The 144,179-nt window shown below is 36.3% G+C and overlaps 1 protein-coding gene and 1 long non-coding RNA gene across 3 annotated transcripts; one reads left to right on the plus strand and one right to left on the minus strand.

Moving 5' to 3' along the window:
• Positions 1-486: 486 nt before the first annotated feature.
• Positions 487-85,138, minus strand: HHIP (hedgehog interacting protein). The gene is made up of 13 exons (XM_007428632.4): positions 84,392-85,138; positions 66,255-66,447; positions 57,075-57,231; positions 51,681-51,882; positions 22,507-22,658; positions 21,029-21,202; positions 19,752-19,895; positions 18,448-18,569; positions 15,780-15,903; positions 13,237-13,367; positions 11,310-11,391; positions 4,157-4,305; positions 487-2,704 (listed from the first exon to the last, which is right to left on the minus strand). The coding sequence occupies exons 1-13, from the start codon at positions 84,662-84,664 to the stop codon at positions 2,511-2,513; spliced, it is 2,097 nt and encodes a 698-aa protein (XP_007428694.1). The 5' UTR covers positions 84,665-85,138; the 3' UTR covers positions 487-2,510.
• LOC148216857 (uncharacterized) lies at positions 24,692-81,422 on the plus strand. 2 transcript variants are annotated; one of them, XR_015794537.1, is made up of 4 exons: positions 24,692-25,045; positions 74,986-75,214; positions 76,310-76,444; positions 77,960-81,422. It is a non-coding gene; the product is annotated as an uncharacterized LOC148216857 (long non-coding RNA). The 2 variants fall into 2 exon arrangements; XR_015794536.1 differs by lacking the exon at positions 24,692-25,045 and having other exon boundaries at positions 72,452-75,214.
• Positions 85,139-144,179: the final 59,041 nt, after the last annotated feature.

Here is a 144,179-nt window from a genome sequence, read left to right on the forward strand (position 1 = left end):
TAATCTAATTTTTATTCTGGCAAAGCTATGAGCTGCCTATGTAAAGAAACTGGCAGTATTGATAGAACTAGACAGCTGCCTCTTTCTCTGAAGTTCAGATTCTGTTAATATCAATCCCATATTGAATAAAGGAAGATTAGATAGTAAAGCTGATGTATACAAATAGCTCCTGGGGCATTTTTTAAAAATTGTAAAACTTTTTGTGAAGCAATTCAGTAAAAAGACAATAAGAGAAAAAGCAATGGGGATGAAGGATTGCTATTAACTTATGGATGCAAGCTATTGCAAGGTTCATCACAAGATTTGTCACACTACTTAGCCAATAATGTGCTAGTATGATTGGAAGAGAGCACTCTTTTATGGGGTAAGAGGATAATTTAGTTTCCATGCTCATTTAATCCTGAGCCTTCTCTGAACAGAGTCTAAGTTGGTCTACACTATGCAATAATTATGGATGCATTTTTTTAATGCAGCCCCCTGTTCACTAAGCACTTAACCAAGATTTCTCAACCAATTTCCATTTGTCAGGAAGATACTTGAAACCCAAGGTGCATGGTAAGTATAGGCGCATTTCTTTCTACTACTGCTTAAGCAGAGAACAAGCTACCTCATGCATTTTGTTTATAAATTATAGTTGTACTCAAACATAAGAAATAATTTTATTTCAGTCTATAGGCATTCCCCTTGCCTACTGAAATCATATTCAAGCAATGTAATGTATATAGCTTAACATCTTTGCATACTATTGGAATAGGAACAGGTGTTTTATGAACTGTGGTACGAAGAGCACACTTGCTCATTCCTTTTCTCAGTGTGCGAAGACTCCTCCTTAAAAACAATAGCACAAAGAGAAATTGATATCTGCTGCAAGAATGAACCACCCTGACCAAATCACAAGTATCACAGAAACCAACATTTAAAATTCTGAGGAAGATCCTTCACTTCAAATATCACTCAAAACTTTAACAATTCTGAATACAGCATGTATACCAAATTTATTGATACATTTACAAAAATGAAACAATATTCTGTTTACTCTCCAAGAAACATTTACATTTTGAACCATATTTGGCAATAATAATTTTTAATGTTTTTACACGTTCTCTTACACAGGCAATTTTTTTAGCTAAAGTGAGCTGTCATCCAGCGAGGTTCTATTCTGTAAGGGCAAATGAAGGCGCCAGTTCTGATATAGTGGAAAGAACTTTATCAGCATTTAAAATGACCAATTAGTTGGTGCTACTACTTTGTGGATTATAAACAAAGAATGACATCATAATATAGGTCTATATTAGTCCACAACACATTAAAGAGTGTGCTTGCTCTGGTACTCTCCATTATTCCAATTAAGGTGGAGGAACATATAATTTTAGTATTTTACAATGCTGTTCATCTAGGTGAGGTCTATATTATAAAAAATAAAATAAAATCATATAAATATGTAAAACAAACCCAGTGCCCATTATTAAATAAGATATTCAATAAAAAGCAGACCTTTTAGAATTACTGTTTTTAAAATATACGGATATAATTTAATTGTTAAAAAATTAAAACAGTGTGGAAATCAAGCTGTGACAGCCAGACTTGCATCTATGTCAGGTAAAGCAGTTAAGTGCATAACATTCTGTTACAATGATAGAGGTGAAGATTACAATCTTACAATGAACTGCCTATATAAGAATGCATAAAGGAGTTGTGAAATAGAGCTATAATGGGGATTCATATGGCCATGTTTTTCACAACAGCAATTTGCCTAAAACTGTCCAGTAATCTGAACTATTAGGTAGTCCTGGTTTAGTGACTGCCTTGTTCAGCAACTGTTTGCAGTTACAATGGAGATGAAAAAGTAACTTTACACCCAATCCTCACATTTATGACCTTCGCAGGTCTGTAAATCAAAGGAAAGCTGTAGTACGATCATAAGCACAGTTATGGTTTCACTTAGTGACTGCTTTGCTTAATGACTGAGTTGCTAGTCCCAAATGTAGTTGCTAAGCAAGGGCTACCTGTAGCTCTTGCTACATTAGCTTTTTTTAACAGTTTCAAAGAAAAGTTCTTAATGGAAGGAAAAAAAAGGTCATGTGTTACACTGGATAGAAATTGGTCATCTGAATCCATTGGACATTTTTTGTACCTTTTTTTGTCTAATTATGTCCAAAATTTCAGAACTCCTTTCTGATTGCAATAATAAAATACTTATAAACTTAACACTGGTAGGACATCAAATAATTTATAGTGACATCAGATTTTTTTTTTTTGTAGCTACCAGTGGAATTTCTGTGTAAACTATTCCACATGAGGAAATACAATGTTAATGTTCCACTAGTTATGCAATCAGATACTTGTGAGTGAATGGGTACATTTCTGCTTGTCTGAAAATAAAGAGATTTACAAACCCAAAGGAATCACTGGAGTTTCAAAGCAGGAAAACAGTCTTTACAAATAAAAGGAAAGAGAAGATTCAAAAATAAATGCCCATTGAAAATGTAGTCTCCAAATAGTCCCAGAAACTATACAATGTAGCTGGTTAGATCCAGCAAATAAGATGTCATGTCTATGATCTGATCAAGAATACCTGCCCTTGTCACTCTTCGGATGTTTCTGTCCACTTGTTCGCATTGAGAACCAAGGTATCCTTTTTTACACAAACATTTATTTGGTCGTATGCAGACACCGCCATGTCGACAGGATGGATCACACTTTGCTATAAAAAAAATTAAAAGTTAAAATCCTCTGTTGGCATTAGAAGCAAACCATGCAGTGGCAACAATGTCACTATCATAATGGTGGCATTAGGTTATTTCAAGCAAACATTTGACATGCAAACATGGTTAAAATGAAAATATATTGTTATACATAAATGCTGCAAACTAATTCTACACGTTCTGCTTATTGATTTCATGTTACATATAAATTGTCTTTTTCTGCATAGAAAATGTTATCTTGATCTGCAAGAAACCCGAATTGTGATCATTTATTCACTCTAAAACTAAGTTTTAAAAAATGGCAATTAAATGTTTAAACAATATGTTTAATTTTGTTTCAAAGGGGGCTCTAAGTTCTTCACAGAGAATTAGTACTCACATAAACCCTTGTGAGTGAATATTATACATGTCTTTTAAGAAATTGATGAATGTACTCCCATAGTTTATTCTGTAATGTTCTTAATCTAGTGCCTTCCAGATAGGATGGGATTCCAGCTGACAGGATTTCCAGCCAGCATGGAAAGTGCAAGGCACGAACTTTGGGAAGCTCAGGCTGCAGACCTATTTGTACTCACGGGGAATTAGTCCTGTTGAGTTCAATGGGACATTTCTGAATAGACATCTAGGATTCAGTGTTGGGGTGAATTATCCTAAGAATGTCTCTTTTGAACATCTTGTCAAAAGATCAAAATGATTTCACTTTGAGTTCATTCTGGTTTTTGACAACTATGCTATAGTTTCATGCCTCAGGTTTTTTTCTGCCTCACCCATTCTCTTTAGATCAAGCATTTATTTTTATTTCCCCACTGTTTCTGATAACTAGCAGATTTATTTTTGTAGTCCACCACCTCTCTCATGCACAGAAACACTGAATAAAAGGTCTTGTTAGGAGGAGCATCTGAATCTTGGCAAATATACATTCAGGCTAAGTGCTAGCGGTACTTCCAGATGTTTTTCACATTTACTATCCTGTTATACTTACATGTGAGGAACAGTTCTACCCACAGGGAAATGAGACTTGGAAAGTGGGTTGATATACTTTCTCGCTGAAAATCACATAATGGAAAATGGCTCTGAGAAAATGGACAGGTAGATCTGTCCTCTGAAAACATTACGAGCAACATACAGAATCTTTTCTACATTGCTTATCAAAATACAGATATGGAAAAATAAAACAAATTCTGAATTCATAAATCAGGTTTTCTAGTCTCTTCCTCTAGAGTAGTGTTTCTGAACCTTGGCAACTTTAAGACATGTGGACTTCAACTCCCAGAATTCCCCAGTCAGTCATGGGAGTTGAAGTCCACATGTCTTAAAGTTGCCAAGGTTCAGAAACACTGCTCTAGACATTTTCTTACCCATCTGTTCATTATATATAAGAATTTTTAATAAATGTCAGAGATTGCTATTGGCTTGCTGCTTTCAGCAATTACTATGAATTGTATACCAACCGGTTCGGCAAAATTCTCCTTCCCAGCCTTGATTACAACAACATTTTCCAGTGGGAGTGCAGTGCCCATTTTGGCAATGCCTTGAGCATTCAGATGTCAATATCTGGGCAGGAAATGCTGTTCTTTTACATTCTTCTGGAACAAAAGGCCTATGGAAAAATATACAGGCAATGCACATATTTAAATGTCAGGGTCAAATATAAACAGTTTACATATGTAGGGTGCATTCTTTATTTTTGTTCTCCAAAACTGAAGCTATTTAAAATGGACCATGCAACAGCATTTTTGTGAAGTGCAAGAAATGGGTATCTTAGACATTTTCAGGGTTTGATGATGATGAAATCCAGTGTGCTATTCAACAAACATTGCCACTATAGCCAGCAAAAATATTTTCAAGGAAGCGCTAGAAATCTTATTTTGTCAACAAAAACTGTTCAGAATTAAGAGTTCTCTAAATATTAGGTAAGCCACCTTGATGTCCTTTCATACTGGATGTAGTATAACAGCATCAATTATTTTTTACAGAAATGTTCCTAACATTTTAGCAGAAATGTAAAAATCATATACATATGAAGATGTATTCCAGATTCCTATTGGCAATCACATACATTGGCATTAGGACATCCATATCAGAACACTCAAGTGATTGTATTCACATGACACACTTTACTCATGCATGCTTCATTTAACTGTGCCTTGATTCCTTTTCAGTCTTCAGTGTTCATTGATACACAGACTAACAAAAATGTGATTAGCTCATAAGTCAGCATCTGCCTCAGTCTTCATGAATGCTGTTCAAATGTGCTTTTCAATGTTATAGTGTAGTTTTGGAGTGTTAAGTGACTCCATGGATACTAACCAATGTTAAATTGAAACTTTTTTTCAGTTGAATATTATAGATACAAAATATTGGAGAACACATAATTATTGCATGAGGGATTAGCTAAACACATTATGTGCATCTATTATGGTAGAACTATAACTCCCAGAATTTCTGCCAAGAAATATATGTAATGCCAGCTTATTTGGAGGGCATTGACTGGGCAAGGCTGCTATAAAACATAATTTCATCTCTCTCTCATCAGGAGGAGCTTCATTAAAGTGATCATCATCCCAGTTAGCCTGGTGGAGAAAGGATGAAAATACAGAAGAGAAGAAAAAGTTTTTCATCTTCAAATTATAACAATGTGAACATGTTCTAATATAGAATCACCAGCTGAATATAGAAAAACATCTACTTTTCTCAGAATAAATACAGCCCTCTTTCAGGTATGATTTTTCAGTACATTTGCTTTCTTACTGGGAAGTTTGCCAAGTGCTCATTACTTGATTTACTGCAGGGGAATGAAGTGGGAAGTAAGGAAAAGAACCTTTCCAGCTTTTGGATTTTTTTAAAACTCAGCAGCATATCAAATTTATTCTTATATGGTATACTTGTTCATGACCTCTAGTCTTTAAGCAATTCTGTCATATTTGAAAACTAGCTACACAGATGAAGTCTGTATCGGTGTTAATAGCTGTGAGGTCAATGCAACTGCTAAACAGTTTGTATTACTGTCAGGGTGGTCATAAAAACAACACCTGCTGGATGAGGCCTTGGCAGCTGGGTCAACAGGCACTGTGGGAATTTATCAATTTAGGGGGCCACTCGCATAGCACTTTGACGGATGGATCAGGAAAGAACTGGCTGGTGGAGCTAAAGTTGCTCAGTTATGCATTGCATACTTTATGACAGCAGAGGCATCAGCCCCTTGCACACATCAGAAAACAGGAACACATAAACAGATAGGTACTTCTGCCTTGTAAAGGGAAGGACACATTCACAGTAGCCCACGTAAGAAGAAGGGGACATGTGGAGATGGGGGGATGGAAGTGCACTGTTGCTAAGAAGCTATGTTTGGGTTTACATATTCAAGGAGATTTACTGTGAAAAACCTTCACTGCACATGGTTAGGCAAGCATGCCAATCAGTTATCATTTTTAAAGCTAAAGTATGTTGAAGAATCACAAATAACTTCAAGGTTTATTTATATTTTAGTTGAAGGGGATCACATAATCCACCTGGATGGGTTTCTTTGTTTAACTGATCTTTGTACACAGCTTTTAAATTAATTTCATGAATATATGATTCTCTAATGAAAATAAAATATTAAGATATATTAAAATATAATTAATTATATTTGATTTTAATGTGTTATATTTTAATATATCTTAATATTTTATTTTTATTACAGAATCATATTTTCATAAATTTGAAATGGGCTACAGAATTCCCCTGATATCTGCAATAGTCAAATTTAAAGCATCTCTGAGAGATGGCTGTCTGGTCTTTACTTGAACACATCCAGTAAACCACTCCTTTGGATCATTGTTTCCATTGTCAAATTAATTTTATTGCTAGGATTTATTTTCTAACATTAATTCAGAATCTGCATAACTATAACTTAAATGAATTTTGTGTCTTGCACTCTGGAATGATGGAGAACAACTCTTGACTTTCTTTGTGACATCCTTTCAGGCATTTGAAGAATGCTCTCATATTCTACCCCATCTCCTGCTTAGACTGCTCAAGGCTAAGCACTCCCTGTTCCTTCCACTTCTCTTAATAGGACTTAGTTCATTCTGAACATTCAGTTCCAGTTTGTATGTAACCTCCATAGAATAGGGTGCCCAGATATGAGCACAATAGTTGAAATGGAGTCTGACCAAAGCAAAATAAAGTGGAACAATTACACCCCATGATTTGGAAGCCATGTTCCCTTAATGTAGTTTAAAACTGTGTTTGATTTTTTCCCCACCCGTATCACACTGCTGACTTCAGTTTGCAGTCAACCAATATTCCAAGTTTCTTTATGATCTGCTCAAGGAATTGATATAAGAGAGTGATTTGTTGAATCTCTTCCCATTTCTGAAAATAGTTCTCCAGCATTTCTTAGCCATGATACTTAAGAGTTCAGCCAACCCATTAGCTACTTCTGTGTACTAGAAAGCAATTCATTTGGTCCTGGAGATTTAAACTCTACTTTCTATTCCAGAATCATATTTCTATCAATCTTCAACTTCAGTTCTGCTCCTTCATTCTTCCCATCACAATTTCCTGGAGCAACACAGATATTGTGGTACAAGAAGACTGATTTAAAACAGAAGTTGAGTTGTTCTGCCTTTCCTTTGTTACCTTTATTATTTTGCCTTCTTCACTGAGCAGCTGGTATACTATTTTTTCTTTTTCTTTTGAACATATCTAAAGAAGCCCTTTAGCCCTTTGTTAAGCTCAGCTCATTTTGAGCTTTTGCTTTCCTGACACCAACCCTAGAGTTCTGAGCTATTGTTTATACTTTTCCTTTGGGACTTGGGCATTTTTCCATTCCATGCATGTTTCCTTTTTTGTTTTTAGATGTTCACTAAGATTTTAAATAGCTATATTGGCTTCTGCTGCCTTCCTGCTTTTTTCCTCATTGGAATTATTTGCATGAATCAAACAATTTCTCCCATTAGCTTTTTCTGCTATGGAATCTTGCTTATCATTGCTCTGAATATATTAAGATTCACTTTTTAAAAAATCCAAGATACATTCTCTGTTTTAGTTGCATTTAAAATCTATAACTCCAGCATTACATGTTCGTTTCCCCCAATATTTCTGTTAGTCTCATTCCTCAACAAGATTTTAGATATTAATCAGTACCAAGTCAACTGATAACTTATATTCTTCTGCCTTCCTTCATCTTCTGCTGGTGAGACAATGTACAGACAAAGGTAACATAAAAAATAAATTCCATCCAAAAGAAAATGAATAACTTTTAAATGATTCTGAGACACTATAACATAATTCAGTTTGTACTGTCCCTGCAGAAATATTACCAAATGAAATGGACAAAATGTAGTTAATAGTTAACCAAATGTTATTTAAAAACATAAAACAGGAAAACATGCCTTCTTAAGAGGAAAGGTATGAATGAGCAAATAAAGCTTTAAATAAAAGAAGACAGAGGGGAAAAAAAAGGAATGGGCAGCATGTGGAATGTGTGGGGTTCATGCTTTTTGGACTGCTGGAAATTAGAGTTGGCAACTCTCTTCAAAATACTTCAAAAATCTCTCTACACATATAAATAAAGCTAATATATCTTATCCTAATGGCCTCTTTTACTTTAAGAATCACCTTTTTATTTGAGGTAGCCTAACAATGTTAATTTGGCTCCTATCTATGGAGGTTGCATGCAGATATGAACATGGAATAGGGAAAACTTCTGCTGCTACAAGCTAGCTGAAATTTATGCCATTATATTGCTTTTCAGGTGAACAGCCTAAACAACAATAATTACAGCCACCACCACAAAAAGACTAGGCACAGAGAAATTTTTTTTTTGAAAGACATATTTGTTTTCTCCACAGGAAAAATAATGATCCTTCTAATGACAGCTAGAGTAGGAGAGAGGGACCATTCAAACTGGGTGACACACAAGGCGTTTCTATTTTCTTTCTTTGCTCCATTCAAGGCAGCTTTTCTCAATATGGTACTTTCTCAGCTCTTACAATTCCCATGGCCATGCTGGCTAGGAATTTGGGGAGTTATACTTCAACATATTTGGAAAGCTCCAGCTGGGAAAGGATGCTTTGGGACAACAAATGCTTCACTTGCCAGTGCACAATTCACCCCCCTCCCCCAGGAATAAAAATTGGGAAAAACTGGAACTCTCAAATGCTTCTTGAAGCTTACCACATATACTTGCCAAGAATTTTAGATGCCAAAATATACCCCCAAAATTGGGTTCGGCTTATCCACAGGTGGGCTTCTACGCAGGTATATACAGTACATTTAAAGCAGAATTTCTAATACAAATTTTTAAAAACTGATCCAAGGAATATTCTTTTTGGAAGGCGTTTTTGAAAAATCAGCCCTGTTTTCATTCATTCTAGAAAAATCTTGCCACCAGTAATTAAACCATCACTGAGGTTATCAATGAGCACCATGACTATTATTTTCCCCACAGGCATCATATTCCTTCAACACCCTACTTACATCAAATGCCCTAGGACAATGCAACACCATTCCAGAAAAAAAAATTATTAACTAATCAGAACATCTACTGTATTAATTCTTCCTTGGTATCTAGAAAGCAGTACTTGGTATATTTCTATGATATTGGAAAATGTTTTAATCCAATACAGTAATTCCTTCCCAAACCCCATTTTGATGTTTTGTGTACAAAATGTAGTAACCTTGAGATCCTACCACCACCATCAAACAAGTGGAGATCCAGTATTCAACTTTTTACCCACAAGAATTGGCATGAGATTCTGCTGCACACATGTAATTTATGCAGACTGGCAAGCAAATCCAAGAATATATTTCCATAGATACAGAGGGTTGCACATTCATGAGGAAACAGAACTAGGGAGAAAGGTACATGGCTCTAGCTATGTATTATGATCCTTTTTTTGCATACTTTTAATTGAGACCAATCACTTGAAAGCTGCCTTCAATGCTTTAGTAAGGCTTTAGGTGTTATTTTGTCCTCAAGTAAACATACTGTATCAAAAATGGAAACCTTATAAAACAAAATCTTTTCCCCCTTTACATTTTCATTGCTTGAAATTCAAAGTTAATTTTTCAAAATGAATTTCAGAGCGCATGCTGTTCTTATGCTAATGCACTGTGCCCCCACTGGTCTTATTCCAGACAGATATGCTACACATTAAATAGGGAACCAAGAACTCTGCTTTGAGAAGTCTGGCCTTTCAGATATGCCACTTCCAGGCCACTCTGAATGGTGAGGTAACAAGAGCACAAAGCCAAGGTCAAACAAACAGCCTCTTTGTAATCAGATACTAATAGTGGATTAAAGGTGTAAAAATCACCTAAATCCACACACCAACAGACTAAACAATCTCAGTGAAGTGGGGTAGTATTTGTTTTATAAAAATACTTTCCATTAGAAATTTTTAATAAACAAAACAAATAGAATAGCATGATTGGCAGTAACATCTGCTTCTTAATTAATAACATGTCATTTCAATGACAGATCCATGACAAAACATTAGAACTTTTCTGTGACATGCAGTATTATTAATTTATAGTTAAATAGCTGTACAGTTCTGAAATACATTTATTCTTCCCCTGACACAAGCAAATGCTCCAGGATCACCTTCCCTTCAACTATGTCGGTTATTGTAGATCTTACAATATATATTTCCATCACTTTATTTTCATCATACATACTAGATCCTGTCCAAATTTTAAAAAAAGAGAAACTTTTTATAAATATTTTCTTGGTACTTGATTCACGGACCTGAAAACTCAAACACATACAAAAAGTTTATATGGAGGACCATCTAAACAAAAACACACACACACACACACACACACAAATATATATGTGCATGGTGTAGCTATTTTTTTTTTTAAGAGTATGTATTAGAACAGTTGCTCACAAAATTCAATATACTGGGAAAACTGTGTGCAAATATTAGTTTAATTGTATGAGTTACTCTATGTTGCTTTTGATGGAAAGTATATTCATATAGGGGAGCTGCATAAATTAGACAACAGCCCATTTTAATATTTGCAGGTTACTGAGCTGGGGGATTGGTGGGAAGATAGCACCCACCTACCTAATGAAGTCTGGGGGGAGGGTGCAGGCTGTCTTGGCTTGGTGTGCCCTTGCTGGTGGTATGGGTCATCCTATCACTTCCAGCCACTACTGCTCTTGCCTACAGCCAGTGAAAGTGTATCCTCATTGATCAACTAGCCTGGGCAGTCCTTCTCTGGGTCCTGGAGCTGGGCCACCCCATAGAGTAGTGCTAACAGGCCTAGAGAAGCAAGTGCAGAAGGGATCTCCCTGCCACCCAAGATAAATTGGTGCCAGGGTTCACCCTGTCCACCTTGTCATGAGAGCTGGCCGGAGCTCCTTTTTTTCATATTCCATTATAAATTTTAAAAATCAATCCATATACAAAGATTTATATTGCAACATGCAAATGTATAACAGAACACTCCATTGATTTTATTATTTGTTCATTTGTTAGATTTATATCCCATCTTTTTTCAGGAACTCAAATAAGTACCTAGTGCCAGAATCTAAATTTCCTGTTTTCTGATCAGGAAAGTCATGCCCTATTAAAGACTAGCCTTTATGTCTATGTATTCATTTCTTACCTTTTGGGATCAATGATTTTATAGAGTTTTCCATTATGTGATTGTGTCATGCTTTTACTGCTTGCTAAGATGTAAACCTCACCTGTTAATGAAGCACATTAAATAAACAGTGGCATTCACTAAAAACATCAAGCAACATATGTATTATCATGAAAAGTACAATTTTATGGGTATTTTTATGTAGAAGGGATTATCTAATTGACCATTACATCAATCCTAATTAATACCCTCATTTTCAAAACTGCAAAGAGAAGCTGAGATAAAGCAGCATGATGAAGTAAGACTAGAAAATTCTTCTGGGGCAGAGGCATCCATAGGGAAAAAGGGGTGAGGGTAAGGCAAATGATGAAGCAAGCAGTGTATAGTTGTGATGCAAACAGTGCCCCTTCTGTATGTGTATTGTGATGTCAAAGGACTTATATGGGGTGATGCTTGGGTTGTGATGTCATGATGCTCATTTAGTCATTTTGACAAAATTGCTGGATTTTGCAATTCTTGAGTCTCTGAAATATTGTGGTGCATGCATTTGATTGCATGTTTCCTAAGATATTTAGTACACATGAATTATGAAGTATGCTGGCATACTTCTTTACCTTTCTTCCATGGCTTATTTAATAATGTAAACAGGGACTGAGTTGCAGCAGGGCCATATTTATTGATAGGATTTTTTTAAGAAATAAAAAGGAAAAGCAAATGTATAGCAGATATACTATAACATACTGTATACTGCTAGCATATTGCTGCCTTTTGGAGATATCTTGGCCACAATGATCATAGTTCCTTTAAAAAATTTAAGTAGGTATCCAATATGCATCATATTGAGAAGAGAAGACTGAGAGAAGGCTATCATAGCACTCTTTGGATTCACACCATTTACAAAACCCTAAATTCAGATTAGCAAAATATAATTGCTGTGATTATATAATAAGCTATCCCCAACATTATGGCTTGGCACAATGGTCTGGTTTAAATTATATGTTACAGTTCTCAAAACATTTTAGCTTAGAATCCCAGTATGATGATAGATCAAATTTCAGTTGGATGGTAGATCAAATTTCTAGCAGATTCCTTTCCACTGTATGTATTTAAGCAGAGGCTGGATAGATATCTGTCAAAATGATTTAATCTGGATTCCTGCACTGAGTAGGGAGTTGTAATTAATAGTTCTATATGCTTCTCATCACTATTCCAAATTACTGAATATAATGCTCCCTTTAAATATTGCTTGTAGATAATACAACATATGTCTATTGGGCCTGTTTGTTACAAATGTATTTCCTTCACACTTCTATAGCTCCATTGCCTATATAATCTAGCTATTTCTCAGTACAGTTCAAAGTATTTATCTACAGCAGCTTTTTCCAACTTGATGTCCTCCAGATATTTTGGGCTTTAACTCCCATAATTCTCGCTGGTAATATGTTTGTAATCCAACATACCTGGAGGATATTCTACATACTGGATAACCAAAGGGAATTCTGTCCTCACATTTTAGAGGTGCTGAGATAAAACAATGGTGAATTAAAAATAGAATTACCGTTATGGGCAAATTTACACAAAGCTTTGCTGTTACTATTTTCTGCTGCCAGATGAGCTTTTTGTTTGCAAAAGTTTTTAATTAGCTTTTATTAATTGACTTTTTACCACTATGGTTGTTTTATCACTATCCTACCATTTTATAATATTGTTATTTTTCTGTTTTAATATTGTGAATAATTTGGTTCTTCACTGGATTTATTCAAGTGGAGGCTGATTATTAATTTGAACTCCTGTATCTCACACAATGAATTAAATGGCTCTTTCATGAAATGTTTCAGTTTATTTCATGAAAATGTATTAACTAATTAATAAATAAATATATCATAAGTTCTTGGCTAAATTCCACTTCATGTATTGTAAAATATTAAGAAGTTGCTTTTTGTCTTACCTAATTCATCTTCACCAAATCCTAAAATATGTCCAGCAAAGAAACCTTGACATGAACCACTGTTGCCCAGACATAATGGTTTTTCTTGCCACTGTCTTGTAATAGGACTCTGTTGTAGTGTTAAAAAATTTCTAAAAATAGATATTAAAAAGAGAAAGAATTACACAGTGCTTTCGTTACCTTTATTGGAGTCAAAATAGAAACCAAATATTAAACCTATAAAAGATTGCTATCATATAACCAGAGTTGCTCACAGATTTGTTCTTAAAGTGTGGTAACAGAACTAACAGCACAATTGTATGTATGTTTCTTTTAAAGTAAGTCCCATTATGTCAATAGAATTTACAGGACTGACTTTAACATAAGCATGAATAGTCCACAGGAGATCTATACACTTAGACATCCTCAACTAATCATGAGAAAAGTTAAGCAGGATAGGCTATGGTTAGTATTTGGATCAGAGACAACAGGGAAATCCCAGGGCTGTAGGGTAGAAAGGGAAGCTGAAAAGAGATAATGCCCCCCCCCTCAAAACAATGCCAGGAAAACTGCATGGGTGTGTCCATGTAATCACCTGAAGCTGAGCTTGATTCAAGGGAATCTGTATCTTTTAAGCATGAACAGGACTACCGTGTGAGTTGAAGTAATCCAAATACAACCATTGTAATTTTAACAGGGGACCTTTAATGTCATTTAGAACACTACTGATATATTGATATGTTTGTATGTAAAACTATTTTTGAGAGCTTTTTCCCTATTAACTCAATGCTTGTTTCAAATCAAATCAAATTGATTTGATTCGATACTTGATTTGACACTTGTTAGCATTAAGGTTTGTCACACTTTAGACCTGTGTTCAACTGTCCCAGTCTGTATTACACCAAGGTAAATGCTCATGTATATGCCCTAGTGCTGTATGAATGTGAATGATGTAGTCAAATGGGGAGAATTATGGTGTTTTCATGACATCCTTACTCCAGATCAGGCCCATTTATGCATGTTCTACAGGTACAGCCTAGGTGTCCTGGCTTCAGTTCTGTTTGAGTCCTCCTATCTCACCCATAATTGAGTCATCTGGTCACAAACTATTAAACGCTCTGAATATTACTATAAGCATTTTAATTTTGACTTTAAAATAGGCAATTAACATGAGTAGTACAATACAATGTTATATGCTCCAAATAGTTAGCTTCTACCAGTATGCAAACATCTGCATTCTGTAGAAGCTGAACTTTCAGGAACACCTTCAAATGCAACCTCACGTAGAGTCATTATAATGGCTTTGCCTGGATGCAAAGCTATGTTGTAGCTCTTGCTTTTCCTAGATATTGGTAAAAAGTAACCCTGCACAATACTTCTGTTCTCTGCATTGGAAGAACTCAGAGCAGAATAAACCACAAGTTCCAGACTCAGCCTTCAAGGTCCAAGACGAATGAAAATCTGCATCCAGAACAGAAGATTTCCCAGTCCCTAATTTTTTCCAACCTGTCTGAATTAATTACGGTTGTTTATTCTTATTGATCCCAAAACTGCTTTCAGACACATGTTCAGTTTTTCTACTATCTCCCTGTGACTGACAGATTGAAAAGTAAGGTAAAGCCGTATGTTATTCATATACAGTGGTACCTCTACTTATGAATGCCCCTACTTACGAAATTTTCGAGATACGATCAGCTCCTGCCCCAAAAATTTACCTCTACTTATGAACCCGCCTCGACTTATGAGCTATTTTCCGCCTGTTCCACATGGTCCGCGGCCATTTTTCCGCCCATGCCACGTGGTCCGCGGCCATTTTTCCGCCCATTCCACGTGGTCTGCGGCCATTTTCCGCCCGTGCCACATGGTCCGCGGCCATTTTACGCCCGTGCCATGTGATCCGCGGCCATTTTTCCGCCCATTCCATGTGGTCCGCGGCCATTTTTCCGTCCGTGCCACGTGGTCCGCGGCCATTTTCCGCCTGTGCCATGTGGTCCGCGGCCATTTTCCCGCCCATTCCATGTGGTCCGCGGCCATTTTCCCGCCCATTCCACGTGGTCCGCAGCCGTTTTTCCGCCCCTGACACGTGGTCCGCGGCCATTTTTCCGCCCTGCTGCGTGGTCAGCGGCCGTTTTTCCGCCCCTGATGCGTAGTCCGCGGACGCCGGAATGGATTAACGGTAATTACATTGAACCTTATGGGAAAATTTACTTCGACTTGCGACCAACTCGACTTGCGATCAGAGTCACGGAACGGATTAAGTTTGTAAGTAGAGGTACCACTGTACTAATAACAGTTTAGCTGAGTTTTTCTCATGGTTTCAAATAGGGGCTAAAAAATATGGGGAAGAAAATGTAATCCTAAAGCAATGGGGTAGAAGTCCTTCAGCAGCATCTTCTGAGTTCAACCTTCCATGGAGGGCTGGAACCATTATAATATTGGATTTCTAAAATCCATCTTGATAATACACACCACTAGCAAACCATCATCACCATATATAATCCATTTTCATTTTAAAGTTTGAAATAACATATCTGCTTTTTCTATGAGAATTTTAAGAAATTTACCCATTGCGGTCTGCAAATACATAACTTCCATAAAGTCTTTCAGACTGGCAGCCTCTGTATATAAATCCACCAACCAATGGCCCAGAACTGAATGGCTTGAATTCTAAAAGTGAAGGTTCGCTTTCTGTAAAGGAACTACCATAGTGTTAGATTAAATTAAAGTTGATAAAAACATGTGCTAAGAATTGGGAAATACAAAATTTACAATAAAATAGAATTACATTTTCTTTATCTGATATTACTTCAGCATTAGGCTTGTGCTGCACAACTCTCTGTTTATGTACTCACAAGTAGGTTTCTCAATATTTAATATGACTTACTCCCAAATAATATTAAAGGAACTTTAAATACAGCTGCTAAAAATGGATACCATATATGGCTGTTATTTCTCGGCCTTCACTGTAATATAAACTTATTAATAATAAATAGGATTGATATTTTATGCCTCATAAAACCATAAACACTATAAAAACATTTAGCTTTCTTCAGTATCAAAAGGAAAATCCACAACCTTTGCCTACATTAAAACAATGCTAGCTGCATGGAATTCCTCTAAATTACTAATAACTGCATGGAATTCCTCACATCTTTTTTTAAGATATACTCTTGTTGTATTTCCAAGAAAGAAAAATAAAATATGAAAAACTGGAATACACTTGGGTTCCCCAGAAGTAAATAAGTAGTCAAGAATGCTGCTATTGTCTATAGTTGAAACGGGGGGGAAAAAAGAAACAATAGTGGGTATTAAATTGAGATATTGAAAAATGAATGGCAAATGATCATTTATCTAACAGTCCTTTCACTTAGGAAAAGCTATGGCTATCACTAATTGTCATGGTTGTCCTGAAAGCTTACCCAGTGTTGACCTGGAAAAAGTTTGTTTCTTTCCTTTTTTTTTTCTTTCTTATTATGTTTATGTACCACTGAATCTAAATAATTCACAGAGGTTTACAATTCAGCTGCTCATGAACAGACCATTCAGAGCTTCCTATAGTGCAGGTAGGAAAAAGTAATTTGGGTGACTTATTCAGTGAAGTCACATGTCATACATGAAATCAAAATATATTTCAGACCAATGAAGTTAAATCAAAGCACAAATGCTCTTCTAATAAAGTTGCTATTCTTTAACGTATGAGTTACAAAAATTATCAATAACATGAAATAAATGAATTGGAAGTAGCAGTAAAGTTTAATTTTATTCATTTGGACACATATGAATACTTTTTTGGGGGGCCTTCTACAAGTGCTCATTAATTGTATAATGCTAAATGGTTGTGTTTTTATTTACAATAGTTGTAAACTCTTAGTGTGCATATTCTCATATATTTAAGCTTTTACTGAATTTTTGTACTCTGTATCTTATACATTTAATTGCTGTTACATTTTCTCTTCACCATTGGTATCTGATGAAGTGCATGCTGTATAAAGCTTAATGCCATAATATACTTTAATAAGTATATTATGGCATTAAGTATAAAATTATGCTTCAGGAAGAGCCCTGTGACACTTTAATGTCACAGGGCTCTTCCTGAAGCATAATTTTAACTTAATATCACATACAGTACATGATTTTTATTTGCTAGCAAGCTAATTACTATTGCGATTATTTTATTTTACTTTTGGAAGACAATTTTTGCATTTTAGGAAGAGGAATATAATATTATGCAATATAATGCATTCTTTTTATAAGCATCTGACCTCAGTACTTTTACTGTAATTGAATTTTCACTGGGCAGCTAGAACTCAGTAGTAGAATATTTTTATTTAACGGACATTTAGATTCAGTTGGAATTTCATTGGGAATGTGATTTAATAAATTCTTTAAAAAAATGTACCAGTCCTCTATATACTGTAGCTTTTATAAACTGTACAGGATGGACCTATAAGCCATTTTTTTCTTTATATTACCTTTTATAAGGACATCTGCACATGATATCAATCTGAATTATTACATTTGCAGGGTATTCAGATTTGTTCTGTCCTCAACATTTAACATCAGATAAGAATGACTTAATCTCACGTTGTGTGGCTGAAAATTGTTATATTGGCTGTAGAATCTGTACTGAGATGATAGCTCAGAATTAATATCTTTATTGTAGATCCTAATTTTATTAATTTTATTAATTTCACAGTTATATATTTAGGTCTTTGTTTGCAATAATAAAGAAATCCAAAACCTGAAATGGCAATCAGAAATATATGTAAACCTAGTATAGACTTGCTACAGTTCCCTTGACTTTAATGGATCTAAGTGCACATAACTGTGAACTGGATTGTGATCAATACCTTAACGCTATAAGAAGTTAGTAACATTTTAATAAACTAGCATCAGTAAATATAATACTAGAATCCTTCTTAAAAATATCAAGCTCTTATCATAATTAACAGAAGCATATCAGTAAAATGGTGTAATTCACTGATTTATTAATCTCTGAATAATTGTTTTAAGATTTTTTAAGCACATGATAACCTAATGAAGTATACAAAATATATTTAAAATTTACTTTGGCTGTCTCTTATATATAGCATGTTATATCCCTGAAATATTGTTTTCCAGGCTTTTTTAACATGATGCCTACAGGATTCCTAACACCTGAGCATGTGGGGGTATACTGTTGCAATATTCAAGCAGATATGCACATTACATGCTTCATGATCCAGAACTTACCATAATCTTTCCCCTTTATTATCTGAAGGATCCTTGCTGATGATCTGTTCTTCTCATTCAAGTCTGAACAAAGTATTGTTAAATTAATATTTACATCTGTTGGATGGCGATCCACAGCACACCTGTTCAAGAACATTTTTTTATGACGATATGAACTAATACATTTGTTTGCTATATATGACTTCTATTTCTATATCACCAATCTATTTCTAATCACTGATGTTAAAGTGCACATTCTTAAATGGAACATTAAATAACATGTACATACAAACTGAGAAATAGGATAAGTCCGATTAGAAAATATCAATTCATGGGCAATTCACCTTAAATGGTAGCAAACTGTTTTCTGTTCTCACATTACTGGGATTTTCCTTGTCAGTGAAAAAACATATTAGTAATAATTTCCTACTAAGTAGCCATTGGAATTAATTTTATCAGGAATTTCTACTGTGACAGAATTCTGTATGAATCTATTGAAAATTTCCAAGTTGTGGTGAAGAGGTGATAGGGATTCCCATCCATGCTTTTAAGCACATGGACACGATAGTTAAGGTAGGGCTTCCACTAATGTGAAGATGCCCTTCTGCTAGTGTCAGTGATATCAGTGTTTGTTCTTCCCAGGTAGACAATACTTGCATGGTCCAGGTGTCTAATGGCATGCATTGAATTCTCCTTCTATATCACATGCTAGCTTTTTGCCACTTTCCTCCTTCCTGAAGCTACTTGTCTTTTAAAACAGTTTTGCTACATGTGTAATGTGTAGTTTGCCCTAACTTTTGCTAAAATCCAAATAATAATATTTTGGATTTTCAAACTGTCAAAACCTAAAAAAAAAAAAAAGAGAGAGAGAATCACTTACACAAGGTTATAAACCAGTTCGTTAATGTGAACAAAGTTTGTTTTAAAATTCCTAGAAAATGGGAATGCTCATTTTCTCTTTGTGTAGCAAGTTATTTATAGCTGTATATCAAGATAGTTCTTGATGGCCATGAAGACCACAGTGCTCAGCTTTATACCAGAGCAAGGAGTTTGGTCTTTTTTATCTTTACAGATCTTCAAAACTGTGCAGTGTCAGACTAATCTTTCTAATTCAACACATTTATAAATCCCTTTTCCCAATGGTAAAACAGGATTCCAAATATATATCAAGAAAGTTTGCATGAAGAAAGAGCTACTTGGGCTATATTTATTTAGCTTCTTTTTTTCTCCCATATTATTTCCCATATTGTTTTGATTAAGTTTTAAAAACTGTGTTAGCCTCCTTTTCTATTCAGCAAAAGAAAAAGGAAAAAAAAATTGCATACCTGCCTGGATTATGGAGTCCATGGGCAAATATTTCGGGAGGCTGATTAGTGCTGTTAAAGTGTGGGTTAGACTGTGGTATGGAATAAGGCACATGGCAGAAATCAGTGTCTACATCCAAGCGCAGTACTGAACCTGTAAAATCACTGAGAAAGTTGGAGGATAAGATAATTGATTTTTAAAAGGCAGAAGCATTTTGGCTTCTACTTTCTGTTCTGAAGCAGTAGTCCCTTTGTTAGAGAACCTTTTAGAAGGGACCATGACATCTGTGAGGATGGTGCAAGGTAACTCAGTGTGATGCAAACAGCATTGTGGCATTGCGATACAAGCCCTGCCCATTTACTATGTGCATTGGGATGTTACATACAGCCCAAAATTGGTGGGGTCTGCATTTTCTCAGAATAACAAAAGCAATGAGAGCTGGCAGATGCTGTTAAGAAGGGAATATTCAAACATTTAGAATCATATTAGTGTACCATACCATCTTTTTTGCTTTCTGATTACATTTCAGTTTTGCTAGTCATTCAAACAATATATAATTTGATTCACTGTTATCTTTATGGGCTCCATGTCAAATTTGTCTGATCTCAAGCATATTTAAACACTATCTGCATAGATACTACATATATATGCACACACATTAATCTCTTTCTATATCTTTGTTGTAATCCCTATTTGAAAGTGCTGGATAGAATTTAAAGCAGGGATTTCTAAACGTTTTGTCATCACACCCCCTTTAGTGTAATTTTAATGTACACACCTCCCCTAAAAATCCAAACACCAAAATGAACACAAGTGAACAATGAAAACAATACAGTGATACTTTGGGAAAGGTGGATTTATTGTAACAATGTAACTAAAAGGTTCTTCACACCTTCCCTGGACTTTGTCTCCACCTCCCCAAGGGAGGTACCCCTCACAGTTTGGGAAACCTAATTTAAAGCAAAGTTTGTTTCTGAAAAGTTAAGAAACTCAATGTGATTGACCTTGAATTTTTACCAGGGACATTTTTGCTATTAATTTTAAAGCATAGTCCCTTGTGGCAAAGAGTAATAGATAATAAATAGTATAATTTTATCAACCAAATGTATTTATTATGAATTATTTCCAATTATTTTTCATGGGGACAAATCTTGATTTCTCTTTCATTCAGTGGAGTGATAAGAAATTAATGAAGTATAGAGTGGTAATTACTTATATTTCAAGAGCAGAATTATTTTGGGTGGAAATTTTAAAAATCAGAAAATAAAAAGGTTTTATCTACTGGAAATTCTTATACCTCAGACCATCCATCTCCTCCATATCATCTATCGTGATCATTCCATCACCAAGGAATATGTATAAAAAACCATCAGCACCAAAGAACAGCTGTCCTCCAAGATGTTTTCTATGTAGTTCTGCAACTTCTAGAAAACTTCTTGCAGTCCTTGTATCAACCTGGTGTGGATTTTTCCTGCAATAAAGGAGGAAAAAAAGAATGAATCTCAATAATATATTTAACTTCAACGTAGGCATACAATTTTTGCTTTTATCCTCTAAAATATTGTTTAAATACCTCAAAATGGCAGAGAGCAATATGAAAAGTTGCTTGCCATAATGCAAATGATTCCAGGGTTTTTGTTGCTTTGCCTTCCTTTTTGCAAGAGTTTGAATGAATCTGAATTTTTAGGAGGTGTAGTAGATCAAGGAGTAGATCCTGACTAACATGGGAAGAATTCAAGTTCATATTTTCAGGCAGCCTATGAAGCCTATGACACAATACTAGGTTGTCATCTCAGATTACATATTATAGAGTTGTTATGAATGTAAAATAGTGCTTGGGGTATCGGACAGAATATAAGTACTACTCAAAATTCTTTGGAGGTAGGTCAAGATCTAAAACAAAAAATACATAGAGTTGTATACAGAGAGGAATTAATTTTAGAGTGGTCACTAATGGTTACTTAGAAGGATAGGCAACAAAACCACTTTCCAGAGGGAACTTATGAAAGAGCATACTATAATAGATAAAACATCCTGAGGGATACCAGGAACTAATCAATATGGTTGCAATCTTAGTGTAAGGCCAACATTCCACATGTCTTGTTAAAGAAAGTGGGAATGAGCAGAGTACACTCTGTAGGACTTCAGAAATCACCATAAGGGCTAGGACTATTTTTGCCTACATGTTACTGATTAGCCTGAAAAAGAAAGTAATATGTTAGTTATCTTGTGCATGTATGGCTCCCAATTAGTTTGTTGATTATTCTCCAATACGTGAGCAAACATTTGATTCCAAATACAGTGGGATTACAGATTTTTTTATTATAGACAGAACTATCTAGGAATCAGAACATATACATGAGAATAACTGAATAAATACAGAAGGGAGAAAAGTAAGTGTAATTGTTACTAGTCTCAACATTACTTACCCGAAATTTAGCCTGGATTATATTATAATACATACTATAGTACATATTATATATATATATATATAATATGTATGTATGTATGTATGTATGTATGTATGTATGTAGATATGGTATGGTATGGTATGGTATGGTATGGTATGGTATGGTATGGTATGGTATGGTATGGTATGGTATGGTATGGTATGGTATGGTATCTATATGTACTTTCTCCTTCACAGAGTTCCTTCTTTGAACGTAACAGATACAACATTTTAGGATTTAAGAGACCAGACAAGTGGCACTTTAAATACTTTAAAGCATACTACACGCTAGGAAATACTGCAGAGATTGTAAATAGTATCCATACCTGGACACAGTGTATTCTACTATCCGAAGAATATGGTCATGAGGCCCAATAGCCCATCGCTCTTGGTTGGTGGTATAGGACACATACAGCTTCCCATTTTTTTTGTAACTGGGATGGAATGCAAGACTTAGGAGCCCTCTTTCATCTCCACCCTGTAGTCAAATGAAAAACACAAAGAATTGTGAAGTTAATTATGTGCCTTATTGTGTTTAAGAAGCCCCACCCCCACCCCCACCCCCACCCCCAACCAAGTTTGTTTCTTTCTTTCTTGTGAGGCGTCTTTGCCCAGCTCTTTTCTTCCTTTTCTGTCTATGGGGGAAAAAGGCTTATAAAACACTTCTTCTGGATTGGGTGAGGGGGGCTGTTTCTTGAGACTTGGAACAAGGCAACTGTTTTGTTATCAGTACACAGGCCACTCTGCCCCACTTTTATCAAGTGATTTTTGAGTGTAATCTATGGGAAGCCATGAAGACAAGTTTAAGTGCTCGTGAGCATACTTTACTGGATTACTTGATGTATGCAGAAGGCAAATCAAAAGGTCTATAATCAGCAGTCACTTCAAGTATCCAAGCTTTAAAATACAGTGCCAACTCCCACTGTCTTGGCAATCTGTTTAGAAAACAGTTAAATTGCTTGTGTAATATGTAAAGCTTTGTTTTACCCTGGAGGCAGCTACATCACTTGTCACAACTATGGTGGTCTGTTCATCAGGGCTAGCAAGCATACTGTAGGTAATAAGCAGACTCCAGTCTCACTGCATAAAAGCATCACTTTGTATGGGGGCCTATAGGGTACAGCTTTTTATTATTTCAAGAAAAAAATAGAAAATGCCCAAACATCTTTATTTCATTATTTATGTATGCCACACAGATTAGTATAGTTATATGTTTAGCATCAGTTTCACATACTGTGACAATGCAAATGTCAGCAACAGAATACAGAAAGACAATTCTCCCTAGAAAAATAAAAAAGAGAGAAAAGGCAGGAAGGGTTAGTTCAGAGTTAGGAACTACAATAATCAGAAACTCTCCTCCCCCCTCAAATAGCATATAAGTATCCTTGCACTATTAGGAAATGTACTGATGATATAAACATGTTTTCATAATGATAGAAAGATTATGGCCCAGTTCCAGAAAGTCATATTAATTAAACTGCTGTATGTACCCAGTGGGAGTTAATTCAGTCATAACTAGTTTATTGTCCTGTTGATTTTAATGGATTTACTCTAAGTAACTCTGGATCAAGCTTTGGATGTGAAAAGTACATGTGAGGCTAAATAATGCTTTAATACTATGCATATGGGCAGAAAGGAGATTGAGTAAAGTCTATGTGCTCTCTCTCCTTCCCTTTTCGGCTGCATGACAAAGAGGAATAAATCAGTTTTCATTTTCTCTGTGTCCAATAGAATTCCAGAGTTTATTAAATAGAAAATGGAAATATTATTTAGGACTCTATTGTACAATATTGATGAAGAACCATCCTGTAAAGTTAAGCTACTTAGTTGAAACTAAGGAAAGGACCAAGATATAGAAAGTCACTTAGGCACATGTAAGTCCTTCCACTATTCTGTTCTGTTCTCCCCCTCCCAATTCCCCCTTGTTATGCTACACTAGAGGCCACCATCAGAGACCATTCCCAAATTTCCATTGAATTTTAGGTGAGGCTTGTATGGCAGCATGTAGGTCCATTCTCAGAGTTTCACTGCTCTTTGGATCCCGGCCAGAGTTCACTAGACGGCACTTCAATAGCCTGATAAGTACTTCTCCAATTAGCAGCACCCAGGATGAAAGGTTTGCAAAACCACCCATCCCCCTTTTTTAAATTCATAAACAAAACTATTGCAGAGCAGCTTCTAGGTTACTAGGACATTCTGATGCCAGTTTCCCCGCCAAAGAGCGTAATGGAACAATAACAATCTGAACTGTAATTATTCTTAATTTAATTGTCTTTCACTTGAATCCATTTTTATGTGATTTATATATACTTCATTGATTCTTTGTTTTTGCTGTGATCTTACATTTATTTTGCTAATTTTCAGGAAAGGCATCCTGAAAATTTCTGAAAACAGCTGTTGTAATTCAAAGATCTAATTTATATTTAAGTTAACTGATGCACTCTTTTAACAGAAATGAACTTCTAGCAAGTTCTTTTGTATTACAAGTTTTTGAATAACATAGAAAATACTTCTATAATTATTGGCAGCTTAACTTTTCTATAGCTAAATTAATGGTGTGTGTGTGTGTGTATAATATATATGATGTATATATATATATATATACTCCATCACAGTTTAAAAATTAAATTCTTTTTTTTAAAAAGCATGACCACAGTGCAGTGATAACTTGAATCTGTTAAAAACAATAAACCCTCATATATGAAACTATAGTCTGAAAGATTTTGAAATCCATTTTGTATTAAAACTTTTCTTTAGGGAGAAAGTTGAAAACTGAGTATCTATACAGGAAACTAAGGCAAGTTTGAATGTGTGCTCATGTAAAATGGATCAGTGAACACCATATTGCGGAATTGGTTAACTGAAGTAAGTATTGTTTGCTTCTATATAACCCTGTTTTATGAAAATTTATGAGAACCATTAATAACAGGTATGATATTTGATACAGAAGAACACTGGACACATTGAGATACTTCTATTTTAAAATCAAATTATGAAAAATCTGAAATGAAATTTGTGGTTTAATTACAGTGTATTATTACTCTGGCTAAGAAATAGGCACTTTTCTGTCTTTCTTAAATACTAATTATATGAGGCTATTTAGAAAGCACCTATAAAACTGAATGCGATTGAATTATGGAATATTGTTCCCATACATAAAATGTTATAGTAATTTGGGGTTGGAGTGCACTTCACTTATTATTATGCTACAATATGTTAAAATCACTGTTAATGAGCTGTCACACTGATGTCAGTTTTCTTCATATGATAAAGACCTATTGTGGTCATGAGAAAGGAAAATAATTGATAAAGTTGGCAAAACATATGTTTCAGATCAGTTCTTAATTCCAGGTAACTTATTCATCATTAGGGTGAAATTTTTAAGAGACATAACTAGTGAAATAACCTTTGCTGACAATATTTTTCCTTTCTGCTTTCATTCATGTTGAATGATTAAACTTGGGTCATGTTTTTCCCCAGTTACTCAGGAGTGTATAATGGAGACCAACATTTAATGAGCATTTTTTAAGTACAGTTTTTGCCCTTTAAAAAGGATACTGTCTTTGATGCTACAGTGGTACAGATTAGATTTCAATTTTTCTTATTTAGGAAAAGTTATTCAGAAAGGGGCAAGTTTGTCATTGGACTAGTCTGGATTTGAACTTAAAAAATAATGTTAATGAGTAACATTATTTGTTTTTCTTAATGAATTTGTTTGAGTTTCTCTAGGGAACTCATGGTGGTATCTATGGTTCTTCCTGTCTATCCAACTCTGCCTCCATTTTATATGACAAATTTATGGTTAGATGAGTGCAGTTCGTCAAAGATCAGTGAGCTTCATAGGTGAATGGGGATTTGGACTTAGCTTTCTGAAGTCTCTAACTGGTGATGCCCTGGAAAACATGAATTCGGAAGAGGTTGGCTCAAGGGCCACTTTGCAATAGTGCTACATTGTATTACACTGTCTACCATATTTGCAAATTTTTTTAATCATAGTGGAAATCTAAGAAGGAAATCTATGTTTTTTAAATTGTGCTAGAAACAATGGTTTCCATAGCTCCTCTAGTAGAAGGTCCTCATGCCACATATTGTAGCAGTAGATATTTTATTTAATTCTATGGTCAAAAAGCAGGACACTCTGCTATCCTACACTGTCATCTTTTCCTGCCAATAAAAATAAAAATAGAAATATATTAATGAAATGGTTAGAAGCTTTGACCAATCAAAATATTACTAATGACAAATAGAATAATACAATATAATTTCTGACTTCTTGTTTCCATAAAGATTTTTTAATGGACTGTAGCTAATATAGTGGTCATGCAGCTAAAGAGATTATCTTCACATCATTAGAATGAAACATAACACTGAAGTGCCTGACTTCATTACTTAAGGTTTCACTGCTATCTGGTATTACAATATATAGTTCTCATTGTAAATCTAAACAAGAACTTGCCCTGACCTTTATTACAGCAAACATTTAAACAACTTAGTAATATTATTATTATGAAAAGGAACTTTTATAAAAGTGCTTTAGACCACCAAGAAACTATCATAAATTTAAAGAAATATGAGGTTTTGACCATGTGATTTTCCTTGCCAGTTATGCAACAGCTTGTTGTGACATAAAGGTCATACTTTTTTTTAAAATGGCACTTTTAAAGGAGATTTATGGAGTTTCTATTTTTACAATGATCATATCAACAATTAAAGAAGATATATGTTACTAAAATAATGCACCAAATTGAATTTGCATGACTCCCTTTCTAAAATGTTGAATGCTTGGCCAATAGTAAATTGTGTAATCCACAGTTGTTTTAATAGAGACAAAAATTTAGTTTAGTTTAGTTTAATCAATACCTTCAGTCATTTAATGTTGTGGAAATGCCATCATGATTATATCATTATTTATTTATTTGGCTGCCTTACTCTGAGTAGCTAATATAGGATTAAAACGCAGAAGACATAAACAATCAACACAAAAATGGCCAAAACACAACATAAAACAGCACAAACTGAGCCCCAGATACCATCTATTCTAAACTGAGACTTCATTTATTCATTTCACATGCAGGCTACCCTATTCATAAAATTATTAATCCAGGAAGAATGACGCATAGGACGCTGACAAATAAATAGCACAGGTACAGTAATTCTGGTGGGACAAAGAGGGTCCAGCTCCAGGTTGTGGGTTCTTTGGGCAAGCTATGCTTTATAAGTGCTGCAACTTTTGCTTCAGATGTCTAAATTTATTGACGCCTAGAGTCATTTTTGAGATGGGCAGCTGTATAAATTGATTAAATAAATACATAAATAAATGCCCTGCCACTTACTTGATAATAAGCAGCCTATCTGTCTGCCTCCCCATATGCTGAGCACAGGAAACAACTAATACTTTTCTGAAGAAAACATCACAAACAATTAACCCAGCAAGTCCTGAACAGTATGCATCTATCAGGTCAGTGAGATAAAATGTGGGATATCTTGTTGCCTAACAGATCACAGTATAAGTGTAAGGATCTACTCAGATGGTATTCCTAGATGAATTATGAAATACAGAGTCTGTGAACAAGTCACTAATACCAATCAATGGCCATTACAGTCTCACACTGTAGTTTAAGTTTCAGAATCAGTGTTACAGAACAAGATAATTTTCAACAATATCTTCAAGACCAAAGTGGCTTTTGTATTCAATTTTAGTCCTTTTACAGAGTGTCTCAAAAACGACTGTCAGTCTATCATAAAGCTTTTCAACAATGACCACATAGACAGTTTTATCAATATACCAGACAATACCAGGAAGAGCCTGCAGGACAGAATCCATTGCCTTTTGACAAGCCTCAAAGACACTTGACAGTCAAAATGAAATTTTACAGAATCTATAACAACCACAACCCATTCTAAAGGTTGCCAGATGGTGAGATTCTGATGCCAATTTTATTTGCCAGCTCAGCACCTTGCAACTTTGCACCTTGCACAGTCTTGTTTACCACCTTTATATCAAAACAAAGAAGAATTTTGTTAGCATCTTTCTCTGGTACAATCAATATGTCGGACACTCAGTTTGTATCTTCATATACTTGTTCTCTAATATCATTCTCCAACATTTTGTCTAATTCAAAATACACAGCTTCTATCATGTTGTTCGGTATATTTCTCACATTCTGTGGAACAGGTACAATGGACTCATGCACTGTATCTTTGTGAAAATAATTTGTCCAAACCCTTCATATGAGTAGTTGTACTATTCCACTACTTGATCCAGGTGACTTTGAAAATGAGCAGTGACACTTGTAATATGATTCAGAGTTTCCTTTCTGAAGAATATGGAGGACAAAGTATTGTATTTTGCCTACCTCTCTGTTCCACCATGTCCTTCCTCATTCTGTCTGCTGCAATGCCTTTAGGAAGACTATGCTAGGTACAATTTAAGGCATTGGAATTGAGCTTTAAAGTCCTAAACATTTTAGGGCCAGACTATCTAAGGGACTCCTCTCCCAGTAGGAAGACCTTCAGAAGAGCCCTTGTGAAGATGCCCCATATCTCAGAGGCCTGGCATACTGATAGGAGCTCTCCTGTATTGCTCCCAGGCAAGGGAAGACTCTCCCTAAAGAGTTGCATTTGACCCCTACTGTTTTTGAATTAAAAAAATGAGTAAAGATGCATATATTTCTGCAGGCTTTTAAATGTTACATTATTTCAACATCAACTTTAATTTAATGTTTAAAACATTTATATTTTATTATTAAAATTTATTAGTCATCTTGAATGAGGAGCTAAGCTGCTGGAATAGAAAGGTGGGGTATAAATCGAATAAATAAATAAAATGAAATCCAGAAGTTTTCTCTTAATTGCAATACAGTTGAGTCATGTTTCATCTCCATTGCAATAATTGTCAAATCAAATTGACAATTTTGATTATCTACATTGAAGTGCTTTGTAACACTTTTTTTTGGGCTGAGATTGCAGTTTATGTCGATGTCCATTGGCATTTGTCACTGAGAAATTTACATGCAAAGAATCATGGAGTTGGAAGGGGATACCTGCTCAGTAGAGGATCCCAAACTATACTATCCGTAACAAATGGCTATTGTATGGTCTATGGATTAACGTATCAAACGAAGAAGAGTTCACAACCTCCTACATTATCTGATTTTGCTACCAAACTATTCCTATTATTGAATGGCTTTCCTAACATCCAATGAAATCTGCATTCCTGTAATTTAAGATAATTATTCCATGTCCAGATCATGGCCTGTTTCTGTATTATGGATCTCTGAGATTATATTTCACCCTGCAGTCTTCTTCTCCCAATCTCTCCTCATTGGATTCAGTTTTTAGTTCTCTGATCATCTTGCTGTCCATCTCTGAGAATATTCCAGTTTGCTTGAATTCGTCTTAAATTGTAGTGCTCAAAACTGCATACAGTACTTGAAACGGAGTCTGAGTAATCCACTAATATATGTTATATTGCTGGAATGATGTTTATTAGCAAATTCTGACCATTCATGTGCTCTTAAAGTTGACTATTTCCTGAGAGAAAGACAAATGGTAAAGCATTTGGGTTCCTAACAATGTGATGAAGGATTGCTAATTGGTGTTTAATATTGGTCTTACTAGTAATCTGCAAAGTTTAGGTAACTGGCATAAAATGAAATCTATCATTAACAAGACATGGTGCTTTTTGTTGTTTGATTCACCATTTTCACAGAGAAACTTTTTTCTTCATAAGATGACTGTCTGGTGGATGATGTAGTCAGCAATATACAAAAGATATCCTCTTTGCAAAAAAGTTTCTTTAAAGCTTATTGGTTCTTTCAACTTATCTTAGTTGTAATTTCAGGTGTAGTAACAACCACAATTCAACAATAGGATATAACTATAAGAAATTAAATTTTAACCAATCCAGTTACAACTAACAAACAGGGGGCTAAACTGTGTGAGACAATAGAGCAGTAGTGAGCTGATGTCTCATGTTCCAACCCTCAAGGTACAGTGCTTGCAAATGTAATGGGTACAGCAAACAGGAGCTTTGGGGTCAAACATCTTGTCTTTGTCTTAAGATGGAGAAGGGGTAACTTTGTGGCTGGGGTCCATACAATAGTTTGGGAAGGTGAGGGCAATAGGAAAAGTGGTGATCATAACAAGGGTAAAGAAGCCTATCACAAACTGGGCTGATTTTTGACAGCACATAGTTATGCAGTCAAATAGAACTCCATTTGGCATAAAAAAGGATATTCAGGAGCTATCTGTAGTCCAGGACCTTAGATTACTCAGCCTGTTTTAAGTTCTTTAGCTGGACATTCCTCTAAGAACACTATTCAGTTACACCAGTGGCCTTTTCAGTTGGGGGTGATCCAGTTGCAGAATTCTTTCTAAATAGGCTTGCCCAGAACTCAGTCTGTCAATCCTTTCATTTTCAGGCAAAAACAAAAGCAGACACACACACCTTCCGCCATTTATTATATATTCGTTTTAGTGTGATTTAAATAATGCTACTGTTTGCTTGCTTGCTTATTTTATTTGTCTTTTCATCCATGAGAGAAACATAAGCTGCATTTCCCCCAAGAGTGATAAAATAAGTGGGAGATATTTTGGTAAAACAAAAACTGGTCCAAGAAAAAGGCTCAGGTCCAGTGTGCTGACTCCCAAGCTGAATTTTAGTAACAAACCCATGCTTTCAAGAAATTGCTCCTTCATCTTCCTCATTGCATTTTATTAATCCCTCAGTTTAGTTTTATCCTTTTTTAAAAACACAATTTCCTGTTAAAACTGTGGTAAGTTAAAGCCAATGACAAGAGCAGAAGCAAAATTTTGAATGCTGTTTTCTTTTACAACAGTCTAGAATTTCAGAAAAGGGACAGGGAAAACACTAATAAAAGTCAGCCATCATTATGATGTCATTGTTATAGCTTCCCTTGAAATAAACTAGCAAGTACAAATAATATTTGTAATGTGTGACATCATCAATGTACCCTTCCATTGCTCAAATTTCATGTTATATTTAGAAATGTTTCCTGTTTGTTGTAAAGAATACTTCTGCATGGATTCTGTTCCACTAACAAAACTCTGCTGTATGTCAAGCCATCTTTGCTGAAACACACATGGACACATCAGGCCAGAACTGATACAGATCCAGTGTGGCAATTCATAGAAAGTGAATAATGCCTTAGGAATCAAAGACTCCATCTCACTTAAACTTAACTGACTCAGCTGGCCCCTTCTCCTTTTGACTCAGTAAATGCTGAGAGTAGGGGTCATGACACCTTAATTCTGTGTGGCCAAACTGCTATCATTGCTTTCATTGTTCCAGCCCCTGATGAGCTGTGATGATTATTGGCACCTTGAGCCTTTCACCATCTCTCATTCTATTCCACAATGTTATTGTAAGGATGGAGGCTGGGAGTGAGCCAGATCAGTAAGAATAATTTTGCCCGCACGTTACATACATTTTATTTTTAAAATATGTATGGAAATGAAATGAAATGAAACTTTACCCAAACTGTGTATGAATGTGTTCATGTGGTGAATTTGCACAAAATATTGTGCTAAATATAAATAACATGTTTGAAAAAATATCACCAAACCACTTAATAAATATATGCAGAAGAGTATACAGACCAATTCTGGACAAACAGCGATGCTTTCACTTGTGCATGTAACTGTGGTAGAACTTCTTTTGTATTTAGCTTTCATTGTTTAACACACTGCTCTACTGCACAGTGCCAATAACACTTCTGTGAACAGAATACACTTTCTGCAAGCATAACCGGACCTTATGATCCTCACCAAGTATTATAACAGCCCTACTGTATATTATATGACTGATAAAAATTATACTGCTTTTCAGAAAATCTTTTTTTTTTCACTCAGTTATATAAATATATTAAGAATTCTCTCTGTGTTATCCTTATGAAACAAAACAATTGCAATCAGCATAGAACAAGAAAGTATCAGAGCTTGGAAGAAGCAAAAAGTTTGCAAAACTGTAAAGAATCTTTAAGGAAAAAGCTTCAGGCTGAGAATAATTTTCTCTCCTGCAAAATCTCAATGACAGTTGACCATATTCAGTGACCAGACAATCTTGAATGACTATTAGATGGAAAGAAAGAAAGAAAGAAAGAAAGAAAGAAAGAAAGAAAGAAAGAAAGAAAGAGGGAGGGAGGGGTGGGTGGGTGGGTGGGTAAAGTGGTTTAGGAGAAGCATTCTGCTATAAGAAACAAAATTAATAGTTCAGAAGCTAGAACAAAATCCTTCTTGCGTGAACCTAAATAAATATATAAATAAATCTTTGGAATTTGCCCATAAAATTTAACAGGATGAGCCTTAAGACTTGGAGCAAGTACACAAATACTTACAATGTTATAAAACATGTGCAAATCTTTCAGGTGGGGATAAACAGTTTATTTTCCATTACAGATTTCAAGCTGGAAGGAAGTGTCAAATGACATATCACAGGACTCTGTTTTAGGTTCTGCACTGTTCACCATGTTAATACATTTGTGTACAGTGCAAAGATAGTGGGAATAGTAAACATCTTAGAGGACAGCATCAAGATTCAGGAGAATCTAGACAAGCTGGAATGCTGGGCAGAAACTAGCAAGATGAATTTCAGTGGGGACAAATGCAAAGTCCTACATTTGGGTAGGAAAAATCAAAGGCAAGAGTATAAGATAGGTTGGACACTGGGCAGCAGTACCTGCAGGAAAAAAAAAATTAGCAGATCACAAGCTAGACATGAGTCAAAATAGTGATGCAGTTGCAGAAAAGCAAATCCCATCCTTGGCTGCATCAATAGAAGTAGGCTGTCAAAATCAAGAGAAGTAATTTTTTCTCTCTATTCTGCTCTAGATAGACTGCACCTAGAATACTGTGACCAGTTCTGGGCCCTTTGTTTTAGGAAGGACATTGAAAAACTTGAAAAGTTGCATAGGGCAGCAACCAAGACAATAAGAGGTGTGGAAGGAAAAACTGATGAGGAATAATTGGAAGCATTGAGTATGTTTAGCCTGGACAAAGAAGGAGGGGAGACATAATAGGTATCTAAAGGGATGTTATATAGAAGAGTTGTTCTAGAAGACAAGACAAGAAACAATGGGTGTAATTTACAAGAAGGTAGTTTTGGTTGAACATCAGAAAAAAATCCAAATGGTAAGAGCTGTTCATCAGTGAAACAGACTGTTGTGGGAGGTGGTGGACTTTCCACTGGATATTTGTTAACAGAGGCTGGGCATTTATTGGGGATGCTGTAGTACTGGGTGTGTGTGTGTGTGTTGAACTAGATTATCTCCAAGATCCTTTCCAACCCTTAGATCCCATGATTCTTTATATTTATAATCAATCAATTAATCTTTTTTATTCTCACTGGGCTTCTGTATTCTTTCAAAATTATAGTGGTTCTCCTTTCCGGGCTATTCTATTTTGGTTTTAAAAAACTGTTTATGTTTCATTTTTCTATGCCTAGGATTCCATTCCTGCTCATAAAGGATGGATGGATGGATGGATGGATGGATGGATGGATGGATATATATATATAATACAAACATACATACACACACACACACACACACACGTACGTATGTATATGTATATATATTGTCTATTGTTTGAAAGGTTTAACTGCCTTAGACTTTTGAAAATAAGTTGTAGGTTAATATTTTTATTCCATTAATCATATGGAGCATAAAAGTTTATTCAGAACTGCAGCCCGCTAGTTTTAGTATAGCATCTTACTTTCAAAAATTTACATACATTTTCAGACAAACACTGCATTAAAAAAAAACCATGAAAACAGAATTTCACTGTACTTAGCAGCTCTGTGAATTGATCTGCTTCATTTTTTTAATAATTGTAAATAATTTTCAGAGTTATTCTTTTATGAGTCTAACTGCTCAAGCTCTCTCAATAATCTTCAGTGCCTTTCAAAGCCTGTGTAAAACTTTGGCTACTTTCCAGTAATAACATCTGTGTTCCCAATGATAAATTGTACAATTTTGTTATTAAGTCAACTACTTTGAAGTTCAGTCTTTTCTTACAATGCTGTTGTAATGGTGTTACAATTACAATGGTGTTGGTGTTTTCTATCGCTGTTTTTTTTTCCTGTCATTTTTGCTCCACTTTTTCCTCAGCAATACTTTAGGTATAATAAAACCATCTTTTAGGCCAAAACCATCTTCTTTATGGCAAGAGTTGAAAAGGTGCAACCCACTAGGAGTGCATTTATAAGTCCCAGAGCATCCACAGAGGGGTGCTCCCAAAATATGGGTCCTTTCTGGTATGGGAAGTGGGAGGTTAAGGGGCATTAAGCAAATGTTTGATGAAAACTATTATTACTTGATTACTAGACTTCTGGCTGTAGGAAAATCCAAGTTGATTTGAACTGCGCATTTAGCTACTGGACCTGAGACCAATATGTTCCGGGGAATTTTGAGAGAAGTTGAACTATTTTCTAGAACTATTTTCAAAAGGCATCATTTCATGCTGATTTACTGCTACTTGCAGCCCTAACTGTTGCTTCACATCATCTTTTCCTTTGAAAAATAGCTTGCTGTCCAGTAACCCCACCCAGCAACAAACCCTGTTTTGTCATATCATGATGTCATAGAAGACAAAGGAAGTAATACTGAATTAGTTATATATGCTTTCAATAATGTCTCAGATTTTAAAATCTCATTGACCAGGTTTTGCTAACTGAAGCTACAATCACTGTACTGAAAAACAGAGTGTGCTTCCAGCAAACTGTACACTGGAGAGGAGGTGGATTTCTTGAAAATATTTAGGGTATGAATATGATAACACTGTGGCTTCTAACAGGTGTCTATGCTGCACGACTAATCCCATCCCCAGTATGAATTTGAATCTCAGGTTCTGAAATGTTGATACAATATTTAAGTTGTTATACCACAGACAATTGCAACATATGTACAGTATATACTTTGTTTATTCAAAGAGACGCTCATTCTTGAGATTCCATTTTTAACAGCCTTTCTTAATATCGATACTTAAAAACATGAAGCTGCAATTTGATAGCAATCTTCCTGGAAGAAATTTTCATTTGACTCAATAGGTTCTACATCTGAATAAACAGGTACAAGATTGCACTCAGTATTTAATTATGTACTATATTCTCAATATTGCAAATTAGATTAAGGTCTAACATGTTCTTAATTTTAAATTTACAGTCTCATTTCAGTATTGTACATAAGATATAATATCTGGGATTGAGCATTCACTTACTGCAGCAGCTTTTAATTCAGAATTTCTATACTTAACAGTATGTTTAAGCTTAATATCTCTGTGCTATTCATACAAATTTTAATTTCCTAATTTTCCCCATTAGGCTATTTCTGGTTACCTTTTATTAAAAATGAAATTTACAAATAAATTATTAGCTGGTGCTACAATTCCCTGGAAAGAATGCCAATTTTGAATTGTCATTGCTAGCTAATGGCTGAACCACAGTTATTTCCTCAATTCAAATTGTATGTTTTAATTCATGATTTTTATCAAGAGCAACATTTTTTGTTGAGTCTACCAGAAATAGTTCTAAAAATGAGTGAAATTGTAAATTATTCTTCTCACATGTATTTTGAAGGAAAACAATTGTAGATAACATTATTACAAACTGAAAAAGTTATAATATTATTGAGCAACTGATAACTTAATTCACTCAAGCAAATATTATTTTTGCCACAAAACAAATTAAATGTTGAGTATATCATAAAAATAACTGGTTTAATGGCTCTTGCATGTGGTCAAATATGTTTTCAACCCCCCATAGGAAGAAACATTCTTGTCTTATTATGGACTAGAAAACAAAAACAAACAACATGGTGCAGTTAGATAAGCTGCCTCCTAAACAAAGAAAAGGCTTTTAAACTGACAAAAGAAAATTTGGATTTGGTTTGTTGTCATTAAGATCTGAAGCACACAGTTCAAGATCTGTTGTAACTATCCAAACCCAGATCCACTAATGTTTTTAGGAATAATAAAGATAAGTTGAAATCTAACTATAAGACATAAGTATGTATTAAATTGGTTAGGAAATTTCATAGGCTTCCACCTGTCACAAACCATGAAGAATCAAAATGCATAATGGTATACATGTAGTACATGTCACTTGCACAATGATATCACGATGCACATAGTGCCTTTGATGTCATCCTGGGTTGTATCAGATGCCCACAGCAGGAAGTGGTCAAATGCTATTTATCAGGCCCCCAAGAAGCAATTTGTCCCTCCCCAAACAAAATGTCTTAAAAATTATCAAAATCTCACAAGATTTTATAATCTTACAAGATCTCACATATATATTTTAAAAAAGATACCACCAAAACCACACAAGATTTCAACATTCTCACCTAAGTATTGCCCAGGACTTGGCAAAGATTGCTGACCATGATTTATAAAACGGCAAAATTATGCTTTAAACCATTTTCATTGTGAATACTGCAAAACAGGCATTTTACATCCATATACAATTAATTTCAGCATCTATCCTTACCTTAATCATATTAGCAGTAGTTGACAGAAGAGGTAGCAAACATCTGGGAACCACAGGTTCCCTACCCTGCCCTGGGCAGATGTGCAGAAGTTGGGGAAATAAGAGGCCAATTGTTAAATAATTATTGGCGTTCTTGGGGAAGAAAAACAGTAGTTACTGGAGGCAGAAGAAAAAATGTGGGAAAGTTGTGTTCTTGCAAAGTTTTGCTGACTGTTTTCTCTATAAGGAAAGATGGGACTTCACAATGTTTCTTCCTGGACTATTGAAGAGTCTGTTTCCAGCTGAGCTGTGAGCAGACAAAATTGGCACATCTAACAAATCCAAACTTATTCTTTGAGATGTCTACCTACGTGTATTAACATCTTACAAATTTCTGTAAATAATACATTACAATAGAGGTAAGCAAATTATGGAATCTACCTTTACTATCATCTTTATTTATGTCCTTGGACCAATATAGGCCTTATAGGAATTTTCAGAAAATAAAATGCTAGGTGGTTACAGCCCAGTGCTTTATTTTGATATGAAATTGCCTGTCTCCCAAAGTACAAAGGCAATCTGGATTAGTAAGAAGTGCTCAGGGTAGAAGGTTGAGGATTTGATGGAAAGCAACACTGCTAATTTGCTGTCTAGTAAATGCTTTATGATTGTCCACAACTGAGACAGCTATTTTATGAATAGGCATTTTGTGAAAGCACTTACAACAGACAATGTATATATCCAATGTGTTTGCCAATGCTTACCTACCCTTCGGGGACGTGGTGGCGCAGCGGCTTAATGACGCTGAGAGTTGCCAGCCAGAAATGGTCGACACTTCAGTGGTTTGAGCCCAGCTCCATGCAGCAGAGTGAGCTCCTGCTTCCTCCCCAGCTCCTGCCAACCCAGCAGCTCGAAAACTTATGTGAGTAGATAAATGGGTACTCTCACCCCAGTGGGAGGAAAAATGCTGGCAGTGCTTGCACGGGAGACGGGGACCAGTTGCCGGTAACATGGAAGCCGTGCATGCCCGAAAAAGGCATGAAGCAACAGAAACCCCGCCTCCTGCGCTCACCAGCTGGGCTCTGCTCTAGGAAGGAGGCAATGGCAAACCACTTCTGAAACACCTTGCCTTGAAAACTGCAGGGACTCATCCAGGCAGTCGCCGCAGAATCAGTAACAATTGAATGTGGATAAAAAAACCAACCCCCCCCCCCCTTACATTAAAGAATCCATGTAGTCCTTTAACATATATTGATACTAATAATTAATACAGTATGGTCATTGGCTGTGTTCTGAATCTTGAATATCTTGGAAATATTTCTGAAAAGATACTGTAGAAACCTCTTTCATATATAATGATTGTTATTGTACAATATATAGTAAACAGCATTTTGAAGGCAAATATACTAATAGACCAAGAAATAGAATAGCATGTGAATACATACAGTAGCAAGCAATTTGAAAAATCAAAACTATGACTTAGAATATTCCACCCCAGTTATATCCCACCCCAATGATATACTGTACATTCAGCTGCTCAATACACTCTGTGAAATGAGACAACAGTTCCATATGTTTAAACACGTATCTATTTTAATTGCTATAAAAATAAGTCATGGGATTTTGCTCTGAGTGGCCAGAATGGCGGATGGGTAAGAGGCACAAAAGTCTTCATACCCGTGCTTTGGCTTCCATAACTCCTCTGCTTAAATATTTTACCCTTAAGTACAGTTTTCATACCAGTTGCTTGGGTCTCAGGTTGCTGAAGGTCCATAGAGAAGGGACTATAGGAATAAGTGGTGGTGGAAACATGTTAAAGTACCAACCATATTTCCTTTGTGGAAAATACGATGATTCTTTAGGCACTGTAATACCTTAGCATAGAGAATGAGACTATATCAGTGTAAATCTTTTGCTCTGAACACTTATTGGAAGTGTAATTTCTGTACAGAGAATGGTGTAGAGTTGACTATGGTATTCAACATAATTTATTTGATGGGAACCACAGTTTTACTCTATATGCAGTAGGTCCGAGTTGCTAATCAAATTAGCCATGCTGTATAAATCCCTGTGTTTTTAAAGAATTAAATATATTAAAAGGAGTTATACTAAGTTTTTCATAGTTAACAATGAAGTGATAAAGGTTCTAAATTATGAGCACAATATAGATGGAAGATTTTGATTAGGTAACTAGAAATGCTATATCCATTAGAGTGCTATTACTGTATGTTTAGATTCCACGGTGCAAATTCATTTAGCTTAATGTCTTTGTATATGTTCAGATTATTCACATAAAAAGGCATTTCATTTTAAAGGGCTGCTATTTATATAGGATTGAATTTATATGACCTTTACTATCTGGAAAGGCAGATAGTAAATCTGGATTACAAGGATATTTTTCTTTATGGATTGCTAAAGTTATATACAAGATGGCCAACATTACAGGATAAACCTCTTTTATTCTAGCATAATATATCTAGTTATGTCTTTTATTCTAGCATAATATCTAGTTATGTCTTAAAATTGTTTCCAAGAAGATAACAAATTATATTATATAAATAAAGTAATATATTTTTTCTTATACTTGGAAACAATTTTAATTTAATTTAATTTAATTATAAATAAAACAGATAACACATAAATAGTATAGGAACAGAACACTATGTTTGCCTGGGGGCTTATTTCTAATTTTTAATCTATGCATATATAATACTGTTATTTTCATAGTTGCCCATGATATATCAATATTTTATCATGCTGGATTTAATCTCGTTCTGTTTCTCTTACTGTCACTGACTAAAGATCTTCTCTAACACCAGCTGCCTTGCTGTCAAAGCTTTTAGTGACGTGAGACAGCTTGCTCTAGACCCTAGATATCATAAATCTGAACTGCCATTAGGTCAGCTGTTTGAAGTCATAGCTTTGTTTCTGCTAAAATAAGAGAAATCTCTTCAAATCTTGGGCTAGATTATTGACAAATAGAAGCAACAGAAATAGGGCTGCCTTCTTGCAAGACAGGGTGAAATGATATTCTCATGGCAGGTGTAGTTGGGAGAGCTCAATTTTTTAGCATGTATGAAAATGTGCTTATAATATTGATTGATTGATTGATTGATAAGTTAATTTGCTTGTTATTTGTTAAAATCTAATCTGCTTTTCATTTATAATATTTCCAAAGTGAGGATACAATATATTACAGCAATTTACAATAAAACAATTTTATTTTAAACAATAAAACCCTCTAAAAAGTTCTTCAGGGTAAGGAACATAAAGCAACCTAACACAGATCATCAGTAGCAGAACAGAACAACAGCACACATTCAACCAAATGCCATCTGTGACTGAACCTAGGGAATTCCAGAATTGGAGCATTTTTATCAAGAATGCCCTCTTTTGGATTACCCTCACTAACTGAATCCCTGACAAATATGACCCACTCTAGGGGACATCCTTACTAGATCTTTATGCCCAGACAAATCCGTAAGAATGGGCTTTGTCAGATAGTTAGGTGATCTTAAGGCATATAGTGCTTTATGTTTCAGGACAAACATGAAAAACTGGCAGTCAGTGCAGCTTCTTCAGATTAGGAGTAATATGTTTCCAATTGGCTCTTCCTTAAAGAAATCATACAATCATACCATCATAGACTTGGAAGGGACCTAAGAGGCTATCAATTCCAACCCCTAATCTGTATCTACAGAAGTTTCATCCCAGCTATCATGTCCCACCTCAACCTTCTCTTCTGCAAGCTAAACATACCTAGGTCTTTTAACCATTCCTTGTAGGACTTGATTTCTTGTACTTTCACCATTTTGGTAGCTCTTGTCTTGACTTGCTCCAGTTTATCAATGTCTTTTTTAAACTGGGGTATGCAGAACTGAATGCAATACTCCATTGGAGGCTTGACTAAAACAGAGTAGAATGGTGTAATTACTTCCCATGATTTCTATGATCCTCTTGATGCTCTTCAAGATTTCATTGGCCTTCTTTGCAGCTCAATTACAGTGTTGGGACATGTTGAGCTTGTGATCCACTAGTACACACAAGTCTTACTTACATGTGCTGTTCTTGACCAGAGTTTCCCCATCCTGTACATGTTTCTTTTGTTTTTTTTTACCTAGATGCATGACTTTACATTTCTCCATGTTAAATTTCATTCAATTTGTTTCTGCCCACTGTTCTAGCTGAGGTCTTTTTGATTTTATCCCCTCTCCTCCCAAGTGTTAACAGTGTGTTCTGAATTGCTGCAGCTTCCAAGCCAACTCCAAGGATAGCTCCATTCAATCATATATAAAGTAATACGGACTTTCAAATTATATCATTAGCTTTGATCAGAGGTTTCAGAGCCTTCAAATATATGCAGATGGAAAATGCCACACAATTGTTTGTAATTTGAAAATATTTACTCCATATTTCTTAGGAATTCATATACTCTAGTTGTGGTTTCTGATCATCAGAGCCAGTGAAGATGGCTGATGGGCAGATAAGATGGAAATGGTAGGATAATGATCTGGAGATTTGCTCTGGGATAAAAGATTTTGGCTATATAAAACATAATCAACATTTATACATGGCAGAATGAAATGAAACTGTTGCATGACTAAATGTTCTAATAGAATGTTATTACTTCAAACGCAAGTCCTTCGGTCTCTTTTTCCAGACTTTAAAAAAGTCCTTGAATGTTTTCTGTTGGGCCTAATTTTGTGTAGTTTCACAGCAACTTTGTTAACAGTCTTTTATATTTTTATATAATCTCTTGGGTGGTTTTCATTTGAAGTTTAAAACTTGTTTACACACACTTTAGAAAAGAGCTTAAGTTTACAGGAAAGCAGCTGCTAAAAACTGTAGCTACACTAATTGCTTCTCTGAACGCATATTGCAGATCCATTTTAGGGGCAGACAGCAGTTCCAGGGTTTCAGAGTTGGGTATGAAGATGACAGGGTTTGAATCTGGGAGGTTTTCCATGAATAGCATGTCCACAAGAGGACAGATAGGGCACTGAACACAAGGTTATTAATTTTCCCTATGGCAAGTTACTGTTAATAAAACTGACTAGCGGTTGTTACTATAGGCTCAGTATTACTGTGGTTTCCTAACCACAATACAAACATGCCCTGGTAACCAGGTTTTTATGCCATGTCTTCATAATGTTGCATTCATCACATGCCCAGCTGAAATGGCTTAAAGTTGCCTTCGGATGCTTCAGGTTTAAAAAAACGTTTTCCCTTATCTGCTGACACAATTTTTGTCATGAACACAATTTAGTACCCTTAATTGTTAATATGGTTGATTATGTGGTCAGGGATTGGGATTGGCCCACCCCCATTGGCTACTTTAGGCTGCTCTGGGCATGCCCTTCCCTTCCAATCATTGAGCACTAACTTTCAGGGCTATGTTGGTGTGGGATGCAGAAGAAACCAGACACTTGGCTTCCATGGAGGCTTCTTATGTAGGCAGGTTTAGCATGTTTTTAAAAAGGCACTATGTCAGTTTTCAAATAAGCATTTAGTGCTGTTTTAAAGGCTGCAGGGAAGGTCAATTTAAACTCAGAAAAACAGTCAGGTTCTACCAACTGTGTGTTGCATCAATGAGTGCATTACAAGATTTCCGCTGCTTCTATTGATAAGGTTTTGCATGGCTGCACTTTTTACTGATGTTATTACTTTGGTGAGGTGGTACCACCATTTTCCCTACTGCTATGTCATCTGCCTACTCCACAAGCTACTTCCAGAGATGCTGGCCATGGAAACCCACTGCCTGCAATGCCATTCTCTTGCAGCACTTGTGGAGGATAGAGCTCACTTGTTACCAATTTCTCTCTCTCACTTTAGCCCACAACCTTTCCATGCCTGTGATCTGTCAGCCACACTATTTTAGGCACAGGTTTAAGAATCTTCAAGGAACACTAGACCCCTGTTCAGAAATAGTCCAATTAGCAGGTAATAGATACAGAGGACCTCCATATCTGCAACCTGTTAAACAAACTGACAGCTGTTTAAACATCCTCATATATCTGCTCATCCCCATGTCACCACATATTGATAGTGATTACAGGTTATTTTTCTTGCTAGCTGGTGACATTTTATGGAAGAGGAAATTAAGCCAGAGGAATCAACAGTTTTTTAAACTGTCTGAACGGTGAATGTATCTACTTATGTGAATGGTGTTTTGTACGTATTATGCAATGTCTTATATGTATTCATTTGTTATTTTTAATTAATAAAGTTTAAAAAAATTAAAAACAATTTTTTTCTTTAACTTTTCTCACATGAAAACAGTAAGGAAAGCATTATTATTGAGACAGAATAAGGATTGGCAATGAGGGCAATGCAATTTATGCTGTTAAAGTTTGCTGCTGACTCACAAACAAGAGATGGTTCAGCTGTATGCCCATTTTTATCTGCATTTCTTTCCAAACAATTGCCCTTCCATCATGGAAAGCATGGATTGCATCCATTAGATTTACAGGTAGCCTGCCCTCCAAATACAGGCAGACTCAGATCTACTTAGCTCTAGTAACATGGAAGATCATATATGTTCAGATTGTGCCTTGGGACTAATTCTAAAATCCTCTACGGCCTGTGAAAATCTACCTCACTGAAATGGCTGATTGTTTCAGGTCCTGAGGTTATATCTATACTTAAGGTAGCTCAGCCCAATGGGTAAGGGTTGTTTTAAATTTGTCTGAATAGGGACACACCACAGCTTTCCCTAATCTTTGGCCATGATGGTTAAGAATTCTGGGAACTCCTGCCCTAATGACATTAGATTGTGGAAACATGATTAACCTGCCATATGGAGCAAAATACTTGTGTGTGTGTGTGTGTGTGTGTGTGTGTATTTTTAAGGACAGATTTTTAAAATCTGAAAAACATTTTTAAAATGTAGATTTCCAAGAATCTCCCTTTGTTTCTAGATTTGTCATGATTATCTATGTGCTAACCTTCTGTCATTTGGTGACTTTTGCATTCTTTGCACAAATAAAGCAACATGGAAACATTCTAGCTGCACTGCATTTTGGTCAGAAATGGCTTATTAGGGCCAATGTTATTTGCTTTGGAAAGCTATTGTGGGTCTTAGCTGAAACTATGCCAATTGAAAGCACACCAGAATGCGCATCACGTTCATGAAGGAGAAAGATTGCCCTATGATTATATCAAGTATGAACGGCCATACAAGGAAAAGCAAACACATCTGTGCTAAGCACTATGATGGCTGGCACGTTATAAATACCTAAGAAAGTAAATTCAGAGACCTGATCTTCCTAGATTAGATAAACTTCTGCAATGTCATAACAGACCTCCCTGGTGTTAGAACTACAAAATGTCTGAATTAATTTCATCACTGAAAGTTTGTGCTTGGTTTGAAGAATAGAAAAAGACTGCTGTTTCTGACTTTATCAACTTTCTATTATTTATCTTGTCAAGTCAGGCAAGCCGCATAAACATTAGAGGCACAGACGCCACCAGCTTCATCATAACCTCCCATCATAGCTCCTATTCAGAGCTGCACTACCAGGCTCCAGTAGAAGAAAAGGCAAGAAGTAGGCCATTCTGTTATCACTGCTGGCCAGTAATTTTGGGCTCTTCAAGGGGAGGTGTTTCCATTCCCCCTACCTGTGCTAAAAAGAAAAACCACTGCAGTGTTATAGCCTGGGACAGTCCAAAATATTTTCTTTCCTGAATCAGAGTTTATACTCATCCCTCAATATATGTTCCAAAGCGGATAGGACTGGCTGCTGAATATTCAGAGAGGTAAAAGAGCAAACTGTACAGCTAACACAGCATTGTCCTCTGACACCTCACTGCCCCAATGTGCCTTCAGCATCTGCTGCCTGAGGTATTACCTCATTCTACCTAATGAAGGACAGTGCTGGTTACAACTGCATTATATACCACTAAAGTGTCTGCATTTCTTGGTTTGCTTCCCCATTCTCTTCTCAATTTTTTTTTTACTTTTTTTTTTCAAGTTGAAAGACTGAAGATAGGGATTATTTTCCTTTTATTGATACTATACTGCTCTGGGGGATTTCTGGGTAAGGAATGGGTATAATTGCTTTACTAAAACAAATAATGACTACAGAAGGACCACTCTGGCTGAGCCTAAGGGTTATTTAGTCCCATAATTTATCTCCCACTGTGGTCAGGCAGCTGTTCCTTGGGAAGGCCACATTTTATCATCTTTATTCCTCTCATGTGATAGTTTCATCCTTTAGTTTCTTTCTGACTATTGTAGACGTTATTTCTGTGGAGAAGAGGAGGGACAGTCTAAGAGATTTCTTGTGCATAAACACAGTAAGTAGAAATTCCCTGATGCTATTGACACATCATTAGTATTTCATAATATTAACATCTAAAAACATCTTGGTAATTAGGAATTTTCATATCTAACACTATCTCCAGTTATCAGCTATAGTGCTCTCTGGCTGAAAGTCAACATTACTCTAAATATCAGGTTGCCATAATAGTGGCAAGAATACACATGTCATTATTATTTGATATTTTCCATTCTCCTCCCATCCAAATTATTGGCTGACGTTTGGAGATATGAAGAAAAGGGGCTGGGAAATTATCCCATTCCAGTAAAGAAATTGAGAACCACTTATTATGTCATTTTGGCAGTGACTGTATATTCTTTGCCATGCCTACTTCTGCTCTCAAGTTATGGAAATAAAATCCATTGCCTTGAACAAAATTCAGACAGAAATATAGACTATGCTTGTGGCATATAGATTACATAGACAATATGTATATGAATATCTTTTGGCAAAGATGTTCTAGTTACACTTGTGCACTCCATGTTCCATTTGTAAATGGGCAGGCCTAGAAAACTCAAATGTTAAAACTCTGATCCGATGTCAACAATCACATGGACAACTTCAACACTAGCAAAGAAACCTTGCAGATTTTTTGTAAATGATCTAAGCAGGTTTTGAATGGGTTGTTTTATTCCAGGATTTGGCAGTAGGATTTGCTTTCTTTTGCCAAGGTCCAGTTACTAAATTACACAATTTAACACTACTATTGGTAATATTCGAAATAAAATGCAATATTGGAGAAGACAATGAAAGTTCCCAGGACAGGTAAATCTGAAATGCAAAATAACTACATTGCCCCTTGCTATGTTTTCTTTCCACCATACAGTTCCTGTTCCATAATGTACTATACCTAATAAAATAATATATCCACACAGAGAAGAAATATCTAATCATCATTGAGCTGTATTGCCAGCCTCCTAGTTGGGTGATTTATGTTATAAAAATGTTCTTTTTTTACCTCCCACAATTTTTCCTAAGCCAATTACCATTAGATTTTTTTTTATGTTTTAAAGATTGGATATATTTTTTCTAATCTAATTGAAATAATTCACCACATAACTGGTGATTATTTGGTATCATTACAACTGGAATTAAGCTTCTGAATTTTATTTCAGTGAAAAAAAGGCATTTTCTTAAAGATCAGTTTAAAAACAAATGGTCAGCAAATTCCACAAAGTTCTCCACATCATGAATGCTGGTTTAACAGAAATTTCTGATTTCTTTTCTTTGTTTATAAAATAATTTATTTAGAAAAATTAAATGGGGAAAAATATAAGAATGTAAATTCATGTATAAACACTGTTGACCAAGTAGGCTCACCTCTATCTATCTATTATACCTCTATCTATTATACACACTCATATCTGGTGAGAACAAGGGAGATTGTAATGAATAGGAAAGTTAATAATTTGTCAGTAGATTTGGCTTTTCAGAAATTGTGCTGTATTCTGCTAGAGCACTCAATGAATTATAACAAAAAGATCATAGTCAATATAGGTGACTATGACCAAGTAAGAGTGCATTTGACCACTAGGTATCCATAGCCAACCTTAACTAATCTCAAAAAAGCCAAGCAGGATTGGACCCAGTTAGTATTAGATAGCAGAGCTCAAGGAATTCCCAGAAATCTCAAGTAGACTAGAAAATTAAAAGAAACCTAACCTAACCAAACCAAACCAAAAAGCCCTGGAAGAAAGCAATAGCAAAAAAATTCTTTATTGTTACTAAGAAAACTATGTGGATACACTCATCTTAGCAGCAGGAGTTGAGCTTGACTCTGAGGAGCCTTCATCTTCCAGTATTCATACATGCAAATAACACAGCCATGTGGAGTCACACAATAGAATACTATGTTCAGCAATACATTCTTTACTACTGTTCACTGTTTTGCCAAGAGAAAAAGAAAATTCTGTCTCTCCTTTGCTTCCCACTTCTAATTTTTCTAAAGTGAAGGAGATTATCATCAGGGTTAATAAGTAGGATATGTATGTCCAGATTTAAAAGGGCCAAAGGCACAGTATGATAAAAATCTGCTTGAAAAATGTTGACCTACTGTAATTCCACTGTTTACTTAAGAATAAACCCAGCTGAATTCAATAACACATACTTCCTAGTAAGTGTACTTAAAATTGCCACCATAATTATATAAATAAAAATCAATAAAAGTATTATCGAATTAAATAAAACTACACATTTTTACTTTCTGCAGTATACTTTCAAAACTGAGAAAGGCAAAGATGATAATATTATTACAGTTTTGAGTAAAGAAGACTAGAAAGTATTTTAGAGATTCCTTATAGCAATTAGTGTCTGCTAATATACTTCAAGATCTCCAATGGGTTAAGTGAGGGTCATAATGTTTTGAACAGGAAGTTGATAAATACATTGAGGAAATGCTGTGGTTAAGCCTCGTAACCCCAATATTTTGGGTTTAAAATTGTTGGTGGTTACTTCTACTGCAGGATGCCATGATGTGGCTATTAGATTTCTCTTCTGTCCTCCTCCCCTCCTTCTCCCCCTTTCTTTAATTATATATTTTTAAATGACATGTCATTTACTTGGTTTTGATATTTTGTGACTAAAAAAATCCTCTGCCTACAACAAATTACATATCAGAAGACATTCTGAACACTTCTTAAATAACTGAATGCTCAAAATTGAGTTGTACATATAACAAAACAGAAACACAGATTATCTAACACTGTGTGTGGGATGCAGCTCTAATTCATACAGTGCACAGAAAAGAAACTGGCAGTCTTGATCATACTACACACATCTCCATAATAACAGGGTATAAAGCATACAATTTCAAAGAACACCCACAATGAAAACTACACTTTCCAAACAGAGACTTGTTTTGGACTAAGCTCAGTTAATTGGCACCAGGGGATTCTTCTTGAGGAAACACAGGACATTAAACCTACACATGTGCATGTAAAATGATAAAGAATCATCATCATTCCTCCTGGAGGTTCTTCCAGCCTAGGACAGTGGTCCCAAAAATCAACATTCTATAATCTTCAGCATAAACATACTGCCCACATATTATCAAAGCTTTCTATATCCAGTAGCATTCATGAGAGTTATCTTGTTCAGATCTATAGATTTCTATAAATCTTCATATATTTTATTGACAGCTAACAGTATTACATTTTTTAGCTTATCCTAGCATAGTTTATGGAACTTTCTGACTTTTAAGAAAAAGGGTGATTAAAATCTCCAGTCATTCTCTCAAAGTCAGTAAGAAAGAATCAATGCAGTACTATATATTGTCACACTGACTAACTGAACTCAGAGAACAGACATAACTTGGTAGAGAAATGATATTAATGTACATCCCTTTTAAGCAATCACAGCATTTGTGAACAAAGTATGAATTTTATCAAATTCAAGGGATAAAATGCTCAGTTTTTTCTAGGTAAGTAGCTTAAAGTATAGCTGCAATTCTTTTTGTAATTGCTGTTTGAATTCTGCTATAGATGAAACTATTCATGAATCTTAAAGACCTTTAATATCTATGCTAAGTTTTCATTCTCCTCCAGCAGATCAGCTTTGGATCATGTATATAATACAGAAATGTAGTAAACTGTGTCTTGGTGAGAAGAAAACTACTGAAGCAACCAAAGGACTAGGATCCTATTTTTCCATAATTAGTTAAAAAAAAAACCATACTGTAAGATACAAATATTCACCAATCCTTAAGCCTGTTGTCTACAGATTTTAGAATGAGAGATGATGAGAAGGCATCCTTTTATTCTAAAATGTAATAGAATCACAAATTCCCACATAGATAAAAAATGAATAATTCAAGCATTAAAAAGGGTGCTTTAAAAAATAACAAAGAAGCTAACAATACTTATAACATTGTGATGTTTCATGTATTTAAAATGCTGTTGGTTCCTAAATAATTCCAATTACTTTCAAAATTTATAGCAAATATGGCTTTGGACTAGAAAGACACTGTCCAATACAGTCACTCATGTGTACAATTTCTTCTGTTTCAATAAAGCTAATCACACGTAACATTGTGCCTAAATGATAGTTATGGGATTGTTATTCTTAGGAGGTTTTATTTTGGCCAAATAATAGTCTTGGAAAGAGTTGATACCAAAAACTTCTTAAGAGAAGAACAGAGATATTAACCATGGTCTCTGCATACATGGTCTTCAATTCAAGAAGCATGGATGAACTTTCTATTGGAAATAATAACTAGCTGTGTTCATTACGTTATTAAAGGCCATCACAGGAAAGGAGAAAGGGCTTTTATTGTGTAGGCAAGAAAGGGCTTTCTATTCATTTTCTACTGCATATTTCCATTTCATGTATGATGAACAGTTCTGCTGGGGCCCCTCCATAAATATCTATTGCGTGCTCATGTGACAAATACATAGATAGTTGAAAGGCAAATGCATATTTGCAACATGTAATAGAATGTGCACACATGATAGAACCTATCAATGATACTTGGCAGATGTCCACTATATGGGATGTTTATAGATCACATAATCAGTATCTCATGTAATTGTTACTATATTCATTCAGCCAGCAATAATAATGGGGTAAAGCTATATATATAAAATGTGAATAAATGAAAATTAAATTAATATTTATATTTTCTTCATAAAATATATTTATTAAAGTGCACTACAGTTTGACATGAGTTAAGCTGGAAAACTACATATACCCAATGTATATGTAATTTACAGGGACAAACTGAAAAATTGTCTCAATCTAAACATCCATTGAGGGTATATCTTTGCTTATATCAATAAATTACAACAAGTAAATGGTGGCAAACTGAATTATTCAGATGATTATACAAGGATTTATATACGAACATTGTATTTTCTTGTTAAAAAAGGTGGAAGTCACTTTGTGTAAGTGACTTCAGTCTGGTATTCAGCTGCAGAAAGAAACAAAGGAGCAGATGTAGTTCAAGATTTAGGGAAACTTTCTATTAAAATTTAAGCCATTGTGACATGTAAAAACAATTCGTAGCCTGGAGGGGAGCATAAGGTGGCTGAGGTCAAGGAGTCTAGCCCATATATTCTTAACAGTCTCTCACCAGTATCACTCACTTCCCTGACATATGTTTTCTCTTTCATGGAGGTTCTCTCATTCTCCTTAGAGGATTTGTGCTTTCATCATGTTTTTATACGATTTATTATTAAAACACTATTATCATTTTTAAATGGTTGATTTCAACACAGTATAATAGCTTCCTCCCCACTGGCACCTCCAGAATATTAACATCCTTTCCCCATAATTCCAACTAGCATGGCTTGTCACTAGCAATGCTACCTGGAAGTTAGGAAAGTTGTAATCCAGCACATCTGGAGGATACTTGATTGGGTCATGTTATAATATAATTTTGATACAATTACTTTGTCAGTTTCCAAGGCATGTGTTTTCTTCGGTATTTGACTACACAGGCTGCCTAAGGAGAAAAGGTTAACTAGTCTTACAGCAAATTGTTTTCATAGATCTTATCAACTTCAATATTCTTTCATAATTCCATTTATCAAAGCAGTATACCATAAAGTGACATATCAGATTTAATTGCAAAAGCCTAATGACAAGTAATTAAAAACAATTGCATTCATAAAACTGTTTTATGGATCAAGCTTAAGCAAAATAATGCTTATCATTATTACTAAAATGCCAGGCTCAGATTAATAAAGATGTATATAAATAAGTTCTGATTGCAGTTACTAATCTGAAATACAGATTTTTATCTCAATTTTAACTTCAACATTTAAATGCCATGCTGTTTTTAAACAGATCACGACTTTAAATAGCTAATATGTGTGTTAGTTACTTCAAGTAATGCATTTCTGATGTGACGATATAAAAATAAAATCCTAGAGTTAGAAGTTTAGAAAGTATACCATTGCTTTATGATAATCCTAACAGAGTACATACATTTTCATGAACTTTTCTCAGTTGCTAAACCATTCAGTTGGTTATACATATACTGAAGTATAACAGGGTCACTTAGGTACTCAGTTTCTAGTTAACACCATTTAATAAAAAAAAAATCCATTTATTTTAATAAAAGTTTCCAATGTTTATAGGTTAATGTCTTAATTTTGCAAACAAAATGTGTTTTTCTAAAGGAATATGTCGTGACACATACAATCCAGATTAGGGGAGAAAAGGGCTTTTCCAATATGTAATTTATAGGGGAGAATTTGACTTTAATATAAGCAAAAGCTAAGCAAGCGTTATCCTTTTAAATAGCTGATGCAGTGAGAGCTCCCCCTTCTGTATTTAACAGCATTTGATAACAAACAGGGATGAATCTATATCATAGAAATAATGTATAAAGAGCTATCATTTTTACTGAGATGGGAAATGATCTGGATCTAAACTGCATAACTGGATCACATTTATAGGTGTACATTCAGAGAAAACTGAACACCTTACTTGGAAAACCTGCACAGTGGCTGTAGACTGATTGAAGTAGCTAGCTGAGTTCAAATCATGGTTGGATGTTAATCATGATTAATGCACATTAGGCTGAAGCCATTTATTTTTCTAATAACTTAGGTGCAAACCTCATTTTAAAAGACTTGTGTGCTATTTTATTACTTATTTTCTAAAGTTAAAATTAAGCAAAACTTGAAATAGTATAAAATGTAACACAAGATTAGATTTAAAAGAAAGGAGGTCCCCAATGGTAAATAAAAGGAATTCCAACCTTTATTCCACTTTGAACAACTTTGTGTATGTCCAGAAATGGTTCTTTGACTATATCTCCTTCAGGTGTTAATATTTTTACATATCCTTCCTTCTCAAGGATGAAAAGACGGTGTGATCCATCCCCAGAATGTACTGCTCCAACAGGTTGCCTGAAACCACTTACAACTTCATGGATGCAAAAGCAGTTGTGTTTATGTTTCCTAAAACAAACAAACAAAGAAACAAAGAAACTATTTTTATTTTTGTCTGTAATAGCAAAAATACAACAGATGATATATATAAATGGCATTTACTTAGCATGACACATTTCGATTTGAAGGCAAAGTAACTTTCAGCCTGAAGAACTGCTAATAAAACTGCTGATTGGCCATTCTTTTATAAGCTAGGTTTTTGGTTAACCATCTACAATATTAGTTGATGTTTCATCCATGGGAGTTTACACTGAGACATGGAAACATCATCTCATGGGACCCAGGAAGTGGGCCTTCTCTATCATGGTGCCCGCCCCTGGAACAGCATCGCCCCAGAGAACGGTCAGCCCCTACCCTGACTGTATTGAAAAAGTCTTTAAAACCCTGGCTTTTCCCCAGCCGTTGAGTTGGAGTGAGATGCAAGCCTTTTGTATGCTTGGGCATGTTAATTTGAATGTTTTTTCTCTTCTGGACATGCATTGTTCTTTTCTTAGTTATATTGTTCCTTGCTGTGTCATATGCTGCCCAGAGTCTTGATGGTGTTGGGTGGCCTTATAAATTTGACAAATTAATAATAAATACATATAACTTTCTTAATTGTTTGGAGAAATATCTACTATCAGAGCTTTAAAAAAATCTCCACATAGAGAAACAACTAACAAATAAGCAAAACACTGAAGAACAGTATGTAGAGAAAGAGAGCACTAAGCAAACAAACATAATATTATAGCAAATATCTAACACAGATCAAAAGGGGAGATAATACTGAGTGTTTTACAGAGAAATTAGATGGACCTGGGGATGAATCCTTGGCAGAGGAAGTGGCAATATGGGTCTCCCAGGGGAATATACTATCCGCTAATGGAATGCCTTTTTGCTTCCGTTGAGTTTTGCTTGTGTATTTCCTCAACTCTCTGCCCAGAAATTTTCTCATAGCTCAGAAGTAGGAAACACTTCACCATAAATTAAGAAAAAAATGAGCATGTTTATTCTGCATAAAAAGAAATTTTAAAATCTGACTGGTTTGTTTCTATGGTAATTTAACTTGAGGAAGGCACAAAAATAAAGTTTCCTGACTGCTTTTCTCTCCTGGTGCTAGCTGCACCCCAGCAAAAGCCACTTAGAAAGGTTTGGATGATCTCCTGAATAATGTGGAAAGTTAATTCCCCATTCTCCATATGTCTCATCCCACATTGTTCAGGAATGTTTGCTAACCCTCCAAAAAAAGGAATGAGCAATAGTTTGGATAAACATCTGAAGTAATGTAACTGATCTTAGCATCCAAATTAATTATTTCAAAGCTAGATAACTACATATAATTCATGTCAAATCCCATTTTAAGGCAACAGGAAAGGATCTGCAATAATTAGAAAAATATTATAAAAATATAAAAAACTTTTCAAAAATATATATTTTTTAAAGAACAGGAAGATTGGGGAATAAACTACTTATTTATTTACTTGGTTGTGTGCATTCCTACATTTTCTTTAGGAGCTGTAGGCAGCAGACATAGCAATACTTCCTTCAAGAAGAATAACCCTGTAGGATAAATTGGACTAGAAACTATCACTGATCCAAGTATGATCCAAGTATCACATGACCAAGGAAGGATCTGAACCTGGGACCCTCTGGCTCTAATCCAACACTTTAATTACTATATCACACTAGCTCTCTTTCTCTGCTGACATTTATTGACACTGAAACTTTGTTTATTACATAGGAAGTGGTTAAGGTGTTGGATTGTCATGGACGTTGCCCAGCACTCTCTCTCAGCCCAACCTATATCCCAGGATTGTTATAGGATCTTTATTATGGTCACTGACCATCATTTTACTTCTTATAAAGTACAAGATCCAACTTAAAGTTCATACATGTTTTCTAAGAGTAATAAAAGTAAATAGTTAATAAAATAGTTCAGACTACTAAATAGTTCACACTACTAAACGGTATAAATATTAAACGTATATTAAAAAGATTTAAATTCTTAAAACTAATTGATTAAACTGTTAATTACATTGTGAAGAAAATACTGAGATGCTAAGATACTGGGCTACTAAACTACTGAATATTTATGTGTATGTGTGTGGAGATTTTATATACTGTATATACACAAAAGCATAGAACATAATAGAATTTTTGTATATTTGTAAGAGCCTAAAACTAAGAAAATATTATCCTGTATCGAGCAATGGCAGCTGAGAAAAATGTGAGCATTCTGGGGATTTTAGGGTTCCAGTGACAGTGAAAAGCAGATGAAATACTGAAATCCTATGAACAGGTAGAATTTTGTTCACAAGTAGAGTTATGAGGGTAGGGCACAAGTTGATATAGAAAGGACCCTGAAAGGACATGTGGGCTAGAATCTCAGGTACTTTCAACTCACAGGGGCAAGTTCACTCTGCAAAAGGGATATTATTTTACCTTCCCTACAATATCACATTAAAGGCATTAAAGCAGACTAAGGAAAGAGCTCTACATTGGACAGGTCATACTGAACAGGTGATTTGGTTGGTTTCCTGTTTATATCCTGCCAGCTTTGATTGCCTAAATTACCATATTCTACCTACAGAGTTATGTCAAACACACGCTACCACACTGTAGCTCCAGCTCTTGATAGCCCCATGGCCCATAAAGTTTTTACACAGAAGTCACACTGATGTAGATCGTTCTGAATTTTAGTTCTCCAGAAAGAAGAAAAATGATCTAGAATTGCTGGAAATGTAAACCTTGAGCTGGAAATAGAGGTGGCATATGCAGACCCTAGATTCCAGTAGATCATTCCAGTTTCTAAATGAAATGTGATTTTTTAAAAATGCAGCAAGATACTTGAAATAGTGCTCTAAGGAATCAGGACTGGATAACATCTAAGGACTCTAAGTTATTACATGCCCATACCTGAGAGCCATGCAGTGTCTGGCAAATAGATTTGGCTTTAAAAGTTTTATAGTTGAAAGGACGTTATTACCTCCTTTTATATGAAAAAAAGTTCAGTCTGTTGTTGGCCTCATTAAAAATAATTTTATTCAGACCACATTTCAAAGGATTGGAATACTATGGCAAGGTATTTAAAGAATGAAACTGGTATGGATTATTATTGCTTATTTGCAATTGATGTTTGAGATGTCTAAGTCATTTTAAAAAAATCAAGATTTTGGTTTTGGAATAATTTATTCAGAGCTTTTCTTCCTAGCAGTAATCACTAGCACCCACAGACTTCTTCTAAAGCCAACCTCAGTTAAGGAAGGAATGGCTGGATCATCCACATTGAGAAGCACAGCCAGTTGCCTATTGTCAGGTTTACTGTGATGGAATCCTGCTTTAATTAAGGTGGTGACCATTGAATTTACATAGATATTAAAAATCTCAGAATATAGACTTGTTTTACTCTTTTCTGAATTAAAATATCTACAGAAAGGTGATAGCTACTACCACATCTAGTTTACATAATTGTATTTTTGTGCACCATCCTAATTAAGCAAAGTAATCTCCAATCATGGATGAATGAAACAACTTTCTCTAGGGATGGAGTCAAAATCCAATTTTGTATCAATAATGCAACATATAATGAGGGGAAGTACAGTATGTGTGCTTGTATTTCTCTGCTAAAAACTATGAAACAGCACATTGATCCATAGTTAATTTGCTTTCTCTAAAGACCACTTGTTCATTGGCTAGAAATTTCTCCTACTCTAGCCAATCCAGAAGCTTACAGAAAGCATGCATATAATTTAGTGGGAATGCTTAGAAGACTGATTGGGCAACAATTGGAAGGCTCCATGCTATTGCCTGTCTTAAAAAGTGGAACAATTAAAAAGTAATTCCAGTCTGTAGGTATTTGGAATGTGTTATTAGTATCTGTGAATAGAAAGGCCAGAGGGAGAGCCCACCAAACAATGCTGCTTTTTAGCAACTTAGCATATCAGATTGCTATCATAGCCTTTCCCATTTTTTAATTGATTGATTAATTTAATAATTTCCAGATGAGAGACCAGTGGCCAGGGGCAATGTTGTTTAGAGGCATGAACTAAAGCCAAGAACTAATGGAGGAGGATCCACATAGCACAATAAAACTCTTCCTACCTCTTGGGTGGAATCTTAACTACTGGCCAAATGTCCTGTTAGTTGGGGAACTTACAAATATCCTCCTTAAAAGACAGGCATTTCTATCATTTTTAGCTTGGAAAAGTTGGTCCCAGTTAGTTTGTCTGTTTGCTTCTTTCTTTTTATTAAATTTGTATCTCTTCAATCTAACAGATAAGTCATAATGGTAGGATAGTTGCTAGATTTGTAACATTTGAAGACTGGTTTGCATCCAGTCCTGGTCAAACCTGGGTTCCTGCCTGAGATGGGAAAGTTTGCTCATGTGATGTCAGTTGATAGTAAGTTGATTGTGGTCTTTTAAGCTTATATATTACAACATTTATGTAGTTAAAGGCTGTGCAGAGGGGTGATTCCTGTAAAAAAAAAAGAACAGTAGGAAGCAATGCTATGTTTACTGCCTTGAGGTGAGATATAAATCAAATAAATTAAAATATTAAAATGAATTAGCAAAGCATAATACAGAAGTCAGAGATAAAACTGGGATAAAAAAATCTGGAAGAAATTTATGAAAGTTTGAACTGGATCATTGTTGGATATTATCTAACCTCATACTCATGATGACCATAAACTCTCATTACTAAAAACACTGGTTGAATTTCTCATTAATTTCAAATGACCATCATATATTGGCCACATAAGAAACAACTTTTTTTTAATTGCACTAAATTTAAATTATCTCATTCCATTTTTTATCATGAAGGACTATGTATAGTCATGTGGAGTATGTGAAATCAGGCAGGATATAAATTATGTAAATAAATTATGCAAATAAAATAATATGAAAATATTGAGTGGAAAGAATAAACAGGAAAGCAAGAGTGATTTTTTCCAACAAATCAGAAAAAATTATTAAGTACATTAGATAAGATTTCAGATAAGACATCTGCAATATATTTGATCTAACAATTTTATGAATCATTAGTAAAATATGTATTATGCAAGAATTCAATATTTTAAAGAACAGATTGCTAGCCAAAGCAGGAGAAATCAACATCTGGATGACATAGCTAGGGAGCATAAGCAGAAACTGATTCAACATACTATCAAACTACAAAAATTTGTCAGGCTTTCTGAATTAAAAAGTATTTATCTTTATAAACCTGCTGATATCTTCTCCTTTGCCATATTCTTCTATTTGATCCAAATAGTTAGAAGCTGGTCCTCGAACTTGTTTTCTTGGGAAATCTGGAAAGCAGAAGCCACCATCTTTTCTTGCATAGTAGAAACAAAAGTCGTCAGCAGTAATTTGGAGCAAACCTTTAAAAAAGGAAGGAAGAAATGTTTAGCAAATTAGTTTTTGTTAGTTCCTATTTAGTCTTCTGCTACTTTTCTACAAAAGACAATATTCAAACACCTCACTAGTTATTGTTCTGGTTCACACATAATGTTTAACCATAATGTACTTTCTGTATTTTGAGGTTAGTATGATATGAACACTCATATATTATGTATGACAGAATGGAACAGAATGACTTGCACAAGTTAAAAGGAATTGCAATTTAGCATTATGTGTGAACCAGGCCACTGACTAATTTTGATATCTTACACCTTAAAATACAAATATCCTTCCCCAAAATGTACATAAGCATACTCCTTTACCTTACAGAAGAAAACTAATATAGGCAAATAACACCAAAGAAGAGGTTTATTCATATTCACATCTCTGCAGTACAATTAATAAAAAGAAATTAAGGCTTAAGAAATAGCAATTACCAAAAAGTTCCCATCTCAGGCGAACCATTAAAACCAGAATGTACAGAGAGAAGCTTTACAATAATACTGAATATAGATATCATATTTACAACTGTTACATTACATAATACAGATTTTCATTCATTTTTGTATCTTACAATTATGTCATAAGGGAATTTTTTATCAATATAAACACAGAGCCTAGAAATAGCATAGTTTATTATGCAAATCTTCATGATGCATGAATGCTGAAAATAACTCATAAACCCAACAGAGTACATCAGTGGGGCTTAAGAAATAGCATGGATCTTTTCCATTGGGACTCTAATTATTCTGCTGGAAGAATATTTATCTCTTAGGATCTTATGATCTCTTACAATAATTACAGATAACCTTGCTGGTCTTTAATAGACCATTAAAAACATGGCTGTTTTCCCAGGTCTTGGGTTAAGGTGACTGGGGAGTGTTTTGTCTGTTTCTATCTCTTGTTGGGGCAGGTGGGAAGAATCAGTTGTTTCCTTTCAGATGATTATCTTTTTGGATTTTATTTTGGCTCTTTTATCCTTTTTATATGTTAGCCACTTAGTGTCATTGGAGTTGGGTGGCCTTGAAATTTGAAATATAAATAAAATAAATTCATTTGTTATTCAATTCCACTGTCTCATTTGTAAATTCTAGAATAAGCCCAATGTGACTATATGTGTTATCCAGAAGACAACAAAGTAAAAAGTTAGGCAAATAGAGAGACAGTTGTGGTATAACATGTTGGACATGGATACAGTTCCAACTCTTGCTTATTTTTTCTTAATCTAATACACAGCATGCATGTCATTCTAAAAGCTCTAAAAGCTTCAGAAGAAAAGTAGACATCCTTTAATTAAAAATAAAAACCTGTCAAATATTTGGATGTATTGTTTGTTACATATTATTTTTTATTCTTGAGGAGTTTAATAAAAATACTATAAATACCATGCCATGAGTAAATAGGTCAATAATAAATCTGATTAGAAATCATGCCAAAATCTCAGATTTAGGAGCAGCAATCAAACACTCTACAGTGCTTATTTATGCATGTTTTACAGATAACCAACAATAAAAATATTCATAAAAATGCAGTCGGTGTGGTCCTGAAGAACAACTGACCCTATGGAATGAAGCCATCTATTTTCCCAGTTTGCTGAATTTGCAACTTTCTTACATTACAATGTATTTAGGTTATCAAAGTCAAAAATAAGAACAAAGTGGTCCTGAAAATTAAGATATATTCTGAAAATTCTTTAAACAAGTTAACTGCTTTTCTGCTGGAGTTGATTTTTGAACATGTTCCAAATTTGTAACTGCACTGGATTTTTACAAACTTATACTGAAGACTATCAATTTCCATAGCTGATTTGGGAACTGTTTCTATGATTTGTAAAGTAACAGTACAGATAGTACTTGACTTACAACCATTTGCTTAATGACTGTTCGAAGTTACGACACTGTTGAAAAAAGTGACTTATGACCAGTCCTCACCCTTATAATCGTCACAGTGTCCTCGCAGTCACATGATCAAAATTCAGCCATTTGGCAACCAGCATGTATTTACAACAACTGCAGTGTCCTGGGGTCACATGATCACCATTTGCGACCTTCCCAGGGGGCTTCCAACAAGCAAAGTCAATGGGGGAAACCGGATTCGCTTAATGACTGCATGATTCGCTTAATGACTTCTGCAAAAAAGGTCATAAAATTGAGCGCAACTCACTTAACGACCACATCACTTAGCGATGGAAGTGCTGGTCCCAATTGTGGTCAAAGGTCAAGGACTACCTGTAGCAGATTTAAAATGTATTTTTCATAGCCAGCATATTACTTTACAGAATCCTTATGAAAAACTACTGTTTATGTATCTCTGTGTTATACTGACACAAATTATAACATCTTTATCAATCCATCTAATATATTCCACCAATTCTATATTGCACAAATGAATATATGAGGCACAATAATTTTAGATAAATATCTCAATGTATTTATTCACCAATAAACAATACTAGTGGATAATTCTACTACATAATGAATTAGTGGGAGGAAGTTGAAATAAAATAAATAAAAAATGTCTTTGTGGAACAAGTAGTGTCAAGCCCACTTAATGATATTAAATATCCACAAACACATAGGCTGCAGGAATATTTGTCTTCTAACCATACCCCACTTATGACAAAAATATACAGGCCTACACTCCCTTGATATAACCTGTAAAAACTAAAGCCAGAAGCACTGCTGCAATGTATTTGTCTCTACCTACTTTTCTTTTCTCCTTGTCTCATTCTGCCATCCCCCATTTTTTTCTTCCCTCCCTCCCCTTTTAGAAGATAAGACTGTTCTTGCCAATGGACTGATCTAATTGCTATAGAAGGCTTTTGAAATTAGGCTGAGCATTCCATGAATTTGAATGGAAAATGTAAGTTGCCCTTGCACTACAGTCTGTAGGAACCTATAAACTAACCAAAGGAAGAGAGACCCTTCTTATTTCTTCAACTCTCAGTTACATTATTACATGTAGAATGCAGACCAACTAAGAATTTACCAAGAATTCATTAACAACTTCAACACTCACCAATATATTATAAATGCTTAGGTTCTGCTTGTTCATATGGATATCTAAATGTTTAGAAAGGTGAAATGTGATATACATGTCATCTAAGACACCCTATTAATAATGCTGGGGAATGGAATATTTTATTCATTTCACCAAAAGGCATGATATCAATTCCGCTGCATAATAAATGCAAACACTACAGCAGATCAATGCTGTACCACTAAGTAAATATTGGAAGTTGGGCACAGCTCTTAAAACGAAGCCAAGGAGGATCACGGATGCTTTAGTTCTTATATGGGGGACCATCAGGAAATTCCAGGGCTGTAAGTTAGACTGGAAAGTAAAATAAAAATCCCCAAACAAAGCAGTGGCAAATCACTTCCACTCTTTTGCCAAGAATACTCCACAAATATATCTGTCAAGCTCAACGTAAGGTGCCTTTACTTTCTTATTAATATAATTAAATTTTTGTTTTCTTCTCTCAGAGAGACAGTAAATATCTATGCTGAATAAGCCAGCTAGTGAAGCATCTTACTCAGCAATCAAAACTATGAATCTTGATAATTCCATCAAAATGAGTATTCAGTTCTTAGGAAAAAAATCCAAAAAAACCAAAGTGCCTTGTGGTATATTAATGACTAATACATGTATCAGGACATTAGGAAGTTTCTGATGGATTTGAGATCTTCGTAAGGTTTGAGCCATAAAGTAATTGTTAGTTCTGAACTTGTAGCTATGTTTATTGCAACAAACTAACTTGGCTACACTTCTGTAAATGGCTAAATCTCTCAGAGAAAGTAGAAATTAAATAAAGTGTAACACTATATATGCTTTTTGAAAGTAAGGTTCTGCTCTTAAGATAAATATTTTCAAAAAATTACATTTGGTTGGACCAGGGATAAAAAGGCACCCTGTAAATACAACAAAGGCCTGGATTTTATAGCATATTTATTAAAAAAAAAAAACAAATGCAAAGGTTTTATTTTTAAAGTAATTATATTTTACAGTCCAGCCATTTTTGGGTCCAGAAGTAGGAACCAAATCTTGGAATAGCACTTTGATTAATAAACATATCACTCTACCAAACAGATCGGTTAATTTGATTGGTCATGGGTATGCTGCTTTGGTGGGGGGTCAGTGTGACGCACTTTAAGAGTAGATTCCTAGAATTATTATCGGGGTCTGATTGATATGGAAAATCCTATTCTAGTTGATAGTGTAGCATGCAAGGCTCAGTGCTCTGTCCAGTGCTTAAAGCGATATTTTCATCTGGTTCTCTTTCAAGGCAACCTGGGTGGTCACAAAAAGCACTTGACATCTTGATGCACTTCGGCAGTTTTACATATACACAAACTCTGTAGGAAAATAAATTTGTCATTTGTCACCACATATGTTGATCTGGGGAGTGAGGCTCTTTCGACTCCAGCTCCTGTGTAGCTCAGATGCCTCTCTCTCTGCTTCCTTCAGCATTTTATTCTTTTCATTGTGTGAAAGCAAATATTTCCCAAGAATAATGACTTTTGTAGGAAAAAGAGTGTTGATGTTTAGCAGATTACTCTTCATATATTTGCTAATTAAAATTATATTTATGTATGGGGTTGTTGTTGTTATTAAAAATAACCTCTCTTGGAGGCCTGCAGCATGAGCCAAACTTTTAATCTAATCTGTTATCGCTGCTCAACAGGCAGTCTTGGCAACTATGATCTTTTCTGCTTTGCTTTGGAGAATGAAATAAAGAGCAAGGAACAGTTGGTTTAAGAAAGCCTAAGAAACGTCTCTGTAGTTTAGAAAGACAATAATAATATTTTCATATTTGAATGAGTTCAGATACATGCTAAACCACACCAAAAGATCTCTTTCAAAATGTTTCCTTAAGTCAATCAGAGAACACTATCCCCAAAAAAGTTATGTATCCATGGGAGTTCAAAGAAATAAAAGTATAAACAAGTGTTACTTAAAAAGTTTTTCTTAATTTATTTCATATTAGTCTACTCCCCTTTTAAGCTTTTTTTGTGAAGTTTTTTTTAAAAGCTGAATTTATTTCATAAATGGTTATTGTTCAGCTTAAAGTATGGTAACACACTGTACTGTAAAGTACTGTTTCAAAGCAATATAACAATTACTATTCATGTTTTATAGAATACCAAATTATGGATGGAATTATGTGCATAAAAATGTGGGGGAGGGCTTTCTAAATTTATTTCCTGTTTGTTGGAAAACCACGGTACTCTGTTGCATTCAGGTTCAATATACTATGGTCTCTATGGCAGAGCTTTTTGAAATAGGCTGATGTACATGACAGGAAACCCTAGGATCCATGCAGCCACCAGTCTTAATTAGGGTTTCCTAGATTCCTTCCAAACATTGTCAGCAAATTGTTAACTTTTGTAGTTCCATCTTCCACATGCCCTCAATGTCCAAAATGATAGTTCCTAGAATTCTCAGCCAACAGAAAGGGATACAGTATTCCTAAATCCCATTGAAGTTGGAAAAATTAACTGCCCTAAATTTCTTTGGATTATGCTCCTGTGTGATCAACATAGATTGGACGGTAAAAATTCTATTTGTCTATCTGTCTTACAATGCATGAAGAATCTCATTTACAATGTTGTGGTCTTTTGAATTTATGAAAAACCACTGTTTGCCTGATATATTTAACAACACTGTGGGATTTCTCCAAGGCCTATAAATCAGTTGAAAGTTTGATTTAGCCTTCTTGCATCAGTACCAAATTATCTCTCTTAAAAGGATAAACTTTTGGAATAAGTTTACAACCCATATAGTATTATGATTCATATTTGCATCCAGACTGTTGTAACATTATAATTTAATCTTCTGAGGTAGACTTGCTTATCTTTCTTTTGATCATTTGTTTGAACTGAACAATCTTTTTTCCTCCCTGTTTCACTTTCACTTTAGTTTCTTTTCTTCTGCTACCTCAGTTGTATTTCTTCTTTTAAAACATTACTTAAGATCTAAACTTTCTCTTAAGCAATAATTTGATTTCAGTATAAAAAATCAATGATCATACATTATTTCTAAACAAATCTGAAAATAAGCATAAAGAACAAGCTAAAACCAAATCTTAAAATACAAATGCAATATTCATAGTAAAAACTGCTTATATAACAACATTATTTCAATTAGAACCCCTCCAAAATTTTAAGTTAAAAAAAATTAAAACAACAACAATTGAAGGAAACTATCTGTTGGAAGGAAATGTCATAGGAAAGGAGCCATGACTGATAACATAACGAATCTTAATGGTGGATTAATGACTAAGATGTTAACTGCAATTTCAATACAAACATTGGCTCCTAAGAATGTAGCCTAAGAGAACTTTATGCTATCTAAATGTTTTGTATTAAAATTCCAAAACCTCCCAGTCATGTGACCAATGAGGGAAATATGGGAGATGAAATTGAAAATGTCTGAGTTCAGGCTAACTCATATAACTAAGCCTTTGGTCATCTGATTTTTCCATTGTAAGAAAGTATTCAGTTTATTTTAAGATTATTCCAAGCCATGATTGCATTAATCTTTATCATAATAATGATCACAATGAATCTACTGAAGGAATATAACTATTTAAATTGCTCTGTAAACCCTCAAGCAAATATATGGAGTGCATTATTATTTATTAAATTTAGATACTGCCTTTTCTCAAAGAATATGAAAGTATCAAATAATGTCTTCCTCATTTCATTTTATCTTCATAACAATAATCTGAGAAATAAGTAGTAAGTGATCCAAAATTACCAAGTGAACTTTGGAACTGGATTCTAACCACTGGTCTTGTAAGAAACTAAACCCATTTTCAGCTTTAATTTCAATTTTTCCACACATCTCTCCATTGTAAAGTAGAAAACAGTCCTTCAGAAGCAGGATACTTTTGAATAAACCCATCAGTTATAATAACAATTAGAACATAATGAATACTATCTTCCAAGTCCTCTTTAAAGAATAGTTATCAAGTTCAAACCCAGGGATTAGATTTCAAACTTACTGGAAGTACAAGATGAGTTAATTCCATCCCCCCAAGTCAATTAATTCCTGAAAATTCCCCAGGTGGAAATTAGAGGGCACCTTCTAAGGCATTCAACTGCACTTCATGTGAGATTCAATCTAGACTGCCACCCATTGTCTGACTCTGATTTTCCCTTGTAGATCTGTTCTGTTTTGAAGCTAAACACGTCTTATAGGGCAAGTAGAACAAGGTTGGTGCATCTTAGCACCTCACTCCTCTCCTCATCTACAGGGGTGGGGGCTGAGCCACCCAATCTTCCCATTGCCTTCCTTGTGTCTTCTGCTTGAAGCAAGTACATCTAAGAAAGTCCTAGGACAATAGGAGGTAGAGTGGGGGTAGGGCTGTTGAGCTCCTCCTCATCTTTTCTCTCCATCCAGTTGTTGCCCCAAAATATCATCCATAAACTCAGACTCTCACTGCTTTGGTGAGAATTACAAAGCAGAGTTTCAGCACTGCACTACAAGCTGCACCCCTTTAGGTTGTGTGTAATATCACAACACATGGAGAAATGAGGTGGAGCTTGAGGTGTGATGCTGGGACACTGCTTTCATCAGCCTGATATCCCTTGCCTCCCCCCTGGCAGATGCTGCCATTCACATGGATGGAAATTGCAGGCTCACTAAAAGAAGGCCTTGGCTACCATCTCTGGCTCCTGGGGCAGAATGCACAAAAGACTAAGGAGAAGGTGGCCAGCAGGCTGACACCATGTGCAAAGAAAGCAAGCTGGGTGGAGACGACATTGAAAATAGAGGGATGATTTCAGGTCCACATCGCCCTGAAACAGTTGCAGTGTATGAGCAAAAAGGTTGGGGAGCCTGTGGGGAGCCCTGAGAAATGCATCAGGGGGTTTTAAGGAATCTATCTATCTATCTATCTATCTATCTATCTATCTATCTATCTATCTATCCATCCATCCATCCATCCATCCATCCATCCATCCATCCATCCATGCATGCATGCATGCATGCACGCACCGCCTGGCTCCCAATTGACTCTGGGCAGATCACAGTATAGCAAAACAGAATAAAAATTAAATAACACAATACAAAACAAATAACAAGATGGAATTCCAGTCACTCAACAGGAAAACCTCTACAAAACACATCCCAGAAGTACCCTACCTACAAGGCCTGGGAAAACAACCAGGTCTTTAAGGCCCTCCGGAACACCATCAAGGTGGGAGCCACATGGATCTCAGGAGGGTCCTCCTTCCTGACGGCAGGTGCCATGACAGAGAAGGCACATTTTCTGGGTCCTCAAAGGTGACACTGTTTAATTGAAGGGACATGGAGCGCGCCAACTCTGTTGTCCCATTCCAGTTCCCAACCATGGGAAATAGGTAGTCCCTCAAATAACTGGTCCTATGCTTTGTGTTCCACTAAACTGCTTTTGTGCCATCTGAGGTACATGCATCCTTTGTTGAGAAACACAGATCTAGATGACATTTTAAAATCACAATCAGTACTTTTCTGATAAAGAACATGAGCATTAAAGCAATATTTTTTACAATGTATAAAAAATTCAAGTAAACATATGGTGACCATATTTTCTTGGGGGAAAAAAAGGACAAATTTGAAAAAGGAGCAAATCTGAAAGAGGTTCACCAGGATAAAACATTTTAATTGTTTATATTGATAACTTTGCTTTACAAAGGAAAATTCAAGAGCAAAACCAAGAAAAGTTTTACAAAAACACATATTATAATAAAAATATTTAAATCAAACATTATATGTAAATTTATTTTAAAAAGACAATTCAATTTCCATATTTTTCACATGAATGTGAAAGGCTGTGCATTAAGTGGTACCACTTGTACAGTAAAAGTTAAATGACCAAAATAAAGGACAAAAGTGAACTTTTGAAAAATAAATCTCAGGGACAGCTTTCTGAAATAAAGGACTGTCCTTTATAATAAAGGACATATGGTCACTGTAGGCATACATCACTTCAATTTATTACTCTTTTCCAATATGTTACCTGGGATGTGACCTCTGCAAGTGTAATAGAATTCTTTGCAATAATCCTTGCACAGGAAAGGAAGGGCTAATTCTCTTTCCAATGCTTCTTTCACAGTTGAGTGGAACAGATTCTGAGCATTCGGTGAACAGTGAGCACATCTGATTTCCTGCAGCAGCTTCACACATTCTGTGTTGTTGGTAACAGAAAAGATCTGCAAGCCACAAACCAGAGACATATAAGCTTTCTTGTACCCTGCAAAGCACACTGCAAATTTATATAAAAAGTGATGCCAATTTAACCAAGATTGTTATTGTTATACCATTTATATGTAAAAACAATAATGTCACAATTCTGACAGTGACTTAAAAATCAAACAATGAAAATGTAATAATATATGAGATCACAAAGGTAATTAATGATCCGATCTGACTAGATTAAAATATAGGTTCTGTTTAAACATTCAGCTATATGCTATACAAGTGACTCCTCTCACCTGGCTCTTATCTGGCCCTGTGAAGTCTGATTTGAAGGCACACAACATAATAGCTTGCATATGGTTCCAAGTTGGTCTACCCAGCATTACATAGGTTGCCTCTTCCTGAGCATGGCTGTTTGATAGGCATACCTGTTACACATAGCTTCACTCACTCCCATGACAGAGCGAAAATGTTAATGTAAGAACTAGAGAGCTTTAGTATATGAAGACCAGGTTGTAGAAAGGTGCTGATACATCTCTTTCACTCTAGCATCAGTAGAAAGAAATACACTGAATAAGGAAGACGATATATTTATGTAATAAATAACACAGCTCTGGCTCCCTTCTGCTAATTCTTTGTATGGAAACAGAACACAAAATAGAAGTTATGGTGTGAATCTCTTTTTCTACTAGCATTTAGCAATGAAACAAGAAGTGGTATGACTGTTTATATATATGGGTCTAGTTGGGTTATAACTGCTTAATGTATGTTTTGTTTTCACTGAAAGAAAGGAATCTTAAATGTGTGAAAATTACATACTATCAATTCATGTTAATTGAACAAAATGCCACAAACAATAAAAGGATAACTTCCATTTATGCTGGCAATTATTGTAATACAGAAAAATAATTACACTTAATATAATACTGTAGCATACTGTATTCTACATGCCCAAATACATGCCCAGACAGTATTTGTAATTGAGTGCTAAAATTTAGCCAGTATTTTCCACCTAGATGTTGACAAAAAAACTTCTGTCACCTTTATAAAGATACTATGGACTGACAGATGCATAATATATATAGAACCAAATTACTTTCCTTCCTATTTATTTGTTTATATTAATCCAAATATATTTCTATTTAATGATAATGCAAATTTACTGCAATACTCTAATAGAATGTTCAGGATACCACCATCAATTTACTCTTACATAACTAGTCAGTTTAAAGTTCACAAGGCTGTGTTACACAATGGATAAAAATAGTCATATAAACAGATAATGAAGTTAATTTTTATACAAGACAAGTACTGATATACTTGTAAGCTTATATAAATGATATTATTATGTGTACATTTTGAGGACAGCCTCACTTTTCTTCAACCTCATGTCCTTTCTTCATTCTAATAATTGGTTATTTAAACTTTCTAAAGTATATATGAAATCAGAGCTTCTCTGAGATATTTCTTCAATCAAGAAAAATCCAAAAGCCCAGTTATCTAGCCTTTGGCTCAGTTTGGGTGCTCATTTGTCTTCCTTAGGTCTGCAGAAGCATATACTAGAGACACACAAGATATCAATCAATACATATGCCATAGAATTTTGTGTAGATGGCAGCAAACTATATTGGGTTTAAATGCAGCATCATAGTACACTACAGAAGACAGGGAGGACATGCTGCCATGAACTTGTTTATGTGCATATTAACTGCAGAGTACAAATATGGAAATGAATGACACTGATGCACACAATTAAACTAAAACACCTATGCAGCCAACATTCATCAACAGAGAAAAATAACAGTCTGGGCTGCTGACAACAATCAGGTTAATTGAAAACCAATCAGATGGTAATTCTAGGTGGTATGAAGCTTAGTACAACTAAGCTGAAGCTGCAGTAGAAAACCATCCCAAAAATACATTGGCAGTAGAAACTAGCTACTATAATAGTCATGAGTTCCTAGGCATGCGAAACAGATAATATATTGTTTGGTTTTATGGTGCCACAAAATTTGTATTTTCTGTCTTGGAAAAAAACTACACTTCAGATATGGTGTGAGCATTATGACTCCATATATATATTTTCCTCCAGCTTGGATTTTTATCCAAAATGGTAAATATCACAAATTGTTCATATTTCTACCCTTCCCACTGAGTCTATATTGTAAACTGAATTGTTAAATAATGTATTTTATTGTGAGGTCCCTTGACCTCTCATAAATGATTGAAAGGTCGTTTATAATATCAGTTTGAAAAATTAATTTACAAGTATTTCAAGGGTCAGGAGCAATAAGATCCATCAAAAGATTTAATTGATTTATATCTGTAGAATGTTGTTTAAAAGCTAACTGAGGATGAAGTTAGCAAAGATTATTTATGGATCTTGTAGTACTACCGTCTTCATATTGTTTTGAACAGTCAGCTACCCATCCCAAAATTGTCAAGTTCATTCTGACAGAACAGCTTACAGAAGAACTGCCAGAAGAACCAAAATGTTGTGACACATGGCAAGCTATCAATGTCTAATCAGAATAGATTCAGCAGAGGTAAAGGATGACATACAATATGAGTGCAGGAGTGGGTGGATATCGCCTTTATAATAACTGGATATTCCCTACTTACAAGAACCTCTAGTACTAGAGTTGAAGTTAGATCAGCACTCCAGTCATTATCAAGTAGGAAAGCTACAGGAACCGACAGAATACCCACTGAAATATGACATGCAACAGAAGAAGAATCGGTCAAGGTTCTAACTAAGCTATGCCAGCAAATCTGGAGAACAACACAGTGGCCAACAGATTGGAAGACATCAATCTACATTCCAATACCAAAAAAGGAGACTTAACAGAATGTGCAAACTATTGTACAATATCCTTAATTTCACATGGTAGCAAAATAATGCTTAAGATCTTCCAATGCAGATTAAAGCCCTACATGGAAAAAGAGATGCCAGATGTTGAAGCTGGCTTTAGAAAAGGCTGAGAAACATGAGACATTATTTCTCACGCATGCTGGATAATTGGCAAAGCCAAAAAATACCAAATTTAAGCCATTATCTGCTTCATTGATTATAGAAAGGCCTTCAGTTGTGTTGATCGTCAAGCTGTGGAGTATGCTTAGAAAAATGGGACTCTCAGAACATCTCATTGTCCTCTTAAAAAGCCTATATAGATGTCAGGAAGCCACAGTGCAGACAGAACATAGTGAATAGACTGGCTCCGGGTTGGCAAAGGAGTGCGACAAGGCTGCATACTTTCCCTATATGCTGAATATATATATCCAATTCATATTGGATTGGAAGAAATGAGCATGATTTTCTTCAACCTGCACATAACCCTTTACATCGTAAGCAACCAAGGACTGTGAGAAAGTCCACATCGGCAGACTACAAGACCAACATTTGGCCAAGTCCAGTGTTTCCATGATGTACTTAATGAAAAACTTTCTGGCAATTTATCGCTTGTAGGAACCTGTTCTGAAAAGTGGATGCAGTTTAAAGATGACATCACAAAGTCTGCAACAACTGTACTCGGACTGAAACCCCAGGTGCATCAAGACTGGTTTGATGAAAACCATGAGACCATTTCAGCAGCCCTCCAGGCCAAGAACAAGACCTAGGCAGACTGGCAGAACAATTCATCATCTGTCTCAAAGAAAGACAAGTTTAAGCACCTGCAGTCCAAAGTACTGACAGAACTGCAAGAAATGCAGGACGAGTGGTGGCAGAGAAAGGCTGAGCAGGTGGAATGCTATGCACTAGACCCAAATGCCTTACAGGCATTCCAAGACATCTTGGAAGACATTTGATCCACAGAGGGGATGCCTGATGATTTCTGCAATGCTCTCATTGTGGCTCTGTACAAAAATAAGGGAAGCAAATCAGACTGCAGAACCTACAGGGGTAATCTCACTGCTGTCTACTGCAGGCAAGATCGTTGCCTGCATTCTCCTGAACAAACTTGTCACTGTCTTGGAAAGAAACTTCCCAGAGGCACAGTGTGGCTTTTGGACAGAATGGATTACAGTAGACATGATATTTGCTGTGAGGCAAGTCCAGGAAAAGTGCATAGAGCAGAACAAGCCTCTTTACTCTGTCTTCAATGGCCTGACAAGGGCATTTGACACTGTAAACAAGGAGGCTCTCTGGCTCACCCTGAGACGTTATGGATGCCTGAGAAAATTCATGAAGTTGATTCAGGTACTCCATGATGGAATGACAGGACAGGTTCTTTACAACAGTGATACATCAGCTGCATTTGCCACTTCCAATGGGGTAAAACAAGGTTGTATACTAGCCCCAATCCTATTCAATCTGTTCTTCGCTTGCATGTTATCACATGCTGTCCAGGGTCTGAAGGAGGGAGTGTACATCAGGTACTGACTGGACGGCTCTTTTTAACCTTCACCACTTGAACGCATGGATGAAATGCCTCCATACAGTCATCCAAGAAACCCTCTTTGCAGATTACTGTGTGCTCCTGGCGCGCAAAGACAATAATCTATAGTTGATGCTGAACAAATTCTCAGATGCTGCTCTGCTCTTTGGCCTATCAGACTGAAGTACTTTACCAGCACATGCCAAATACCAAACCTGTAGAAACATTCTTAAGGATCCATCCCACCCGGGACATTCTTTTTTTGAACTATTACCATCTGGCAGATGGTACAGGATAATGAAAACAAGGACAAATAGGCTGAAGAATAGCTTTTATCTTAGAGCTGTAACTATACTGAACTCTACCGTATAGTGCAGCATTAATGCAGCATCAGGGGTTGTGCAATATGGAATATGAAGGTTGTATTTTATGTGTTTTATGTGTGTTATGTGTGTTATATGTGTTATGTGTTTTATGTGTTCTATGGTTTTTATATTTTTAAAGCTGCACTGGGGTGGCATTTAATTTTGTTGTACGAGAAGTACAATGACAATAAAGATTATTTTGACTTTGACTTTGATGATACCCAGCTGACAAATGTAAATGGCTTCAAATATTTGGGAAGCATCATCTCAAGTGATGGGTCTTTGGACAATGAAACTGACTCCAGGATCAGCAAGGCCAGCCAGCCACTGGGCAGCTGTGTCCTAGAGTGCTCAATCAACAGAACATCTGTATCTCCACAGTCTACAGAGCTGTGTTTATCCCTTCTCTCCTATAAGGATGTAAGTCCTGCACTCTGTACTGAAGGCACATCAAACAACTGGAGAAATTTCACATGCACACTCTGTTCCATCCTCAGTATTTGTTGGCAAGACCGTGTCTCCAACCTGGAGGTCTTGGATCGTGCAGAGTCCATCAGCATTAAGTCCCTGATTATCAGAGCCCAGATGCCGTGGGTGGGACAAGTCATCAGAATGGATGACCACCATATGCCTTACCAGTTTAATGTACTGGAGTCTGGGAAGAGACCTCAAGATCGACCGTGAAAGTGCTACATAGATGCTGTAAAAGAAATCCTATGCCACTGGGACATCCAGCCAAGGGAACTAGAAGCTGTGGCTGCTGACGAACCCACTGGCAAGCCCTGTGCTATGAAGCCTCTACCGGCTTTGAAAAGAGGTGCCACCAAAAACTGATGGAAAACTGTGAGTGGCATCACAGAAGAACACTCATGATTACTACAACAATGGACTTCCAGTGCCCCTATTGCTAGACTCTGCACTTCCAGACTGGGACTGCAGAGCCACCTCCATGTCCACAGATGAACTGCACAACAGCATGTCTTTTTTGAACCTGAAGGATTTCTCTCTCCCTCTCTCTCCCTCTCTCTCTCTCTCTTTATATATATATATATATAAAAGCTGAATATAAGCTCTCTCTCTTTCTGTATATATATGAGCTGGATATAAGCACTACACACACACACACACACACACACACACACACACACACATATATATATATATATATATATATATATATATATATATATATATATAAATGAAAGCTGGATTGCAGGAAGGTGAGCATGATTTTAAAATTGGATGAAGAAACATCAATAATATACACTATGCTGGTCATACTACCCTGATAGCCAAAAATGCAGAGGATCTGCAAGCTCTAGTAATAAAAAGTCAAGGAGGACAGTGAAAAAAAAATGTAGCTAAAATTAAATATAAAGAAGACCAGACTAATGACAACAGGTAGAACACCCAAGATTAGAATTGATGATGAAGATATTGAAGTGGTGGATAGCTTCTGCCTTTTAGGATCAACCATTAACAGTAAAGGAACAAGCAGTCAAGAAATATGCCGCAGACTAGTCCATGAAGTCTTTGGAAAAGATATACAAATGCTGTGATGTGTCTATACCTACAACAGGGCCAGTTGTAGACATTTCGGTGCCCTAGGCAGCCATATTCTGGCGCCCCCTATGATTATATTTAACCCTCGAGTGGGTGCGCTGATGAATGGAGTGCATTGTTACCGATTTTCCAGGTATAACTTAAATAAGCTGATAGTCATGCAACTTGCTTGCTCAGTATCTTCCTATCATACCTTTATCTTGCTTCAGTAATATTATCAGCTTCCTGAGGTCCACAGCTCAGGAATAATAATTTCTGTTTCATGACTTGCAACTTCTAGTTTGCCTAGGCCTAGAACTGGCCCTGCCTACAAAGATCAGGATCATGGCACTCTATGGAAGCAAAGAGTGGACTTTGAAGAAGCAGGATAGGAAGAATATTGATGCTTTTGAAATCTGATGTTGGAGAAGACTTCTGAGAATATTGTGGACAGCCAAGGAAACAAATGGATCATTAAATAAATCAACCCAGATTTCTCACTAGAGGCACAAATGACCATGTTCAAATTATCCTACTTTGGACACATTACATGAAGACCCAGCTCTCTGGAGAAGGCTCCAATGCTGAGAAAGGTGGAAGAAAGAGAAGAAGAGCACAACCAGCAGGAAGGTGGATTGACTCAGTTACAGTGGTGATGAGTGCACTGTTGGAACACTTGAAAGAGCAGGTTAGGGACAGATCATAATGGAGAAAATCTATCTATGCGGTAACTAGAGTTGACAACAACACATAATTGATTAATTTATCCTTATTAGTAAACATAAACATGGTATTCACAAAAAGAGATTCACAGAGCTCTCTGCATATATGAAAGATTCCTAAGGTATAAAATAGTCTAGATCAGTGTTTCTTAAACTTTCTTCTGTCAGGACCTTTTCCCGCTTTTAAAAATTAAGGAAGATGGCAAAAGAGCATTGTAATTTATCAATATTTACTGTATTAAAAATTAAAATTGATGCATTTGCTGCTGCTACCACTTCTCGTGATTGTTTGATGGGATTTTAATATTGTATTATTTTTCAGCATTGGCTGGCAAATAATTTTGATTTCATGGACCCCTGTGAATGTCTTGGGGAACCCCCAGGGGTCATAGGACCACACTTCAAGAAACACTGGTCTAGATATTTAACAATATTCTGGTTTTGTACTCATCTGCCTTGCCATAAATTCAAATCAATGGAGCATCCTACTTTTGATAACTGGCAAGAAAAAAAACAATATATAAACTAGGGATTACATACTCAATGAATAAACATAGAAGTTAGTCTGAAATATAGTAAGTGGGACCTAAATGGCTTGGGGAAAATGGGCTGGGCATACAACATCCAATCCCAATGCACCACTTCTTTAAAGTAAGACAGAACATCTCTTGCAGTTTAAAGAACCACAAAGTGGAAAAGCAATTATTGTGGAGTCCTTGGGAAATAAAAGAAATTATTAGTCTTAGAAAGTATATGCAACAAAGAGCAATTTACCCCAGTACTAATTTCTCTTTACAGCAAAGGTGTTATGTAAATTAGGCAACAGCTGGTTTGATTTCTGGCTCAGTGTCTCCAAAGTGGCTGAGCTGAGCTAGAAGAAGATATGTGTTGGCCACAATAGTTCCCTAAGTGGAGAATGTGGTGGAAGCTGTGACAGCAGTAGCAGTAATAGCCTTTATGCTTTCTACAGCTGCATAGTTGGGCTGCTCAAAGGGAAAAGGCAGCTGTGACCTAAAGAGCTGACAGTGGCAGCTGGAAGCTTGGATGGTACCAGCATTAGAAAACGGCTGTGGGAGAAAGAGCAGGAGCAGCAGGCACTGCCACCCACCACAGAGGAGCCAACTCCATGTCTGACAGTGGCATTTGCTAGAAGAAAAAGGAGAAAGAGAGGGGCAGAAAAAGGAAGCCAAGAACTGCCACAGCAGCAACCACAATAGAGATGGAAATGTGAGCAACCATTCTCTACATCAGAATGATGACTACCCAAACGTAACTAGGGCATGTTCCATCCATCTCTAGCTGGATGGAGTTCTTAGAAACCAAACTGATTAGATAATATCACATTACTGTTAGGCAAGGAGGTAGAATTGTTTTTGGAAACTGAGCCCAGGTCATCTTCTCTTTCAGCCCAATCCTACTTTAAGCAACAATTTTGGAGCTGAAGGTGTGGATGTTCTTCCATTTCTCATGTTCCTTTTCAAGGATACCGCTGTCAAACTGGGTAGCCACTGTAACCCTTCGTAAAACCTCTCTTTTGCTCAAAACAGATTGACCCTGCAATGTTAGCAACTGGTCTTGACACCAACTCTACAGAGCAAAGATTGAGAAGACATCTGGAACTTTCTGTTTGATCTCTGCATTCAAAGTATCCATAGCTAGGCTGAAGGATATCCATCACCATATACTTGAACCAAGTACTTCTATGCTGAACAAATACATTATAGTGGTTATCTTAAAAGTTGGGCCCAAGCTCAGACAACTTGAATGAATGGAAATGTAGGTCTCTCTAACTTTCTATTGATTGTTGGTTACATATGTGTAGTTATTATTTCTGCACAGTATATAATTTAATATGTATTTTATTTACTTCTCATCCCTGTATACTTATCACATGTTTGGATCTTGTATTTCTTAAAACATGTCCATTATTTATGTTCTTATTTCTTCTGACAAGCTGGATGTAACATAAAAATGCATGGGGTTGGACTGTCAGTTGGAGTTTGTGAGGTGCTTGTATTGGGAGTTGTTGCTGTTTTTATCTCAGATGATAATTGTGTATTTATTTTGCAGTTATTTTGTGAGAATTTTTGCTGGTTTTTAATTATTGTTAGCCACCCAGTCACTTGTTTGAGATGGGTAGCCATATAAATCATGAATCTATATGTTTTAATTATTTAATGACCCACTATTATGATTTTTCAAAAACTTGCGCATAGTGCATTTCTCTAAAAATATGAGTGTAAAAGTGTGAGTATGACAGAATGGGAAAGAAAAAGAGAGACAGTTGAACGTCTAACTCACTTTGAATTTTGATTTGTTCTACAACACTGCTAAATACAGCCAAATTTTCTTGGAAGATAATATGGCTCCTGCAAGAATGCAGAAACCATATTAAAAAATCAATTTAAAAGTTTGTTTCTTTAAAAAAGCCACATTGTAGAAACCACTTCATATGCACATTATATTTTATTAATTATCTGCACAGCATATAATTTAATATGTATTTTATTTACTTCTCATCCCTGTATACTTATCACATGTTTTGGATCTTGTATTTCTTAAAACATGTCCATTATTTCTGTTATATAAGAATATGACTTTTTTAAACATTTAAGCTATTCCTTGACTAGTTTTACACATAGATATAGCACTATAAGGGATGTGATAGTTCCTTATCTAGTGCTATCCTTATAGTTCCTTATCTAGAAAACTAGAACTTTTTAGATACTAGAAAAGGAAAGGGAATTTAAGAAACTGCTTATTCTTATATTTTATGTTATAAACTTTATAACCTTGGGAATTTGCACAAAGTGTTTCACAATAATTGATTTATGCATGCCTATTTATGCTAATCACACTTTTTCCTTCCAGGAAAATAATGGATAATGTTCCAGCTATTTTCTGCATTCTAAAAGATGTTGTCACCAAGAATTAATTTGATATTCAACACCTATTAACTTTATTCAAACCATGGGATATGAGAGAGATGTGTGGTGACTTAGATTTGTAAGTCATAATGAATAGTTCTGGCAAAAGTATAATTATTTTTTGCTATATTATTCCATTCATTCTGCCCAAATTAATTGCTTTCTCTGCCAATTCCAGCACTATTAATTCAGTTTAGATATATCCTGTAATTTATACATATAGTTTCATGCATCTTGTGAGATGCTGCAGTTCTGTAACATATTTTGGCCATCATGTTTTATTGGCTTGATAGTACTTACCAAAGTGATTTGTGTTATGTAATCAGTTTGTGATTTTAATGCATTTAAGCTAGTGAAATGTACTGAAGGTATGACTGCCTTGACATAAAAATATCCAATTTAATTACAGTATATGGCATGAGAAAACATTTATTAGGGATTCGTCTTAAGATATTCCATACTTGTAAACCACTATACCTTCAAACAATTATGCTACCCTTTTCTTTGAGTCCATCACACATTTTCAGTAGCAAACCTAATGCCAAGAAACCTGAGTAGCTTCAAGTTCAAAATTAATGGGTAAAATAAGCAGAATAGTACTTAACAGTATATCGAATTTAGCAGATTTAATTGCTACTGTGACAATAGGAATATCATCTAGATTTGTAATCCCTAAGCAAACTTTAGTACAGTAGATCTTTATCATTAAGGTCATTATACACCTTAAAAGTTACACATATATCTCTTTAAATAATGTGTTTGGTGGGCTGCTTTCTGAATTTCTATTTCAGCATCATAGACTGCAAACTGCTATTCTTAAAACTAGTGATTTTGCTACAATTTTCCCTACAATTGTCAGCTTTGCATAGGAAGCTAGTCATGTGAACTGCATAGTTACGTATAAGGGGAGCCCTGTTGGTTCAACACAAGTCATCAGAATAGAAAAGCCACCACCAACAGTATCTCTATATTATTCATTCTTATCCAATATACTTTCATGCCCAATCACTGGTCTAGAATATTCATAGACACACCTGTATCCGATATAAGTTTTTTTTAAAAAAAAATACCGAGAAATCCATGAGAACTGACAGAATCATATGATAAGTCAGCTCATATTTCTCACAGAGGGTGGCCAAGTAATTCTGCTCTAAAACTGGCTTAATTCCCTTCTGAAATGGTTTTATCCAAGCACTGAACAGCCACTAATATCTCACATATCTTGCATAAAAATTAATGTTACCTACCGGTCTTAGTTTTTGACATAGTTTAGACCCAAGCTGGTTTATTTTAGGAGTGATCAAGGTATTTCTACTTTAAGGAAGATGATACACTCTCTCTTTTGAGGAGACATTATAATGTCTGATTATAGAGGTGGCAATACTGTACAGCATTAATAGTGGAATCCAATTTCTAGCAGGTGTGAGGAGGTTTACCTTTAAAGTGTCTTATAAAGTGTCTTATAAAGAGTGTCCTAACAAGAGTTTGCCAAATCCCCATTGTCAGAATAGTCAGAAAAAGTTGCTACACAAATGAAGAATAAACATGGAAGTGATGCCAACATAGATAAATATGGAGTTTTTGTCTTCCTCAGTAACACAGAGTATTCTTGATGATATGTTCTGATTGGACCTGTCATGATGCAATGTCCCAGTTGCCTTCCAGTTTGGTTTACTGCCCTCAGAATAGGTGTGTACTGGAAGAGAGCACTTGGGGATAGTTTTGTTGGCTTACTTAGAAAGAGATTCTACTTCAAAGGTACATAATTATTTCCTTATAATTGTATTCCTGTCTTGAAATTGCAAGGAATGTTTAGTCCATTTGTTCTAACCTTCTGCTCCATGCAGGATATCAAAAATAATTTGTTGTCCGGTCTTGGCTTGAAAACCTCCAATGTGAAACCATCACGCTCTGGAATTGATTACTCTTGTCAAATTGTTCTTGTCAATGTGTTTTTTTCTTAATGTTCCTCAAGAATCACCTATTTTGTAAGTTCTAGAGTAGGCACAGCCCTATCATTTTAGACCTGCTTTATAGTTGGAAGTACATTTCATTTATACCATTGGCATCTACTTCAAATATATATATATGATCAGAATTTCATCACTTATTTCAGAAAAATAGTCAAATTTCATTATTTTATCAGAAAATAAAAACTGATGTCCACAATCAAGAGGAAAAAAAAAAAGTTGCACAAAACAGATTTACATACCAGGTGAATAAAAGGAAAAGTTATTAAAACTTTCATTATACGTTCACTGAAATTACATCTTGTAAAGCTGGAAATGATTCAGGAAGAGGGCAACCAAAATTACTGTGGGACTCCCCTACACCGAAGTTATATTGTTAGGTAGCTTTCTAGCTTCGAAAAAAATGTAAGCAAATAGGACACATAATATATTTATACAATTACATCTAATTAGTGAAAGTGAATAGAGATAAGTTTTTCCCCTTCTCTCAGAAAGTTATAATTCAGGGTCATCATCAAAAGATGTTGAATAGTAAAAGATTCAGGATAGGTAAAAGGAAGCTTTTTTTTTTTTTAACATGGCACATAACTTTTAGAATTGTTTTGATTGTTTCACCTATCTGGAAATTATGGTATTTGTTCATACAGAATGTAATGATGCCTATCAACTTTGATAATTTTAAGAGGATTCAGGAAATTCAGTAGCTACTGGTGATGACAACTCTATTTTACCTGTAATACCAGAAGCAGTATGCTTTTTGACACCAACTTTGGGGCAAAGAAGTGGGAAAATACTATTGTTACTTTTGTGTTTCCTTACAGGTTTCCCAAAGGCATAAAGTGGACTACATAGGTGTTTGGTCTGATCCAGCTCTTCTTATGTTCTTATCCAAACATCTGAAGCAGGTATTTTTGGAATTTTGGCATCCTAGATTTGCCTTGTTTGCCTATATAATTGGGCTAGTCATGAGAAAACACCTTAAGAATACACACAGGGAAGCATTCCTGGTTGGGGCAGACTCTCTACCCTCAAGAAAACTGCATTATTAGAAATGCCACATAACTTTCCATCTTGTGTCCTGCTGGATGGCCAACAAATGGAACAGAGCATACAGGCTACGCATGGTTCTAAATGGCTTGAGAAATGGAAATAAAATGTATGCCAGATAAGACTTCCTGAAATATGGAAACATTTCAACATGAAGATCCCATGCCCTTAATCTAGGTACAATATGTATAATGGACACTGCTGTCACATTACAGAATTACTCTATGTGAGCTCAGGTATTTATATGGCTACCTTCCTGGATATCAGACTATCCATCAAATTCACTATTATCTAGTGTAGCCGAAAGAGGTTTTCTAGTATCTTTTCAAACACACCTTACTAGATCCCCTTTACTCTAAATACCAGGAATTGAACCTGGGAATTTTGCACACAAAAGCTTATTCTCTATTCTCACAATATGGATCTGTTACTTGAGATATTTTAAGCTGAAGATGACAGTTACTGAACCTGAGCTTTGGGAAATGTTTGTTCATACAGATTATGTTCAGTTCTTGGTTTCACTAACTGGCAATATATTTGTACTGGATGTGAATAAATGGATTAATTGATCCAAATGCACCAATAAATTCAAATACATTTTTAATAACAAGCATGTCTTGAAGCTAAAGATTTGTCCTAATTGTTTTGCTGTTTTCAAAACCAATATGTAAAACCTTGAAATCATACTGATTTACATTTATGCAACATCCATACTAATTATTATTCTACTGCTGACTAATTTATAACATATTTTAATTTATCCTTTAACCTTTACACAAAGACAGATAAAGAGGTGGCAGTTATTGAAAGATTTGGCCTGGCAATAGGTTAATAGCAAAAAAGAAATAAACACAGACCGACATAATTTCTGCATATGAAAGCTGGGTACAAGTGGGGAAGTGGTATTTAAGACTGGGGAAGGGAAGGGTTCATATCATTTGGTTCAGGTGTTAACTTTAATCAGTATTTGAAACTTGAAACTCATTTCTTTTAACTGCAAGATTATTCATCTGCTAGTTTGAACATAAACTTCATTGGGACTATAGTGCTAGATTATGTCATTAAGGAGTTCAGTTTCATTTTTAGGACAATAATAAATAGATCATTGTACCAAGGCAGCTGTTAAACGGATCCCAAGATGAGTTATTTGTTTAGCTGGATGTGTTCAACAATAGCTTTTGTTTAAGAAAGAATTAGAGAAAACAAATGATTTTAAAAGGGCACACTTGAAAACAATTACTTTTCATTCATTCCACAACAGCCTTAGTTGTGAAACCATCTAAGGTAGAGAAAACCATTGTGCTTGACAGTCTGCAAGCAAATTTAAACCACACACAAAATACTAGTATGCATTATTTGCTTATGAGATTAGTGAATTAAATCAGAAGGATAAAATGTCAATGATACTATTAAAAAAAGAGGAGATTGTCATTTAATGACTGTGCACTAAAACATGTTCTCTATTTCAGCTCTGTGCTATTTAAGAGGCTGTCAATGTTTCTCTTAGCAATCAATAATTTTGGTCATAAAATTGCCAGAAGTCTGACAAATATAATCTTGATTCAGGAGGTTCTTTGTAATTAAAATATCTGCTGAGCATGTTGCCTTACTTTAACTCTGCCGAAACACCTATTCTTTAGAATACTTACTCTGTATATGGATGAATATATAAATACAGTGTCACTTCAAAACATATTAATGTAGTTTTTGGATTCCTTCCAGACTACCTATTCAGGGTATGCTATATTTAAATATATTGGATGCATTTTGAAGGAAAAGTCATCCCCCATATGTCCAATGCACAAGAAATGACTTTAAAAAACAAAGCAAAACAAACTCCATATGCATCTATTATAAAACTGCATTTATCTGGAAGGTAGTTCTACTGAGCTCCAAATGCATAATTCTATGTGTGCCTAACTAAGCTTAAATCCCATTGAAATTAGAGTCCTACTTCCAAGTATGTATGAACAGGATTGCATTGTATGCATGCTTACTGTCACTGAAATGTAAAGTATGTACTTTTGTTTTTCTGTTTATAAAAATAAACAGGTTTTTATTACAATTACAGTTATCTGGTGTGTTCTCTCTCCCCTCCATGATAAAGCCTATGTCTTCCAATTAAATGCATTGTTAAAATGTCACAAATGTGAAAAATGCTGAAAACAAATAAGACATAGAGATCAAGTTTCATAACAGTCACAAATTAATGATAATTCTATTACTAGAAGTTCAGGAATTGTTTAAAATCAGTCTCACTTTCAATTCATCACATAAATATAACTTACTACAAAATTTTCCAGTGAGTTCATATAGTAGATGCTATGCTACTGCTGCAGTAGCTAACTGTGTATCTTACTAACTGGGTAGATTAAGGACATTTTCCTTTCCAGCTTGGCTTGGGCATTTGTGGGTTTCAGTTAGAATCTTTAGAAAATTATCTGAATGTAGTTAGTGTGCAGTTAATGTGATTACCACGCAGGAGCTTGCGGACACTACCTCTGGCCAAACACGAGGAGAAAATATCCATCCAAGCTCCTGTTGCATCTGGTAAGAATAGAGTTCGATTCGCTGAAACCCTGCAGCAAACGCAACCCTCACCCATCTGGGGTTGGAGGCAACAGGACAAATGCTCCCTCGAAAGGCATGAACATTTGGACAGAGCTGGGGACTGAAGGAGAATGATGTTCTCCAGTTTCACCCATTAGCGAACCAACCAACAAACACAATGGTGTTGTTGTTATTCTTTTGCCATAAGCAACAGGACTCTGTGTGTGGGCAGCAGTTTAGTGGGGAGGAGGATAAGTCGACCCCTTTTTGTCCTATTGATTTTTTTCCCTATTTGCATGACTTGAGCAAATTAAATGATGCAATATGGCTTTTTGTTACAAAACAAAGTGAGAGATACCACCCAGACACATATGTTGATTCGTAGAAGCTGTTTACATGAGAATGGGGTGAAATCTACCGTGAACTGAGCATAAAAATTCGATTCAGCCTGGGTATTTTTTTTTTAATTATGCTTGGGCCAGAAAGACTGAAGCACAAGTTTTCCAAGCCACTCTCAGACCTTGACAACTGGAGTGTTGTAACACAGGAATTCTTAATTAAACTTAAATGCTGGAGTAAGGGGAGGAAAGAGAGAGGGCAGTGAGAAAGACACCTGATTGTTTATTTCACGTGCAGTGATTCTCAATGACATTTATTCATTCCATTTCACTCTCTAGATGCAGCTTTGCACATTCCACTCCTGATCAAAACTATAGCCTGAAAAACTTATAACAACCACCCGCTGGAAGGCAGCGAATTGCAGCCCCATTATTAGGCAGACATCCTTCTTATTCTAGAATAGCTAGAGTGTCATTTCTCATACTGCTTCCAATAAGAGTAAGAGAGCAGTGCTCTTTTCTCAAGTCAATGTAATGTGTATACAACGAGGGTTATGAAGTATAAGAGACAGTGTACTAGACATTCTCTCTTGATGAAACTAATATCAACCATTCCACATATGATTTGACCCTATGCCAATTTGCTGTGGAACAAATTCATGGAATCCACTCATCCTCTCCTCCCAGTTTCTCTCCAGAGGAGGCTGTTAATTGCTGGAAGACTTGAATGGATCGTAAAAGGTTTGCAGCATCCTGGCATCATCTGCTCTCCCAGTCACCATCTGCTATCTGAAGTTCCCTGCCCAAACATGTGGAGAAACTGTGCACACTTTTCTAGCCTCAGAAAAAATAAACAAGAAACCACTACCACCACCACCACCTTAATTTACAATTCCATCACTACCATGGTATGCCAAATGATTCCAAGAAAATCCCCCAGGCCTTCTTGGCAGACGCCCCCACCTGCACCATCCCTTTTTCAGCTTTGGTCCAGATTGTACCTGTTTCTAACCCAGAACTCCTTTCTGCATCTTTTCCTGAAGAATCTATTTGATAACTGAATTTCTCAGAAGGATCTTTCCCTTCCTTTCCTTTGCTGGTTCCTAAATTCAAAATCTGTCTTTTAAAATAAATAAATAAACAAACCCAACTGTCTTCATAACATGTTGTTTCCCTCCTTCTCTTCCACAGATGTGTTGGAACCCACTGGGCATCTGACTAGGGGTGGGCAGGGGTGAAATAGGCTGTTTCCTGTATGCAGGGTTTGTTCTGTTGTCCTAATTATTCTTCCGCATTTAGTATTTAAAGTTCTCGAACATCCGCCTTCTAATTTTGCAGATCAATAATAACTACTCCCCATATCCCACCTGAATAGTTTGCCCAGGTGGAACAAAGGCACCTGGATGCTGTGGTTAGATTCAGCACAAAGAAACATTTAAAATTAACACCATCTGGTAAGAAACCCCGCAAAATGGATATACAGCAATGTCAAAAGCACAGACATTCAGAAGGAACAAGAAGTTCCTATACTATTTCACTATGTTCAGTGAAGTTCATTCTACAGACAGTTTTTAACCAATCTAGAGCCTTCCAGAGGTAATGGATAACAGTTCTAACCATCCTCAGCCAGTATCCTCAGGCTATCTAGAAATAATGCCCTTGTAATCCAACTACAAGGAATATGGTCAGGGAAGTCCATCAATAAAGATGTATTTCAGACTGTATTGTTGCCAGGGGACAATGAAGTTATCAGTGGATTGCAAAGTTCATGGACTCTTTCATACTTCAGAATCGATCCAGCGAAAGACACTGGCCTCTTCCCACCCAATCTCTAAAACAGTCTTCCCAGTTTACCACTTCCTGCAGCCAGTGGCCTTCAAGTCTAGGAAAACTCAGGACCTAGCAAAGATGATTTTTAACCTTCTTCTATCTCCTGAAACACCTTTCCAGGCACAGTTAAGTGATGGCTGTCAGTCCCACCTCTCCTGTTCTCCATTGGTTCTCCTCCCTCCCCCAAATCAGTAGGACCCTAGATCCCAAGACTCATTTTCTGTTCAGGTGAACCCTAGCATGCTCCCTCCCTCTCTCACCCAACCTAGTCCAACCCCAACAGCGGCCTACCTTGTTGCTCTCCATCTGGAGCAAACCTTGTCTCTCAGCCCTGGAGCAGCAGGACAGGCGAGGGTAGAATCCCTGGCACAGCAGCTCCCCTCCGTTGGGTGGCTCCAGGAGCATCAGCCTCCTATCCCGCTTTTTGAGGCGCCTGGGGGTGCTGCCGTTCAAGCACCTTCTCCTCTTGGTACTGCTCTCACCAAACTTGGTCTCCCCTTCGAAGAAGCAGAGGACCATGGCTACCAAGAGCAGCTTCAACGGAAGCATCTTTAGCCCCACCATGCCGCTTCGCAAAACTTCAAGCACGGGCTGATATGATAAATCCCAAGGCAATCCAGTGATGCAACGCTTTCCCTTGGAAAACTCGGAGTTTTTGTTTTTAAACTAGAGGGCGACTTCCAAGGCGAGTGAGAGGGACGACAGCTGAGGTACGTGTAATGAGCAAAACTCCGTGGGCAACCAGACACATAGGCGCACGCCCCAGCCGCGCAAAGAGAAGATGCTGAGCCTCGGCGCGGGGCGTTTGCGCAACTTGACAAGAGCGGCCGCAGGCTTAACAGGCGCTCCTTAGGTGCCCAAGCGCGGAGCAAAGGAGGCTTTCCCGGGCCGAGGATTCTCTGCGCTAGCGCGCGAAGCAAAGGAGGCCACGGTAGAGACGGCAGCCGCAAGTCCCGTTTCGTCGTTCCATACAAACGAAGCCGCAGTTCTAAGAGGACAGCCTGCCTGGGGTGATGCCTCCTCCGCTGCTGCCGGCGGGAGCTGGAGCTCACTAGGGCTCTCATGTTTCGCTCCCTCTTTTCTTCTTCTTTTTAAGCAGCGCGCGGGGAGGTGCTGCCACCGCGCGCCCCTACACGTCACCGAGGAAGGGATTCGCGGGGATAAGAGAGCGTAGGGGCGTTCGTGCATGCGCGGCGGCGCGAGAGGGCGTGAAGGAGGGGAAGGCATGGTGCTGCCGCCGCCGAGGCAAAGACAGCGCGTGCGCGAGTGAGCGCTCCGAGCCGAAGACAGCCGAAAGAGAGCTGAGAGCACGGCCAGGAGGGGGTGGGGGAAGGTGCGTTGAAATTTATCGGGTGACTTACCAAGACTAACGTACTGCAGCGCACTCTGTATTTACAGTCCTGGATTCACGACATGTGTTCGCTTTTTGCTTCGAAGTCGTGGAAAGATCTATCACTATTTTTCTGTGGGATCAAGGGTTAATGTTTTGTTTAGCAACTGAGATTCTTTATATGTATGTATGTATGTATGTAATTTGGTCCCTTTGTTTTTTTTTGGATACTTTTTTTTCTTCTTTGCCTCTTCCTGTACTGTATAAGGCAAAATAAAAACAGGAAGCTAGAATTCTGAGATTTTTTTTAAAAAAAGCAGTAAACTTGGAGCCACCACTAAGAAAGTCCTGTCTTTGGTTACTGCCCAGTCTACCTTATATCAGCTGTTCCCAGCCTGAAGTGGACATTCTGGGAATTGCAATTCCAAAAATGTGAAGGGCCCTGTCTCAGGTGGTTGGAGGACTGTGAGGAAAGTTTCTGAACATGACAGGGAAGACTTTCTTGGAGGACTAAAAGTGGAGAGAGTGGGGTCAAATCCTTGCTCAGTTATGAACAACAATTGTCTCTGACTGCCTCACTGTGTTGTGAAAATAAAATTGGGGGCAGAAGAAGTATGACATGTCATATGTACTGCATTGAATTCATTAGAGAAAAACCTCAATAAAATATAATTCATATTTTAATCCGCATTAAAGGTGACATATGGTATCATCTTCTTAAGAAAATGCGCTTTGATTATATGCAAAACAGTCCTTGACATTATCTTTGTGTATCTTATAATTGTAGTTTTATGTAGGCTTGGGGACTGACTTGACACTCACATCTAGCTTCAAGCATATTCTGACTTCTGGGTCTTGAGACAGTTAGCAAGCAATATGAAATTTGTAGTAGTGGAGGTAGGGGGAAGAGAAAAGTTGCATCATGAAGTGTTAAGGTTTATCAGGTTTTGTCAAGTTACTTATCTCTTTTGCATTCCAACTAATTACTTTCAACATGGATTAGTAAAATTACTTTAATTAGTAAATTACTTTACTATGGATTAGTAAAAATAAGATAGTATTACATCCATTCCACCTAAAACATTAAACCTTTGGGGAATAAAAACTTGTTATGTTCTAATATGGTAGTCCACAAATTCAGGTGAATGTATTGGAAAAGGAAAAAAAGAATAATATAGAAAAAAACAAACCTATACATACTTAAGGACTTCCATGGAGTCTTATTTTGCCACTCTCCCCATCCTCCTTGCAGATGTAATGAACAGATTGAAGTTATTGCCACTCACTTAAGAACTTGCTAGTTTAAGTCATTACAGTATATGAACAGCTGAGATGAAAATACTCTAATTACATCACAGTTTATTATCTAGTTCAATAAACGTAACTCATACACTGGATGAACATTTGAATAAAAAGTGGGCTTTTAATATCAACTTAAAGGAAATATCATTTGATCTATTTACAGTTTTTTGGTCAAAGACCAAAATCAGATTACACACACACACACACACACGCATACATGCATACACGCATACATACCATGGTTGCCACAAACCTCTTCAGTACTGGTTTCCAGCCTTGGGAAATCCAAAAATCTTCCAATCCCCCTTAGTCCTTCATCACCCACTACAACCAACAGAGTGCAACTAACAACTCCTGCGGCCCATCACGTGCACACCTCCAACCTCAGCCATATATATGTATATATAATTTTAGTCACAGTTTGGTTTTTGGTGGCCACCCAGAGATATGGTGCCTCTGTCAGGCAAGATGAACATTTGTAATTGACCACAGAGTGATGTTTGATGTTAGCATTTCTGTAGGAAAATAATAAGTCCAAGAGAAAATGAAATAAAACTAAGTCTTTTTAAGAAATCAAACCTCTAGACTCCAAGGTCAGTGTGGGATATTATAAAAAATACATTTTATAGCTCACTTAAAAATGGATATGTACAAGAGAAATAAAGCCCACTGAAGTATAGCAGAAATAACATTGATAGGACAGGACGTTAGTCAGAGATACAATGCTTCTAGAGGGGGAGGTTTGGAGTCAGGTGAATTTAAAAAATTAAACCAGAAATATGTGGCCTCTCTTTTTTTTAGCATAAAAACAATGAATCATAGTTAATAAAATAACCAGAATCAAATAATTATTGCAGAGTGAAAACAGGAAGTAGCATTGGACAAAAAATGACCACTTTGTTACCTGTGATGAAAAGGATACCAAGAAAAATATTGCGAGAACTTTACTGAGGAGCTCGTACATAAAATTCATTATGATAAACTTACACACAGCATAATGCAATTTGCACAGTTGAATGAGAAACCAGATGCACTGTGTAAAGTTAAAAATGACCTGAAGACATTAAATCAAGCTCCCTAATTTAATATATAAAACATAATTCCATACCTATGTATGATTAACTGCACCTCATATACTTTATCAGTGTGGAGATCAATTTTATACCTAACTGGAATAATAATTTTCATCCTCTTCTATAATCCACAACAACTTTTATCTACTATTACAACAAGTGATTGATAGTGGTTTTGATGTACAGTTATGGCTAATATCAGTAAGGAGTTTATTCACCATTTGTTAATGGGCCTTTCCCAGGCTGTATTCCAACTGGTTAGTTCCTTTATAATAGTTGACATAACCATTCCAAGGATCTTTTATGCGTTGTCTTCAAACTCAAAATACATAATTTATATCATGACAAATCCATAAAACAACTTTTTCCAGATTATTAAATACAAAGTTTAATATACCTGTCTATGCAATTATGAGTTCATCTATTGACTTTTGGACTTCTAAAAACTTAAACAGTGTTGAACTGGAACCACTGGCTTTGTACAGTGTTCTAATCTTTAAACGTAAAAAAGTACGCATGCTCCTTGTTTTCAACATGAGACAATAACACTAGTAATAACTGGATTTTTTTCCCCCACACATTCCCCAGCATACTGTTCCATTTTGGAAAAGTGACTTAAGCATAGACTTAATCTGGACTTGATTCTCCTAAGTGGTGTTTCCCCCTTTGGTGAGTAAAAGACAATCTAGATCACGGGAGCTGAAACTGACATCACATCTGAGGGAATTGGATTGGAAAAAGTTGCATTAATGTATTTCTTCCTATTTAGAGTAAGTACCTCCTTTTCCTTTACTGACTCTTCAGTTCCCAGCCATTATTTTCTAAATGACAATACACTGTTATGCATTAGATTTGGTATGACCAATACATGGCCTGCTGGCTGCCTGCAGGTGCTGAAGTCCTTGCACAGTAAAATTTAAATGGCCAACTACCAAGAAAGACAGACACGATTTCCTGCTATTTTGTGGCAGAAAGAAAAACAAGAAGTCAGTCTTCTTTTAGGCTTCACATCAAAGAGGCAAAAACCCAACCATTTCAAAAATATATATGCATGTATGCACGCACTGACACCTACTCACATGGAAAACCGAATTCTCTCAAAACATATAATGTCACTTGCCTGACACGACATAACCATTGCTCCACTCACCGCAGCTGTTGGCTGGTCCCCCAAATAATACAAATCTGTCTCAAGCCATTGAAAGATTGGCCAGCCAGTTTTATAGGGTAACATCAAAGACACATGAAAACAAAATATTGTGAGTTGGCACAGCCAGATTAAATAATAGGGTATGAAATAAATAAGGTCCATAAATTTGAGGACTCAAAGGGCTAAAAACAAGGGGAAAAAGGCAGTAACACCCTTCTGAAACAAAATGGTGTCAACATTTTTTTTTTAAAGGATAATGGTAATGATGATGATGGTGATGATACCACTATTCCTGTTTATTATGAAGTGCCTAAATTAGTTTAAACCACTCTGAGTTTTTGAAAATATGATGCAGCATACCAATATTTTAAATAGATAAATAAATAAAATATTGCTAATATTTTGTACTCATTACTTATCACATATAAGTCACGTATACAGTATAGTACTTTCAAAAGGAATATTGGCAAAAAATGATTTGGTACAGCCTTAATTTTAATCATCATTCTGTTTTCCATTAATTGTTTCTGGATAACTGTTCACAGCCAATAAGTGAATAAGCTTCACCTTTAAAAGGAAATGGAAGAAAAACATTAAGTTTCTCCGCTTCCTTGAATGTGGCAAGCACTATAATGGGAGCTCTACAGGAGAGTTCTACTTGGTAATAGTTTTATTTACAAATATCCCAGCAAACCACAGTGAAAACACAACTGCTAATTAACTTGCATCGGATCCCCAAAGACAGCAACTACAGAAGGAGGACACCTGAATTTAAGTCAAGTGAAACTCAGCTCTATAACTGACTTTAAATGCAACATGCAATTTCATCTTCTTTCTTCTCTATAGATATATTTGTAACTGCACTGGGATATCCAAGACAACAGTATAAATTGCCCAGATGAGAAAACAGTCTTTCTGATCTTAGGTCACACTTAGGTAACATCAAGCATTTCTGAATTTTATTAGCAATAAGCACAACAATGAATTGTTGTTGTAAAAGTAAATTTGTATTTGCCTCAAGATAGTTAATACTATTGTTTTATTTATTACTTACAACAAATCCACTGTTTAAGAGCTATCTGATTGTCATCATTGGTCTTCAACTGTATATTTGCTAAAATCCAAGTTTAATTTTATTGCCAAAATATTAAATTATATGTAAATATTTGTCAGAATACTACCATATCTAAGTATTGTGGTCCATAGCAGCAATGAATCTGTATGATATTACACAGACTGCAAAACAAAACAAAACAAAACCCCAGGAATATCACTCAACTGTGGAACTAGTTGTCTAGTGTTCAATAAGAGTTTAAATATTATAACCAACTATCTGACATGCTTTAATTTGGATTGCTGTGCTAAGAAGGGCGTTGGACTCAGTTGCCTAAATGGCCCCTTCTTATTCTATAATTCAGATTCTGTTAGATCTATATTACTTGGAAATAAAAATAACATTTTATATTTCCCCTCAGGGTCTATATTATTTTTAATAACTTAATTAAGAATATTAAACAGAGGTTCGTGGTAGACCCTGCTGAAGATCATATACTACTTTTCTTGAAATTATTTATCCTAGGGCCTTATTATTATACAAAATATTTTGTTGTTTTATGTAGTTTTTCCATTGTAATGAATTCTTCAGACTTTCTGTGTGCAGTCAAATATGGTAAATTGTTGTAGGAGGAGAGCCACGTTAATCTATGGTAACCAAAAATCAGAAGGAGTCTTGTAGTCTTTCCAGGCTAACACATTTTACTAAAAGGCATAAGCTTTTGTGAGCTACAGCTCACTTCCTCAGGTACATTGAGTTGCTAAACTGGTATAGGATTTAAATTAGGATGAAGTGGGGAAAAGGGGAGGAAGGGGAAGATAGATCGGTTATGCAAATACAGGTTACATGTGACAGATTAGAAGTAGCATATCAACTGACAATTGCAATGTATTAAAATCTACTTGTACTTGTTGAGATTTTTTGAGATAGCCTGAAATCTTCTGATATATGTGAATTTTGCAGTCTCTCTTTCAACTGTGCTGTTGACGTTTCTTTCCCCCAAAATAGTTACTTTAAGATCTGAAATAGGTTGAAATGGGTGACATCATTCTTCTCCTACTCCCAGCTTATTGCAAATGCACACTGTGCGTTCAAAACCCTTGTTTTCCAATCCAAGCCATCTTAATTCATTACATTCTAGTAGCAGCCCCAACTCTCATTGGCTGCAGTGCCTGACGTGCCCCCTTCCCTCTGATAGTTGGTCACTGCCATAGGCAGTAATTTCATCCTGGGCTGCCAGGTGGCTATGTTTGCTGCTGGTTGGCAGCTGCTGGTTTGTTTGTTTGTTTGTTTGTTAAATACTTTTGTAGTCAATCCAACAATGCTCTGTTAAGTTAATGAACTATCTTCACCCCTATTAGCTCACCCTCCATATAATATTTACGTCTCCTAGTGGGCACTCTTTTTGTTTCTGCCCAGACTGGATGAAGCATGCTGCCCTTGCTTTCCTACTCTTGCCCATAGTATTGCAAAGTTTCCCTTCCCTTGCCTTCCCTTGCCTTATGTTTTAACATCTTTAAGTTGCAAGGTAAGAACATGGATGCTTTGTCTCTATGAAGCTGAAGTATCAATTCTTCTTTGCTACAAAGTTTCCATAACCCTATAGAGAAACTAGGAACAAAAGAACACCTATTGCTTTGATTTTTGTAGCATGAGAAGGCATTCATATATGCAAACATCTAGGAAAGCAAAGGAAAGTCACAGGAACCAGTGAGAATGGAACAAACCCTAAAACAAAAGGCAGGCACTGGTAGACTGGTCCTCACAGGAGCTAGCCAGTTAAGTTGCCTTCCCAGAATGGATGGGAAGGGCAAGAAACAAGGGAATGACCAACCAGGTCTTGTGGTAGCCATAGTCCTGAGTAAGCACCAGGCCAGCCTCATTACCAACCCACTGCAATTTGAACTGGTATTTCTGAACCTGGCTTAAGAAATATATCATAGCAGCATGGAAACAAGGATGGAATTGCCCAGAAAGACCAAATTTGACATAGGGTGGATGAATCTATAGATGAATCAGGAACCTCTCCAAGACAATCAGAACCAAACTTTATATTCTGGGCAATTCCCTGATCAAACCTTTTACTTAAAAGATCTGAATATGTAATTTATAGGTTGTTTTATTATCTAGGTTGGATTAGCTGCCATGCTATAAGCATCCTCCAAAGTCAAATGCTGCAGCAAACTTGCAAAATCATCCTTTTCCATACAAAACTTGATCCCTGAACAGAAAAGACACATTTGGATTTAATACTGGAAGGAAAGTTTTGGAAGGGTCCTGCTGCTCAATAAAAAACAAGTCGTCTGGATGAGAAAATGGCATTGCCAGTGGGTTTGGGGGGTTGGAAGTTATGTGGTAGCTTTGCCCAAACTTCTGAAAACATTTGAGCTGATCACGCCAAAAGCCTGAAGTTTGGGCCTTATGGAAGAATTGGAATCAAGAGGGTTTGGAAGCTTTCCCCTGCTGCTATCCTTTGATTTCTCACCTACTATCGATTAGTGGGCATCACACCCATTTCAAGGAGAGCCTTTCAGGAGCTGCTGCTGTCTCCTGGTGGGTGGTATTCTTGTCGATTAGGAGCAGAAATAGCTTGATACAATAGACACAATTTTTGTTATGGATACCATCTGGCATGTTTCACCAATGATTTTGTTGCTCATGCAGTCACTGGAAACTGCTGTCCACGGTCATTTTGGCTTGGGCTGTAGGATAGAGCAGACACAGAGGCATCTGCTTACAACAACAACAACAAGAACAATTTATTCCATTTATATACCTCCTGACTCCCAGAGACTCTACATGCACTCTCCCATACATAATGCCTGATAATATATTCCATGGCCCTTATCAGATCTTACAAGGCTATGTATAAACATGAGTTTAGTTTTTTTAAAAAGAGTACTAGATCTGCATTTAAAAAAGAGGTCTAGCATACTCTTAAAAGTACACTAGAAATATCCATTTAAAATAGGAATAACAGTCTGGTTCTACCAGTTAGTTGCATGCTACTAGTTCTGAGTGCATATCAAGTTTCCACTGTTTTCTACCATCTATATGGGGGAGGTAAAAAAAGTCAAGTTGATAGTCATCACTACATGATCAAAACCCCATCCCTTGTAAATGGGCAAGATGTTGATATACATAGCAAAAGGGTGGAGCTTTGGTAACATGGTCTGAACACCATCTTTACCCTAATAATCATTCTGTGGGTGCCATTGTGACGGTGTTTACTTTTTTTATTTTTTATTTTTGCAGGACTGCAACAATTATAGTTCTGGTTTGTTATGAGAAGGTGGCTGCAGAGATAAAAATGCTATGTTGCTTCCCCTCACTTCCTTTCCTCTAATACTGTTTAAAAAAAAATGATTTGTTGTCTTTTTTTTTTTTAAAAAAGAGCAAACAAGCAAGCAAAAGGAGACAATAGCTTAAGAATGGCCTGCCCAGGAGAAAAGGAAATGCTACTATTTCAAAAGGAGAGTTACTTGCTTGCTGGAGCCATGAGAGTATTTTGGAGTGGGGGACTGAAGACCTGACTGTAGCGGAATGAAGAACCGGCAAGTAGACCAGCTCTTCATAATTCCTCTCCGGATGAGGAGAGAACTTGACATCGCCACAAGTACTCCATACAGTTGCTCCTTGTGAGGAGACCACATGACAGTGGGTTTAGAACTCTGAGAGACGAGAGAATAGACATCTTTTTGCTCAAACCACGGTTGGCACCTTCAAAAAGAACACTGGGTTCTCATACTTCCTTTTCTAATCACTTTTGGAAAATGCTTGTTAACTGCTTTTCAGCTATTAGGAACCTTTGGATCAACAAGTTTTACAGTACTGGGTAAGTTTCCTTTAATCCTTACCAAAAGCAGCTTTAAATACAAGCTTAAAGACTTAAAACTTTTTTTTTTAATAAACAGCAAAAGGAGGATTAGAACTTTGATTTTGGGAAGTTACAAATGGACTAAGGGTCCAGATAAATTTGAAATAAGATTTTGGAATTAATTATAAGAATCTTTCTTATAATTCTTATTCTGCTTTTGTTTTGAATTCTCTTGAAAAAAACATGATAGGATGAACTTTGAAAGTTAGACACTAGAGGGAACCAGAATGAACTGAAGATTACAATTAAAAGGAGAAGAACACTTAAATTTGACTTACTAATACAGAATGGAGCAAAATATTTTAACATCGGACATATTGAAGGATATTTTTGAACAATGGACCCAGGAGTTAATTTTAAGAGTATCTGTCTCTATAGATAGACTGTGATTAAAAGGTGTTATGGAAGATGAACAACTTTTATTGGACAAGACTCAGACTGATCTGAAAGTGGATTTAAAAATGACAGTCTACAAGAATGATATGGAAAATGATGCTACAATTTACAAACAAATAAAACTGGCTGGTATCTTAATAATTAAAAGGGATATATGAATAACAAACCAAAAGAGTCACCTGGATAACTTTCTTATATTGGATTTACAAAAGTAACTTGTTAAATCTCAGGAATTTTGTTAGAAGGGATTAAAAAATGAAAAGAAATCAAGTTATTATTATTATTATTACATTATTTGAAGACACTAAAGATCAAGATTGTTAAAAGAAAAAGGAAGGAATATAAAGTTGGTTTATTTGATCAAGGTTAAAATAGATATGTTGTATGTCTGGTAACTTTTAATGGACTTTTGCTGATCAGCACTGAACAATGAGACTTTAAGGTTTGTTTATAGATAAGAGATGGGATATGGGAAAAAGAGATCATTTGTTGTATTTTAAGAGAAGGTGATAAGTTTCTAAAATTGTTTATATTTTTTGTGATGAAGGGGAAGTTGTTTATTTCTTTTCTTTTTCTTTACTATATTCTTATTTTTTCTTTATTTTCTACTTTTCTTTCTACTTTTCTTTCTACTTTTCTTTCTTTTCTATTTTTTCTTTTTATTCTTTTATTTTTTTTTAGGTTGCATTAGTTTTTATCTTTTTAATTGTAATTTTTAATAAAATACTACAAACTCTTGGGGAAAAAAGAGAGAGTGTTTGGGAGTGGGACCAGATTTCAAAGTGTGGGAAGAAAGTTAAAGAGCTGAAGAAAAGGAGGAGGAGGAGGAGGGGGGGGAAAGCTGGAAAGAATTCTGGAGGAACAAGAAGAAAGAAAGAAAGAAAGAAAGAAAGAAAGAAAGAAAGAAAGAAAGAAAGAAAGAAAGAAAGAAAGAAAGAAAGAAAGAAAGAAAGAAAGAAAGAAAGAAAGAAAGAAAGAAAGAAAGAAAGAAAGAAAGAAAGAAAGAAAGAAAGAAAGAGGGAGGGAGGGAGGGAGGGAGGGAGGGAGGGAAGGAAGGAAGGAAGGAAGGAAGGAAGGAAGGAAGGAAGGAAGGAAGGAAGGAAGGAAGGAAGGAAGGAAGGAAGGAAGAAGGCAGGCAAGCAGGCAAGCAGGCAAGCAGGCAGGCAGGCAGGCAGGCAGGCAGGCAGGCCAGCCCAAAGATGCTGTGAGAGAGGGGAAACTGTAGCTGGCAGCAGGTGTAAGTGTGTGTGCGCATGTGTGCGTGCATGCACACACGTGTACCCATGAGCTCAGCTTGCTGAAGAATTGCTCTGCAGCATGATGGAAGGAGAGGAAGGTCTTGGGAGTGGAGAAAATTCCAGAGTAACAGTTGCAGCAGTTCCACCCTGATGCGGGAAAAGAGGCAAAAGCTAGGTGGGTGATAAAGCTCAAATAAGGTAAGTTCCCTGGAACAGAAAGCCTAGTAGTGATATGCAGTGTTCCCAGAAAGAGACTAAGCCAGAAGAAGGAAGAAGAGGAAAGCTGGATAAAAAGGTGATATATAAATTTTCCTTTTGTAATGGAAAACAACATATTTTATAACAAAACACTTTTTAGGTGGAATTGATTTATGTGCATCCTGCTTGAGATCTGTATCATCCTTGAATCCATGGCATTGGTCAACACACATGGGATCATTATCATATTATATCATTTATTTTATTTATTTATTACAATGCTTCTATGCCACTTCAGTCAACTAAATCTAAGCGGCTTACAAAAGCAAACATCATTATTACAGTGCCAGATGCCAGATACATCTATCTATTCAATTCTCAGTTTTCAAATGCTTTCTAGAAAAGCTATGTCTTAACTAGATTCCTGAACACCAAATTGGGAGTGCTGATATTATTTCCACAGGGTAAATTATTCCAGCAGAGAATGTAGACTCTCTTGCCATACTTTGCAAGGAACGGGAACTTTCAACATTCATTCTCTGTCAGGATGCCTTCAGCAGGCAGATGCTAGTTGGGGTGGGCATTCTCTCAGATAACCAGGTCCCAGGCCACCTTGAATTACACTCAGCAACAAACCAGCAAGCAATTCATCTCCATCAGTTCAAATGTAATTTGACAATATTGGATTGTTCCCATTAACAAGTGGTCTGCATTCTATACCAGTTGGCTGGCTAGTTTCCAAGGAGAGCCCATGTAAATCAAGGTACAGTACTCTGACCATGACATGGCAAGGTCATGAGTGACTCTTACCAGTATCTCCTATTCCAGGAAAGGGCATGACTAGTGAACCAGCTAGAGCAGCATGAAAGCCCTCCTGGCCACAGTTTCCATGTGCTCTTTCAGGGAGTGTAGGAAAATGCCCAAGTTGAGGACCAGGTCTTTCTTGGATAGCACTACCTCATCTAGAGCTAAAATTTGTGTTGTCCTGAATTTGGTTAGCTTGTGACATAGAACCCATGCTATCTTCAGTGGGCTGAGAGAATGAAAAATTCACACCTTTGAGCCTTGAAAATGTACTTTGATGATAGGAATGGTTATCTGCTATCTTTATTATTAATACTGTAGGAGTCAAAATGCTTTGTATATCATTAAACCTCTTCTTCATGCAAATTAAAGACCTTCAAAATACAGTACAGAATTTTGTTATGAAGACTAGCTGGCATGCATGAAACATACTTAGAAATTAATATTTTTTAATCTCAGCTTTAGTTGAAAAAATATTCTAGTAATTAATTATTAATTATGTTTTAGTAGGTTAAAAAAACCTTATTTATTGCCTGTTACTGTTTACTACATGCCTTTGTCAAACAGAGATCCTTTCAGGTATCACTGTTGCAGCTCTTGCTGTCAGATAAAGGACACAACACAAAAGAATAAAGGATGGAAAAGGGGGGAAAAAGCAAGGTTGAGCCTCCAGTATATCAAAGTCCCTGCAAAATCAAAGAAAGTTATAGTACCACTTTATTTATTGAAATAAAACATGCATAGTGACACAGTTAAATATAAAAATCAAGATGAATTCAGTCACCTAACCTTCTCTGGAGTGTGCCACAAATCACATAAATGTGTAAATTATTTCCCTTTTTACATTACATAAATTTAGTGACTAATAATCTGTATATAGAGTTTATGTGTGTCTCTTGAGGTTATGGAAGCATTTTGTTCATTAGCAAGAAAAATTATTGGTGCAATTTATTATAATTAAATCCTTATGCCCTGTGTTTAGAAAATGGTTTATGTTGGCTACACCCATTCTCCTGTGTGGCATGAGGATGTCTTTTTGAGCCATTTAAAAGAGGAATGCAGCACTGACCTTTCCCCAATTCTTCACAGTAAGGTTTCTTGCAGACGAAGCTTGGAATTAATGTGGAGCATGTGAAATAGATTTTCCTAGTCTTGAGACATTTGGGTTGCAGTAAAAATGATGGGGGGTGGGGGAGGGGAGGAACAACAAGACCAATCTGACAGATACCAACATTTTTGTGAGACTAGAGTTTTCTTCAAACCTGAATGTGTGTGGTTGCATATAAATTGCTGAATGGATGGTGAAATTGCTTTACAGGATTAATGGAGGGGCAGATTTTGTGGGCAGACATGCTGGACATTTGGTGTGCATTTGGAGAGAGGATTACAGTCTGCAACACTTTCTCTGAAGTTAGTAGTGGATAAGTAATGCATTATTACACAACACATTCACAATTAGATATTTTAAATTCTCATTCCCTTTCTTGTTAGATCTATAGCTCTTTCTGGTTGACAAAAAATACAATTCAAAGTATAATCTGAATGTCGGTATGCTACATTAAATATGAGAAATAACTTAAACTATCAGATAAGCCAAAACATACAGAAACCTTCATATAATCATTCAAGGCTAATTAAATGGAAATGGAAAATGCTTCTGTTGCGTTCAAACTAATGTGGCCAACCTTGGCCGATCTTGAAAAGCTAAGCAGACTGGGCCACCAGAGAATCCCGGGGCTGTAGGCTAGACTGGGAAGTTGAAAAACATCCTGGAAGGTCATTGCAATTTAGGTTATTTTTAATTTACACAGTGAAATCTTCCCAGGAAGTTCTTGCCAGAGAAAATTATTTAACATCCTATAAATTTGCTTGAAATAGTGTGAAGGAATAAAAATAGGAAGACCTCTTAAAATAAATCTATTCATCTTAATCACATGTATTTTAGTCCAATTAGTAAAAGGAGAAATTTTACTAATTAGCAAGAACTTCTAAAGCTTATTAATCATAGCATACCTACAATCAAGGTATTGATACATTATTGATAATCATACATTATTTAGAGCTTAAATAAAACATGTCAATCCTTAATATAAAATTTTAGGGAAACCTAAACAATCATCATTTTAGAACTTTCCAAGAAATCATATTAAAAGCTTTTTTTCCAGTGCCAAATTAAATAAGAACCAGACATTATATGATCCACTGATCAGGTGTATCTGAGTTCTGGAGAATTTGTATTAGGACAATATAGATTTAATGTACTGAATGTGAGCCCCGAACCTGAGTATCAAAAAAATTATATTTAATACCCAATTTCTAGTCAAAACATGTCTCTAACAATATTTGGTTAACACATTACAATCAATAAGAGAAAAGAAAAGCTATAGATAATAATAAAATAATGTAGATTATATGTCAAATTAAAATATAAATTCTAAAATCCACATTTTGGATGTGGCACAATTTCATATGTAGAGTTGTAATCTAAAAATAGGATTTCCAGATAAGATTGAATTCTACATCAAATTTATTTTTGAAGTTTTTCTAGACATTGAAGTGTATTCCCGTAATTGGTTATCCAATCTTCCATACAAAGATCTTTTCCAATAAAAAATATATAAAATCCATATAGTGGTTAACATATACATTGCAACTTCAATATATTTTTAAGAGATGTATGGTTAAGTGAAGTTTAATAAAAAATATTCCAGGATTAAATGGAATTGTCACTTTCAAAATTTGTTCCATTCTACCATTAATTATTTTATAGTGTTGTGGGATTTGCAACATTGCTATTACTTATAAAAGAAACATCCAATCTGTTCATTGCATTTCCAGCATTTCATGGAAGAAGAGTTAATCATTTTAGCAAACATGACTGGAATGATGTACCAGCAGTAAAACATCTTATACCAATTCTCTCTAAGTAAATTCCCACTGTTCCATCTTTATAGCTATATCCAAAATTTCATCCATTTAATTGTATAATCTTTGACTTGTTCAGGTTCTGAGTTGTATTTCACTAATAAATTATAAATTGTGCCTAACAAATGTTTGGTACTATGAATTATGAGATTTTAAAATTCAGTCGAGTTTCTCAATATTCCAGTTGTTTTCACAATTATTTTCTTGCTGTGCTGCTTATCTGAAAGTATTGAAACCAATTAAGTATAAAAGAACACTTTGTATCAAGACACTCAAAAGATCTTAATTTTATACTGTTAATAAATAAATACATTAAATTAATAAATTAAAATTAATAATAAAATTAATCTTGTAATTTGAACAAATCGTTGTTTCTCCACTAACAAATTTCTTAGTGCCTTATTCATCATAAAAATAGACACTGAGTAATGGAGCAAGAAGGGGGAAATCTCAACTTACTCTTTTCCTGTATTTGTCCCAAACATTCAATAAGTTACTTAATATTACATGGTCTCCTGAAAACTGTTTATCTCTGGATATGTCAACCCAAATATATCTGGAAGGCCTGCCCCTTCCATAGAGGTGATGGGACCATAAGGAAATATAATCCATTCTGAAATCCATGTTAGACATCTGGCTTAATAGTATAATCTGAAATTCAGAGGTGCTAGACCACCTCATTCTTTTGAATCTTGCATGTTGTTGAATGTAATGGTCTAACAAATGTAATGGTCTAACAAAATGCCTTTTGTTAGACCACATATACTCATTAGTTGTCCATACTAGTCATTTAATACTTTAGTCTCAATAGAAACTGGAACAATTTGAAATAGAAAACTTCGTTTTCATAAAATATTCATTTGGACCATTGTAATTCTTCCTAACCAAGAGAAATTTAATTTCTTCTATCTAGAAATATGCTTCCAGGCTGGTAAATAATTGTTCTTAAGTAGATCTTTATTGTTTTTTATTTAAAACATCCAAATTTCTTTTTCATCCTCTATCAAGTTCCATACCAACATCTGAGTTTTCTCATTATTAATTCAGTAGCTGAATTATGATCAGACCCCTAATCATAGTATTGTATATGTTCCATCAGTGTTGTTAAGGAGGTAAAGCAATTGTTAGTACAGTATCATCAGCAAATTATTTCAGTGTATGATCTTGTGCAGCTAATTTGATTCCTGGGATCCTGTTTTCTTGATGTGTTTGGATTGCCACAATTCTAATGGTAATAAAAATAAAGAGAGAGAGGACATCCTTACCTTGTCCCCTTCAATGTAGTGCACTGCTGCAAAGGTAAGACCATTCACCATAATTTTAGCTTTCTGTTCTTTGTAAATACTCTGTTTCCATGTAAAAAGAAAAGTAGGGCCACAACCCATTTTTTTGAGAAGTGCAAACAAAAAAGTCCATTCCAGACTGTCAAAGGCTTTTTCAGCATCTAGAAAAGTCATGGCCAATCTTTGGGCTTACCCTATCAATAATATTTAAAATATATCTGATATTATTTCTCATATATTTCTTCAGGACAAAGCGTATCTAGTCAGGATGTATCGTATCAATTAAGGAACCAGCCTTTTAGCAAGAATTGCTTATAATCCACATTCAGTAACGAGATGGATCTATCTGCTTCAGAACAAGTGGAATCCTTTATAAATCAAGGAAATAAAAGCCTCTTTCTATGTTGAGGGGAGTTCTTCACGTACATTCATTACTTGAGTTTAAAAGTTTAGTCAGGATTTTTAAAAAGTCTTGCAATAGATTGCAGAGTCCTGGAGTTTAGTCATTTTTAACTTTTTAATTGTTTAAAAGTTTTATCTTCTGACCATTTACATGTTCAGAATTATCATTATATGTCTCCCACTGAAGCAAGCTGTTTTATCCTTTAGAAAAGTATTAATCTCCTATGAAAAAGCAATTTCAGTTCTTTTTTTCCCCAACTTAAATAATGCTTATACTTAGTAAACCCTACTTCTTAATATTCTATGTTACATCCATTTGAATGAATATTAGAGATTTTTTCAAAAAGACAATTGCCGTACATGTCATGAGTACATAAATACCTCAGTGAAGACCTTCCAGATTTCTCCCAATCAGTTAAAAAAATAGACAAAAGATTATAAAAACAAAACTAAATTTTCACTCCCAGATTTGCAATTGCTATGGTTATTTTAGAGATTCCCTCTCATCCCCTACACACTTTAATAAGCTAGTAATTAGTAGTAATAGTAGTAATTTTACATGAGCCAATGGAAGAAAGAGAGGAAGTCATGTTAAAATATATGTAGTCGTACAAAACACAGTTGAGAAAAGAAAGAACAGGGGTGGGGGAGAAGCAAAGAAGAAAGAAAAAAGAACTAATCACAGTTGCAAAAAGGATTGTGGTTTATCATAACATTGCTTCTATTCAAGATACATTTTAAAAATGAATACCTAAATACAAGCTAAACAGTTTAGCAGCCTGAAGTTAAAAATAGGGACAATAGAGCATGGAACGCTTTTAGTCCTCTGAAGATATTTCTGCAGAATTGTGAAAGACTGGTCTCCATCCAATTATCTGTGAAGAAAAATTGCTACATACATACTAAAATATTGAAAATTCCTGTCACAAGCCATACCATGAGGTTATACCAAATGCCTTTCTGCACTACTGGACCTCTTTATAACCTGGGAGGATCATAATATGAGGCTTATTTTTTTCTGGTTGAATGATACCAACAGATTGGTCTTTCCTTAAGATTTCATCTCTTCCAGCAAGTCTGAGAAACTTCACCATAAAAGGAGAAGACTTTATTAGCTGTCTAAAAAAAAAGAGGCTGCAATATGACTTGTCCACTCAATATCAAGTTGTTAATCTTCAGCAAGGCTAATATTTCATGTGTTGTTGGTGTTGTTGTCACTTCTGTTTCTTTATGACCTCATGGATATCATTTTGCCAAGTGTCATTATTAATGTTTCTAGTACACAGTCTGCTTTTACTTCATCTAATATTGAATTATTTGTTTTTCTTGCGGTCCAAGGTATTCTCTACAATTTTCTCCCACACCACAGTTCAAAAGCATCCATTTTATTTCATTTAGCCATTCTGATGTCCAGCTTTCATAGCCCTATGTTATAATTGGGAAAACCATAGCCTTGACAATGTATGCCTTTGTTGTCATTGTGATGTTTCTGTGTTTTAATATTTTGTCTAGATCTCTCATAATCTTTCTCCCACATAGCAGACATCTCTATTTCACAGCTACAGTAATGTGAAATGTTGAGCCTAGGAAGATAAAACCTGTAACTACTTCAACTTATGTGCCTGTAAGCACTGGGTTAGCATTGCCTTTTGACATAGTCTTAATTTATTTAAAAGCTGAGCAGCAACTGGCTTTTGCACTCCTGTCTTTCACCTTCAACAAGAGTTTCTTAAGGCTTCCTTGCTTCTAACCATCACAGCGGTGTCATTAGTATTACATGAAGTTGTTGATGTTTCACCCTGAAATTTTAATTTCAATTTCTATTTTTTTTAGTCCTGCATTTCTCATAATATTTTCTGCATATTAATTAATCAGCAAAATGGCAGAGCACAACCTTGGCCCATTCTTTTCCAAGTTTTGACTCATTTTTCTGCTCCATGTTCTGTCATTATACACATTTTGCCTATCGGTGCACCAGCAGCTAGACGTCCTTTTGTCTTTAATCCAGGCATACCATAAACACCAGTGCTACTTGTAGTTGACTCTGCTCTTTGCAAGGAGCTCATTGACTCTTTTCCAATCTGAGGGGCTTCTCTTGTTGACAGTCTCCTGACTGTGAGTATCTATTTGATTTTCTGGACAGAATCCTGGAGTGCGTTTCTTTTTCCTTCTTTCAGTTAAGATATATACTTCTCAGCTACTGCCAATCTACCACACCTAGAGTTAATAGTACTCTTAATATATTTTATCTCTCTCCAATTGCTAAAATTTCTCAACCTCTCTGGGAATCTTTTCTCAATTTCTATGGCTGTTACCCTGAGGGGGGATTGGGTGGGTAGGGAGAGATAATGGCAGAGCTTTCTTGGAAGCCATCAAAGTAATTAAAAAAAACCCAGACCCCCTCCAATAACAAAACAAAAGATAATCACTTGTTTCTGGTTCCACTAAAATAAACTAGGCAGTTATCTGGGCAATAAAAACACAGAGCCATCTTGACTAGAAATCACAAATAATACATTTAGCTACATTTCAGAAACAAAAGCTATTTTGATATCTTTAAAAATAATTTAATTGAGTGCATTTTCTCCTCAAACCAGCATTTCTAGACATGTTTTAACCTCAAGTATGCATTTTTAGGTGTATTTTGGTTATTTTTTTAAACCAAGAAAGAAGAAACTGGAGTAGCTTTGTTCCAATTTGCTCATTAATCCTGAAAATGTAGTTCAGGTCAATTCACTTTCAAAGGTTCATGGAACAAAAAAATATTGAGCATCCCTGCTAAATGCTCTGAAGTAGCTGGAAATATGTATGCCTGTCCTAGGCAGGTTTATAACACGGATAACATTTACCTTCAGTAATATGAGATATGTGGATACACTTACCTAAAAAATTCTTAAGGATAACAGATAGACTTCCTGCTCATGTAACATTAACTTGGTATGAAGAATGTTAGGAGCCTGGATTCCTTTCTCCATATGTAGCTGTATAACTGTAGGAAATTTTTGACATGGGAGATCCTTTGAATATGTCATTCTCTATTTAAAATTATTGTTCCAGTTGCTTATTCCTAAATGGCATTATACATTAGATATCCAGAGGCAAGTCTATGAAAAGAATGTTTAATTTTTAAAGAATCTGCAGCATTTTAATTGGTATATCCATAACATATTTCTTACCATTGTAGCTTATGCTGAATTATATATACTTCAGATATGTTGGACTTCCCAGCCTATAGTTGGAAGTGGAAGCCCAACAAATCTGGAGAATTCCAGACTAGAGGAAAGCTGTTTAAAAGCATTTAGTTTAATTCTATCTTATATAGCTAAGATCAAGCCAGATTCTATTGAAAAATGGCAGATTTTGAACTACTGCTGTAAATACTTAATTGCTTACTTAAGAATACGGAAAATTCTTAAATGTTAAAGCCAGCAAAAACAATTTTAACATTGTAACAGTAATGAAAAATCTTTGGCTGTTGCACTTGAATGGGACAGGCAAGAATAGAAGCAAAGGGCCTAAGAAAAAAGAATAGTATATTACAATAACAATGTACAGGTGTCAGCTACTTCTCCTGCAGAGGAATGAATGGCTCTCAGACCAACATATGGGCTGGAGGAAGTCACATAAGATTTTAACCAGGGTCTGCTTTATATGTGCTTGGAGACTTATAGTTTCCAGTAGCACTTTTCTTTGTTACTGCAGGTTGTTCTGGTATCTGCAATGAAAATATCTTATCAGTTCTGGTACTGATCTGGGGGAAGCTTAACTGTATTGCTTAATTGATTATTGATTGATTTTGCTTTCCATTTTTTAAAATATATTAGGAGCCTATTTAGTCTCTTGAATTTATGATTCAGTAGAAAGGTTTATTTGTTTTATATTGTGACTTGAAATGAAACCATTTTAATAATCAAGTAAATGACTTTAAGAAAAGCTGCAATAAACTTTATAAAATTCCATTGTGCAATGGAAGACTGTATGTAATATTCAAAATATGTATCTGAAGCTTCCTGACACAAGGTTTGAATCTAGTCTTCTTCCAAAAACATTACAGTAGCTACGTAGTCCATTATAATCTCAAGTAGAAGTTACTTCATAAAACATGTCATTAGGGTATTAACCAAAATTTATCCAATGTGTCCCTCGCTACCACTTTAGTTTAGACATCCAGGCGAAGGCCCACATCCAGAAGTATTTAGAAAAAAATCGTTTCTGACTTGTAACTGTAATTCTTTGAGTTGCCATCTGTGAATTCACACATATAGGTTATATGTAGTTCATTCAAAGATTTCCAATTTTTTTGGCAAGAACTGAGCTAGTCATAGCAGCTACATACAGTAATAAGAAGAGACTTCCACCCAGCTTTTGTTCCAAAGACTGCCGTAGTGACTTAGAACTGAGACAACTTAGTGAGAAGAACAGGTCAGTTTTGTCATTCAAAAATGACCACCTGCAGAACTATAGTTGCAGGCATGCACCAAGTTCTTCATAGTAGTTTCTGTGAGTCATACTGATGGGTGATTAAAAGGCACTCTATCTAGTGATGGGCTTCCAATCTGGAAAGGATCAAGAATACATTCTTGTACCAAATACCTATTCCTTACAGGATCGAACTTCCAAACTATAAACCTATAGACATGTCAAAGATGGACCAAGTAGCTGCCTTAAAGAAATCCAGCAAAGGAAAATTTCCAAATTTAACCTTGTGGAAAGGCCTCTTAACCCCATGAGCTGTGTGCACCTGAATAAGTTGTAATTTGCTATGTTGAGCAGAATACATTTCTACAGAATCTACAAGGAAGAATCTACTGGGGAAAACCTCAATTTCAAAGTGAAAAATGAATATAGCTGTTGCCATGGCTGATATCAATATTTGCTGAAATGTAGGAGAATCAGTAAACTCAACTGTCCTTGCTCATTTCCCAATAATAGAAGTCAACTAAAACAACCATAGCTAGCCTAAAGAAGGATTAATGTTGATCTAGATTGCCTGCTTCATGAACAACCTACTTAGCAACTGTCCATTTTGGTTAGTAATAGTTTTACGTGGTCTGTAATCCCTTAAATCTTGGGAGTTCAGATAATGTTTCATTTGAAGAGGTAATGAGAAAGTTGCCTTTTTCAGGCTTTATACATGCTCCTTCCTTCACATTAGGTCTTTAATTTAATGTAGCTGGCTGAAAATATATATAGACAACAGGGAGGCAGCCCAGAATCACATGAAGAAATGTAAATATCATTACCACTTCTTTGTGACTACCTGGAATAAGATAGCTTGACTTCAGTGATCTATAGCAGCTTTCAGATCAGACTGCTTAATAAGTTATATATTTCTTTAAAGATGTCTTTAAAGATTGTTGAAAAACTGCAGTTTGCCCTAAAATATAGCTTTGAGGCTGAATCTGTTCATTCATCATACTGTGATGGTTTACAGTTAATTTCCAGGCTCATTTCCAATTACCTTCATGACTTAGATTCAAAATATATAAAGGACAATCTCCATATCTTCTGTATGTACATCAAAGTCTTAAATGGAAGTTCTTCCGTGAATATATTAACCTTGTAATGCTGGGCTTTGACAGAGTTATAAAATCAGTTCAAATAATCCCTTAGAAAATGTCAAGAAAACAGGATATGAAATAGATAAGATGAAATGTGGTAGAACATAATTATCTGCCCATTCTTCAGACTGAAGCACAATAAGGACAGCACTGGGAGAATAAGATAATTCCCCACCCCCATGATAGATTTGTGCAAATGATAATAAAAAAATTGAAGTGGATAATTTCCTCAGCTGTTTAACATATTGTGGCAGACATGAATCTGCAAGTAGAGAAGTTCACAATGGCATTTAAATTTTGATTGTAAAAAACTTTACTTTTCCTACAGAGATCTGCAATAACAATTGAGATGGAGAGGTATTTCCTTGAGATTAATGGCTGTTTAAGAGGAGTTGATGGGTCAAAGCCCACTTGGGGGTTATTAATTGCAGCCAGTCATTATTCTATAGGAAATTTTCCAGGCTTAAGTCATTACCGCTACCATAAAAAGACAAAGAGATTTAAAAATAGGAGCATTTGTATTTGAAGCAATAAAATAATTTAATTTCTATCAGTACTGTATGAACTGGGCATTCATAAAGATACATACTGACTAATATATCTTTGTTCTATAATATTTTCTGGTTATACTGCTCCTTATATTTGTATTAAAGTCTTTGTTAAATATTGTAACTGCTTTTTCTTTTTGAAAGAAAATATTTTTAAAACCCTTCTATTGATTTATTTTTAACATTTGTATCTCATTCTTCAAAACCAGACTTTCTCTGAGCAGGTTACAACAGTTCCATGTGCCAAATTCTGGTTAGTTCATATTTTAGGATCAAAAGTTTATACACATAAAGAGAACCCAATAAGAACAATGCATTTCTTTCTAATTATATTCAAAGGGTATCTATTCCAGAAAGCACAGTTTTAATTAAATATATGATGGTGTAAGTATACATGTCTTATGAGAGCTGGTTTGGTGTACTGGTTAACGCATCAGGCTAGAAACCTGGAGATTGTGAGTTCTACTCTTGCCTTAAGTAAGAAACCAGCTGGGTGACTTTGGGCCAATCTCAGCCCTAGGAAGCAGGCAAGGGTAAACCACTTTCAAAAAATCATTGTTGTGGGGAAAATAGGAGGAGGAAGGAGTATTAGGTATGTTCATTGCCTTGCGTTATTTGTAAAAATAATAAAGGTGGGATAAAAAAAAAATCTAAAAAAAACCCTCAGTTTGCGTGTTCCTTGTTTTACAGTGAAGGATTTATTGAATTACAAACACGTCAAGCATCTATATTTTGGCATAGTTAATATATATTTAAAATTGAATTAAAGGATAGTAGCAAAAATAGTAATTATTTAATTTTTCAGTAATTTTGATATGACCATTGTTTTCCCCAAATTATGTCACACTTATTTATAATAGTATTTATTTGTTAGATTTATATCCCATACTCGTCAAGGAAAGCATGGTGGCATACATAGATGTTCTCTTCCATTTTCCCCTCACAATAACTATCCTTATGGTAGAGCAAGCTGAGAGATAGCAACAACTGAGAGTCACTCAGCTGGGACACTGAATCCCAGTCCTAGTCCTACTTCAATATCTTACCCATTACACTACAGTTTTCAAAAAAATATTGGAGATTATGAATAAAGATAAATGTCTGATTTAAATTAGACTCATTACCTATATTCAAACTGAAAAACTGATTAATTCAATTCTCTCACTTGTTCAGAATTGTTACTACTATTAAATCAGCTTTTCCCATTTTGATGCCTTCCAGATGTGACATGATTGCAATTCCCCAAGTCAGCATGCCAGGTGACTACCAAGCTGGGAAAGATGTAATAGTTAAAATTAGGCATCTGTCTCAGGTATCTGTTAAGTGTTATCCATATCCACTCCTCTTGAACTCATCTTGAGCCAATGCCTAGGGGTATAAATGTTTCTTATTGCTGCATCTAGAAGACACTTAGCTGCCTTCTGTAAATGCTTCATAGACTACATTTTTGGAAAACATTCCTGATCAAGGGAAATACAACAGGCATCTCATGCCGTCTGTTCTAGCAGGTAAGCTGTTAGGCTGTTAGCACATGTATTGTTCTGCTCTCATAATACTTGCTGGCACTGTTGCACTAAGGTATGATTAAGGATGCCATCACATGCTAGCCCTGAAGTGAAATTCCAGTTCCATCAGCTTCAGTATTCTGGTAGGAAGTAAGAAGGGATCAAATGTTATCTTGTCCTTGGCCTCAGGCTGGGCCTGGGACCAGCAGAAAACATGTACAGTCAACAGCTACTTTCTACACTGACATTTCATCTCTTGACTCTTTATTGGATAAACTCAATCAGATCCCCATTGCCCTGGATAGAAAGTGGCTTCTACATTACTTAGTCATAGCCACGTCCTTCAAGCTTTGTGTTTGCGCATTTTGCCCCTAATAACACACTACATGCAACATACTCTGCTAAAACCTGTGGCTACTCACACATGAGGAATTAATTTTGAGACAGTTATAAAAAATTATGAGAATAATTTGGTATTTTAATCATACTCTCTGTGACACTAGCAATGATTTAATGAATGAATGGTTCCATTTATACTTAATCATTGGTGCATATATCAGTAGAAAGTTAGATAAAACTGGTTTATTGGAATGTTACCCAACTTCATGGCTTTATGTGTGTTCCTGTAATTCTCTAGCCAATATTGCCATCATGGCATTTGAAGTCAGATGCTTCTGGAGAGTACCATGCGGGCAAAATTATGATGGGAGCCTTGTTAACTTAACTGCTAATTAAATACATTATGCCATTTAGTTAAATCTCATAGTTGTTATCAGTGATGGCTGGTAATCCTGTGCATAAAATATGTAAACATCTAATAAAAACCGAAGCATATCATGGATACATAGTAGTAAAAGTCAGAGAGTTGTAGAATAAATTACTTAGATTTGCTTTAAGTGTTCTTGGAAATACAGCGTATTTTTCTACTTTTGTCTCATATCAAGACCACCCTGAAGAAAAACTTAATTGAACCAAATCCCAAAGACTCTATATTTATCATTTAGTTTATAAGTTTAGTAGCTAACTAGACATAACAAAATATGCAAATTAAATTACGACTGATCATTATACCAAAACACACGTTGTTTGCACCACAGAATAAGTGTTTTGAATCTAGCAATAACAACTGATCCATGTGGGATAAGAGGAAATAACTCTACATAACTGATGAAAAGTTGTTATCTGTATCCACTTATGGCCTGAAATGATTGCTGACCCTGTTTAATGAAATAGTTCATAAGAGACTTACTTGTACACAGCAGAATACAAACAGCGGAATTGTTTACATAGTTTTCCAATTTTTGTTCTACTTCCTTGGATCAATGGAGTCTTCTTATCTAATGATATATTGACAGTTACCAATGCAGAGAATTTTGGGGCATCACAATAATATCTCATGGTAACCTACAGTCTATCACCATAACAGTTTATTGCCATAACCATAACTGCAAGAAAATCATAGAAAGACAGAATCACATTGATTTAAAGATAGGACACAAAGAAAACTAAAAAATAAATAAATGAGGGTTTGGTAACTCAGAGATATGGGTGGGTCTAAGGAAAGGAAAGGAAAGGAAAGGAAAGGAAAGGAAAGGAAAGGAAAGGAAAGGAAAGGAAAGGAAAGGAAAGGAAAGGAAAGGAAAGGAAAGGATCATGTTAGTAATAAAAGGGATAAATCACTTGAAACTACATATAAGCAATGTCTCAGGCAGTTCTGAGTACAGAGATATATGAGTTTACTATCATGTTCTACCTCTCTTCCTGTGTCAATTGTTTCACATTGCTATTATTTATTGAAGGCAAAATAGAGTCTCCATAGAAGTGTTTCCAGAACTATTGTCAGAAAAGCCTCAAAATGAGAAAGCATGTGAGTATTAGGTAGAATTCTGCCAAAATCTGAAAGAAAAAGACAGTCTACTCTTACTTGAGTCTACTTTTTCATCTATTTTCCTGGCAAGTTCATCTTTTAAAGTCCATTACTTCCACTGCATTCTTTCTGCACTCTCCCAGCATCACCACCACTTCCCCAGCTCTCAGAATTTCCTTCCAGCTTTTGCCCTAAAATGTCTGTGAAATCCCAATTGATTTCCCTTACAGAATCTGGGCTGCAACTATTTAATGGTTTTGTTCCATCAAAACAGCTTAACTGGTGCCAGAGATTTCATTGCAACAAACATAATGCAAATAAGGTAGTTAATGAAACTGTAGAGCTAGAATGCCGAACTGTATAGCATCGCAGGTATGGCAGGGTGAGCTATAAAGAGCATTATTTTTAAATCATAATATACTGTATATGACTGGCATAACTGCACTACACACACACACACACACACACACACAGAGTTTGATGAAATACAGAGAACATTCTTAGATATTTCTGGTACTATAGCTACAAGTGCATACAGGCAGAATACCTGTTTTAAAAATGCAGTTTTATTAAAATGCCTCAGAGGAAAAACATTTTGTAAAAAGCAGAAGGAAAACTGACCAGAGATGTCATTTTGTTTAAATTTTAATCCCTTTCAATATTATAGGATCTCGTAAGAAGCTTAAATTCAGTTTTATTATCTCTGAAAGGATAGTGGTATAGATCTATTTTGTACCATAACTATTGTGTCATGTTGTGCTGTTATTGGGGGGGGGGGGGGAATCTCTAGAGATTTATTGGTCTATTGTTGAGGATGATCCTGAAATGGATAGAAAGATGTGGGATTTCTAACACTGTTGTTTCCCACTGATGATAGCTTCAGATTAATCAGAATCCTGCTAATAGAAACTAAGATGGAATTACATAACTCCATTTGTCCTATTAGATCTTTTGATGGAAAGAAGAGGCAGTTCAAGTGTTATTATGTATGTATGTATGTATGTATGCATGTGCGTGTGTGTGTATGTATGTATGTATGTGTGTAAGTATATATATATGTGTGTGTGTGGAATTATATGTGGAATTATATGTGGAAGAGAAAAATGGACCAAAAGCAATAGGAGCTTACTTTCACACAAACTTCGAACAGTCATTCACGCCCTTGTTGTCTCCCAGATAGACTACTGCAATGCACTCTACGTGGGGCTACCCTTGAAGAGTATCCAGAAGCTACAGCTGGTCCAGAATGCAGCCGCATGGGCTATTGTTGGTGCCCCAAGGAGGGCCCATATAACACCTCTGCTCCGCGAGCTGCATTGGGTGCCAGTTTGCTTCCGGGTTCAATTCAAGGTGTTGGTTATCACCTTTTAAAGCCCTACATGGCATGGGACCAGGTTATCTAAGAGACCGCCTCTCCCCTATGACTTCAACCCATCCCACCCGATCACACAGAGAGGGCATGCTTCAGACCCCCTCAGTGAAAGAACTTCGATTGGCGGGGTCCAGAAGGCGGGCCTTCTCTGCGATAGCCCCTGCTCTTTGGAACATCCTGCCTCTGGAAGTGCGTTTATCCGCCACACTCCTGGCCTTCCGTAAGGCTTTGAAGACCTGGTTCTGCCACCTGGCCTGGGGTGGGGTGAGAATTCCTCAACCATGGGGATGGCTAGCCCCATAGAGGCCTCGTCCTTCAGCCTCAGGTTTTCATCTCCTTGGTCTCTCCTTCTTCTTTTTAGTTATGTTAATTTAATTTAAGGTTTTATGTGTTTATATATTTTATGATCTAATGTTTATTGTGAATCGCCCAGAGTTCCCCCATTGGGGGGAGATGGGCAGTTGAAAAATGTAATAAATAAATAAATAAATAAATAAATAAATAAATAATAAATGCACAGTACTTGTAGAAAGATGGAAGCAAGCCACTTATATTGACAACAATTAGCTGTTTTGGCTGAGAATATCCAGCGGGCATTCCCAAAAATGCTCCTGTCAACTGCTAACCTCCCACCTTTCTGCAGAACTACTCTTGTTTTCTTCCTTCCATCCCTATTTACTTTTATTGATTTTTTTCAGGAAGTCAGCACACCTCCAAACAATGCCATCTACCCTTTTTATTTTCTAAGAAAATTTATGACACCCAGTGGGACTATCAGAGGCATTTTTGGAGCTACCTTTTAATTAAATAATAATAATAATAATAATAATAATAATAATAATAATAATTATTATTATTATTATTATTATTTTACAAAATATAAAAAGTCAGGTGAGGAAGGAGATGTTCATAGGCTTTTTGGCACCTCCAGGCACCCCTTTGCGGATCTCAGGGATAATATCACACCTATTGCTATGCAGATTCTTGCTTATTGTTATGCTCTGCAAGGACTGTACATCAGCACAGACAGGGATTTTTGCTTTCAAAAAATGTGCCACAGATCCTGTTGACTATGTATTGTTCATGATTAGGGAAATCAATACTTATTAAAATCTCAGCATATTTTAAAGTACATATTTAATTTTGAGATGTCTACACTAAATAGATTCCATGGCAATGAACATAAAACATTCAAGAAGTACAAATAAAATTATTTTAAAACAAAAGAAAACAATCATGCAAACAATAAAATTGAGACACAACAAGCAATAAAGCAATACCACAAAGCAAAAGCAAATCCATTAAAATGCCTGGAAAAATAAAAGTGTCTTGACCTGGAGCCGAAAATATTATCATGTCGGCGTCAGCTGGCAACACTTCTTTAGGGAGTGTATTCTAGTGTCGTGCCACCATGACAAAGAAAGTCTCCATCTCATTTCTTAATTGGACAATATAGCTTCCTGTTAAGTCAGAAGAGGAGCTATTTTTTCAAGGAGACTAAGGTATATGATTGTGCTTGCATAGGAAAAAAAAGCACAAGAACGTGAGTTGCAGCAAGAACCGTTTCCACTATCACCATGACTGAGCAGAAGATCAGCTTTCATTGCTAATGCACCAATTTTCATTTTCCATTGTTTTATAACAAAGAAAATAAAATACTTAATTAGAATCTTGGTTTTAGAAAGTATAAAAGAGTAATACACTTCAGCTGCATCTTTTTTTAACGTTCTGTTTCTTGTTATCTTGTTGGGCAGTAAATAAACGGAAAAACCCCAAATTAATTATTTCAATGTCTTTAATATACCGGTTTGCCTGCAAGCTATGATCCTGGAAAATTCTAATTATAAAGCAATTCAGTTTGTTTATAACATGCTTTTGATTTTAATTTCACTGTATTCTACTGTTGGAAAATCCATTTGCCATATGGTTTGGGGAAAAATCTTAGCAGCCAGCTTGTATGTTAGAATAGTATGCCTTATTTTAGTGACAAGGAAAACTGGGCTTTAACTTAATGTGAGATATTTCAAAAGCAAACCACATTATCATAACCTTATTACCAATAAGGACTGCTTTGGATTTACTGAACTGAAGCCCCACAGTTCAGTTTTAGTGGTAATTTTACTTTTGGGGTCTAGACAAAAATAAGAGGAAACTGGTGCTTTGGACATGTACTTGTAAAGAAGCATGGTTATACTAGTGCCTACAGACATTTTTTGACAATAAATTAAAAATGATACACTAAGGAATGTTATCGTCATCTCAATGGATTGTGTAGTCTATTTTAAATAACTGAAATCTGGGCAATGAATGAATACCTTTGATTAATGCTAGTGAGATCTGAATCAGAAGATAAAAACAGCAATTAAATGAAAGCAGCATTACTATAAAGTCAAAGAATTTCTACCATCCTAAGAATGTTTGGATATATTTGAGAAATAGATGTCAATTGCACTTCTCAAATTTGTCTTCCAAACACTAAAAAAAAAAATTTTTTTTTCATTATTTTGGGGAAACAGCAACTTACATTACAGCAAATTTGACTACTGGGATTTTCAGCAGTCCTCTTATGTTTCAGGCAGAGTATTTTTGTCCTATAACTCAGGACTAAATCTTGGCCCTTGGCCTGTTCTATCTCTGTGCTTTGGATTTTTCTTGTTCCTCTACTCTGTTTTTACTATACACTTGCATACCACATTGTTATTCTCTTGCCACATAATAGTTTTTTTTACTGTTTACTTTAGTTATGAGTCTGTTTAGATCCTGGATCTTAGCATAATGTCATAGGCACCACTATACCCTCAGATATCATCAAGCTCCCAAATTCCCCAGATTTCTAAGGTTTTTAAATTATACTTAAAAAAAAAAAAGTAAATAGAAAGCTAGTATACTTCAAAGCAAAACATTCAGCTATTCTTACTGAACAAAGTGGAAGTCTACTACTTTCCCAGAAAAAAGACAACACTAACCTGGAACAGTGATATGGAAGATCCTGAAGGCTAGATGGAATAAAAGGATAATAACAATGGCCTTGTGGTTGCCATTTTTTAAGATGACCCTCAAGATTTTGAATGTGCACAAAAGGTTGAGGACCTGCTTTAAATATTTACCCCAATCAGATCTAGTCAGGCATAATGCCTAGTGATTCTGTCCACATTAAAAATGCATCCAGTTCAGAAGGCTGTGGATTATCACTGCAACACACATGTGACGCTAACTGAACTTCTTCCACTGAGTAGACACCCCATACCTGGAACAAGAGTTAAAACAGTCCATACTGCACTGAGGGAACATTCTCTCAACAAACCACAGGGGGATATATCCAGTTCAGTCCTCAAAGGCTTCCTGGAAGAGCCACTTCTTAACAGCCTTGCTAATTCTGAAAGGGCCGGAGCTGCTCTAATATGGGGAGTGGGGGTTGGGGATGTTCCATAAAAGGAGGAAGGAACAAAGAAGGCTCAGCTTCATGGTAACATTGTCTCAGAGCAGGGACGCTGGGAGAGCCCTTCCTCGCTGATCTTATACTATGCCTGGCCAAGTTTCTTTCTTTTAGTTTTATATCCTCTAAGAAATTGTGGAGGAACAGGATTGACCAAAGATGTAGCCAGTTTTATGTTTCCTTATATAGTCCCATATACTGAATATGAAATTTAATCCAAGAAAGAATACAAAATGATGTCATTTCGGACAATATTGTATGATCTGACCAGATCTGAAGAATGAACTTGAGCAGTTATCATATGTTAATAGACTTGCTGCTCTGTTAGATGATGATAAGACCCTTCCTCATAGTCAGAAGTTCAAAATGTAGTGCTAAAAAAAAAAGTAGTAATCACAGTTAGAAACCATTTTAAACTTCAGTACCAAAAATATTTTAATTTTTTAAAATTTTTATTTAATGGTAGGTCATTTTATCACTGAAAATATGAAAAATAAATGTATACATAAAGAAATGCAGTTATTTTGAAGGATTTATAAGACTTAAAAAACATAATTATTTGGTAGATCTCAAACTGTAGAATCTCTAGCAACACCTTCCTGAGTGATGAAGAAATTAAGTCTGTAGAACACAGAGTACAAGAACAAATTGCTTCAGAGAAATAGAGCAAAGAAACTTTTCCTCAACATATTTTCCATAAAACAGTGGTTACATTTTGCAGCTGTATTTCTGATGTACTATAAGCAGCTGCCTTCGGAACCTTTTTTCCAATTGCCAACCCACTGCACATTCCAAGGCAGGAAAGAATATCCCATCTTCGTAAGTTCTGTCAGTTAAGTATGTGAACAGAAGACCTCACAGGAACACCTAAGAAAATGGAATAATAGTTTCATATGTCAAGTCTTACCAGGTCATTATAACAAGAGTGAAAAGGGACAGGAGTAGTGCTCAGAAGTAGACACATACAGAAGCTCCCAGGTCTGATCCAAGGGGCAGGCGAAGAAAGACTTTTGCAGGACCTGAATGTCCAGAAGGCTGCTGTAAGATGCTAGAGGCAATTTAGAACTAGAGCAAAGGACTGGTAACACGCAGCTTTCAGATGTTGCTGAAATGATGGGAGCTGTAGGAAGGCTATAGGTGCCTCATCCCTGAACTACAGGGACCTGTAGCTAGAGGAGTTCGTCGTATATCAATGAGACGCATTCAAATGGAGAAGTCCTAGAATCAAAGGAGCTGTCCATTTTCATATTAGTGGCCAGTTACTGTACTAAACACTAAGCAAGAGACCAGGGAGAGCAAATTATACAGTTCTAACATTTAATATGAATGTGGTTGGAAAAAGCAGTTTCAGGAGTGAAAATGAGGGGAGTGTCAATGAGTGCTATAGTTTAGGATAATTTGATATTCTGCTTGAAATCTCCCACTAGCAACCTGTGCTGGGGAAATTACACATGTTTTTATATGACAAGCATGATTACACTGCTCTCCTATAGCTAGGTAGACAATACACACCCATGGCTGGTGTGGGTCTTCCGGGCTGTGTGGCCGTGTTCTGGAAGTTTTGTTTCCTACCGTTTCGCCAGCACTGCTCCTGTCTGTGCTCCTGCACTCTGAAGATGCCGGTCACAGGTGCTGGCGAAACGGTAGGAAACAAAACTTCCAGAACACGGCCACACAGCCCGGAAGACCCACACCAGCCATCGTATGCCGGCCGTGAAAGCCTTCAACAATACAATACACACCCAGCTCAGTCGTAACTTGTATTTCTGATTAGTTGCTTCATTCCTCCATATAAGATAAAGTGCTTTACTTCAGTGGCAGAGCACTTGTTCTGCATATAGAAAGGTGCAAGACCTCACTGGCTTCTCCAGCTATGGCTGAGAAATACTCCTGTTTAAAGGTTTCAAGCTCACGAAACCCAACTTTTTAAGGGAATATTAAATCTCTGAAACATTATGTAGCCTGGCCAAAAAAAAAAAAAAAGGATAGAAATGTACTCTTTCAGAAATTTTTATAGCCCCTGAAGGTGGTGGTTCTCTGGCTGAAAAACATTGGGCTTGTTAAGTAAACATATTACAGCATATGAAACCTTGCCTATTTTTCCCTTGGTTTTGCTTTCTTCTGTGTACGTGTGAGTGTTTGCATAAAAGCCTACAGAGCAAATGCCACTTAATGTAACAATACTGAACTAGACAGATCAATGATCTAATGTGATGTCAGAGTTTCTTATAAGAAAATGGCAGGCTGCAACAAAAGGGTTTTGTAGGCTGGTGTGTGGCTTGAATAGTGAGATATGTCTTACGTTTCCTAGGATCTGCTTTGCAAAAGATTCTTGCTAGCAGCCAACAGGAGTAGAGGGCTCCATTTTCAACATACAGTATCTCCTTTTCCATTCTCAGATGAATCTGGCACTGCTTATTTCCTGCCATTAAAAAGTTATGCTGCTCAAGCAGATGATTATTGAAAGCATTTGCCACATTTCACCCCAGAGGTGGTCACATTTCATTTATGGGTGGAGTATTCCCTAGTTATAAAATCTATCCTTCAACTGTCAAGCACTTTGGGATTGCTCTGAGTGGCATGTGTTATATATTATTAATGCTGTGGCAAGACCACCATCTCATTGCAATCACAGTGCGGTGAATGAACCGCTGGCATAGAAATGAAAGAAATATTGGTAAATTCTTTACTGAAAGGTAATACTGCAAAGGGAGTAGACATGAAAGAAATGGGGTCATAGCTGTGTGATAAAGCTCATGTGTTGCACAGAGAAGCCTCCCATCTACTGCTTAGCACAGCCTCCCCCGATCTGCTGTCTCTACATGTGTTATATAGATTAAAATAATTCCTATCATCACAGCCAGTATGACTCATGCAAAATTAGATAGATAAATAAACTGATCAGACTGTTCTCATTTGAAAGGTAGACTTCCGTTTAAACTTACACACGATATAGCAGTACAGAAATATAGCCACAAACTACAAATGCCTCCACCAAAAGGAACAGCTGTAATATAATTCTCTCTCTTTCTCTCTTTGGAACAAGTGGGCAAAATAAGTGAAACAACTTATTTAACAGGAAGAAATACAATTTATTAGAACTGAACTAGGTAGAGCAGTAGACTTCGCATGGCTGATGGTAGAATAAAAAACCACTAAGCAAGCAGAGTGGACCTGAAGGGGGACACCAGATGGGAGTGAAGGAGCTTTATCCCTTTGCTTGTGTTGTGATCCTGATCCTATTCAGAACTTTTTCTCATTCAGTATGTGCTGTTTGCAGTGGGAAAAATTAGTTAAAGTTCATAAATCAACAATTATATAACATCACACCTCATTTACTCCATGTTCCATCAATTCTCCCTCACAAAGGAGATGGCCCAAAATGGTGCTTGGATTCCAAGAGTAAACATGAATTAATCCCATATATATTGCCAAATCACACCCTTTTCATTGGCCAGTGAACCAATTCTCCAGGCAGAAATGGTTGTTCATTTATGGACCTCCACTATGGTGGTGACAAATGCTTTTGTAGGAAGAGATATATAGCACATGATGCTCCTACACTTAGAAACCTGTTAGAAACCTGTTCTCTACTGTCAGACCTTTGGTATATATCCCAGTATAGATAACATGGATTAGCAATCGTTTGTCAGGAATTCAGGTGGAATTTTCCCAGTCCTACTTGGAGATATCAGAGATTGAACTGGAGATCTTATGCATGCACGCTCTTAAAAGCAGAAGGCATCTTAAATCTGACATATGTGTACACTGTTGAATGGTTCTCCCATAAAATCTAACTTTATGAAGGAAATATGAAATAGTCGTTTTCTTCTCCCTTCTCCACCTACTGAAATGAGACTGTAGTATGCATAAAGTCTTCTGCTGAGTGTCCAATATTTTGGATGAAGTTTGTTCTTTTTAGTATCTTCAGAAACTATACTAATCCACAAGCTGCTAAGAAATGTGCAAGGAAAGCTATTCCAATTTGGGGACTGTAAATATATCATTTCAAAAAAATCCAGGCAAGTTTCTGTTAGTGGGTGGTAAGATCGAAGCTCAATTACATGGGTTTCCACCCCACAAACAGTTCCATGACAGTCTTTACTCTGCTTTTTCATTCTTGGCTTTGCACAATAGGGTAACTTTCCCTTTGAATGAAAAATATGCACACTTTCCCCACCCTATATATTTGCCTGTAAATTTGGATCAGACAAAAGAGTGGTGTTGCAATGCCTATCTCAGTTAAGAATAGTACTATTATAGCTAACCACAAGGAGTCAAAGCCTGATGGATTTTTTTTTCATGGAAATCATGCAAACTTTACATATATCTCATTTATGTGAAAAGCCCATACACAATGCTATTTTAGTTCTTCTGTTAATATCTATAAGCTCCCTTCTCTTACAAGACATATAACAATCATGTATTTATAAGTTCATTCATAATTATTACCACAATGTTTTTCAGGAACAAATTATTTAGGGTTATTTGTTCCTAATAGCTACCTGTGGTTTTGGCAACTTGAAGACGCAATGTCACCCCAAAACTTTGAATTCACAGACATTAAAAAACTGGTTCAATTTTAAAAGGTTTATAAGCTGAATTAGGAAGTATTCTTTGTATATGTGCTCAGTGAGAATGTGAATGCTAGGTAATATTCTATGCTGTTGAAATTTGACAAGTGTGAGTGAATCCTATCTTTTCTTTAAATCTTTATATAAAAAACAGAATGAATATTCATTAATTAAGGAATTAAATATTTGTGAACTGATTTAGAGAAACTGCCTTAAGAAATTATATGCAAAATCATTACTAGCAGGAATACCAATATCGCAAAAAGCATCCGTATTACATCCTTTTAATGAACAGACAAAATGCATCAAGAATAAAAGCATAACCTTTGGATTTGGGTTCTGACTAGAGATTTGGTTTTGAAGCTCAGGTAAATGCATGGTGGTTGAGGGGCTGTCTGAGAGTAGATATTTAGTTCTGGATAATGTCTATATAAGCAATAGTTCAGAATGGAAATCCACATGATTTGCCAAAATTACTTTTAAAAATCTATCTGATATTACAAGGGCTTGGACAGCTTGAAGTAGAGATCTTATAAAATTCACGTTTGCCCTTTTCTGCCACTCACCAGACATCAGCAGAAAAGTCTTTTACTTTTTCAGTGATAGCGGTGAGTTTGTATTTCAGAGAATGTAGTTGGAAATTAGTAAAAAAAACATTTAATCTTTGGTCAGGTTAAAATGTCATTCCATGTTCCCTCCAACAATGTAGATCTTTTGTATAATAAGACATAAACCTTTTTATAGCTTAGAAACCTTTTATAATCATCTTAGTTAAAATTGGGCAACCCACATCTCCTACCAAGGTTTGGTATAGCCCATGGAGTTCTCTTCTCAAAAAATCAGCTTGCAGTGTGGGTTTCCACTACATTTTATTTATTTATTTATTTATTTAGATTTGGAGGCCACCCAACTCTCAGACAACTCTGTGTGGCTTACATACAAGGCAAACCTCTTGAAAACATTCTCTGTATATTATTTTGGGTTACAGTTAGAAAAAAAGAATAAATGAAAAATGTCTAAGATGGTATGAATGTAAGATTTATGAATGAATTTAGTATTAAGTTAACTTTAGAAGTAGTTGGGCATTGATTTCTCTTTTACATTGTATGTTTTTCTTTGACATCCCCATTTACAAGAAAGGCAGTTTTACTGGGGAAAAATCAAGTAGCTCATTGTGAACAATTTATTTTTTACTTAAAAGAAAAAAAAATGGCAAAATAATTTATGAAAGGATGCTATCCTTGTTTGCTAAGGCTCGTATGTCCTTATTCTCAACTTGTAGCATTTTGGTTGGTCAGTTCTGAAGGCAGAATATTTATTTTATTTATTTATATATTTCTCTTATAAAATGTTAATTTATAAACTTTGCTTTTTTGCTTTGTCCCCACCCACTTTTCTTTTGAATCCTGTTACAATGCCCACAAGTTTTATCCATTCCTCAAAGAGATGCTACCAAAGATATGAAAAGGTAAGGGTTTTTAAACTACAATTCATCACTGCTATCCAGGAAAAGTAGATATAGAACAAATATTAAAGAAAATGCTGCAGTTGATTGAAATCCATTTTACAAATCTCCCTTTTGTGAATAGATCATATCAACAGGAATTATATAATTAATAGAGAACAGTGTCAGAATAAGACACACTTCTGTTCTTGACCCTATGTGTTGCTGTTGAAGTCTCATGAGCTAAGGCCCAAGGGCTGATGTTTACATCCATGTAAATGTAAATGTAAAAATAGCAACACTCAACAATTAAACCCCCCTTTTCATGCCACTCAGTACAGATATTGCAACATTGTGTGTCTTTGGTTTTTAGCATCTACAACTGATCCCACAACCTATAGGATGGCTGCAATAGCTATTTATTTAATTATTTTAAATTCATTATATGATAAATTCTGCATACAGAAAATACTATCTTAGAAAAGGCATTCCCTCCTATGTTAAAAAGAAGATTGAATGCCTCTTCTGAGATTACGCTGGCTCTGATTTATGTGCCATCTAAAATAATGAGATAGAAACATGCATTACAATTCTTAGATCACCCTAATTGAAATTAGTAGGATTGAAGTTATGACTAACTCCAGTCCCAGGATGTCTACTTTAAATCTGGATCCAGTTCAAAATATTATTTTCTATAAACTATTTGTAGGCCAGTGTGTTCAGATTTAAATGATAGGTCAATCAGTCGAAAGTACTATGAATAATGGTACAAGAATTCTTTCTAAGTTCTTGATTTTTCAAAAGATAAGGGCTGGGGCAAATGTGCATGAATATTTTGTTGAGTAACAAAGTATCTTCTTTGCTCCATGTTGTGGTAACTGGTTTTGGCATCTGATCTGACTTGTTTTTATTTTTCACTTTTCTATTACTGTATATTCTCTTTCTCCATCTCCATCTCCCACTCTTTCTCAAATGAGCATACATCAAAAAATTAATTTCAAATTAGGAAAATAGACATCTCTGTTCCTGCCATAAATGCCACTCAGTGAACCAGCCACTAGGTCATGCTCAAGTGCAATGCAATCTTGTTTTTCCCCACACAGAAAGCCAGTTTTACCTTCACAATGTTTCAATTTTTTGCCAATCTGACAATTTTAAAAGGGAAGCTGCAAATAAATTAAGCCTAATTTGTATGTGTTACTATAAATGGAGCCAGGAAAAGCAGTAAATAGGTTTAGACATTTGATTAGCTTGCATGGATGATGCAGAACTTCAGCTGTTATGTTACAGAAAGGTAAAAGCAGAAGAGAAAGTTACATGCTTCATTCTTAGAATTCCTGGTCTACCCAACTATATGAGATCAGGATATTTGATTATCTTTTTTGTGGCAGTAAAAGAAACAATGAAATGTTCTTACCTCAGTCCTGGGGGTATTGTGGGGATCTCCTCCAGCAGAATGATAAAAACTCTTTTAGCCCAATAACCTTTCTAAGTTTTAGATTGAAAAATTTATGCTGTAAATTCTTGAGAGATTATAGAGCTGTAGGAGAATGGGCTAGAGGAAATCCTGAATCATGTTGCTGCAAGAATTCATAATTACCTGGCCCAAAATATGAATTTTGTATGCCAAATGCCAATTTGCAAGGTTAAGAATATGTATTCCATGATCCATGAGGCTGTGAATATACTAATAAAATATATTTTTCAAAAGTGTAAGGCTGCTGTTATTTTTGGTACAGGATTTCTCCATTTTTATTCATCCTCAGTACAATCCTGTGACATAAACAAGACTAAGAGATATAAACCATCCCAAGTCATCCTTCCTCATCCATGACTGAGCAAGGATTTAAAACACTGCTGTCCTGGTCCTAATCCAACTTTCTGTTCCCTACCTCACATAATCAATAATATTGATTATCAAAAAGTTTTAAGAAGGCAATGCAAGTTTCTCTCAATTTTGTTTCCTACATTTGAGATTTGCTTCCTTACAGGGCTCAATCGTATACCCAGTTCCAAAGTGAGAACCAAATTAAATAATATAGTGCTGTGAGTATCCGATGATGGACTAGAATGTGTGAAACAGCCTTAGTATATTTATTCCAGTTTACAATAAAATAGGTATTTTGAATTTATTTAAAAATATGTAGATTGCAATTCAGTAATCCTTGGGAAAACATCCCATCATTTATAAAGTTTTTCACTGCCTCTGGGTCACAAACCAAACTCCAGTCTTGGAAGCAGAAATCTGATAGCACAACTCCTTCCTGCCTACCTGATAATTCCAGAGTCTTTCTGACTCTAAGATTTGCAAATCCTGAATCTTTGGATTCTAAGTTCTGACTGGAAGAATTGCAGATAGGTACACTCCAAGGCACCTTCTTTGAACTGGATGTGAAGTGCTGCATAGCCCTGTTAAATATGTTACTATATGGCTCACAGAACTGTCTCATAGTTAACTATATCATAACAGATCAGTAAGAATCTTCCCCTCTCTTTTTTCTGAATCAGTCTTTCATTGTAAAAATAGAATTCTCATATCATGATCATTAGACTGTCACTATCTTTTGCAATATGGAGTGTTCCTGTTGATTGTGCCACCAATGCCCTCTTCAAGTAAACTCCAGGTCATCTTTCTTTTTTGCTTTTTTGCTTTATTCCACACACACACACAAACTTTTTTTTTCTTTTTTGATGCCTTCAAGTCAGTTTTTGACTCCTGATGACTGCCTGGACTAGTGCCTGCAGTTTTCTTGGCAAGGCTTTTTGGAAATGGTTTGCCATTGCCTGCTTCCTAGGGCTGAGAGAGAGTGACTGCCCCAAGGTCACCCAGCTGGCACCCAGTGGGACTAGAATTCATGGTCTCCTGGTTTTTACCCTATACCAACTGGCTCTCTCTTATCCCATTGCCCACATTGTATACCCAGTGGCAATTGAGCATGCTCCTTGGACTTAGGGTTTCTATCTAAAGATTCCTTGCTGATGCTTCCCTCTTGGCCTCATTTCTAGTTGCAGTCCTGTCAGTGCTCATCCCATGAATTCACTTTTGAAGGAGATGATGATTTCCACATTCACTTTGCTTTTCTATTTATTCTTATTTATCTGTCTTAAATATTTATTTGGCTAGTTACTGCTAAGATTTTCAAATGAGAAATTATAGTATTAAAGCTCTCACAACATCCAAATTATTTAAATTAAATGTACTATATAGTTGCAGCATTTGAGTTACAATGAATAGTCCTTAGGAATAATGCACAGAAGTCTTTTAAAAAACCCTCACAGACATTAGATTATGAATAAAACAGAACACTCTAAAAGTTTTGGCAAAGAACACAAGGGAAACTAGTCCTGAAAATACAATTAACATTAATTATTTTAAAATCAACATATCTTCAAGTTTTAGGCTTATGTCCAGTTTTAGTTATGTATCTCAGATAACACAGCTAACAAAACCTAATTGATCTACTAAAATGTCTTTTCCCTTCATCACTGCTCTTTCCTTCTAATTTCTTTAATGAGTGGAGGAAATATAGATTCAGTAAAAAAAATCCATCAAGGTTTTTTTTTTTTTACTGTCATTGGAAGACGGCTGTTGATCTCTCTATCTCTCTTTCTATGATTTGATAGAGGAGATAGAGGAAGAGCTACTCATACCATCAACTATATTTCTTAAATATGGGACCCATGACTTTTGGTATTAAATAGAATCCTTCACGATAATATGCTAATACTTGATTGGATTTCACTTTCATATGAGCTAATGAACAAATAATATTGTTGTGCTGTCAGGTTTATTATTTGTTCCTTGCCAGCCTATCATTGTAAAACTTGCATCCCATATAAAATTTTGCATTTTTTATTTGGTGTCAGTTTCTTCCTTCATTTCTTCTTACTTTTCTTCTTACCCTTGAGAACAATTACACAGGAGTTCAAATTACTGCAGTCCAAATTTCTTGAAAGGTCTCCCAAGATTACTCCTCATTTAATTTTAGATTGGCCACTTTTGCATGCTTACTTGTTATATTATCATCATCTCTCTCCTTCAGGTAGCTCAAGATAATATTATCTCCCAACAAATCTGTGAGTTTAGTTGAGCTAAAGTAGTGACTGTCCCAGAAAGGAATATAGAAGAATTCTGCCACAGATCCTGCTAGCATCAAAGTTGGACATTTGCTTTCAATGCATTTATGGTAGGATGAACTCCACGTATGCTGGTAGCTAAAGCCTGGCAGGGTTTGGTCTCATTTATAAACATCTGTGGAATTTGAGGTGAGAGGGTTGAGGTGAGAGGGTTGATTATGTGAGGTGGCATGGAGATATACATGGGACAGAATATCCCATTTCAGTTACAATATCACAACCATCCCCTGCACTTCACAGAGATGCTGGTTCTCTACAGTGGTTCTGGAACCGACAATGCAACTATATGGCATTACCAATTTAAGTTATAAAGTTTAGTGGTGTTTCTATATGTTACCATTTATCTTCATCTCATTAATCTTTCAGACATGAATTATGGTGGCAAACCAGCAGAACTGCTAGCATGAGAACATATGAATAATATGTGTGTAGAAATGCTTAGACAACCTGTATCTTGGCTATCATCAACTGGATGATGCTCCAAAGTCAGAAGGTACAGTTTGTTCCTTGAAAGGAGAAGAGATTCCTGTGTGGAAAAAAAAAAGTCAGAGACAGACCTCAAAAGTGGAATTAATGTGCACCTTGAATCTACAAATGAAAAAGCCATCTTAATGCCTTACAAAAACTTGTATGAACTTTCACTTATGAGGACAGACAAGATAATGGAGGCTACTGGAAGAAGTAGGAACATAAACTTACAAGCAAGTGCACCTACCAACTTGTTAGGTCCATCCAATTTTCCACCAACTGATTAGGGTCTCTGGTTCAGAATTTTGTTCAAGCAATTCAACAGATTTCAGTCCTACATGTTGCCTACTCTCAGTAATGGCCAAACTATAATTTACCATCATCCACCTTTTTGTTCACTCTCATTAGAACAGCATGGTAAAACAATGGATAAGGATCAGCTCAGCAAACATCAAGCCAATCTTTGACTTGCCAGTGGAAAGTAATAAAGATTTATTGCACAATAAATATAAAAAGGTTGCACAATAAATATAAAAAGTGTGATTTTTTCCAATGAGTCCAGAAATTGCAAGAGTCGTGGCATCTGTCTCAACTGCAATGTAACATCTGTACTGTTCCAATGTGCAGCAGAAGATAAAGAATGATCCATATATTACAGGTAGTCCTCACTTACCAACCACTCGTTCAGTGACTATTTGAAGTTGCTATGGCCTAAATGAGTTGTACTTATGACTGGTCTTCGAAGTTCTGCCCATTGTATCACCTCCTCAGTCATGTGATTGTGATCTGAGCATTTGGCAACTGGCTCGCACTTAAGATGGTTGCCATACCCCATAATCCCATGATCACCATTTGTGACCTTCCTTGCCAGCTTCCCACAAGAAAGTTAATGGGGAAGCCAACAGGGAAGGTTGCAAGTCACTCAGATAAGTCTCATGCACCGGGCAGCAGCCATTAGCAGGCCCAAAATGGCTTGTGTTGCCGTTGCAGCCACCCACGCACCCTCCCTCACCCATCAGCAGCCACTCCTGGGCCTGAAATCACTTGCGTGTGCTGCTGCTGCAGCAGCCAGAGCACCCTCACCCACCCAGCAGCAGCCACTTACCTGCCGGCCTGCTTGCAAGCCGCCTGGGACTTTCAACTTCCTGTCAGCTTCCCCACTGACTTGGTTGTTGGAAGCTGGCAGGAAGTCCTTGCTTAATGACTCATGATTCTCTCTTAATGACAGCAACGGGGACTGCCGGGATAGCAGTCGCTAAGCGATAGGTCATATGACATTGCGCTTTACAACTGCATCACTTAGTGATAGAAATTCCTGTCCCAATTCCTGTTTTTAAACGAGGACTACCTGTATATGGATCTTTCATATTCATAAACTCACAGAAAATTGTGTATATTCCTGCTGACCTCAGGAAAAAATATACAGCAAGACTGTCTCTAAATTTCAGGTCTTGAACAAAACCACCTTAATGAGCCACTTACCTGCTGGCCTGCTTGCAAGCCGCCTGAGACTTTTAACTTCCTGTCAGCTTTGCTCTATGGGCAAGTGAGCTAGGAAAGAAACAAAGGGGATTGGCAATAAACTATGGGGAGATCCATACTTTCTGCTTGTTCCATGTTCAGTACAGGCTACTCACCACTTCCTGATGATGTCATCCTCCTCCTACCCTGGCCCATTGCAAATGCACACCATACCTGTGTTTTCCAGCTTCAGTTCAAAACTGCCAGTTTTGGACCCCAGATGTCTTAAGCCCTTCAGAATGGATTGTTGCCAGTGCTTCATGCCATTCTAGTACCAGCCCCATCTCCAGTTGGCTGCAGTGCCTGGCATGCTCCCTCGCCTCCATCGACTGGTTGCTGCCCTGTGCAGCCATTTCGTCCTAGGGTGTCAGGCTGCTGTGTTTCTGTGCTTTTTTTTTTTTTTAATAATCTTGCAATTGATCCAGTGATGGGCCATTAAGTCAATAAACTATCCTCACCCCTAGAAGTTCATGTTCCACTTAACCCTTCCATCTTCCACTGGATGTTCTTTCAGTTCTGCCCAGATTAGAGGAAACAGGCTATATTAGACAGAGCAGGTAAATACAAAATAGAGGGAAAGATTCCTGAGGTCAGCTCTGGACACCTTGCTTGGGTATTGGGCATGTCAAATGTCTGAAGATGGCAATCCCTGGAGTCAGCTTTGACAGATGGACTAGAATGCTACAGTGGCCAGTTTTTTAAATGAGAGCTAGAAGAACTTCTCATACCACTGTTTTTTCATTGTTAGTGCTAACAAGTTTATTGCATACCTGCATGTTGTTATACATCATGTTATAAATGTCTGAACTGAATATGCTCATAACCAATGTGTAGTGCGCAAATATTATAGACAGCCACAAGTCATCATTGAGATACTCTTCTGTGATAGTTTTTGAATTGTATTTTGCATATTTCACAATTACATATGGTCTCCACACATCTAAAACATTAGTCATACTAGAAATACGGTTTCTAGGTAGGTTTAAATATTAATCTGTCTTTACATATTGTATACTTTAAACTTTAAACTCTTGGACTTTTTAAATAAAACTTGCATGTTAACCAGGGATGCTTCCAGATGTAAGTCTTTGAGCACTACCAGAAAAAACACTGCATAACTATACTATATTTCTTTATTTTTTTTTATAAGGAAAAGAATGGAGGAAGCAGTGGGTACACTGGAGTATTACAAATGAAAGATGGATTCCCATAAAATTCTATGAATGAGGCATTGCAAAACTATAAAAGCCTTGGTTGGAAGCACCTCAGATGTGAAGCTATGTTTCAGAGTCAGCTTAGTCAGTATGTAAGTATATAGTATATCAAATTAATGCATCTCCCTCTATTTTTAATTAAATAACAGTGGAAGTGATTAGGGATCAGGAAGGATAATGATGACAGCTTTGCCTCCAGAATAAATAGTACCTTCAGTAGGGGGAGAATTTCACCCAGACTGCTACATAGGTCAGAAAGGTTAAACCTTCACTCCTCTCATGCCACATTCCAGACTGGCCCCCTGTGCTGTGATTTAAAAAAATAAAAAATGTCAACTGCATTTACCCATTTTATGTATTGTCTGCTTTGGTCCTCCCACCACCCTCCCTCCCTCCCTCCCTCCCTCCCTCCCTCCCTCCCTCCCTCCCTCTCTCTCTCTCTCTTTCTTTCTTCTCCTTCCTTCCTTCCTTCCTTCCTTCCTTCCTTCCTTCCTTCCTTCCTTCCTTCCTTCCATCCATCCTTCCTTCTTTCCTCATTTCACCTTTGCTCATTATAGCTGTGCATAGACCCAGTAGAAAAAAATCCCTCAATATTCAAAGGATCCAGCTTGCACAATTATTTTCCGAGGCCTTTTCCAGTTATACAGATACCTGAAGCTGAACCTGTTTCTTAAACTGGCATCTGGACATAATTACAGAGCCTGCAACATCTTTTTAGAGTAGAAATGTAGACATAAGAATTCCATTTTTATTGACCATATGCTTATAATTCTTCAAGTGCTGCAGAACACATGTTGTGTCTTACTTCTGCCTGCTGTAAGAGATTCTTTGCTATGGGATAATAAATAGAACTGGCACAACAGATACGATTGCTAATGACAAGCCAACATTTTATAGCACAAATATTTGAGTCTAGAGTTGCCAGAAAAGTGTGATAAAGAGAATGCCATATAGTGACTGGATTTCCAAAGAGGGGAAGGCAGTTGAAGGGGAAGGCTCTTCTCATCAGAATGCTCGCTTTCAGTGTTCTTTTTGTCATGGGTTGGGGGACTGGCCTTTAGTGACGGCGTGTGGTCAATTTGAGATTAAAATGTTACTTCAGGCTATATCTCTTAAATCTTTGCACTTGTGCAATCTAGGAAGGGAAGGAAGCTAGAAGCATCAAGGGTTCCAGAAGGATAATAGAGCAGAAACAATATAAGAACCAATTAGAATTAAATGAAGAATTGGTCAGAGCTGAATAATGAGTACTAAAATGGCTGCCTTATTAAACAATCTTCACTACAGTTCTATAATTGGAATATAGTGTGTGTGCGCATGGTCATAATGTTGGAAAGCAAGCTATCTACTGGAGAATGGTTTCTGTGTAATTTTGGAAGTACTGTTTACTTTCTGAGGATAAAACAATTAACCCCACATTTGTGAAAACATACATCAAATCCCAGTAGAAGTTTGTTCCCCCCAGGTGGCTGGTGCTGGTTTCCAGTAAGGTATCCGGCAGCCTAAATGGCAGGCACACAGACAAACACAATTCAGGCAAGGATCATAGTCCAAGTTACAAACCGATAAAAAAGAACAGAAGCTAGTCATGATCTTCACAGTGCAGAAAAATTCTTCACTCTGAGAAACACGTTTTGAGATCTGCCCGGGAAGGACCCACCCACAGGAAGGGAAGCAATCGACAGTAATTTCCCTCGGAGAGAAAGATAAGAGGTTCCAGCAGTAGGGGAAGTCTGGGATAGTCTGCAGTCCAGACTGAACACTTTACAAACTGTTGCCAAAGTGACATAGGATTGTCTTAAACTGGTTTAGAGGCAAGCTGGCATGAACACAGGACAGGAGCAGTTTAAAAGTGCAGTGCAGTGCAGACATACCCTTAGCCACCAAGATTTAGGCATGTGTGTTCCTGACGTGCCATTAGCCTTCAGCAAACGAATGGGTCAAATAACAACTCCCGGCACCCCCAGTCAGCAGCTAGTACATGCTAGCTTGAAAGCCAAATGTTTTTTTCCCAACATATATGAGAACATTTAGAAATAAGAGTACTGTATATTTTAGGCTCCTCTCACCCTCCCTCCTGTCTTTTAATGATTATAAGACATTCTCTCTTCAGTCCTGGCCTCTTGTTTTAAAGTAATTAAATTCTGGCAGTTTTACTTGGACGCTGGGCATTTGGCCTGTCCACATGGCTGATCTGCTGGAGTTCAGCACAGTAGGTTATTTTGTTGCCTGATGCCTGTACACCAGGGGTGGCCAAACATTCTTGACATATTGGCTGCCCAGTGATTTACTGCTTGGGGCTCTTGTAGCCATGCCAGCAAAGCCGCCGTTCCTCTAACGGACATACTGCACTTTTTCAAGCCACAGACTCTTTGCCTGCTCACCCTTCTCAGCCTCATTATAGTTATTATCCTACATTTCCTTTTGGCGCAAGGCTCTGCATTATTTCAATTTGGCAAAAGTTTCCCCTCTTAGACTCTGCCCAAGAGAACTAAGCGGAACTGGACAGGAATAAATGTAAGCAGGTGATTATGGCAGAATTCTCTCCCTACTTCTGTGTATCTCTCTCTCTCTCTCTCTCTCTCTCTCTCTCTCTCTCTCTCTCTCTGTGTGTGTGTGTGTGTGTGTGAGAGAGAGAGAGATCAGACAGAGGGAGGAAAGGAGAGAGATACAATAGCAATATTTTAACTGACCTCCATCTCTTAGACTTCCCTTGCAACATATTTCAAAAGTCAGCTTAAAAAAGACTGAATTTCTCCCAAACATAGCAGCCTAATATTGTATATTAGTTACAGGTTCATATTTCTAAGACCATCTATCATAAATCTCCCACAAAAGATAGCAACACATTGAAATGATATAAATCAAAGGCTCCAATTCGTTATTAAAATCACTGATGTATTAAATCTGAAGAGTAAAATGAATGTTTGAGCAGCATGCAAGGAAGGATTGATATTCATGGGTGCAACTAGGGCTGAAGTCCATATCTGTGATCTCCTTTGCCTGTTCAGATATCTGGTAACCGTAATTATGTTGCTTCAGTATTCAAATACATTTCTATATTTTTCCCGGGTTTGAGAATACATTTGTTCAAATAGCCTGGTCCCAAGTCACAAGGGCGCTGGGTCAGAACCAGCATGTTTGTTTTCGTCCTGCTCCGTGTTTCTTATGTGGTCCTTAGCATGCTCTTGACCAAAAGGAGCTCAGCACTGGTTGCAGGCGTGGAAAATTCATTGTGGGCCATGAGATAAAGAAACACTATTGGGAAATGTGTTTTGGTTGCATGCGGTACTGGAAACCATATTCTGCTGGCCCTGTAACCTTGTGAAAAATAATGAATATTATGCTCATGCTCTACTCCTTTGTTACTTTGTTTAAAATCGAAATGCTACGTAATATCAACAATACTAGAAGGCAGGCAATGAAGGAACTGTGCACCATGTGTACAAGATGTAAAATATTGATTCTGAAACAACTCCCTTCAGAAGTTTGTATCTTAAAGTGAATTAAGGGAGAGCGAACTGATTTAGAAAAACAAACAAGCCAAATGCACTGCTCTAAAATGTTTCCAGGCCTTTCCCAAATGTTTTTGCATGGATTTAGAGTTGTTTCTTTATTTTGTTTTGTTCCATCCTCTGTTCAGTTGTCTTGTACTTCTCTGGTGGTCTCATGTCTGTGGTGGCATGAGACAATATTACATTTGCCACCAGGTCTGCCTTTTTTTCATCCATGCCCCTACTGGAGATATTTATGGACTCGTTTTCTGCATTCCTTCAACAACATTCCCAAAGGCCACAATAAAATCTTACTGTATATTTAAATTTCACTGAAAACTTACTAAGTATGAGTTTCAGAAATATTCTCTCTCACAGTGCACATGTGGGGGAAAAAATACAGATTAAAAATAATTCAGCTAGCAGGCTGTCTTTTAATAAAAAAAAAAAAAAGTTCCCTGCTTGTTAGGGTATAATTTAAAATGAACTTCATTTCTTCCTAATGTCCTTCAGGTGATCTTTTCTTTTTTAACCTATAGATTGGTAAGAAATGAACTGTTTATAACAGATGTGAGCTGAATAGATCGCAGGTGTATGTGCGTCAGCAGGCATTTTCCAACTCCATGATACTTAACAGCCTCAACAAAATGACTTTTTCCATCTGCAGAAATGAACTTTGTGATAATAAGTAGTGGTTCACATGAGTACTGAAAACAAATTTCTAGGCTTGAATGTGCTGAGAAGCACCGTTTTCTGGCACCTTGCTCTACTTGATGGATCCTGGTATTCACATAGAAAACAAAGTAAATTCAGCAAGACCACCCTGATTTACAAGGTTTCCAATGTTTCTTCGTCTATGACTGCCAAGTGTTTAATTTCCTGTGATGCAGTACCTTACAACAAGCAGTTCCTATACAGCCTTTGTTAAGGAACAGTGCCAGTATGGTATCATTATTTTGGATCAAAAAACTGGCCTCAGGACTGGCAATAACAAAGCAGATAAGCAAGGAGGCCATTAGGAAAAACACCTAACACCATTAGGAAAAACAACATAAGTGCCATTATGTTAGCTTCTTGAATGATGGCCTGGTATTAGAGGGCAGCTATGTATCTTGACATGCATTAATTTATAATAAGAAATTGAAGATAAATAGTAGCTGTCTGTTATGTGCTATGGCTACCATATATGGGTTACAAACATTCAAACGGCCATTAAAAAAATAGTTTTCTGTGTTTCTTTGATGCTACCTCAAAGTGATATGAATTTTTTCAGCCCAGACGTGGTAGCCTGAATGTGTGTGTGTGTGTTTGTGTGTGATTGTGTTGTGTGGAAAGAGAGAGAAGCTTAGTAAGTTCTGGGGTTTGAGGCTGCTTGCCTCTATCACTTAGAAAACATGGTGGTACTTCAATCAATCAATCAATCAATAGCCAAAATGTTGTGGAAAACAGAAGTGCTGTTCATGCACATGTCTAACAGTAGACACACTTGGAGAGTATTTACAGCATAATAATTTTACCTCCAGAATCAGCCCCCATAACAGTTAATATAAATATTGACTGTTTTAATTGTTTGGATAAGATCCCCTCATCCACACCTGCCACCCTCTCAAGAGAGAGAGAGAGAAAGTCTTCCTATTTTGCCCAGCCGTCATACTGACTCTATCAGCAAATATATGTGGGACTGTGCGGCAGTCTTAATGAATATGCATATAGGCATTAATTAAACTTTAAGAATGGGATACGTCATGGAGAAAGGGAAGGAAAATGTCTCTCTTACCAGCTTAAGAAAGAAGATTCAGGAAGAGAAGTGTCCACTTCAGTCCAGACAGCTGCAGGAAGTGTTGAATTTATGAGCTGAGGTCATACTTTTAAAAAATGCTGGTTTGTAGATTCCACAGCAAAGTCAAAGTTCAGAAATACCACTATCCAAATAAATGGAATGTTTTATATCTGTTTGGATCTGGAAAAAAAATTGTGGACCAAATTAAAGAGTCGTGCATATCTATTAGAATGATCATGTCACTATAATCAGATAATGACAATTTTTCACCTCAACATACACACAGAGAACAGCTGGTGTGAGCATGTTTAATGGCTAATAAAAAAATAGCAATGTATATGGGTCTCCCAAGTTCTTTGAATTATATCCATGAATACTAGAAAAGAATAAACGAAACCATTAAAAAGGATCCACCATCTATGACATAGGTACTGAAAACAGAATGAATTTATAGGACACATTTATTGTTAGGCATTAAACTTGGAAAAATGTCTAGCTTTGATATTTAGCCAGAAGCCATCAATAAAATGACAGCTGTTTTGATGTGGGTACCTGGCCTACAGAATGCAGAGCTTTGTGTGGTTTCAAATAACCAAAAGAATGAAAGGTCAAGATAGAGAATGAGTGATGGGCAAGGATGGAAGAGAGATTTTTATCTCTAAAATTAAACAACAGGGATGGGGAAGACCTTCAGTTGCCTCAATTCCATATAAAAAACTCTGGTATGCTTTCTCATCTAAAACAAAATAAAACAACAACAACAACAACAACAACAAACCATGTATGTCCTGGAAAGTTTCCCTTGAACTTTCCATCACTTTGAAAGGATGGATGAAGTAGTATCACAACCTCTCCAAAAACTCTGTGAAAAAGGAAGTTCCCCACACATTATTGATATCTTTGTGTTTAGCCTAGTTCTCAGTGAGGTGGAAACCAGTGTCTGGGTGAACATCTTCAACTTGTAGGCAAGAGTAACACAACTGAGTGTTCCTGCATGAAATGGGGGGGGGGGGATCCTACTTATAGAAAACTAGTGTGGCAGGGAGAAAAATATTAGTTTCCTTCTCTTTTGCATGCAGTATTCTACATGGAATGACTTTTTAGAATAAAAATACTGCTCAGAAGTATCAGCTGGTTCAATTCAGTGGCATGACCACCACTGATACATATTAGTTCTGAATTTTGGATATATGGTCTAAGCTATAAATGCAAATTCAATCCCTGTGTCTTTCCTACTCATTCATCCCCTTGTTATTCCCACCCCCTTCCAACTTCCACTTATTCCCTAACTTTGCCAGTTCCCAATAAACTTTGATAGGCTGTTTCAGAGATCGTAATGCATAGGGCCCTGTTGAGGCCCATTTCATAGTAGATGCTGGTGGGCACTCCCCAGACTTCTTGCCATGTTGCTAATCATCTTCCAGGATGATAATGCTTTTTCTGACCTTTGTCACTGGGTGATTATACAGATTGATTCCAGAGTGATCCTGAAAGGCAACAAATGGGCACTGGAAACAATATGAATCTGCATTCTTCACTGATGATGCTTACCTGCTGAACCGTTCTACATCGTGGATTTGTAGGCTTAGCTGCTTATCCCAATACAGTATCAAATCAGCACAACATTCCTAAATGCCATTTTGTGATTCAGGGTTTAGACAGCTAGAAGTATATTGCAGTGGTCTTTTGTTACAGTGCTCTTAAAAAAGGCATAAACTGTTTATTAACATTCCTGCTGTACACTAGAATGATTCATAACAATACTGACAAGATCCTCAAGGATATCCATAATCATACTCACAGAATAAATAAATGTATATCTTGTTTTTTTACTATTATTTTTACTCAAAGAGCTATAATTTTATTTAAAAACTCTATCAGAAACCAGACATCCAAAATCAACCAACCAACCAACCAACCAACCAACCAACCAACCAACCAACCAACCAGTAATTACACCTCACAGATGTATAGGCATTACTAAATTCTAAGCAGAGGTACTTGAGGGTATGCTTAACTGAATTCATGGACATGTATTTCTGACTGCACAAGTTTGGCTTGTAAAGTGCAATAAACAGCATTGTGGTTGGATAGTAATGCTGACTGATTTCTAGTTGCGGTGGCACAAGAGGAATAACAGCAACACATTTCCATACAGAAATTTCTTACTGTGAGTTGATGATGGGTAGTTTTCCATAGAGAAAAATTCTTATCTTATGCTGCTTGGTGGCTTCCATGGGTAGCAACTCTGCAGACCTCTCACATTGGCTGATCATGTTTATTTAAGCCACAAAAAATGAACAGCACAACTTACTGAACTTACCAATAACAAACTCCCTAAACGCACCTACTTCACATTTCCTGCTACATTTCATTCTGTTCCTTCTTCTTTGACCTTCTTTACAAACGATGGTTGCATTCAAACATTAAAGCTGACCTTTGAACTTTTTTTTTTTTGCTTTGCACAGTACACTGAACCATAAATAACTAAAGACTCTGAGTTGTCACACCATACTAATCCATGTTCATACCCACGTGAAACTAAGAAAAGTTAACATTAATGAAGAGGAATGTTGTACAACTGCATTTGCTGGGTCTTTCCCTGACTGGCAATCTTACAAGATTTGCCTGTTTCATAATAGTATTATTTCATGGGCATCTGGCTCCTGAAGAGATTGCCAAAACCTGTGCTAAGCAATGACATCATGTGAGCCAATTGATGTCATTGGAGGTATAGCTAAAATTTAGCCATAAAGAGTGGCTTTAAAGCAGTGGAGTGCTTTGAAGTGGTTTTTCCTGGCAGAAATGCACTTGCAAGAACTCCAGCTGAGATGCCCATAAGGAAAACTCTTGCTGATCTCAGCCAACCCACATTTCCCCTCCCGCTGAGGAAGGCATGAGGTGACAGACATATAACCGGATTTGCAAAAGCTTTAGTTGAGGTGCCTATAAATGACAGGAAGGAGGGCAGAGCTTGAGGATCAGCCCTAATAGTGGCTCTGAAAGTTAGGTGCACTGTCTTGATGGATCAGATTAGGCCTATGGGCTAGAGATTCTGCTAACTGACCAAATGGTTGGTTTCCACTTCTTGATAAACACATATCATATCTGTTACATCTGAACCCATCCATGCTATACATTTGCTCTAGTAAATATTATTTCTATGCTATAAGACACATATAATGTCTAAATATAATGATTTACAGAAGTTAGCAGTTCACATAAGAATGTAATGCAGATGGCTGCTTATAATGACAACTTCAAAATTTGCAAGAAGGGATTCTTGGAGCCAGATTTGTTTCAGTTCTATTAAAATAAACTTTTAGCCTCTTCACTGTTTGATGCATATTGGAGAAGGAACAGTATTTATGGTTTTGGTTTGTGGTTGCAGATGAGATGTTGCTGGTTTTTTTCATTATTTTGTTCTTATTATGAATAATGCATCTGTTAAGATTTTCGTCTGACACTGTTTGTTGTCTTGGGAACATTCACAACTGAAGGTAGAAGCAATAAATATCAATAAATAAATGAAGGCAAGTGTGTGTTTCATCCTGCAAGGTTCAAAGACCATATTATGAAATGTTCTCTGCTGGACTACATTCCTCAATTTTTCTGCAGGACAGTTGTCTAATAATATATTGCTGAATAAGATTAAAATGGTCTGCAGAATGGAAGGTAGCTCATCAAAATGTATAACTTCCAAATTTACCATAAAGGCTTTGCTTTAACCCTGCATTGTGTTCCAAATTCCGTGAACGTTGTTAATGCCATGACAAATTCTAAACTATGTAGGTGCTCTTCATTAAAAATACCATGAAGGAGCACTAAGTGAATGAATTAGCAAAATACAATTCCCAAAGCTGCCCTTTAGCCTTCTGACACTACACATCCAGGTCACAAGTAGTGCAGCCTGAGGGTTAGATATTGTGATCATGTAAATTAGCAGCATTGCTTTGATGTAAAGGTTGATGTACAATTGCTGCATAGGAATGATTTCAGAATAGAAGAAACAAACATTAAACAGATTATTGAACTATTCTTATGTTTCCATTACTACTTCTTATATTGAGAAATGTCCGTTTTTTTCCCTTGCTAATTTACTCCCTATTTAGGGATAAACACGCCAGCATGATTCTCACCCTCATAACGTACAGAATTTAAGAGTCCATCTTATGTCTTTTGTCAACCTTTAGCAAATTAGTCAACCTTTAGCAAATGGAGGTACTTGTAGTGGAATATTTGAGAATCCCTTTGGAAGGAGAAAAGTAGAGCTGTCTCTAAGGAGCTGATTCTCACCAAGATAAAGGTATGGATAAAGATGTGTTGCATCAGGAAAACGGGGATGCCATCATATAGACTAACAGAGAAGTGATAGAGAAAATGTATATTATATTCATATGCCAAGGGAAAAGAATGGGGAACACAGCATTGGGCTTGGTTACGTGAGGGACTGCCTATGTTCTATAGTAACCACCTGCCCAATTTGATCTTGCAAGGTTGGCACACCCCAGATTCCATTAATTAAAGAATGTCATCTATCAGGACCCCAAAAGTGCACCTTCTCTGTAGCAGCACCTACCCTCTGGAATGGCACCCCACCCATTTGTGTTTTAGAAGGGCCTTGAAGATCTGGCTTGCTGCCCTCCCTCTCTGGCGAGGGAGAATGAAGCTTCTTTAGTTCTTTTCCGGTTTGTCATTCTTGCTATCATTTATTTTCACAAGTGAAAATAAGTTAAAATTAGATAAATAAAATTAAGATAAAAAAATATTCATTTATTTCTACCCACTGCAATCAAAAGAGTCTTGGCAACTTATAATACAATCTTTAAATTACACTAAAATGTCCATGATACAGTAATTAAGATAGAAAATTAAACTTAAAAAAATGTAACACAGCTACCCATCAATAGATGACAATTCTTCACAGTTCAAAAATTGTCCCAAATATTTCTGCTTCACTAATAACGTGGGTGCTGGTTGTATTTCATGGGAACATATTCCAACGGGTAGATGCAACCAGAGAAAAGCTTCGCCTGTGAGCCTGCAGTAATGAAAAAACATGAAATTTCATGACTGCCATGAAATTCTATAAATGTCAAAGCTCTAGAGATGCATTTTTTAAAAATTCATTCAATCATGTCCAATTCTCAGAGACTGCCTGGACAAGCCCCTGCAGTTTTCTTTGCAAGGTTCTTCAGAATTGACTTGTCCTTGCCTGCTTCCTAGAACTGAAAGAGAGCAACTGGCCCAAGGTCAACTAGCCAGCTTTTGTGCCTAAGGCAGGACTAGAACTCATAGTCTCCTGGTTTCTAGCCTGAAGCCTTAACCACTACACCAAACTGGCTCCTAGAGATGCATAATCAGCTGTTATTTAGTGTAAAGCACTGTTATTTATCTGAGAAGTATAGGGATCCAAGAAGGCTTTTGTTGAATGATATAATTAATCTGTAAATTTTCAGTGTTAATGTGTGAATTCCCAAATGGAATTAAACAGGGATTAGAGGGAAATATTACTCTCCAGAAAATCCCAAGATTTTCATAAAAACCTTCTCTCTTTCTTCACCCACCACCTCCCCCACCACTAAACATCACTAGACCACTTTCACAGGGAAGGGACAAATGAAGGAGAGGATTGGTTTGAAGGGGACAGCAAGCTTTCAAACCCTGCCTAGTCATCTGGGCAGATGAAGCCAGCTGATAGAGAAAGCAAGGGTTATTAAAGGACAAAGAAGAAGAACAGAAGGGGACCCAGCTCTAATCTGCATAGCAGGAATACTCTACAACATTTTGCTGTAGTATTCCACACGAATCCTTTCTTTTTGCATTAGTCCTTTCAGATGTTTATATATATAATATATTGATCAGAATCCATTTCCAGGCAGCTTTGCATTAAAACTAGTGCTAGAAATCACAGTTTTCATGAAGTCAGAGAAGAAAAGTATGCATGCCCCAACACTGAGAGACAGAGCTGACTTCCTAGAAAACAGTTTAGGCAAATATAAAAGGGAACATATGCCACTATGTCAAACACATCTTTCTTCTGTATAGTTTAAATGCAAATCTCTAAAACATCTATGCTCAGCTTGCATACAGAATTTAATGACAGTTATCTAAGGGTAAAATTTGGCCTAAAACACACAGGGAAGCAAAGAAAAACATGCCACATATTTCCATGGACTTTGCTAAACATTTTTACAAAACGCCGTGGACTCTCATTACAGTATGTTGTTATCTCTGCTAAAGGTCTACAAGGTAGCAACCATTCCCATTCATACTGGCCCTCCAAGTTTCAGCAATTCACAAATATGTACATCTGCATAAGAGCAACCTAGGATTTGTATTGGGGAACACTACATGCAAGATCGTCCGATTTCTATATAATAACAGCTCCTTTATTAATTTCTATAAAAAGGAAAGAGAAGAAGAAAATATTGTGACGAAATAAGGTAGATACATAACTAAAAACAGGGTCAGGCATATACATTTTTTTCCTTATAGTTCTTATGTAATTGGATGAAGAGAATTTCTTTGAGAAATTATTTTGAAGGAACTGACAAATTCTGCTAAATTCTCCTGAGTGGAATGTACTCTTCTTGTACTTATTGAATTAGGATATGGCCATAGGTTGTACAAGTAGATTTCTTTCATGGTACAATCATCTTACCAACAGCCTATAGCCTCACTGACTTCTCATACTTGTTGGAAAAGATTCCTGAGAATACCATGGTTAGCCATCGAAAACAAACAAGTGGATCATTGAACAAATAAATTAGAGTTCTTACCTGAAGCTCAAATGACTAGGCTTTTTTATTATTATTATTTTTATGATTATATTTTGGACACATTATACAAAGACATACAGTATATCTCTTGAGAAGACTGTTATGCTGGGAAAGGTGGAAGGAAAGAGAAGAAGAGGACAACCAGCAGCAAGGTGGATGGACTCAATTACAGCAGTGATGGATGCACCATTGGAAGACCTGAAGGACAGATCATCCTGGAGAAAATCTATCTATGACATCACTAAGAGTTGACACCTACTTGATAGCACATAATCAATCAATCAATCAATCAATCAGTCAATCAATCAAATATATTGTGGTTCATCCTTATGTCACATTAACAATTACAATATGGTCAACAAATTTGGTGGTCTCTGTAGGCCTTATCCAGGGCTTTCAGTGGCCATATGTAGCCCTGAGGTTTCAGGTAGTAAAACTCTGGCTTCTGCCTTCTTATGAATGCCAGAACCTGTCCACATGTCTTGATGGATACTATAACATAGCCCAAGTAACAGTAGTCATTAAACAATGAATGACAAACAGTGCATACCAAAAGGACTCTGCATGGGACATCAGGTAAGGCCAATGAACTTACACTTGCAATTGCAATTCTGAATGTTATGAGACATTGCACATTTTATATAACTTAGCTGATCCTTTAAACAGCTGTTCATTTATTTATTTATTTATTTATTTATTTATTTTCAAATTTGTATGCCGCCCATCTCCCCCAATGGGTGACTCTGGGTGGCTCACAATAATAAAAAAGAAGAAAAAACACAGGACTCTCCAGACATGGACATAATCTATAAATAGTTAAAAAACATATATTAAAAATGGGCTAAAAACCTCCTATAATTTGGCCCCCAAAAACCTGTAAGATGCTGGGGGGGGACAACCCCTCACCCCACCAGCCATCTCCAGAGGTGCGGGCCCCCCTCTGGCCCCCAAGCCTTCTGACAGAGCCAGGATTTGATCTCTTTCCTGAAGGCCATGAGGGAGGAGGCACACCGCACCTCAGGCGGCAAGATGTTCCATAGGGCGGGCGCTACAGCAGAAAAGGCTCTCTGCCTAGACCCCACCAATCGAAATTCCTTGACGGGTGGGGTCTGCAACCTGCCCCTTCTGCTGGACCGAGTGGGGCAGGCTGAGATGACCGGGGCGAGGCGGTTCCTCAGATAACCTGATCCCATGCCATGAAGGGCTTTAAAGGTGATGACCAACACCTTGAATTGGACCTGGAAAACAAACTGGCAACCAATGCAGCTCACGCAACAGGGGTGTTATATGTGCTCTCCTAGGGGCATTAAGAACTGTCCGCGCCGCTGCATTCTGTACCAGCTATAGCTTCCGGATACTCTTCAAGGGTAGCTCCATGTAGAGCGCATTACAGTAGTCCAACCTGGAGGTGACCAGGGCATGAGTGACCATGCGGAGGCCCTCCTGATTTAGCACTTACATCAATAATAGTGGTATACACATCATACCAGTATGTCAGACAATGGAGAACAAAGCTGTATAGAAGCTGAAATTATGGCATAAAGATCTTCCCTTCCACAGTGCACAGGCCACATTCAAATAATAGGGCCATGAAGTAACAATGCTAATTAAAGGAATGAGAATATTATGGTATTCAAAATCTTGCATATGCATACTATATGTGCATAGGCTGCATTAAAATGTTATGATGAATGCACTACTAAAAAAATAGTGGGAATACACTCCGTATACAGTACCTTCTCTGTGTTGATTCTTCACAGTGGTATACAGGGATTATAGTGGAAAGATGCCTGTGTAAACAACTTTCTTTTTTTCTTAAAAGCCATGCAACTATATTCTCCTTCTCTTACTGTCTCTTGTCCCCTGTTCACATAGTTTTTAAATACTACCGGACAGATATATACCTTGGGTATTATCAGTTATTATCTGTGAAATCTCTTGGCACAAAGGATAAGAGTAAACTCCTCCCCTTCCCACACACTTCATTCCAGTCTGGGAGATGCATGCAAAAGAGTGATGGATGGTGTACTTACTCCAGTTTCCAATTTTCAGTAATTAAAGGTTTCCTAAGGCATAACCATAATGCTGAAAATCATTCAGCAGAAGTTCTGCTTTATGCTGGCAATGATCACTTGAGTAACATTCCAGTAAACATAGATTACAGACAGTTTCTTCTAAAAGACTCCCTCTTAAGATGATACCCTGCTTGAGTTACAAAAGATATCTTTATGCCTGCTTGAGTTACAATTTGCCAACCTTGTGTTAACTTTTGCTTATTTTATGGGGTTCCTGCATGCCACACAAGTCCCTTCAATAGCCACAAAAACAAGTTTTGATTGTGTTAGACAAATATTTGAAACCTGATTAATTGCTGCAGTGTTGTTTCATTCCCTACACTCATTCACTGTAAAGGAAGACAGCAGCCAATTGTTGACATGCCTAACCAGCCAAGAATAGTTTTATAATACAAAAACACATGTCTCCTCACAAGGCAGGATGTGAACTGATAAGTCAAAACAATCTATCATCAGGAGAACTGCATTCAGTTCTCATTTAAGCTGTGAATTTCCAATCTGGGGTCCATCTGGATGTCCAAAGCTTCCCTCTATCCACTGGGGACAGTCCCTATTTTCTGGTATCTAGTGCCTTTGTTAAAAGAGTGACCATGTTTTGGCCCTCCTATAGCTTTTGGAGTGATATTACATATATGGGGAAGAGTTGGAATGATGAGAGATAAGGAGACCACACAAATCTGCAAGCTCTCCTTGAAAGTGGAGATGGAAACAAAGAACACAAACCTGAATTTAAAGCAATCCGATCTAACGACATTTTTAGAAGAGTTTAGAATGCACAGATTTAACCCTCAAAAAAGGATTTCTTTGAGATAAATCAGCAGCTGGCCATGAGATCAGGAAGGAAAGCTTGAAGGTCCTAAGTATTGTGACATAATTTGGTCAGGTATGATGCATTTCTTTAAGCTCTGAAAAATATCCAACATTCCAAAATGTTTCATTCTTTTTACACCGGAGAGATAAACCACTGTACATTATTGCTTTCACTGTGGTATTGTTATAAAACTGCTGCTGCTGAAAATTATGTATTGCATATATACTACAGAGTGATGGTGGTTTATATTCTGAGCATTTGATGAGGTACTCAGGCCCTATTTGATAACCACACATTTGCCTTTGATACCACCTTGCCTCATTCCAAGCTAAGACTACTATTTTCATTGCTTTCTAATAACTTATGTAAGGCAGATCTATGTCTCTGTTTGCTGTAATATCATGTGTAAATAGTAGAATTATGCAAAAAAAAAAAAAAAAAAACCCACCCCTCTTTAA

The sequence above is a fragment of the Python bivittatus genome, unplaced genomic scaffold (genome assembly GCF_059951505.1).
Source record: "Python bivittatus isolate LINGU-HERP-01145 unplaced genomic scaffold, Pbiv_v1 ctg000070_np1212, whole genome shotgun sequence".
Lineage (NCBI taxonomy): Eukaryota > Metazoa > Chordata > Lepidosauria > Squamata > Pythonidae > Python > Python bivittatus.

Excerpts from the sequence above, each read along its gene's own strand:
- HHIP (XM_007428632.4), bottom strand. The coding sequence starts at position 84,664 with ATGGTGGGGCTAAAGATGCTTCCGTTGAAGCTGCTCTTGGTAGCCATG. Across the intron at positions 19,896-21,028 it reads GAGGAGATGGATGGTCTGAG|TGATTTTACAGGTTCAGTAC; the intron begins GTATAAGAATTT and ends CAACTTTCTCAG. Across the intron at positions 2,705-4,156 it reads AGGAGAATTTTGCCGAACCG|CAAAGTGTGATCCATCCTGT; the intron begins GTTGGTATACAA and ends TTTTTTTTATAG.